The following is a 144179-nucleotide window of genomic DNA, read 5'->3' as shown; positions in this document are numbered from 1 at the left end:
TAAGTACCAAAACGATACCTAAGAAATAATATATCTTAATTTACCACTTTTGTAACGCTTGTAGTAAATTATTATTACTAAATGCTGACTCAAATGTGGATGAATATTTTATAAACACAGGCGGCACAGCTAGTTATCTGGCTATCTACAAACTCATAAATTTATCATGTAATATTGGGAATGGAAAATTAATATTATTAAACTAAATTGATTGCACTTGGTAGTTATTAGCTACCTACTAATTGTAGGTATAGGTACTACAGAGATCTTAAGAACTTTAAGTATGTTTCAAAAATATAAAAAAAATAGAAACATAACCTTAAAAACATACCTACTGAATATTTACAATTTTGAAAATTGATTATATTTAAACGACGTGTTACTATGCGCCAAACAAGCAATGATACAAATTACAGTAGAGGATTTAATCGAAGATTGAAGTATTATTTAGGCATGTCAAGTATAAGATACCTAGAGTTAAAATTAACTTTTGATGGTTGTTAACAATAGCCATTGGTATGTGTTCAATGGCCAATAGCCAATAAAATATGTTGTGTTGAGTTGAGTTGTTGATATTTGAATTTCAAAAGTAATATTAAATGTTGAACGAAAAGAAAGCATGTAACTTAGGGATATTTACAGACCGTGTACTCTTCAATTTCTCACACGAAATGCTAAGTCACAGACATTCCATTAAATGAGGAGATTAAAAGGGGAAAAGTTTACGTATGAATCGTTTGCCGGAAATCCGGCAGAATGACCATTGACCACCACCCGGTAAGTATAGCCATGTAGGCAATTTTATAACCGATCTAAGATGAGCTCACAAAACCGAAGCTTGCTTTTGCTTTAATATGCGCCAAATACGTACCTAACCTCAAAAAATAAAAGAAAACTCAGAACGATAACGTGAAAGGCACGTCAGACCGGCCACCTAGAGTGCACATGCACTGATCACCTTTAACCCACCGAATACCATATGTTCTAGAACATTCTTGGGGACGAAACCAACTTCGTCAAGCATCAAGGCTTCCGCAACACGGTAGCATCACCGGGCCATGTGCACAGAACACGCGTGTTTTACGTGCAAGTCGGGTCCAGAGGCAACGGCAGCAGTAGCAGCCGAATTCACCGACGTCGAGGGGCACCACGTGTTCCTGTTGGACACGCGAACCCCCGGCGTGGGGGGGAAGACGTCCACCAAAGCGATTTACACACAACGTAAAAAAAAAAACAACTGTGCTCAAATGAAGAAAACTTCTATGTACCTGGGTCGCACTATTGTCCATTGTCGTCGCCGCGTTGTTGTTGTTGCCGGCGGTGGCGGAGGCGATGGCGGCGGTAGTCCGTAACAGTGGCGTTCCACACTACCATTCCATGGTATTGTTTTTCACAATCTTTCGGCGGCGGTATCTTCGACAGCAACGGCGACGACGGTCAAATCGGCAAACGGTACGTTACGACGCGAAACGTTAGCGCGCAACACGGGATTAGACATCGCAAAGAATACGAAGAAAATGATTGTGGCGTGTACCGTGTAGTGTGTACGAACGCGAGCAGCCGACGGAGGGACAGAGAGAGAGCCGTGTGCGTGTGACAGAGACCCTGGTGGGAGGGAATGCAGTGGAGAAATAGTAAGGAAAAAAAACTACATAATACATATATAAATCGTATATTTAAAGCCGCATGTGCGTGTGTGTGTGTGTAAACAACAGTAGTTTGTGGCCCGTCGGTGTGAGTGTGTGTATGCCCTTTCGTTCGTTTGTTGTGCACGGCGTAAACAGCGCTGTCTGCCGCTTGTGCTGCTCCCTCCCAGCCAGCCGGTCATTTTATAAACAGTACGCGACACGCGATTGGCTCGTGGATGCCGACCTTGACGGGTGACGACCAATTGGGATCACTATCACGACGGATGCCGCTCAAACATTGTCTTGGAGAAGAAAACAAGAGCGTCCGGCGATCAGAAAAACGCCGGCCGCTCACAAGCCAACCAATTGTGTTTTCTAGTCGCTCATACTCGTTATTCTTGATTCATTTGTCCGTCGTCAACACGTCTCGTCAGCCGGTCGACCAGAAAACGTGTTGTACGTTTTTTGTTCCACGATCTAACAGCTGCAGCTGCTGACGATCTATCCGTTTTTTGAGGTTACGATCTTGTGGCGTTCCGATAGTATGATTTCTGAATGTTCAGCAATCATGCAATCGGCATTTGGCAGCGCTTCCGCGTTCGAACACGCCTGGAATACTGATACTGTCGTCCACTAATTGACTTAATAACAATATGTCCTAAATATATTGTTAATACTTAATAATTTAATATGTAGCTTAATCTTTATTAATATATGATAATTATTATTATATGTAATAAAATATATTATGATGGTCTTATACTCTTATTAATCAACACTCTATATAGTTATAATAGTAAATTCATTAAAATAATATACAGTAAATTGAATACTATTCACGGTTTCCCAGCTTTGATCGAAACGATTAGCGAATCAACACATAAACGATAAAGACTTAACACATTGATATTGATATATTATTTATTATCATTATCGTAATTCGTATAATCGTGTGTCAATTGAAATTACCAATTACTAATTTGCTACTAACAAATCCTTTTATTTAGTAAATAATGTAAATCATTAATCTAGGTAAAAAAGGAACATTAAATAGGTATTTGAAGTTAAACTTCCCCAAAAATTCGTTTTGATATATTTTGCAGTGAAAGATAATAACTCATTTTTCATAAGCAACTAGTGTCATTCATGATGTATTTACTATATTTATGAAATTACTTTACTATAGTAAAAAATATAGGCAAACGGGTTGTGGATACCTCTCTTGCATCAAATTCTTAGTTTTAAAAATTTTGAGTTTTAACTATAATTTTTAACCACAAAATAATTTGAACATTTTCACGATTTTGATGAATTTTGTCAACATTTAAAATTATTGAATTGCATTATATTTTCAAACTTTTTGACTCAGAAAAATATTTTGAAGTTTCACTAAAAACCAAAATGGATTTTATCAAAACTTGGTTTTCAATGTATTTTTTTCCCCAACGTATTTGAAAAATACTGGGAATTTTAAATTTTAACCTCTCAAAAGTACCATTTATGTTAAATATGTCACCAGAAACCAAAAGAAGACCAACGTTTTCAAAATATAACATACTCATTTTTTGCTTATGTAGGTAAATGGTAATTATAATATTGACCACGGTCTGTAAATATACATTGTATTATTGTAAGATTATGTCTGCTTGCTGAGAATTAATAGGAAGATTTTGTTCGTTTCCCTAGTACCTAAGTAGTAAGTATATTTTTGTTTTTGAGAAAAAAGAATAATGGAATACTTATGTATTATACACTAAATACCACTATCAAACTTAATTTACAAAACACACTCATAAATTACTTAAAGAGTTTTACTTGAAAGCCTGCTGTAGGCAGTATACATACTAGGTATCTGGCTAGGTAAATTTGTAAAAAGTATTATGCATAGGCAGATTAAACAGCCTCCCCAGAGCCTCCCATATTTACAACTATGACAGATGACAATGTAAATCAAAAATACCATAATATGCACTATGCAGTACCTACTTTGCATTGAAAAAAACGTATTATGTTAGTTTAATAATTATTATCTTGATGCTATTTCGCCGGCAAATTTTTGTTAAACCAATGTTGGTATAATATGAATTGTTAATTCGATCATTTTAATTAAATTATTATCTTATTTTATTTTGAGAAACGATAATTGGAATAATTAATCAGAAATAAATACTGTTCTTGTAGCAGTGACAATTACCTTGTCAGCTGTCAGCGTAAAAGCTAATATATTTTGTTGTAGATAATTAGAATCTAAAAACGTTGATAATTTATATAAAAGATTTAAAAACTTAGTTGTTATTTTGAAAGTTTGAATTATCGAGTTACTACACTAAATATTCTTGTAGAAATAACAATTATTTTGATGACGTAGATATCTCATTAATCCATTATGATCAGGTATAATATTGCTAATTTATAAAAAAATATTTTTTAAAGTATGGGTTTAATTAACAAAATACAATAGTTATAATTTCTTTGATTTTTTATGAAATACATTTTCGTCTATATTCATTTCACAGTAATTTCTAGCAGCGTAGAACGAAAACTCAAAACTTAATAAACATGGAATTAATTAAAACTAGTTCGAATAAATTAATGAGACAAAGTATTGGTTAATTGAAATAAAAAATATTGTATTCAAAGAATTTTTAATATTATAAAATGGTGGTAATAAAAAACGTCTTTAATATCTTTTATATATTATAAGTTATAATAATATACACATAGGTGTATAAAGTATTGTAATTGTATTTAAAATAATTTTTTCTAGATGTAGCCCGAGCCTTCGATAGAGTTTGGCACGATGGCCTCCTATACAAGTTAAAATTATTCCTCCCAGCTCCCTACTGTCTAATAATCCAATCTTACCTCTATGGTCGTACATTTGCAGTTCGTCAGGGCGACTCAATATCCTCCTACTTTTCAATCTCTGCCGGTGTTTCACAAGGAAGGGATTTATCGCCCGATTTATTTAATAAATATACATAAGATATTCCAAAAACAACAAACACGACCATAGCAACTTATGTAGATGATACAGCTATACTCTCCTCCAATCCAGACCCCCTTCTATCTTCAAACTATCTCCAAAATCATCTCAATTTAATAAACACCTGGACAACCAAGTGAAGAATTTTAATAAATCTTGATAAATCTTTCCATGTGCCATTTTACACTGCGAAAAAATAACCTCCCCTCACTTCAATTTCCAGGAGTTGAGATTCCTACATCGAATCAGGTAAAATATTTGGGAATTTTATTTGACAAAAGATTGAAAGGGGGACCGCATTTAAAGTCCAAACGTAAAATCCTTAACAACCGCCTTCATCTACTTAGGTCGATTCTCAAATCTAAACTATCAATACACACAAAGTCCACATTGTACTAATCCCAACTCAGACCTATTTGGGCGTACGGTATACAAATCTGGGGGTGTGCCAAACCTTCTCAAGTCCGCACTATCCAAGCTCCCCAGTCCACCACTCTCCGGCGAATAGCCTCTGCACCTTGGTACGTAAAAAATGAAACCCTGCACAATGATCTAGGAATGCCAACAGTTGACCAACTAGCTAAATTAAACTATAACAAATTTCACTCTAAACTGCAACACTATCCCAATCCATCAGTCATTCGTACTCTTCCTGATAACCCACCGCGCCGACAAAAGAAACTGGTGTTGTGACTTATTAAATTAATTATAAAAAAAAAAAATTACTAGAGGGTACCATCGCTGGATGATTTCCCTCATCTTGTGCTACATGTTTATTTTATGTTTATAGTGTTATGACAGTCATCTATTTTACCTATTGTGTTGTGTAATACAGATTGTAAATTTTCTAAATAAAAAGAAAAATAATAATTTTAAAATATTGTGGGAGTAAAGAATTTATGAAAAATAAAAAAATAAGTATTATTCGTGTTCTAATGAGACTTGAGCTAACGGCGATTACGAAATTTAACTATGTAAATCGATAAATGCCGTGTACTTACTACCTAAGTACCTACCATATATTATACTTGGGCTAGTGAAACCACAGAACAATATTATAGTTGTGGTGAAACTAGAATTACTACGATACTATTAAAGTTGATAAAGATCAGAGGTAATATCAAAAATCCGTCTGCTAGGTTTACATGTGCATTAATTTTCAAACTGTCTTATAATTATGAATACTTTTCTCATTTATCTTAAATGAAAACTGCAATGAATGATTTATTTACACAATATTACAAATTGCAATTACCAGACGCTTGTCCGCGATTGTGATACGGTCAATAAATTATATCCACAAGCTGTGACTAATTAAATGATTAATCGAACAAGTAGTTAATTAAATTTAGTAAATACCTAAAGGCTAAAGTAGTATTTAAATGTTTAGATATTTTTTAATGTTAAATATTATTATTATTAATGGAAAAAGCATCAGCCCTGTTTTTAAATTTTTACACATAGCGATGTACCTCATTATTATAATCTCCACACCGATTAACTATTCAACTTTTTTCGCTCGAAATAGTACACAGGCAAACAATGGTTTCAGAGTAATTTAAAAAAATTTACAAAATTCTGAAAAAACGTATGATGGTTTAGAAATTTTGAATTTAGAAAACTATTTAAGTGGTCTAGAGTGGACTTTAAACAATCATAATATTGAAACTTAAAAAAGTTAAAAATAAATTAATCAGGGAAAAAAACCATGGCACGCTATTCAATATTATTCCTCTACAAGGAAAATCTATGAATCATAAATATGTGTTGGTTAATAAATAACCATGACAACGAAAACCTAACAAAAAATCAGTCACCGACACTCAGAAACATTTGATCGTGTATCCAGCAATAAGTATAGTTTTATATTTTTATACTCTTTATGTAGAAGACCCTACTATCTACTTTAAAGTCTGTATTCTGTAGAAGTCACAATAGTCACTACTCACCAGAATCGTGATTCAAGCATAGACCTTATACTAGTATAAGGTCTATGGATTCAAGGGTAAAAATTAGAATCTAAAAACGTCTTTGATGAGTTTATTATTATGGTGGTGTCTTCCATGATGTAAATATGTTCTTCCATTGCTGACAGTTATACTTTTGTTATTTAGTAACGGCGATAAGAGATAAAACATTTGGTTGTGTAATTTTGAATAGTGCTAAATAAAATAATTATCAACATTTTACAATAATTTTAGTTCTTCCTTGAACCGATTGAGTTCAAAGTCTGAATTGGGAATAATTGCCCATAATTCTTTATTTTCGACTACTGGACGTATTATTGTTCTAAATCTAGTATATTTTTTGGTGTTAAATCTTTGCGAACTTTTAAAATATAATTTTTAATATCATAAGTCATAATTATTTCATTTTAACTAAATTCTTGTAGTGACGACTTATTAATAGTTTTAGCTTATGATGACTATTATTCACAACTAATTTGGGTAATATTTTATCTTTTATAATATATTATAATATGTATCAAAACTAAGTTTGTTCCAAATTGAAAATTAACCCAGAAGTAATTTTATGTTGCCGTAGTGATTTTTGTTTGTATACAATTCATATATTTTTATATCATTTTTTGAAGCCAGTGTTATGGATTATTTTTGTTTTAGAAAAAATTAAAAAACATGGAATTAGAATCGGTACATGATGCTTATAAAAAAGAATTAGAACGAGTATGTGAAAAGCACCAAATTGAATTAGATGAAAATGAACAACGTCATCGAAATGAGATACAACGTTTGTGTACTGAAAACTCGTCAGAGATATCTAATCTCAAACTGACCCTTAAATCTTTATTTGAAACTGAATTGGAAAAAATTAAGAATAATCATGAAAATGAGATTTGTGAATTAAAAGAACAATTTGAGAGACGTTTGAATGATCTTAAAGATTGTGACTTAGATACATTAACAAAACGCATTGAAGATGATATTACAAAAACCCATGCAAAACATAAAAAGATAGTTTCATATTTAGTAAATGAAATATACAAACTTAAAAAAGTAATATTTATTTTATATACTATTTCATTAAAAATTATTACAATCATTTTTTATTTCAGACAATTATTAGTTCTTCGTTTGAGGATGTTGATCGATTCTCATCTATAGATTCTTTTGATCCAAAGTTGTTTCAAAACAATCTAAATGGGCATGATGCAGATATTGAAACTTCAGACTATGTATGCTTAAAAATAGACAGTTAAATATTAATATTATGTCTGATGATATGTCTATATTTTTAGGTATTATCCCAAGATAGTATTGATATGCAAATCAAAGATCTTGAAGACATTGTGCAAGAGAGGTAAGTTATACATAAATATATATATATATCTATGTATATATTTTTAATTTATTAAACCAAAACAATATATTTTAGAGACGATTTGCGTTCAATAGCAACTACCCTTCGTCAATTATCCAAATACTTATGCTCTTTTCTACTTACTAAACAAGAAGAATTAAACAACTCAATTGTAGAGTGTATGAATGGGATGGAATGTGGTGGAGTTTTAAGAGGCCGTGGTGATGGGTATGGCATTGAATCAACTGATAATTGTGAAAAACCTGTTAATGAAATTAGAAGTCCAAGAAGAGTACATTTCATACCAAACATTGAGGAGATTGTATCATTAATTGATGAAAATTCTGTATTAGCTGATTTTACTACTGAAGGAACTAGTGAAGAACATAATCATTTAGAATTGAATACATGTTTGAAGAAGCTAAACGACGAAGCTGCTGCATTATCTGGTAAGTTTAGTGTATATGCTATGGGCAAGGTGGTCAATCTCACAAAATACTACATTGCCTAGTGTTTTTGTCAACTCATACAATTACTATTTTAGTCAAGAAAAATTAGGATTTTTAATATAAATAATAATTATTGCATACCTATGTACTCTTATAAATGAGTATGTATTATAAAGCCATAATAAGCAATATTATGCTGCTCACTTTTTCTGTTTGTATTTCAAAATTTTATTTAAACAGGGTGATTCACCAAGCATGCTCACTCACTTTTTTTATTTAATAACACAATTGTTCAAAATCTGATTGGAGCTTTAAACTTTTAAGGCCATATTTTCAAATTCTTAAAATTTCTTGTTCCACTGAAGAAAGGTTCTGTGGCAATACAAACTTTTGTTTTTCAAATGAAAACCCCCTTTATATATCAATAGTATGTCTTAAATTATTGTCATATGCCCTTGTCATGATAATTTCATCCACAAAATTAAAATAGTTTTTCAACTTATCATAATAATTTTAATGTCCATAAGTCATACCCAAAGCTCGGAAGTTATAGGAGCTGAAATACTAAAATAGATAAAATATGCGCCAAAAAATTGTGTTTAAAATAAATTAAAAATAAAAATGTTATGTGAGGAGAATTGCTAGTTGGATTCAAAATATTTTTTAAAAATCCATCAGCGTTAGGTGAATTTTTCTATATTATAAAAAAAAAAATATTAAATAAAGCGAACAGTCATTGTAGCTTACATTTTTTGAGCTAGACTTGGCTTATATATATTGTCCAGGCAATGTTCAATTTTACCTACATTGGCACATCGCACATTGAAATTGGTTATGTAAACATTGTTCCAGTATTTGGAACTTTCACTAAAAAAATGGATTCGTTCACGTTCAGTCGTTAAACAATGAATTCTTTCACGTTCTTTTTTTTTCTTCAAATGTTTGCGCCTGTGTTCACGTTTATTGAAAAAATGAATTTGTTCACTATGTCGTTCATTTAATTTTTTTAAATAGGATTTATAATAAGAAAATATAATATAATATAATTAATCAAATAATTTAAATAAATATTTATTAAATTGGAAATAAATGAAGCGTCTTAAAAATAGTTCAATTTCATTAAAATATAAACATTGTTCACATTCACATTCAATTTAAAAAAACCCGTGACGTTTGTGTATCGTTCACTAATTATGAACTACCTACATTTTTCCAAACACGGCATTGTTCAATGATCCACTTTGCCCTTAACACTCAAATATTTTATAAAAATTCAAACTCTCAGGGTATACATAACACATTATATAAATAGTACTTATTTATTTATTTATTTTAATTTTGTTTTCATATTTTATTAGATGTAATAAATAATGAACAAAAATTACTATGTATAAATTCAGATGATATGTGTCATATAAGATTGTTTGATAAAAAAATTGAATATTATAAAAAAGTAAGTATTTTCTCATACCAAATTTCTTTATTAATGATTAATGTAGTAAAATTATATATTCATATTACATAATTTTACTTAGGAGCTTGAAATTCAAAAGTCAAATTATAAAAAATTATTTATGGAAACTTCTGCACTTGAACAAGAAAATGTATTCTTAAAGGAGCAACTTGAGAAAGAAAGTTCCTCTATTGATGATAAAAAACAATACAATGATATTGACAATGAAAATCTAATATTATTGAAAGAAAAAGGTACTTATCAATAATTAATGAACAAAATATTATAATAAAAACATGTTTTAATTAAATCATAAAAATATGTTGTAGCACAAGAAATAATTAAAAATTACGATGAATGGCCTAATTTGCAAGTTTTATTTGACGAGTTTTCTGCCGAATATAACAAAATCATTGAAAACATAAAAAATGATAAAGATGATCTTGCTCAACAAGTTAGTTATTTCAAATTATTAAAACCTATCATAAATGTTAGTATTTTTTTTTATAGTTAGTTGTAGCAGATAGCCGACTAAAGTCATCTCAAAAGTTTATAAAAGATCAAATAGCTGAACGTGAAATTGAAAGAGAAGAATTTGATAATAAATTGGAGACATTAAAATGCCAATTGAAAGAAAGAGAAAGAGAATCGCTGGATACTGAAGATCTTAGATCACATGTAATTTTTATTATAAATATGTTTGTAACTCTTGCTATTAAAATTGTTTTTTTTTTAGACTGAACAAGTGGTGACTGAGGCCGAAGAACGGTACATTAAGTTAGAGAATAGACGTTTAAGGACTGAAGAACTATTAAATACTTCTCAACTTGAGGTATTATCATTAAAGAATATCATTCTTAACCATGAAATCAGAATAGAAAATTTGATAAAAAATGAAATTTCTCAAAAAAATTCAATCAATCAACTTACGAATATGTTGGAAGAGGAACAAAATAATCAACAGGATATGCTTACTGAAGTAATTTGAATATATTTTGTATAAACATCATATTTTAATTCATTAAACAAAAATGAATTTAATTATAGTTGAACCGGTTGAAAAATGTATTAGAAGAACAAATTCAATGTGATTGTCATGAATTTGGTGATATTGAAATTGTTATTAATAAAATTAGATTGCAGGTGAGAAAGTCAATTCATTTAAATATTTTATTTCATTTTATTATCACTACTCTTGCTTTAGTTAAAAGATGTTGAAAAAACCATTTCTAAGCGAATTAAAGATCTTGATACTTTTTGGGTTACTGAAGAATGTGGTTCACCAATGTCTGAAGATATATCTGTTGCGTAAGTCTTAGGTATATTAAGGTTTTTAATTTCTTACGTCAAATAATTTTTTTTTCCATCAGAGAACGGTGTGAACTACCTAATAAAATAAGTATTGAGAAAAATAGTTCCCCTGCTCGTATAGTTGCAACATTAGATGATGTATTCATTAGATTGCAAGAGCGTTTAAACAGACTTTTCAAATCAGAAGATGCTATTTTTAAGCATGAATCAGATCAACAAAACATAGTTGATAAGCTAAATAAACAAATTAAAGTAAAATCAAATTTTCAAGAATACTTAGGTATAACAAAAAATATATTAACCTTTATTTACTTTAGAGCTTAGAGTCTGAAGTAGATATGTTGAGAACAAGATTAGCTGAAAAGAGTGATCAATTAACTACTGCTAAAATGAAAATTGATGAACTTAGAGTATTAAAAAATGACAACGTCCATTTAGCCACCTCACAGTTACAAGAAAAACTTCAAAAAATTACTACAGAAAACAAGCAATGCTCTCAAATTATGGAAGAACAAAATCTTGAGGTGTGTATACTAACCATATTATAGTGTTAATTTTTTGGCTTACTTAGTAAAATATTTAGATAAAGACTTTGAAAGATTCAACAAAATATTTTAAGAACATGTTATCTGCTTATGAAACAAAACTTGCCGAAAAAGCAAATATTGATCCTAACACAATTAATAATCTTGAGTCAAAAGTTGTACATCTTGCTGAAGAAAACATCAGTTTACAAGTATTTATTATTATTGGTTCTTTATAACTTAAAATTAAAGTTAATAACATTTTATTATTTTTTATTCAAGATTGAATTAGCTAGTAAAATATCTCAAATAGAAGCATTATCTACCCAGCTTAATAGTTTACAAAATAAAGAGTTGGTATGTACAGTTTAACAGTATCTTAATAATTGTAATATTTAAATATCTAAAATAGTTATTTGTTATGAGCTACTTAAATTTTTTTTCTCAGAATCAAAATGCCGGGAATAAACAAAATTATAGTGTTTCTAAAATTATTGGGACAGACATGCACATAAGTGAAAATGAACAAATGCGCCGAGCGATTCCTAATGAATCTAATACTTTACCTTCTTTACAAATGTCTTATCATCATCAAGATGTTTCTATTCGTGAGCCATCAATTATAAATTTAAGTCTTCCTTCTCAGACCACTAAGGACAATACAAACATCCACAGTTCCATATCTGTAAGAATAATTTTTTATAATTATTTAAATATTCATTTTATTGACATTACGTGATTTAATTAATTAATTAATTAGGAGGAGTTAAAATCAGCACTTGCCAATACAAAATTGGAGTTGGAAGAAAAAAATGCTTTAATCAAAGTAATGGAAAAAGATTCAGAATGTATGGATCAACAACTTAAAGAATTAAAAGAATCTATAAAAATGTTGAGTGTTGAAAAAATTGCTCTTGAAAATCATAATCGTACTTTAGTAGAAAATGAAACAATATTAACAGACAAGTTAAATGATGCATTAACAAATCTTGATAAAAAGCAAGAAACATTGGCTGAACTTGAAACATTAGGTGTTAAATTGAGAGCTGAAATTCAACCATTAGTTTATATGAAAGATATCCTGGAAAAAAAAATCTCTGCATTTAAAGACTGTAATAAAGTACAATCAGAGAGGATAGAGTGTTTAGAAAACATTAATAGTGAACTTTTAAATGAATGTGATTATTTGAAAAAAAATCAGAAGGATTTAGAAGAAATTAAGTCCTTACAACAGGATAATTGGACATTAAAAAATGAACTATTGAATACTGAAAAGTTCAAAGTAGAAGTTGCTGAAAAATTGGAGGAATTGAAAAATGAGTATGATGTGTTGAAAAGTAAAAATCTAGCTCTAAAAGATGATATTGAAAATTTAAAATTGGATAAACATCGATTGAAAAATGAATTGGAAAAGAATGAGGAGTTGCATGCTGATGAAATAATTGGATATCAAAATTTATTGGCTGAAGAACAGAATAAAAAACATCAAATTAATATGGAATTATTAAAAACCATTGAAGAATTGACTAGTCAAGCTTCAGAACAACAACAATTGATGTCTGGTATACAAGAGAATAAGGAATGTAAGCTAATCATATTTTTGTATTGTCATAACATCCCTAAGTTATGTAAAACACTTAATATTTATTAAAATCTGATTTTAGTGGAAGTGACATGCACATTTTCAGACTTTGGTTCAGAAAACTTTACCTCTAACCTGAGTAACCAAGTAAGATTTATTTGTATATTATGACTGGGTTCTATACTGTTTTCTATCATATAATGCCTTTGTTATTATATTCCTCCACCCACCTCATGACACTATTCAGTATATCTTAAGTAACCCCCTATACTTTTTAAATGTATTCCCTCCTCAATGTCGCAGTTGACATTCCTAATCTTTTCGCATCAATCTCATTTGGTCTTATGACCCATCAAAAACCACAATTTTTTTTTTTATAATCAATCATGCTTGGTATGGTTAATACATGCCATACACAGAATGCTTTGCCAGTTCAATTAAATATTTTAGTTTTTTGCCTCTTGGCTACTTTGTTTAAATAATATTCAATGTATTCTGTTGAATCTGTACTTGTTTACCTTTTATTCTCATATACATTCAATGTTTTCAATTCTATAATTACTATTTGTTGTTACGTGTACATTAACTGCCATAATATAGTGTCAAATTAATAAATATAGTAATAATGTTTATTTTGAATTAAATTTAGCCTAAAGATAACATAAAAGCTCTTGAAATTGATCTTGAAAATGAACGGAAAAAAACTACTGGATACCAAATAAATATTGAAAATAAAGATGCTGAAATTGAGCATTTGAATACTATAAAAAAATGTCAAGAACTAAAAATTACTGATTATATGTAAGACATACATTTAATAATTTACAATATCAATTAGACATTAGTTATCTCATATTTTTTTTTTTGTAGGCATAGAATACAAGTTGAATTGGATACAAATACCAAACTGGAATTAACTGTAGCAAAATTAGAAAATCACATTAAAGAATTAGAGAACAAGATTGAAATCTTCAAAGCGAAAGAACTACATCAAATAAATGATAATTTAGTAGAGGTAATATTATTGATAAGCTGTAAATTGTAATAACATTTTACCTCCTCATAATGTACAATATTATATAAAAACTTCTTTAGAAACTGGAAAATGATTTAGTAAAAGTATTGGATACAAATGAAATGTTAGATAAAGAATTGAATAGAATTTTAGACATAAAAGAAGAAACTGACCAACACTTAATTGAAGCTTATAAACAAATTGCTGAGCTTGAAACTCATAAAAACCAAATTTCACTTTTATTGGTATGTATTTAAATTAACATTTAAAAACTTTTTGTTACTAATAAAGCATATGTTTCATCGATCATTTTTAGGAACAACTAGAAAGTAAAAATCAAATGATTGATACATTTAAACATCAACTGGATAATGCAGCAATTGTAATAAAAGATCAACAAGCAAGAAGTGATAAAGATAAAAGAAAACTAGAGCTAAAAGTAATATAGAATTTACATCATTTGCTTAAATAAATGTGTTTATGAAAATTATTTTAATTTATAGCTTTTAGACTTACAAAAAGAACTTAAGGAGAGTAAACAAAAGTATCAGGAAATAGTAAATGATTTTGAAATTATGAAGAACTATGTAATTAAAAAAGAAAAAAATACTGAAGGTATACAATTGATTTCTGAAAAGAATGTAAGTATTTTTTTTTAATTAACCAAGTGAACTCAAATTGCTCTAATTAATCTTACCATGTCTTGATGTCTTAACTTCATATTAATTTATTACCTTTTTTAATGCAAATTGTTAGTCTAAAATGTAAATCATAATAGTTATATTTTACTCTGTCATATATGTATTATTATCTATATGTATAACAATTAATATCTGTCCTTTATGCACTCCTAAACTGTTCAACTAATTACAATTAAATTTAGTACAGAGAGATTAGACATTTGAGAAGAAGATAGGCTAACTTAAAAAGGGAGAGGTTCAACCCAGGGATTTGCTCAACCAGGGTTTTTGAGATTTACCATGAAAATGTTTGTTTATAAATCGTTGCTATTGGTTTATAACAATAATATTAATATAACTTATAATAATAAGTAGCGCCAAAGAAATTATTATTATTATTTATCATCTCCGAAAGAACAGACATACGTCTTTGATATTTGCTTATTGGTATTTAATTGTTGTTTTTTAAATTACTTGTGTCCATGGCAAATGTGAAAAAACGAATAAAAATATATAATGATCCAAAATAAATTGAATATTTTTGTAACAATATTATTTGGTTTAATTATTATAAAATAAAACATATTATTCATATAGAGTTGGCATTAAAGAGCAAAAAAGTGCACGGGATCAGCAAATATATAAATTGTATACATTAGGCTATTTCTTAGAATATTATATTGATTGTGGTAACAAAATTTGTTGGTTTCTCTGTATGTAATTAATAATATATGACAGATTTTATTATTGTGATATAGTTTGATAATAGTATAATAAAATTATGATTTAGACTGACAACTATAATTATAAAATCTAAATTAAAAAATTATCACTGATTTAAGAACCTACAGCTGTTATAATTTATAGTATTTTTTACTTTACAGAAAAGCTTTTTCTTAAAAGTTTAATATAATCAATTTATGTAACAAACTTATGTATAAATTTAAAATCTAAAAATGAATTATTTTGAATAATATTCAAACATACCGGCTCAAATTAAAGTAACCTCAGACAGGGAATGATTTTCTTCCGGTTTAGTCAGAACCACTCCCCAAATTAAATGTGTTGTTGTTTGCTTTCATATCTAACCCCTTTTTGTGGGGGCACAATACTTGGCGGCTGACATACACATTAGTCACGCACATTCCCGCCGTCGTGCACTGTCTGTCAGCTCGTGGCCTGCGATTAATGTTATTTGAGATAGAGTGAAGGTATGTAAGTTTTAGCAATTAAGTTAAGGTATGAAGTGATGGTTGGTAAATTTTTAGAAAAGTGTACATTGTTGGCAGGCTGGGGTTTCTGAGGGTAATCGCTATGAGCTGTGCTGTATTCATTATAATTTATAAGTTATAACAATATTTTAATAATTTAAGTTAATTACTACAATATTTTGAAGAAAACTTACAATTTTAGGATAACTTGGAACTACAATTGGATGACGCCGAAAAAACTACAACTGAATGGCAGAAAAAATATAATGAGTTGCTAAATGAGAACTGTGAAATTAAACACAAAGTAACATTAACGCATACATTTGATTATATTATTATTTAGTAACACATTTTTATGTTTATTAGTTTGAAAGTCTGGATGCTGAATGCAGACATTTGCAAAACAAAATTACTGAGTTGCAGAACAAGCTTACGTTAAGTGATCACTATAAAAACAGATTAAAAATTGATATTCAGGACATAACTACACCTGCTGACTTGGAGCTGAAACACTCAAAATTGATTGTAATATACTATTTTATCATCTGACCTATTTAATTGTTTATTGACGTACATGATACTTTTAAATAATATAGCTCAATTTGGAAGCTGAAAATGTTTCATTAACTAGAAAACTAACAGAGACCCGAGAAAAGTACAATAAATGTAGAGCACATCTAGAGGATATAAAAACTATGTTAACAAGTCAAAATTTAAAAAATATTGTCCAGGAAAATGTGGAACTTTGCAATACAAGAGTAAGACATTGATAAGTATATATATTGTATCATTTTGATTTATTTTTAATTTTTAGGACAAATTACAAAATGAAGTTATGGAATTAAAATGTTGTGTACAAAATTTAAATAAAAAATTATTGGAAAAAAAGGTAGTACCTGGTATTATATAAAAACATAATGCTATGAACTATATTTATGTACTGTAGGTTGAAAACCATTGGCCTGTAGTTGGTAACCAGCACATTACACGAGTAGAAGCTCTCTACCATTCGTTGGTTTGGCAAAAGATGTACCTGGTAAAGTTGGCCAGAGGCAAAGACAAGTTACTTAGGTTTATCATTCAAGAATGGCCCGACTTAGATAATAGTATTGTCAAAACAATGATGCAAAGAATTTGTGCCAAAAGAAAGATGTCAAAGTTCAAGTGAATACAAAAACTTTTTGTTGTATTTATTGTATTCATCGTTTTGAATTTGAATATTTTTTTTAATATTTGTATTCATTCAATTACTATTTCTAGAATCGTAGCTATTAGTCTAATAGCAATTCATCGTATGAGACTGATGGCTGTGAAACACATACAACCCAAAATTGATCTCACTCAGTCTCAACTCGATCTAACACATTACAATTTACCGAAAAAAATGCCATGGATAAAGTGTTAAGTAATTTAATGTTTCCCATCTAGTGCCATTATAATTAGTAGATTTATATGTATACATATAATTTTATTGTAGTATTTTATGGTACAATTTTTTTTATGCATTGATCATTTTTAAGTATTTAGCATAGGATTTTTTATGTGTAACTAATCATACATAATATATCTTTATTGTGATATTTTTAATAACTAGTTGATAATGTTTTTAAAGAAAAGACTTGAAAAATGTGCCTTCTATTTAATATTTTATATATACTTTTACAATTTTTATTTTTAAATACATATTTTTTTAAAAATTATTATTAAATATGGCGTATTATTCTTGATGTATAGGTTGGACCTTTTGGAATTTTTTTTGATACCTTATCGCCATTCATGCATAAATTGTTCTTTTCAAGATAATCCTAAAAATTTAATTTATATATATATATATATATATTTTAAATGTTTCTTATTGTGGTTCAAATGTCAAATAATACTGACTTTTACTGTTTTAATTAATGGCACAACTGGATTGCCGACTGATATCTTCTTCTCAATCACATTTTTGGTATATGCAATGAATTCTTCATCTTCTTTTTGCCACTCACGTTCAAATGCTGAGTGGCGATCTATATCAGCTTGTCTATTTGCCAACAATGCAATCCTTTTATCGTTCTACTCCAAAACAACAAATTTAACATACAATTTTCATATTAATGAACGTTTTCAAAGAAGAAAAATAACATGCTTGATTTAATTTATACCATTTCTTCCAATGTAGCGCTTGATTGTGTAATTTGCCATTTACCGAAGAAAAAATGAAATAATGTTTCATTAATAAGTATTTAATTTAAGTTATGAAGAAAATTAAGTAGGTTTATTAATATAATGTAGATTAAAAAAAAATTAATGAACATTTAAACAATTAATTGTGATTCAGCAAGGCAACATTTAAGAAAATACCAGTGCAATATTTGTTTCTCATACTCACTTCCAACATAGATAAAACCTATTTATCCTGGGCTTTTGCCTAAAATCGTTTTTTTTATTTGTGAGTAACTTGAGGGTAAAATCACCAATTACATAAACTATAAAGGATAATATTGGAGCGTTTGACATTGGTTTTATATGTATTATTATTTGACTTTCAAAATAAAAAAAACTTTTTGTGAATTTAAATAATCGTTTTGAGATAATATTAAGATAAATCGATACGTCATTCCCTCAAAAATATTATTCTCTATCAATTTTGTTATGTGTGATTTTACTCAAGATTATTGAAGTAGATTAATAGAAAATAATAAAATATACTCAAGTACTTACTTGACAAAGAAATAATAGGAACAATATTTTTAAAGCTTTTGTGGACGATTATAGACGTATAGTAACATACCATATTAATTATTATTATATTATATTTAATATGAAACTGTCTATGACAAAGAAGGATATAGAAACGCAAACTCACAATGGTTAAACCAACATAATTCAATAGTGGACAGGCCAAGTGATGTAACCTCAGAATAAATTAATGATAAAATTGAAGGTTTTATCGAAATTGAGGTTTTAACTGATTAAATACTTTTTTTTTATGTAGAGCACATTTTTTTCCAAGTAACATTTTGGGCTAAATTCAAACTAATTTCACTTAAGAATACTGTAAGCCACAAGCACCGCAGTAACATGGTCAAGTCACAGAATAAATAAAATATAATTATAGGTCTATTAATGTAACCCAATAAATACTATAATCCTTTACTTTTTCACTATGAAGCATAATGACTAATTTGAAAATTATTTCTCAGTTTTAACCATATAATTATTTATTAAAACACGTGTTTCACGATTTACCAATCAAATGTTCATTCCTTGGATAATTTTTAACAAAACTATTAATATTTTTATCTCCTGAAAAATTGCATTTTCGGGGATTACAATATGACTTGACTTTTCCACCAACGATTGTTACCTATACAGGAAACGTTGTAAAGGATAGGAGTCCTTGTGGCTGCTCAGAACTAAGGTCTTACAACTGCTACAAAAACCGTCCAGCCGAAAGGAAAAAAGAAAAATCAAAGACATTTATAAATATACTCACGCACTGTTTTTCGAGCTGCTCCCGGAACCGGTTGGCATTGTCCGTTCGAGTTCGCCGGCGCAAGTCCGCAAACTCTGTCAACAACCGTTTCTCGCGTTCGCGTCTGTGCATCTCCGATCGAAGATTCTGTGCCGATCGCTCTCGTCGCCTGCAGATCTCTTCTTCCCATAGCCTGTTGCCGATCTCCACGTGTTCTATTCTCTTATTGGCAAGCTCTCTTTTTTTGCTCTCCCCTTCTTGATACCTGCAGTCAGTGCGTACCGGAAACAAAAAAACTAATGACATAGGTATAATCGGGAAAAAAAAGTACTGAAAACCATCGTATTTTGCAAAAATATTAATTTTAAACTGTGTTAATACCAGAATAAATGTTTTCTAGTTTTTAAGCACCGTTTTACACACTCGTTAAACTCGTTTTTACACTAGTTTTCATACATAAATAGATTGGTTTTTCGGGGAGTTTCCTACAATTCGTTAAAATATGTATCTACCTAAGGGTAAGAATATTTTCTTATAAATACATTGCAGACATGGTAAATTAAATTTATCATGATTGCAGGTGGTCATTGATGATATACTATGGTTTATGCTGTTTACTGTTTACACTTGCAGCGCATGCTGCTAGGGCATTTTCTGACCGTTTTTCCTGCGCTTCTACGGCGTCCAGCACGTCAGACTCTGCCCACCCGGTTTGCTTCGACGGCCAGGCCGCCGATCTCGCCCGCATCTCCTCCAGTGCCAGTTGCTTGACCTCCACTAGCTGTCCAAACAAAATGAATTCGAACTATATTCATTATTGAATAGTAATTATTGTTCACTTAGCTTGTACACAGCAGTTACTCAGCACAAAGTAAGACATATTATTTGAAGCCTAGACAGTTACGCCATAGCCCTAATATGTCACATTGGAGCTTGTTATTTTGTTTATATAATTAGGGTATAAGAGGATTTAATATGTATATATTATTTAGGACGGCAGAAGCCTAGTATATACTGCATTTTTCCTGAACAGTCTTACATAATATACGCAGATCATTCTGCATTCTTTCATATTTCATTCAAAAAAACGTTTTGTACAAACGAGTTGTAATGTGATCAGTTTTGTTCTTCTGAGTGGTATGGTCTAATCTGATGTAGCCGATTAAAAAAAAAAAACAACCACTCACGAAATGCTAATTGTTATTCACAAATCTATAATGTGAATTTGTGCGTTATTACGCTATTAAAAATCTGATGAAGCCCGAAGGCATTACTTCTATTTCTTTTAGTCTCCGTGCTCTGGCTAATGTCTTCTTCGTCTCCGCCATGATGGTAGTGACCATATCCTCTTCCCATTCCTCTGACTCACGCACGTCGTCTTCGCTGGCTATCATAATGTGGTTGTCTTCTATATCCTTTTGCAGTTTTTCCTTCGCTGACCGAGCCTACATAATATGTTGTCCGCACACCGGAAAAAACATAGTTATAAAAAACTATTCATAGGTATAGGATAGTAAGAATAGTCAAAATATCGCACTATTATATCTCTTACCTCGGCAGCGGCCTTTTTTTGAGCTTCCTCGATTTCTTCGGCTATTTTCCGTAATTCCAACTTACCCGACTCAAGCAACGCATTTTGTTCATCGCTCCTGCTATCTCTACGTTCTTTTAGTCTGTAATTGATTTACATGTATTAATAATTTTATGACGAAACTCTCAGTCAATAGCCCATAAATTTACATAACTCTTTTAACAACATTTCAGCTTTAGATCTTTTTAGCTCGTGATTTTTTTGTTTTTCGTCCTCTCTGTGTTTTTTGTACCGTTCCACTTCCTTGTTTTGTTCTTGAGCCGTCTCGAGGTCCTTTTGCATCTTCTTCTCCCTCTCAGCTTCGTTAAACTTGAGTTGTATTGCCCTCTCTTTGAACACCTGAAAATCGAATTGGTCGCCAGCACACAAGACAATTAAATCTTTGCTAAGTTTGGTTTTAATAATATTATAGCAATCATAATAATAACTTCGGAATGCTGCAGGGCTCTATAAAACGTTTTCGTCGAGTCTCTCTCTTCGAATTTCAGTTTGCACGCTTTCTCGATGATCCTATTCCTGGCCTCTAGTGCCTCGCGCTTCATCTCCTCGTCTCTCTGCTGCCGTTTGGTTTCCAGCTCGGAGAGCGCCTTCCGTTTTTGTTCCAAAAGTTTTTTGGTCTTGTTCTGCGTACACACGCGTTAACGCCCTTTTAGATTCAGACATATACCTTTATTGCAGGTAATGTGTACTCAGCTTAACAGTTAGGTACACGTATTATTTAAATATTAAAACCCAGACTCACTAACCAGTTCTGTGTTGTCCCAACCGTCCACCATCTTTTTGGACGTTTCTCGCCTCATCTCTTTCAGTCGTTTGCTGGCCTCCACCGCTTCCTCTTCGTCCATTTTTTTCGTTAAAATTTTTCCCAGTCTTTTCCATTCTTTGTTTGATATTAAAAGCGCACGATTTCTAGGATGTCGGTGCCCGACGTAAACTATTTCCATATTTAGATTTTTGTGAATAATTAAGTGTTGGCTTGGTAGGATTTGTGTTAAGAAAGTCTGTTGCCAATAGCAGCTAGTATAGCATTGCATGTTTAAAAAGAAACCATTGATTCCTTACACCTTTGGTCGCCATTGACAACATACAAAATATGTTTAAAAAAATCTGTTGTAGTCAAATGAAAACCGAGTTGAACCCTATATATATTCCACACATAGGCGTGCGCAGACCTGCATTTCGGGGGATGCCTACAATATTTTTGGGGCCTCTCTTAATAAGACATGTAGGTGCAAATATTAATCAGAAGTATATAATTATTATTAGTACCAAGTTATATAATATTTCCTTGAATCTAATATATATTATTATCTTATTTGAAGTTTATTATGATGTGGAAATTGTTTTATCATATTTTCTGTTATAATATAATATATAATATATATAGTATAGTATTATAGTGTATTATATTATGCAAATAATTCGTATAACAGTATAATATACGTATAAATAATAGTAAATATTATTATTTTAATAAGTTATAAACGTGTAGTGTAGTAATTTCTAATGAGGAAATTATTAGTACTATCTCAATACTTTAATTGTTTAACACATTAACATCTTAGGTTTGTTCTTAATATAGTTTCTAAGTAGAAAGTATTATGAAATATTAAAATATTAAATTTGTGAGATTTAAAAAAACTTGAAAATTAGAGAATATTTTTATACAAATTTGTCGTATTGTATTTTTTTTTTCGGAAACATGATTTATTTTTGCCACATATTAAAAAAAAATACATTGTATTTTAGTAGGCATCAGGTACATCATTTAAAATATGGCCTATATGCTCTGGAACTTAAAATATAATAAAATATAAAAAAAATAAATATAATAGTTGATACTAAAAGCTTTTAAATAAATAAAAAAAAAATTATAAATATAATTACACGATTTTGAGGGGTGCCCAGGCACACATCTATGAATTTCCACACCAGACTTGAATGCAAAGTTCAAGTTCTTAAATATTTCCAAGATTTTATTTTGGTCGGTTAATAAACTATAGTCCAACAAAACGAGCTCAACATTTTTTACAAAGAAAAATTTTGCTAACTAAAGTGTGCTGTTGGTGTGTATAGTTGGCAACACAATAGTAATAAAATCCAACAATGTTCAACAAATTTGTTTGATAAATTTTTTGTGTGTGTTGCTAACTTTATGAGAGTGATTTATTATGTATCCTAACCAAACTTAAATAATAATATATTAATAAATTGTTTTAAATTAATAGTAGCGCAGTTAATAATTAATATATATTTTCATAATAACACGTTATTAAATAAACACATAAAAATTAGATTATTTTCTAATTTTTATACATCCTTCAATTGTCATTTCTTGACCATTGTAAATATTTGTTTATATATTGTTGTGAAACAATAGAACTCCAAATTATAGCATATACCTTTCATTAAAATTAATTTTTAACAATATTTTAATATTAGTGAATAATGTACGTAAGATAAGAACACCTTTGAAACTATAAAAATAAAATAAAAAAGTAACGAGCAGACAACATACAAACATAATTAATAAAATATAATTTCAAATATTATAAGGAGTATTTATCCTTTTTCAATAAATAGATCACTTACCAATACTTAAGATATCAAGTTACAAAGACTTATTAATCGTAATTCTTGAATATCTAATATTGATTGCCAGGCAATGCATTTTATTAGACTTGGTGGCAGGTTGATTATGACAAACAGTATATGATGTATAACTGAATAGATAAACTTTTAAACGGATTAAATGATAATCATCTATTATAATATGTAATTAACACTCAAAATATAAAATAAAAAATCAATTTTTTTATAATTTCTATGTATTTTGTAATTTTAAATTATTAATACTAACATATGAGAATCAATTAATTGAACAATAAATAGTTTAGATTGATCACATGTGGTTAGGATACAAAATAGAACATGTGATTTAAAAACTAAAAACTACAATTTAATACTATTTGTTGTATAATAAATATTAAATTATTTTAAATAGGTAGTTTAGTTGCAAGCATAACAAATAAGTGGCATTTGACAAAATTAAATCCATAAATGTGGTTATATTGAAAGAATAAAACAACATTAACAATTAATATGTGGAATAATCATGCGAGCAAATCTAGGAATACTAAATGAAGCAGAATGTACATCTGGTGAGTAATGCTTGAGTTTGTGTTCATTCAGTTCTTCTAGTGTGAAACTATATGCTGGTACTTTGAAATTCACTAGCTGAAATAACATGAGAAATAAATAATGATTAAATCAATAAATAATAGTATATCAAATTGTATGGGAAATCTTTTCTAACCTCATTGTCTGTAGCTAAAATGAAGCTGATGTTTCCAGTAGGATAAGATGGGATAGATATAGTGCCTAGAGTAACCTTTTTAAAGTTTGCTGAACAGTCTTTAGATAATCTGATCATTGTGTCCTGATCTTCTTTAATCCAAATTGATCCAACTTGGGAACATATGATACCACCAGGTTTTAAAGATCTTTTCAATGATTCAATATACGTTTTCTGAAATAATGACTCATTTGGACCTTAAAAAATATTAATTTGAATTGCACCATAATATAACTTATAACATTTTTACCCAATAAAAAGTCAAAGTACTTACCAACGGGGTCTGAAGAATCTGTAATGATTACGTCAAATCGTTGGGCATTGTTTTTCATAAACTCAAACCCGTCCTCAATATGTAGTGTAACCTTGTCATGTTTAAATCCACAAGCCATAAATGGTAAATATTGTTCTGAAAGTTTCACTACTCGTTCATCAATTTCAACAACATCAACGCTAAGAACTTTTGGATGTTTAACAGCTTCACGTGCAACACCACCATCACCACCACCCACCACCAAAACTCTTTCTGGGTTAGGATGGCTACAGAGTGGCAAGAAACTTATCATCTCTTGGTATGAAAACTCATCAAATTCTGTACACTGGATTATGTTATCCAAAATTAAAGCTTTTCCAAATGACTTGCTTTTAACAAAATAAAAGGAGCCACAGTGATCAATAGTTTTGTATTGTAATAACCACGTAGATACTTACGTTTGCAATATCATGATATCTTGATAAGGGGATTTTTCTTTGTGAAGCACTTCTTCTACTTGTAATGAAAGACCAGCACCTGGCCATGTATCGGACTCAGTGAACCAACCTTGTTGTAAGTGATCCATTGTACTTAGCTTAAATCTTGATCATAAGTCTAACATAAAATGTTCCATGAAAATTAAATGGATTCTACTATAAGTCCAACAAAAAAGTCCAAGAATAAAGGTCTGGTAAAAATTCAATATTTATACATATATATAATAATATCACAATAGACACACAAGTGTTATTATTTTTTAAATTAACACTTGTACAAATTAACATTTAACTTGTATTTTACATTTTTTTTAAATACCCTTATACATAAACAAGCAAATTTTATCATATAAAAGAATCTTTAAAAAATAATACGAATGTATAATATATGATTACGTATCGTTTATCAACTAAAAACAATTTGGTATCCATAGACCTTTATTCCATTAAACTTCTTTTGTTTGGACTTTTTTACCGGTCTTTTTTTCTCGTTTTATTGATAAGTTATGAACATATTACTTTAGCAAATAGTAAAAAAAATTAAATAGTTAATAAATGATAATTACTCAATTTATCAGTATTGTTTATATTTTTATTCTTTAAACTGTATTCTAAATTTTCAATAAGAGAATTAATTCTAAAATTTCTTCGACCGTGTTTTCTGATCCGTGGTTATGATCGGCAAGTGGATTACGAATTACGATAGCGAATTGATCTCAATGTCAAGAGTCAACAAGTCCGATTATCGTGCAAATACAATATTATACATTTTAAACCGTGAATTTCATGAACACCCATAACTGATGAACCGAACTATTATATTTTAATTTTTAAAACATTCACAATGTTCGATTGTTTAATTAACATGTGTTTTTTTTAAAATTGTTTATCGTACTGATAACGGTTACGCAGCGTTAATCTCGGAGTCGTCATCCGTATTGTATTCATCACGATTCACGGCGCTAAAGAAGGATCGTAGAACCTTAGATAATATATTTTATTATGCAATATTGCAATACCTATTATATTAATATAATAATTAATAAGTAATAACTATTAATAAGATCTATAGATTTATCAAGAATCAGCGTTCGGAACGTTCACTAAAAAAATGAATTCGTTAATCGTTGCACTATCTGGTTTTATGTGATATAACTTTTTTTAATTGAATTGAATTTGTTTTAAACTGACTTTTTGACTGATATATAATATTATAATTGATAGCACTCAGTATTTTTTGTATGATTCTTTTTTAAATTGAAATAAATTTGTTTTAACTATGATTTTTTGACTGGTATTTCGAATGATATGTATGACTATATCGCAGAATGTTTTTTTTATACTTTTTTGTGTAATTTATTTTAAAAATGCCATGCACACAACTCAACTCTGTCACAAAAATGAAAAAAAACCATGCACACAATTCGACCCAAATGGCAAATAGTGAATAATGATTTTTGTACTCGATTTGGAAACACCGAATCTATGGTACTGCGATAAATCTTTTAATTATTATAGAGTATAGAGTTATAGACCAAGAACTAACAATAAATATAATTATATACGTATAAGTGTCTACTTACTGTAAACGTAAAATGAATCAACCTAACTACTAATTATTTACACAATTACACCACGTAACTTTGATTAATGACTGACCAGTGGTGTTTTCATAAAAAAATGTATAGGGTATACGCTGATTGATGAATTTAAGACGAACGATGCAAATATGCAATGAATTTCAAAATTGTATAAGTGCACAACTGCTATTTAAATTCCACCTTCAAAATGCCGCTAGGTTTGATCGTCAACAATTATTTTACGAATCTCTTATTCAATACTTTCATAAATTTGAACATTTTACAAAAACACAATTTTTATTACCCAGTTTTGCCAGTTGTTCACATTTGTATTTATTTACCTAACTATTAACAATTATTTTACAGGTCAGATTTAACATTTTATAACATTTAACTTGTTTAAATAATTTAAAACAAAACACCTCAAAGACCAACCAATAATGAATGACAATCGATGTTGAATAGACGTACTGGTACTTGTAGCACGTGAAATATATATGAATATACGTTCACATACCTTAATTTTTTAACATAAAATAAACTTATCTTTTCGTATATTTTATATGTATCACACAAATATTTACTATATAAGCGTATACAAAAAATGCTCTTGGTACAATTACAAACGTTGATTATACGGACTGTGTTCGCTGCGCGCTGAGTAGTTTGTTGTTTTTCTTATAGTCCTGCAGCGATAACATATATTTTACAAAATTACATGAGTGATGAGTTTATTTATGAATATTTATTTGATTTTATGAAATATATGATTTACCTCAATGGCTTTTATGAGTGGTATGACAGATATCCCAGCTTTTTTATATTTGGCTATCATATTTTTAGTATAGGTCATAAACTCCTCGTCTTGTTGTTGCCATAGTTTTAAGTATGCGTTATATTCATCAAGATCTACCTGTTCGTTGGCTTTAGTAGCCGCCCTATTGTTATCCTATACAAATAAAATAACATTAAATAATTAATTCAAATTTCTGATGTCACGTTTTTACACGCTGTAAGTTTAGATTCTCTCGAAAACTCTTCATTTCTCTGGTCTTTGCCTGTTTACGTAATTCTTCAAGTGAGCGTAACATTTCAGTCTCTCTTAGGCGCCTTTCCAGTTCCCACTGATGACTCAGTGTCAAACGTTCCTTTTCCTTTCTATTTTCTTCATCTAAGATCTTCTTACTGTCCTCGAAATCTTCTTCTCTCTTTTTCATCAAATCCTTTTTTTTAAGTTCTTCTCTTTGATACCTAAACAATAATTTATTTGGCTGGTTGAAAAAAAATAGTTGAACAAATCTTAACGAACATACGAACTTCCTCTCTTTTTCTTCGACTGCGTTCTGGGATGCAACCTCTTCTTTATCCTGATATGTGTTTGAAGTTTCAACCATTTTTTCTAATAATTTTTGTTTTTCTTTTAATATCTACAAACAAACTTTTAATTATAAATAAAACCTGTAATATGTTTGTTGTATGTGATTGTATTTGATGTATACTATACAACCTATTCGCAGGGCCGTATTTATAAATTATATGCCCCGGAGCACTTTTAAAATCCCACCCCTCTTTTTGGTGTCTATGTGTGAAAAATAAAAATTATGAAGCTTTTATAAAAAAAATGCCAACGGCACGTAGTGTTCCCAAGCGGTCACCCATCCAAGTACTAACTACGCCCGACGTTGCTTAACTTCAGTGATCGGACGAGAACTGGTGTATTCATCGTGGTATGGTCGTTGGCGATCTTCAGAGATAAAATGATAATATTTAAACTAAATAATAACTTGTAATTTAAATAAATTAAAAATTCACTTGTTACTTCTCGTTTTCCAGATTTTTATTATTGGAAATATGTTTTTAAATGAATTAAGATCGACGACGGTGCAAAACAAAAAAATCGCATAAATCTTTATTCTGGAAATAGTATTATCCTTTCGAAGTCAGCGATTTTTTGTTTTCGATTGATTATAGGTAAGTACTTACTACTTAGTATTATTTTTAATGAAATAGAACGGACAGAATTATACTGGGCGAGAAATTATTTTGAGTAGAAATGTCTATCAAACTATTTTATATTATAATGAACTTCGAATTTCTTTTGTTTATATTTTTCACGTTATTTCGTGTGCCGCTTCATATAAAGTATATAATATATTAATATCTAGCCAAGTAAATAAATTATTGAAACAAAATATTTGTAGTTTAATTCAATTTGCTTAGCATTTATTTATGACATTGCATCTTTATAGTGCTTATATTAGATTTCGAATTAATTGGACATGATGTGCAAGTTTTATCTCAACAGAAGAATTAAAAAATATTTTTTTTTTGTTTCATTGAATTCTTACAGAGTTAAACAATCGATTTGAAAATATGTTTGAAATATCTGATAATTTTGGATTTTTATGGACTATAAACAAAAATGTGCAGCTGACTAATCTTTTAAAGTTTTAAGTATGAAACCGATCTAAATTCTTTCGATTTTATCTCTGAAATAAATGTTTTTTAAGTCTCAAGCATTTTCTCTTTTGCCTGACTTAAGAGCCACTACACCATTAGCCTTACTCCAATTTTATTAATTACAACATATTCTTAAAGTGCTGAATATCCAAATGTGGGAATGAGTATACGTATATTTTGGACTTTGCCAATAACTGTGGCGATGCGTGAAAGATCATTTAGAAAGCTCATAAAAAACTATTTGAGGTCGACAATGTGACAAGATTGAATATGTGATATAATATTATGATATCTGTTGCATCCCTTGAACATACATTGGTAAGTACATTAAAAATATACGAACTCATTCAAGATTGTTCGGAAAAAAAGATAGAAAAATTGCTATTTAAATGTTACAATAAGTAAACGGTATATGTACTTATTTACTTGTATAACTATAAATATTATTAAGTTATATACTTATAAAATGTACGTTATCATTTTAAATAGTTATTAATTTTGAATTAAATGAACAAACGCTTATATAATGAAAAGGAAAAAATTATGAATTAGCGTATGTGTTATTATATAAATATAGTTATGTATTCTCGTTGTTATCAAGACCAATTTGGCCCTGCATATTATATTTCAGCATTTTCATGTCATATAAGTATATAACCACAAATGTTTGTTTCATACGTATTTAAATTTAAATTTAAAATTGTTTAACACTATTAATTGTTTGCTATTTTGGATAAGCACTGATGTAAATAAATCAATAAATGTAAATTCTATGTTCCATTAAACTTTTTAAATTACTACTGTCTACTATGCTGACATCTAATACTAAACATATAGTAAGTTGGTAGGTAGGTATGAAGTAGTATGATTATCACAAGTAAAGAAACCGATATTTAGTAGGTATGTTGCGTTATAACTTAAAAATACACTTTGATTTACCTAATCAATTTGTACATAACATAACATAATTAAATGATACACGTACAATGTACAACACACAGGTTAGGTTAGTTGGATACGTTTGTCGTTTGTGTTATTATTCATATTAGTAATCCACTTCAACGAAAATACATACTTATACATTTATATTAATTATTTTATAATATAAGGTAGTACTTACTTCTATGTCTTTAAGTTTTCTTGTTCTAGCTATTTTCTTCTTTGCCTCAGCCATTATTGATACTACTACATTTTCCTCTTGATCTTCTAATTTACGAAGCTTAACGTTTTCAGCCACGATTTTTCTATTTTCATTCAAATGATTTATTAAATTTTCTCTTGTTGCTAGAGCCTTAAACACATAATGTAAGTATGTTGGTATAATATTTATGATATAACAAATTAACAGAATCTATGTAACTTTAGCTTTTTTGTTCTCTTTATCTTCCGCAATTTCATTTGCGATTCTTTGTAATTCAGCTTTACCCTCTTCTCTTAATTTAATATCATCTTCCCGCTTTACATCCTCTCGTTCTTTCAATCTTGTAACACCATAATAATTACTTATATAATATAAATGTAAAAAAGATGATAGGTAGTATTATAATTATAAATTATAATAATTAGCAGTTGTGTAAATATTTTATAAGTTTAAAAAAAAATACTGCTTGTCAACTAATTATCATACGATGATTATTATTTTAATATCGGTGGTTATAAATATATAAAGTATTGTTTCAACTAATACAAAGTAAATTATTTTCAAATATTTTATCTCACTCTTTTAGAAAGACAGCAGCATTAGCTTTTTTCGTTTCAGCTTGTTTTAATTTCTGTTCCCATCGATCTGTCTTATATCGTTCAGCATCTAAATTTTGTTCTATCTTTAACAAACGATCTGCTTCGAGTTCCTTTGCTCTCTCCGCCTCATTGAATTTCATTTGTATGGATCTCTCTCTGAGCACCTATAATAATGAGACCCGACCATCATACGTCATAACATATACACATCTGGTGAATAATATCACGTGAATAATCAATACTAGGGTAACGTAAGTTGAAAAACCTGAGACAAAATATAAAACAATACTTTTGATAGTATAGCAATAATAAGTAATCATCATATCTTTAATCGTGGTAATCACCAATAACAAATATGTGGGTACCCATATTATGGACGTATAATGATACCTGTAGCCTATGGCCCTATAGGCTATAATATACGTATACCGTTCCACAAATACTAAGCGTATATAGGATATAGGTAGCTTATATGTGTTATATAAAGATTTATATGTAGTATTAATGACTTATGTATTGTATAGGTATATAGTAAAATATAAATACACCATAGCATAAAATGAATATTGAATAATATGGGTTCATCTATTACAATTATACTCACGCCTATTTATCACTTAATTAGTACCTACACATTATACTATAGTGCAGTTAATACAGCTAATCTACAATAATGTGCTCCATACTTCCATCTTGTGCATTGCTCTGGTCAGCGCTTTTGTTGAATCTCTATCCGACCATTTCTTCAACCGTGCCTTTTCTACAATAGCATTTCTGCGTTCCAAAATCTCGAGTTTCATGATTTCGTCTCTTTTTTGTTGTCTAGCTTCATTACTTGCTAATAATTGTTTTCTGTTTTCTAGTTCTTTCTTTCGCTTGTTCTAAGAATAAAATAAGCTAATAAATTATAGTTTTTTTATCATAATTTACCAAGTTTGTATATTATATATTTATACATATATATGTTTATCTGTTACTTATACAGTTGTACTTTATACGGTAACCACAACCTACAATATACCTACCCATTCAATTTTATGTTAAACTCAATTATGTCATTGTGACTTTATTATTAACTGCAGGCTAACACCTATATAGGTACAATGATATTATTTTATAAATATTTTTTTAAAGAAAAAATGTATGAATAAGTCTGTCCAACAAAATATAAGCAGTGAAGCATGTATACTATATAGTCCATATAGAAGCATATAAATATGGCTGCCAACAAACTTAATTTCTAACAAATAACAATCATATGATTTATTCAATTTAGTTGTACAGAATTTCATAATTTATTCATTATTCATATAGGTAGGTACCAATACAGTGGTGTCCCATGATTCGGATATTGCTTTGGATGTAGCATGCCGTTCGTCTTTTAACCGCTTTATCATTTCAATTGCAGCTCTATCGTCATCCTTTTTTGTCAAAATCTTTTTAAGTCGGGTCCATTCATTTTTTGGGATTAAAAGAGCATGTGTTTTTTGATTATTTTCTACCACATTTATAGCATGCATTTTATTTTCTATCGACCAACAAAAATATATATGATTTTAGCCGATTATTTTAATAGTACCCAATTTATTTTTTATGAACTGTAAAAACAAAGTTTGTTTCCAACGCCAACGGAGAATTACATAGTTTCTTAAGTATAGCAGGCGACCGCCGTGTACGACCACACAAAGCGGATAATAGGATTTTACGTAATAAACGTAAATTAATAATCATAGTTCAATTTTTATTTTTTATTAATTATTAATTACTAGAATAAGGTCTTCTTCGGAGCTTATAAATTATCAAAAATTCATTATATCGTCTACCCTTCAGCGTCCCTTTGTACTGTCGATTGTCCCAACAGTTTATCATTAATTAACCATTATTTACCATTTAATATTTCAACTAAAGATGATGAGGCCCCGGCTCATAATGCAAATAATGTTCGCAACTACATCAATGAACATTTTCCAAATCGATGGATACATGGATCAGTTCGGTTACCGCCAGTCACCTGATTTAACACCATAGGGTTATTTCCTCTAGGCAGGGCCGGATTTAGAACAAGTGCCGCCTTAGGCCCTTTGAAATATTCCACCCCTACCCCAAGAAAAAAAATTTAGAACTTTACTCTCTTTATATTCTTTATCTTTGGCTTGCTTTTTATACTCTGAACCACTAAAACGTTTACGACTGTCATTCATAGAGGTCGTGTGCGATGTGGATACACAATTTATCTCTAGCCAATTTCTATATATATTATATTTTTATCGTAATTACTTTTAGGAACAACTTATATTATTATGTAGGTACCTAGGTATCTTATCTTTATAGCTCACATTATGAGAAAATTGATTTCGTGTTAATGACATTTTCAGTGTCATGCGCCCGTATATTTTACACACAGACATCTAAAAAAAATTCATATAAATTTCATTCATTTATATGATTTTTTTTTTATTTCTTACAAAATTTGCCGCCCCAAAAAAATTGCCACCCTAGGCACGGGGGCCCTGCTTCTAGGTCACTTTAAACAGTGGTAAACGTCGATCCACCTACGTTTCTTCTTGATTTGAAAAATAAAATAGCTGGGTGGGAAATAGACGATTACCAACCGACAGCACAACGTAACGGGTATACATCGTGGGAGCATTTGCCATTTGGGATTTGCCTTTTGGGTAGTTGCTGCGGGGTACGACTCGTTTTGAATTGTGCACAACCACTTTCTCCCGGTGAACGGAGTATACTTGTGATGATTTAAATACTTAAATTTTAATAAGCAAGACCCGCTTCGCCCAAAATCAACATTTCCTGTTAGGTCAGATTCCTGTTTTGACCAAAGCCATTTTAGTCATCTTAAAATTAAGTTTACAAATATAATTTTTACTAAAATATTTGAAGTCGTCGCAAAAGTTTTTTAAAATATTTACATTAAATTATTATTGTCTACTAAAAACTATAAAAAAAATCATTACAATAATGAGGTGCTGGTTCACCCCAACAATATTGTGTACGGACTACGGAGTTTGGTATCCTTATCTCTAATTTTCATGTTTTGGTCCTATATGTCCTTATCATTTTTTAGATAAGTACTTATCACTTCCCGTTACTATCGTCTGTATTTGAATTTTCTAAGTGCTAGTAGATGCATGACTTTTTTACTTTTTTAAGAACTAATTTTTTTTTTAGAAATATATAAGGTATTAAAAGTCACATGAAAATTCCTTACGTTAAATGAAAAAAGCAACAATTTTTAACACTTATTAACGATAAATAATATCATTGACAGTCAAATGTAAGTACCTATATTTATTAGGTATTAGACTATTCCCACATAAGTATACTCAGTATTAAATGTTTGACAAAGTTTCTTTAAGACAATATGATTAATATTTAATCAGATTCAGTACCACAGACAATGGATCAACAAGTACCAATTGTCAGAAAATTAGCAGAGGATGTAGTAAATAGAATTGCCGCTGGTGAAGTGATCCAAAGGCCAGCTAATGCTCTTAAGGAACTTCTAGAAAATAGGTACCTATTATTGTGTACTACATGTTTTGGATAAAATATTTTCTTGAATTAGATTTATTTTAATTACACACATTTATGTTATTGTTGGCAAAAGTATTGTATGAACAATTACTTAGTTTACTATCTTTTATATAAATACATTAATGATGTACACCTGTGGTATAACCATTGTTAACATTAAGATTAATTTTTTTTTTTATACACCAAAGTTTGTATTAGATTATTAGTTCATTATTTATACGTTTGTTTTCAGTCTGGATGCTAAATCTACAAATATTCAAGTTACATTGAAAAATGGAGGTTTAAAATTACTTCAGGTAAAAAATATTAATTATTAATTTTATTTATTCAATAACTTATTTTGTGTTTTTAGATACAAGACAATGGTACTGGTATTCGTACTGAGGATTTGGGTATTGTATGTGAACGGTTCACTACTAGTAAATTACAGCAATTTGAAGATTTGACTAAAATATCTACTTATGGATTTCGAGGTGAAGCGTTGGCTAGCATAAGTCATGTTGCTCATTTGACAATCACTACAAAAACCAATGGAGCTCTTTGTGCTTACAAGTAATTGTTAATAATTATTATTAATGATTCCAAATGTTTTATTTTTAGTGTTAAAACTATATATTATTATTTTTTGATAGAGGATTGTACAAGGATGGTAAATTAAAAGCTCCACCTAAATCTTGTGCTGGTAATGTTGGAACCATAATCACTGTTGAAGATTTGTTCCATAATATTGCTACAAGGAAAAAATCAATGAAAAGTTTTAATGAAGAACATTTAAAAGTTGTCGAAGTTGTAAGTTACAAATCTTATTAGTACAATCATTTTTATTTTGTTTTGTCCAACTAGTATTATTAATTTTTATTTTATCTAAATTTATTTCATAAGTATATTATATTTAAAAAAAAAATATCATTCTTATTGACTATTTTATACATTATTAAATAATAACAATAATAATTAATAACTTTTAAGTGTTAGCATGCATCTATAATTCCTTTATACAAATGTTATGGTTTCTGAAAGTTCAAAATTAATGTTAAAAGGTGAGTCGATATGCTATACACAATCCTTTGGTTGGGTTTACAGTAAAAAAACAAGGTGAATTATTGACCGAAGTAAAAACAAATCAAGGTTCTACTCATATTGATAATATTCAAGCTATTTACGGCTCAGCAATATCTAGGTAATGTATAACTACTTACTTTAGATAATGATTTTCTTTGTAGAGGACTTAATTTTATATTATTTTATTTTCAGAGCTTTATTAGAAGTGAATGATTATTGTAATATTCTTAAAGTTAAAATTAAAGGCTACGTGTCAAATCCAAATTTTTCTGCAAAGAAACAGATTTTTATATTATTTATAAATGATCGTTTAGTTGATTCCCAAGGTAAATCTAAATTATATATTTTATGTTATACACTTTAATTTCTTAAGTCATAAAATCTTTTTGTCATGATTAGGATTGAGAAAAGCTGTGGATCAAGTTTACAGCATTTATTTAGCTAAAGGATCACATCCATTCATATACTTAAGTTTACACCTGGATCCAATGAATGTTGATGTCAATGTGCATCCAACAAAACATGAAGTTCATTTTTTACATGAGGATAAAGTTATTGATAAAGTTGTTGATGCAATTCAAGATAAACTTTCCGGTACTAATACATCAAGAACATTCTATACTCAAGTAAATGCATATTATCTCGTTGTTTGAATTCTCTATAGGTGTAAGCACAAAAATAGAAATTTTAATTTATTTTATAGACAAGGTTGCCAATGTCTAATGATACATTGATAGACAAGTCTAATGAAAAAATAGAAATTAAAGAAAGTCAAAAATTAAAAATAACAAATTCCCCAAATGTTTCACAAAGTAAAATGGTAAGAACAGATTGTGCTGAACAGAAAATTGACAAGTTCTTAAACACAAGTAATAGTAGTAATAGTACATTAATGTTGCCAAAATCAAAGACCAATGATGTTATTACCCGGTGAGTACTAATTATTTCCATTACATATTTTTTTAATATAGTATTAAACATCATTTTGGCGTTTTTAATAAACAATAATTATTAATAAATTAGACGAGAAATAAAGTTGACAAGCGTATTATCTTTACGTAAAGAAATTGAAAACCGCTGTAGTGAAACCTTGCAGACAATTTTCCAGAATCACAAATATGTTGGTGCAGCTTCTCCTACCTGGTCATTATTTCAGCATGATACAAACCTATACATTTGTAATTCTAACAATGTGTTGTAAGTTTAAATGTTAAAATAAGTATATTGATGTAAGTAACTACTATTATTTTGATTTTAGACAAGAAATGTTTTATCAAATTATGATGTACGAATTTGGAAATTTTGGTGTTATACAATTTTCAGTAAGTTGCAATTATGATTTAATATACCTCAGTTTTAACTAAAATAAGCTATTATATGTATTATGTCTTAAATACATAGAATGCATTATCTATTTATGAGTTGATAATGATTGCATTAGAACTCTCAGAATCTGGATACCAGGGAAGTGAGGATAAACCAAAAGAAGAATTGGCTCGTGATGCTACTGAGATATTGACATCTAGAGCTTCAATGTTAAATGACTATTTTTCTATTGAAATTGATACAGATGCAAATATTTTGTCAATACCCTTATTGCTAGGTACTTGTTGTGGTGATATTACTTATGAATCTTTAGTAGTAACATAAATGTTTATATTTCAGAGGGATTTCTTCCAGATTTAGATGGACTACCATTATACTTATTACGTTTAGCTAGCGAAGTTGACTGGTCCAGTGAAAAGCAATGTTTTCTTAGTTTTTGTCGTGAAACAGCTAGATTTTATATATTACATCCATGGAAACAGCAATGCAGTGACAATGATGATATATCAGTAAGAAAGAATAATATTATGAAGAAAGATTATTTTTAAATTTTAAATATTTTATTAGGATGCTGCGCCCGATAGAAATTGGGCTTGGAGTTTAGAACATGTGCTATATCCATCTTTACGAAAATCATTTCAGCCTCCAAGACATTTTTTAGAAGATGGCACACTATTGCAAATAGCTAGTTTACCTGATATGTACAAAGTATTTGAGCGATGTTAATCCAATAATACAGTATATCATTTATAACAGTTTATTTTTTTACTTAAATATACGTTTTAAATGTTTGTTTATCTAAAAATATCATTAATTTATTTTTCAACTAAACTATTTTTGATTCCTATAAACAAAAGAATAGGTATAATATTAAACAAAATTCAAAACACAAAAAAAAAATATCAATAATGATGAAATTAATTTATTTTATTTGTAATAATCAAGTTTAAATACAGTATTAGCAGTAATATCAGTGTTAGTTTTTGGCAATGCAGAATAATGGTTAAGATATTTTGAATATATTGTCAATAGATACATGAAATATTTTTCATATTTATTTATTTATTTTTGGAATAACTAATTTAATATATAATTATACATTTTAATTATTTTAATTTATGCTAATAATATTTCGAGAAAAGGTTTTTTTGGTAAGATAAGTAGAGGTATTAATTTTTTAGCCTCATTAGATTTGCTAGATAGTTGAATAGTATGAAATAATGAAGTGCTCGTTTTTACAAGTATAAGTGAAATGTGCTATGTGTGTACTTTGGAATCGATGAGTGAGAGGAGAGAATGAGAATCAACTTTAGAGATGATAAGGGTTTTAAGAAAGTTTAAGTTAAGAGAGTGGTAACTATCACATAGTGAGGAATAGGTTTAATATATTAAGTACTGGATTATAGTCATGGGGATGACAGGCTATTTTGAATTTATGCATTGAAAAACTTAAGAACTTTCCTTGAGTTGACAGCTGTTGCCTATACCATGTGGGTCCCAAACAACTGAATATTGGTTTATAAGTGTCTAACTAAGGCACAGTAGAGAGACTTGAATGAGTTTGACATTTTGAATTCATTATCTATTTTCTTACAAAAACCAAGAGTTTTGTACGCTCTGCAAGCGATGTGATTATATATTTTTTAAGAACTAGGAGATATGCTTTGAAAAGTACGACGAATTCTACTTTATGTCATGGATTTACACTTTCATTGATATAACATTTAATCTCGAGTAACGTGTTTTATATTATAATTTTGGCTTCATAGATTGCATAATATATAATGTTAATTGGTTATTATAATTCACGGAAACTTAGGAGGCGAGGGAGGCAGAGCTCCCTTCGAGTTTGTAATTACTGGTTAAAATCATACCCCCAAGACAAAAACTTAAATACGTCACTGATCTTCAGTAATCAGTATGATATTATAATATGTAGTCGATGCATAGTCTCCTTTCCAAAATGATGCAAAACAGATGTTCATAATTAAACAACAACATACATAATGCCATGTCATGTGATATCTTGTAAATTACTTTTAATGTTTAAAATAATTTGTAGTAAACAATCGTTAAAATTGCCTACATTGGACTCCTTAAAAAACGTGTGGCCACTGTGACCTTCAGTGTTACAATTTACAACTGTGATAAAAAGTTGTACAATCCAAATAAAACCTTGGTAAAATAGTCGCATAAGTTATCTTTTTTTTTTGTACAATATCCACTTATCACGTAGCAAACGCCAAAATGTTGTCCATGTGACGCCCGCCGACGAGGTCACTCACTGTAGTCTGTAACTACGATATATGCATATGTCCAAATACTTATGTTTAAAAAATACTCACCTTACAAGTTAGGTATTTCATTTAGGTAGTATTTAAACTTTAGATACCATGGTCCATAATCAAATGGTTAACCAAAAGGCCACAGGAGTTAATTGCTGTTGATGGAGGCGGTTATCGTTTTCTCTTCAGCATTGGATGTACGATTTACGAATCATTTTTAATTACTCATTAGTCATTGCATTGAAATTATAGAAATGTCTGAATGATGAGATATCTTAATATGGTGTATTAATTAATGCAATATCAAAACATTTAGACGTTTTCAATATTTTAGTTGACTTATATCAAATTGATAATAAAAGAAAACTTGTATTCAATAATTGTACCAATACAGTGTCACAGTTTTTTTCAATATCAACAGTAGTTGTTGTAGGTAGGTATTGTTTATTTAAATTTCGTTTGTGTTTGTTTCATTTCTCTCTATTAGTAATATTTAAACAAATATTTTATAATAAAGGTTAGTCATTAATTATTATTTTAGTTTGAATAGAAATTAATAACTAACAAACAAAAATGAAATATAACTTACTATTTAGAATAGGAAAGGCAATCACAATAATAATAATAACAATAAAAATAAATATCAATATAAAAATCAGATAAAAAATAACCAGTAAATGCAATTACTCATTATAGTCATTAAATATGAATTATAGTATTATACTAATATACTATTGAACTAAAAAGATATTATGTATGAAACTGATGTAGTGATTTACTGATATAGGAATAATATTTAAAAAAAAAAACATAATTAATCAAGTAATATAATAGTGATTTGTGGTAATTGATAAATAAAAAATTACATTTGGTCGACTATTTAGTACTTATCTATTGATAAATGATAATGTTACACTAGAGTTATCGTAAGACATAACGTACCTACTGTAATGGTTTTAAATGTTAATTTAAGTAAAATGGATATTTAATTTGTCATTGGTACTATCATACAGGTGCGCGTGCCTAAAATAAAGTAATCAAATTATCATTAAATGATTTATTGACGTGACACGTGAATCAAACAGCAAACAAAATTACATGGTGTACCTATACTGTCCTATAGTGATCCTAGTAGATTAGAAATGAGAATCAAATTGGTGGAAATATAAAACAACTGCACAAGGTGAAGCTGCACTAGAATATAGTCAAGTTGTATGACAATTCATTCGTATAATATACGCTCGTTAATATTAAAAGCTCGTAAGAATCAGACCAATATCAACGCAACTAGCATCATGCATTTTTAATTATGATTTTCTCACGTTAGTACTTAGGATATAGGTGAAAGGTACATCTGTTATTCGAAGGAATTATTGATTTTACCACGGGTTAGCGTATATTTTGTCAACAGGAAAACAGACGAGTCTCGTATTTCATTGTGTTTGAATATGGAAGTAGGTATAATGATTGATTAAATATTAGGTATATTAATATATTATGCAGAAGAGGGTTTTGAAAATATTATATAATATCGGGGTGATTATCTGCCGAGTTTGTGTATACATATAAATGTACAATAAAAAGAGTAAACATTTTTTTTTTTTTTTTAATTAAGCTTCGGCAACTGAGGCCATTAGCTGTAGGTTGTGGTACTGTAGGGTTTTTGGGACTGTAGGTTGTGGTACTGTAGGGTTATGGAATACGTGTGTGAGTAAACATTTTATTAGGATTAAATAAAAATTCTTTGACACTCCAATATGCGTGTTCTAATTCCATTTGTTAGTCGATCCGAACTATTAAACTTTTATTATATTTATAAACCCACCTACAAAGGTTTGGTAGATTACCCTAACCTTGGGTACAACTGTACACAAGTCACATTATATTAAAACCGATGTTTACCCATGTATAATGTATCATCATTCTGTTACCTATTTTTTTTTATTATGAATTACCTATATTATATGCATTTAACTAGGGTTAAAATTATGGAGGGGCTACAGCCCACCTAACAAAACTATTAATTTAAAATAACCCATAGGAGACTTATATCTAAATCAATTAGGAATATTTTTATGGGGTTAACTAGCTCCCCCCTAGTTACTGGTTATATGCCTAGGAAGAAAATCGATTGAAATCTACAAAAATAATATATTAAGTTAAAATAATATTATTTGATAATTAATGAAGGAGTAAAAATTACACACACACGGGTCGCATATACCTATACGCGTATAGCCGCGGCTATACCATCAAATCAAATATGTATAGACTATATGTATATTCGCAGCAGAGAATCAGTATCTACAAGCTATACAATATATAATTCCGGTCCCCGACATCACGTGCTGCAGTTTAATGCTTATTCTTTGTATAATATAAGCATAATAGTCTATCGAAAGAAAGGAGACCTTGTATTGTTCCGTGTTCGGGTCTAGTTTCCCAATCTGGCAATAAGACGACATATCCAAGGAGCTACATGCCATTTACATTATTTGGTATTTATTACTGTTATTACTATGTATATTATATTATATATACATTTACATTTTTGTTTAATATATACTGTCATGAGCGTATATAATCAGATTATATTATTATAATATACATATAGGTAGTTAATAGTTATACGTACAGTAGTGTGCATCATGCTCAGCTTTTTGAAAGGGAGCATATGAATTTTTGATTATTCTTTTACATGACAAAAATAAACCAAAGGTGGGGATATGACCCCATGACTCCTTTCCCCGTGATTACGTCCCTGTATATACTATATAATATATAGAATACGTATATTTTATCTCTGTAATATATATATATAGGTACCTCGTACCTACCGGATACGACGGAGTGTGTATATTATAAATAATAATGTTAAATATTCATACATTTTACGCAAAGGACGTTTCGCATAATCGTTTGAACTTTTAAATCCATCAACATTCAACGTTAACAAAATTATACTGTTTTGAATAATTATCTAATTAAGGTTTTGCGCGGGCGTAGAAGCGCTGGCTCTCTGCATACGTATAATAGTGTATTGTAGACACGTATATTGAGAGCCGATGTCGCACATCGAATGTTTTTTGGAAAAAAATATGTTTGTATATTAGATATTTGAAACCAGGTGAGTCTCAATTTTAAACTTGCGTTTTGTAAAGTCGAAAAATCATTTAATTTTAGATTAATGTTTCTTAGGTACCTACAGGATTACATTGAGCTTATAATTAATATTTAATACCTATACGGCTCATGGCGTATATTGTATTATAGCATACCCTACACAAGTTACGTTGTCCAATTCTAATTAAGAAAGAAAAATACCCGTATTGAAACCATCAACTAAAATTTTAGTTTTTTTATATAATGAATAATGATCGAAATCTTTGAGTAAATTTTGGCGATAGAATACAACATGTCAACATCATCATTGTGGATGTGTACAATAGTGACTACTTTTTGAATTGACTTGAACTCTGTATTAATTATTAGATACCACGATCGTCTAACGCGACCACTATTATCCTACAGACTTCGTGTCTGCCACTCGTCGTACCTCCCATTTTAATATTGTCGTTCCCACGCCAATTCCTGTAGTAATTGATCGAATCAATAATGCGCAGTTTGCGTAATATTATATACATTATATATGATTAATATATAACAGAATTACATCCAGCACGTCACAGAGCCGCAGAGGAACGGAGTCATCCTGTGTGTGTAATATGTAATTGCTTTTGTTGTGCTACTGATGATCAGTGACTGGTCATTATTTATTAATTATTCATTAGTCATTACTTGGGTTCGGATGTTGATTACTATTGTAGTTTTGTATTTGTTTTTGGAACATCATAGATGATGCATTCCAAGCTTAAAATGTGTTTCAATGACATACGAATTTATATAGGTAACAAATTTTATTTTTTATTTTTTACTTTGTCAGGCAATTGCTCAAGTGATTTTCAATATTTTTTGCTAATCAAGAGAAAATTCACGGCTACTAATTTTTCTGTGATAATAAGTATTTATATTTTTTCCGTAAATTGAGAAAAAAATTACAACTTTATTAGGTACCTATACTTAATTAGTTAATATCTAAAAATACAATATATATCATATATGTATACAATATACAATACGTATAAACAATACGTCGATAATGAATGCGATAATAACAAAAGAACACACTTCACAGATGGTCAGTAATTATTTCTTTATTCTTTAATCATTATATCTTCAATAATTATCGATATCAATAAAGTATGTATTAAATATATAAGTCATTATGACGTGCAGTTAACTGCATTGCTTAGTTTTGACAGTAACAATTAATTAATTGCGGTTGTGATTTCAGTAGGTATCTAAGTGTTGTAATATATGTAAATTTTTGAATTTTGTTTTGTCTGTGCCCGATAAATTGTGTTTGAATGTTTATAATTTGATACGATAATTATTAATTATTTTAGTAATTTTATAACAGTATTTAGGTTATTAACGAATAATTTTTTTGTGCATCTTTGGTGTTATTTATGTAAAAAATTCATTTTTTAAGGGATTTAATGGTTTCTTTGAGCATCAACATACAGACCCTATGGCCTATAATATGTATACAATATTAAGGGATGAGTTGTTCAAGCTCTAGGAAATCTTATTTTAGATTCTGAGCGGAGCGATGAATGCATTTATTTTACAATGATGTTTGTTTTATATTAATTTATTTACTAATTTTTTTTTTGTGTCTGTCATCGCGGTTTCGAGCAGTAAAAGTGCTTCGATTTTCTTCAACAGCAACTTCTCTGGTAGGATAGTGAATCAAGTTGGTGCATTTGGGCGGTCAAAATTTAAAATTTCAAATAGTTTTCAAAAGCGACAGAAAAAACAAACAAAAAATTAAGGAAAAACAGGGATTTTTACGCAAAACCAGTTTTTGAAAAAATCGATTTTGGTTTTTAGTGTAACTCTAACAAAAATGACCGTAGATACATGAAATTTTCACTTAATATTTGTGTTAGCATTTTCTATACAATATAAAATTTTCAAGTTATTTTGACTTGTGTTGAACTATTTATAAACACATGCAATTTTCGATTATTATTTGTTTTTTTTGAACTAAAGTCGTTAAAAAAATTTTCTCTAGGGTCAAAAAACTTTTAAATGTAATACAAGGTCTCTCGTACATTTGTACCATTTTGTTAATAGAAATTTAAATAAAAATTGAGCATAAATCCATAATAATTTTTTAGGAGCGTTTTAACTTAAAATGTTGACAAAGTTCTTAAAAATCACGGATATTAGAAAATTATATTTAGGTAGAAATTCACTAACAATTTTCTTCTTACACCTAAGATTTAAAATTTTATTGCAAGATTCCTTGTAAGTCTGTCTAAATTTATCAAAAAAAAAAAAAATGTCTACCGGAGAGTCAAATTAAACTTTTATGAGCGTTTGAAATTGAAATTTTTATAATATTGGATATTCACTCGATTTCTCTTGTAGTGATTTTCTTATTTTGTTGTCATTCAAAAACGAATTACTGTAGACATTTGAAATTGACAACATATGTTTATTTCATAAATTCTTATACTTGATAATATTTTCAAAATATTTTGACTCGTTTTAAGTTGTTGGCGGACGTTTTCAATTTTCATTTTTTTCATTTTCTATAAATGTCAATACAATTTTATTGGTCGGATCAAAAAACATGACAATTTAATATTAGACTCTTGATATATCGTTACAATGGCAGTTGAAAAATATTAAAAATACATAGGCACGTTTTTTTACGAGCATTTAAAGTTAAAATGTTGACAATATTTATCAAATTGAAAATTGAGAACTGCATGACAAACACTGAACAACAACCGACACAAAGTTGTAATCCTCTAAGTCTATGCAGTATGCAAGTGATCACTGATCAGAGTAGGTACACTGAAGATTCTGTATGAATTACATTAGGGTTTTTTTTATTAGGGAGACCCCGTGGCAACATAGACCATTGGGTGTGGAGTCAAGTGGTACGGTAGGGGGTCTTTTGTATATTTTCAGTAGTTTTTTTGTGTTGGTTGGGCTGTAACACGTGTTTGTGTATATGTGTAAGGATATGTGACTGAAAATCACGGGTGGTCACTGGTCACCCATCCGGAAGCTAGCAATACCTGCCGGTACGTATACTTAGAGCATTTCCACATATTTAGCGTATGACCACACTTCACCAAGCCACTTACAATATAGGTTTATATTGGACATTGGTTATAGATAAAATATAATATAAATTAAAATTATACCTATATTATCTTTAATAAATTATAAATATAATGGCTGTAAATAAATATATTTGCGGTCTTACAAACACACAGATTCCTATGATACCTATAGATATATAGACATTAGCTATGTAGTATTGTTGTTGTAAAATATTGCTATATTCAGGGCGGTGGAGACAGAAACCATGGCTGGGGGTAATACCTTTGGAGTTGTGTCCCCCCCCCCTATTTTTAATCACCAACCTGAATACCTGATAGGTGTTTATGATAAATCTCTATCATTAACCAGTAGTCCCAAATTTGTGGGCTATCTTAAAAATATAAAACAGAGAGGAATTATGCCTTCCCCTCTTCTGATCAGGCCTGCCAAGTATATTGTAGGCTTAATACCGTGATTACTGTTTTCAGTTCCTAAAATATATTGTATATTATTATTATTATATACCTTATACACCTATACACCTTATATCGGTGATTAAAAGCTTATCAATTTTAGGTCCACGGGGGTGGTCATAGATAATATATACTATGTACTAATATACTGTATTTATTATATTATCTATGGTTTGTAACGGGCCACATGGAAAAATAACATACAAATGATACGCAGTGTGCCCGTTAGAGCTTATCATTTTTGATCTTGAATAGGTAGGATTACGTATCTAATATTATAAATTATTCAGCAAAATCATTTTTGTGTTATAATAAAAATAGTCTTATTTTTATTGTACTTCGCAGTGCTCAGCCAATTCGACATCTACAATTTATCTATATTTGCAGACTGCAGTTAGTGATAAATCCAGCGAAGTTAAAAATCACGCGGAAATGAAATAACAACAAATACCGCAGAACGACGTATATGTACATCGATTGTGCGAACTGGTAAGACGTATAATACAATAATATAATTATATGCTGCAATATAATATAATGATATAAATCCACTTTTTTATACGCTCGATTTCAATCAACTATTTTACTTTTTATGATCATTGCATAACTCACGACATCGGTGCAGTTTAATGATAATTGTGTTTTTTCTACGAAAAGTGTATTACAGTATTCCATAAATGAACAGTAAAACGCATACCTACAGATAGTAAACAATAGTGAATACGTTATCGACAATAATTGACTAAGTTCTTAAGAGGACGTCGTACCCGTTGCTGTCTCTGTCTTACCCACGTATACGAAATAACAAATTTTCGTTCACCAGATTCCATAGTGTACAGTTAGTTTTGATATTAAAGTAAATTGACCTATTACAATTTAAAAGTAAGATTATTATCTAGCCCCTCCTCCCCAAGTAGGCTTTTATTGATATGTATTATTATTTTTAAGTAAATTATGACCTTTTTGGAACTGTATTACATATTTACATTTCCACATGATCGTAACTAATTTAAAAATAACGATATCAATAAAAAGGCCCTAGATAATAATCTTACCTTTAAATTGTATAATATATTAATTTTTTATATTTATAGCACTCAAATATCAAAGCAGCACACTATTGAATTTGGTTAACAAAAATTTGATACATCGTACATGTGTAAGACGGAGATGGCACATCTGGCTACGTCCTCTTGAAACGTTATTATTATATTTTTATATTTTTCCAATAAATATCTGATAATTCCATAATAATTAATCTCTCCGGAGTTAGTCCTATCGGTGTATAGTATATAGTATATATTTTACTGTTCAAGAAAACTCAAGTTTTTAGAAATATATGGTTTGTTGAGCATTATTTTTTTAATATATATTATATAAGTACTTATTTTAAGTTTAAATTTTGATGAAATTAGATATTTAAACAAAGAATAATGATTTTAATAGTTTTATTGTCGTTGTAAAAAATATTATTCGTTTGGTATTGAAATTTTACCATATGGTAATATGATATTTTCAATATTTTTTTCCTGTTTCCCATCCTTTTTATAATATAAAAATGTGTCAAATACTATTTATGAAGCTTACAGAGATAGGGGTTTAAAAGTGAGCTGTGATTTATTTTTTAAAGATGCCAATATTTCTTTTAAACATTTTTGTTTTAATTTACCTAGAATTCGAGAAAGTAATAGTTAGTCGATCACCGTATTTTAATAACAACAACTTTACTAATATACAGGTTACTATAACCACCTTTGCTCCTTGCCCTTAATAGTGTTTAAATATAAACATAATAAATACTAAAAATAGGTTTTAAAATGATTATATTGTACATATTATACTATGTAATAATATAACTATAAATATGTGATATTATTGTAGTATATTAGAACCTAATTTATTGAGACATTTTTAGACTTTTAGTTGTAACCTGAAACATCAAATTGATTAAGGAAAAAATGTATGGGGTATACAAATAAGAATTTATCTATATAAGTATAACTAATCTATACTTATGTAATAATATAATATGTTTATAGTTTTGTGATATTTAAAATTTTGTTCGTTTATTATTTCGTAAGAAAAAAGATATATACAGCAATAGTGAAATCTGATTTATTATAGTCTTATATTTTTTAAGTAAGTGTTCCACTTTGAAGTAAACTGTGGTGTGATATGTAGTGATCTATAATAGGCTAATACATTGTTGTTAAAATTCATGTCACATACATTGTAATTCTGATTGTAATATAAGAAGTTTGTGGAAAAGGTTGAATTTGCACTTTTTTTTTAAACGTAGGCACACAATCTAAGTTTGTTCTATTATTCACACTCTGTTGTTTACTATTAATCATTAGGTATATCAATTGTATTGTATATTTATTTAACATAAACGCCATGTAAATTATAATAGTAAAATATAAAAAAGGACTTTCTCTATCTATTAAAACGGTGTTAATACTATATTATTCACTTAATGTATTTAAAAATTTTAAATCTTAAGTAGGTAACTCAATACTCATTCCTTTACCCTTTCGTCATGTATTATTTAATATTTTGATAGTTAATATGAAATTTCGTGGTTGAAGGGTCTTCAGCATCTAAGTCCCTCTGATTATACTCAGGGAAATATAGAATTATAATTTATAACATACATATTTGCAGCCGTTAGAGTATTTTCAGTTGTGGCAGTTTTGATATACGTCTACACTATATATTTATATCCCATAGACTTGCAAAGAAAATAGTATTTTAATAAGTCTATGATATATCCATTAATTCGAAATTTCAGGGTCTCTCAGCAAAAATTAATCCCATATCAATGCCAAGCCGCTAGCGGATATTCATAAATCATAATACTTATTAAATTCATATGGTGTTTACGCATCCGTAAGAACGCCACTGCGCATGGTACAGCTTCCGGTGCGCACCTAAGCCATGTCCGAGCGATGAGCGTATTGTTACAACTTATACAATATTATTATTATAAGCATATATACGATATACCTATTTATATACAATAGGTTTAATTGTTATGTTGTATTGTTGTACTTTAAAGATTCTGTATATTTTATATATATTTATAATATATATTGGCATATTATTGCAGTGCCCATATGTGCCGTCAGGATTGCGGTGCAATTCGATACTTCAGGCTGCTGTTCAGTGCGCGTATATGAATGTATGATACGTACCTAGGTTAAGGATATGAGCATCGAAATACATAGTAATATATGCATAATATATGCTGCAGTTTTCGTTCTATACTCGAATTTCACTATACTATAGCAGCTCCTAGGTTTAGTAAAAATAAATATACAAATACTTTTATGCATAACATATATACCCAGCTAGTTTTGTAAATTTTAGTACCTAATCTATACAACAATATTATATTAGACTATTCGTTCGAAGAGTGGGTCGTTATTATGTATACATACGTTTTGTTCGATAAAGTGGTCTGATATACCTTAAGGTATAAGTGTACATTTAACAATATAACATTATTATGGATAGACGTATAGAGTACTATAGACGTATAGTATAAATGTAGACCTATATAACATTATAACGTTCATTCGCCGCGCACCGTCGGAATAATGTATATATAGCTCGTGTAGAACTAATAACGATATATGCATGCATATAAGCAGAACCACTCATTACCATCCGTTTTTCTATAATATTCATTAACCTTGTTTCACGTTGTGTTGTATGTATTTAATATATTTATGAATGTATAGGAAGAGGTACCGGTACGACGGACGTCTTAAAGAATTATTATACTACGATTATATATGAACGGGATATTTGGCGCGTAAATTTTTTTAGCACTCAGTGCCCAACTTTTTATTTTTGTTAATAATACAAGAGTTTGTTACTGGATTACTGTAGCTGTGATCCGCGTAGCAGATCGAAATTAAAATTTAAGATTTAATGTAATGAATGAATAATAATACCTATGGTAATGTTTATATTTTCAAAAATTCTAATGCATATATGTATAATTATTTTACAACGTGAATAATACATCCAAAACAGCAACAAAATATAGTGTTCAGCCTAAATATCATATAATAAGTACTTTTATAGGCCTTGCACTTTGTATTACTAAGATAATAACAAGAATATTAGGTTCGTTACGTCCAGTTACCGGGTCTCCTATAAACTAATTCTCGGTATAGGTAACTTAAAGTATATGTGGCGGCTATATTATGTGCGATGGACCGTTTAAATTTGAAACATTATTTCTGGGCACGGTGTATGCATTTTAAAAATTGATAACTGAATACGTATTATAACGCCCTACAGTTTTTTTTTTGGTTCTGGTTTCGTTGACCTACCTTGCTACCTGCGATGTCCATTATTACGGTTTGTTGTGTGTTTATTTTATATATTATGTATAATACCTATAAAGAGCGAATAAAAACCAAAAAAAAAACATGACGTAAAATAATGTGTAAAAATATAAGGAAAATATCTGAAATAAAGTTCTTATATGATGTATTCGATTATTCTAGATATATCCAGGCCACAGAAAGCCATATCAAAAAAAAAAAAAAATAGTAAAAGGATATACACGAACGGACAGCACTGTAAATATTAAGTACCATTATAGTGTAGACTATTAGACTATATAATATATATAGTAAAAAACATTTACGAACTTCGACAAAAGATATTTCTAGATATTAATAATTGTTTATAATACTTTTTTATTAATACGTTTTAGGCACGTAAAGTATTTTTTCTCGTTTTTTTAATTATACGATACAAAATTTGGGTTTCATGGTTGCTAAAAATTTAAATGCATAAATCGATTAAACTTTTTGATTTATTTTCATGACAACGTGTGTACAAAAAATAATATAGGTAGGTAGTCGGCTAAAAAATTAAAACTGCCATAGTTTTTATACACGAACAATAGGTACCTATCTACCTATAGGCTATATAATATACCTCTAAACTATGAGAGTTTCATTATTGAAGTTTCAGTTTTTTTGTGTCCAATCACATGGGATTCTTGTAAGAAATAATAGTTGTATTTTTATTACTATTTAGTATTATCTGCCTTAGAAACCTATATAAGAGGTATATTTTAAGCATCAAATTTTTTTTATTTTTTATATTTTTTAAAAGAAATATACAATCTGTATACCCGGATGGCACAATGAGAATATGTTACAGTGACGTTGAAAAACTTGCTATAGAAGAAGCCCCCGTTATTATATAGAGACTGCACTTCCTGTAAATATCAAATACTATCAAAACATGACATTTGAATATTAACCGTTAGCATTTATCAATTTATTTCAGATTTATTTTAGATTCATTTAACATTTATTTGTTGTTTGTTATAATATTTTACAATTGAATTCTTACTTAATACCGACAACTTGATTATTTATTATTATAATAATAATTTCTTGTTACTTGAAGTTGAAATAAAATACATAATTGTTTTTAAAGGTTTAGGCGTTTAGTCATATTTATAATACGTTATAGTTTGTTCGGATATTATGAAATTATCTCAAATATTTGAGTAGGTATCATAGCAGTTTCTTGTCTAAGGGTAGACTAAAAATTTGTAATGTTGCGCAACTAGTAAAAGAGAAAAAATAAATAGTGCTTTAGCTATACTTAACCACTTAGGTCGCCAATTTAATATTGGTGATTGACTTAAATAATCAAATGCCATGCATGCAGGCGTAATTAATTTATACGGATCAGTGTCCACCCGTCTCTTTAACTACGAGGGTTGTGACATTCGAGTATTTTACCAACCCTAATACCATCAAGAAATGTCAACTTTTAAAAAATAAATATTTATATAGCGTTTCTACGTTTGTGTGTCGTGAGACCACATATTTTTTTCAATACGATGAACAGCGAAGCTTAGGGTGATCCGGAAACTTTTAAATTTATGTTTAACAGCTGCTTAACATATCAATAAATTAAACCTTATCATATAGTTACATGTTTAATTTTAAACTAAACGAGTCCCGGTCGCGGAGAATATTAAATGTTGGTTATGACTTTCTGGATCACCCCGAGTTCACGTAATGCAGCGCCTATGCACTGTGCGTACCCATACGTTTGAAAAACATGTTAATACGCAATTAGTGTTATGTGACGTGTTCGCGAAATTATCAATAAAAAAACCTAGTCATCGGGTCGGCGTGCCTTGCGGGCGGCGATAATCGATACCACCCGCGTTACATAATAATGAATAATATAATATGTATAAAATATAAATATTATGACTAAAATATAGTTAACTGTGCGTACAAACAATATTACTATCATAATATACATTATGTATTATATTGTAAATAATGGTGTGTTATTATTGCAAATCGTTCAAAATTTGGGACTAGGGTATGAACGACGGGGGCGGCAGCAGAGGGCGCACGAGAAAACCGTATTGACTGAGCGCGCGGGACGCCGCTGTCACGATGCGCGCACGCGCACATAAATCGCCGCACAGCAACCGGCGGCGCAAAAGCGACCGCGACGGGGCGAGCGAGAGGCGGACCACTACCACACACACGGCCGGCGACCGGGCCGCCGAATGCCGATAAAATAAAACAATTTACACGGCGCACACTCAGCGCAATACTCCGCGAACGACTGTCGGACGTGCAACACCGCTACACGATACTGGACGCCGCGAAAATCGAAACATATTTCGATCCGTTATTTTGCATCGCTTTTCGTGCGGTCTTCGCCAATATTACACCTATAACGAGCCTATAACACTACGTTACACGCCGTTCCGTTCGTCTTGCAGCAGGGGTTCACGGTTTCACGGGACGACCGACAGACTTTATTCTATATAGCTTTTCGTATCCGTAACTCGTTCTCGTAGGAATCGGCGACCGCGATGGACAACGTTTCGGTTTCGTCGGGGTCCTCGTCCGCTGACGGCGACGAACTGTCGGCCGTGCTCAACCGCCGGCAGAAGATCAACGAGGCGCTGGAGGACGGCAAACCGGTGCCGCCACAGTTCAACAGGCGGCCGTCCACTAAAAATGTGTTCCTCGAGTTTAAAGAGTTCTCGCGCAAGCAGATAAACGAATACGAGGCGACGTTCAAAAAGTGAGTTGTTATTTCGTCGTATATGATTATAGTTTATTGGTGTCCATGGTTGAATACGAGTGTGTACTATGATCATGTCCACTACGAGTGGGTTTATCTAGCCATCTAGGTATAATCCTAGGTAGGTACCTATATCTATATATAGGTGATCGAATGGACCTACACGTATTTATTATTGCACAGCCGTAATATTATAATTATCATTTAATATACATTTGTATATTGTACTGTCTCTGTTTGTGTGAGGGCGTGTTACTCTCCCCGTCCTCTACACCCCTTGTCGGTAAAGGGTTGTGGTGGTTGATACTGCTTGTATGCACTTTTATTATACGCGTAATATACGCTTCGCTTCTGACACCCGCTAATGTTGACGATTGAAAAATCCTGCGATTATTATCTTCACTATACGAATATTTGTTATTATTTAATAACAAATATTCGTCGGTAGTATATACGATTACATTTATCAACTATTCGTATCGGGTACACCCCTTGCACCGAATCGAGATAGGTAGTCATTACCTACGTTATCGCCTTTGCGATTGCGGTGTGCCGTTGGACGTTTGAAAATAACTTTTGAACGGTTTTCCGGAACACTTGTCGAAAGCTGATTACAGCTAGATACTTTTCTAAACTATAAACCAAAATTGTCGTTATAGCATAATGTCTTATATTTTTCTCATAATATTGTTTTAGCATGATTATTGTTATTATTCGTCTGTTCTTTATGCACAGTTCGCTCCGTCACACATGATACAAATTACAAACCAATAGTAATTATTTATATTTGGACAACACGAATGGCGTACGTACAATCATTACAAATTGCAATGTAGTATGTACGTAGGTACTAGGTAGCTACTGCAACAATAATCGCGTATGAGTATGTAGGTACCCATGACTATATTAAATTCAATTTTTTCGTGGTGCGTCCGAAAAGGTCAGTTTTTATATTTCACATTTAATATTTAAGCCCATCGTTATTTGGAAATACGATTGTATTAATAAAGAACCTATATAATATTGTAGGAAATTGTAGGTATATAATAGTAACCAAAACAATAAACTATAACTATTATAGTATATCGGTGTTTGGTATTCATAAGTATATAATTATCTATACAGTTTTGTTTTTTGGCGCGTATTTTTTATGACTCATCCACCGTGTATAATATTATTCTAAATATTTTATTTTCTTACATTTTTATTTCTTCGGAATTTATGAATTCATATAAGGTAATTTAAAATAATTATATACGTTTGTTAATCATCTTTCATGAGCGATTTCTATGTGTGGTGTAAATTAAATTTCCATAACTATTATCTAGTATAGTATAAAAGTGTTAATGAATAATAAATATATAAGATATACTTATAGGTACTTCTCGTTAGGTACGTTTCAAATTTAATTAGTGACGGTTTTAATTAACTTTTTGAAAAATAAGAAAATAAAAAACTTGTAAATAATGTGTTAAGCATGGAACACAATCATCGTTAGTCGTTACATAACTTGAGATAAATTTATAGTAAGTAATCTCAACAGTTTTTTGAAAAAAATTGTAGGTTTAAAATAAAATAATAGTCACAGTGTTAAGAAATACAACCAATTATAATATTCAATTTAACTGTTTGCATGTTACAACATTTTTCTTAATAACTGTTCAATTGCTTTGCATAAAATTAATTGTATACGTGAAAAAAACCCGAGACTTCAGTATTTTATGTAGTAATAGGCTCAATGGTGTTAAAAATTTCCACTGAAGAAATCATTAGAATTATTTATAATTATTTGATGTTTTCCTTATGAAATTGGTCTTATCCATTTATCTCTTTTATTTTAGTCTGTAACCTTTTAAAGTTTGTTCTTTTTCTATTTTACAAACATTTTGTGTTTACATTCTATATTGTACAGTTTTTACCATCCTTATAAAATTATTTTAAAGTGATAACTTTAACACTTAAACTTGATTATAATTTTGTTTATCAAAAACATCAACAACTATTTCGGCTGATGCTGAACATAGACGGATGTTTAAATTAATCATAAAGTGAATGTTTCTGTTTACATCTGAACAAATTATTTTTCTAATAGTTTCACTATGTGTACGAAGTACGTATAATGATAATATATTCACACGTGAAATCTACCGAAGACATTCAAATAATTAATAAATTAAATATTATAAAGAAATTTTCGATAGTAAATAAATCAAAATTGAAAGACATTTTTGATACCAACATAATATTTTAGCCAAATGCAACGTGTTTCTGAGTTTAATTTTTTAAGATGTTTTCGATTATTTTACCAATACAGTTACCCACCTATAATATTATCATTATTTTAAAAAAACATATTTCTCCTACTTATGGCCACTGCGACACGACTATCATGTTTTTTCCTGTCTAGCTTCTCCGTTATAGACACGCGCGCCGAGTATAGTTATCTCTTATAATGTCAATGTCGATCTATATACCTACTCGTTTTTTTCTAACTCAAATTATAGTTTATATAGATAGTTACTGTATACCTATATAATAATGTATATATATCTACATTACGTCCGCCGTGAATGGTTCTCCTCTATAGCTGGTATAATACTGTACAAAAGGCTTTACTCGGTAATTATTTCGATCATTAACCAATGCGTTAACCGACGATATTACCGCTAATTGAACGTTAATATAACCAAAGTCATTGGTCTGTAATAAAAAAGAAAGAAAAAACGGTACAAAACGTAATTTTATTTGTTGTTTATAAATAATACATTAATATATATATCTATCGGCTATCGAGAATAATTATACGTATTTTGGTCGGGGTTATTGGACTCTTAAACGTTCTATATAATATATTATGTCATGTGTTCAGGTATTACCTAACCTTACGACTGTAGTAGTAGCTACCTTTAGGAAATATTTTAAACCTTGCAGGGAAATCGTGCATCGTCTGCAAGTATCGATCCGAAAAATAACAATAATAATAAAAAAAAAAATACTGAAATAACATCATCTCTTGTACCAGGTTTCAGCCATATTATAATCGCACAAGTTCCACTATACTCGTATATCGATACGCCAACGCAATCGTTGTAACCAGCGTCGCACACGTTAAATTGTTATTATAGGTATAACATTAATACGCGTACTGCGTTTTATTTTTGAAACTCGCAAGTATAGTATTATAATACACATTATACACGCGCACACGTGGCGTATACTGCAACAATGCTTGTTATGAGAATTTTTTTTGTTTAACTCCAGCGGAGATAAATATATATATACATAGAGAGAGAGAGAGAGAGAGAGAGAGAGAGAGAGAGAGAGAGAGAGAAAGAGAGGCTTCGTGTGATAACGCCTTGTGTAGATTTGTGTTTCGCTGCGGCTATATATAATGGACCGACCGGACCGTGTATATACGTAGCATATTATACAGCATGAGGGATCGACATCATGTACATTTGTATACATATATATATATATATATATACATACTACATAGACACATAGTACATAATATGTACACAGAGCCGTGCTAGGGGGGCATGCACCGCATGCGTATTATATTTTACATTTATAATACTTATATGATATTGATAAATATTATATTATATTAATACCAGGACATTGTATTCAGCAGGTACCTACAACAAATACGAATATTATGATATGAATATATAAAACACCATGTACTTACACCAAAAAGACCCATCTTTTCAGCCGGTGAAAATTGATTGGATGTTTCTTAATTTATAATCATTATGGCTGGTGGTGGACAATTAGAGGTACTAAGTAAGTAGTGTGTAGATAAGACTACGATATACCTACATGATTAACAGATTATGACTACAGCTATAACGCGCGTACCTGCAGGCACGAGTCGAGTAGATCACACGGCCTACCAATGTCAAATTATTTTATAAAAACAATGTTCTTAAGCTATCCGATGTAACTATTCGAGTGCACCGGTACACGAAGGGTTTATTGGTATAGGCTCTATACTATAGATCCAACTAAAAGCGAATTGAAATTTTAAAAATGCATTCATATTTAATTAAATGTACAATTACCTAACCTATACAAACACAGGCCATTATTATTAAAGATAAATATAATATAATTTACATTGTCCTGTTTTTGTTTGAAAACTATTCAATGATTTCATTGTTGTCAATGTCTAGTATTTTGTTTGTTGACTTTCAATATCTGGTATGGAGAGTGAATTAAAATGGTTTGAAAGCATTGAACTCATTAATCAGTTTTTACATGCCTCATAGGCCATAACTGAAAAGCTTGTCTGATAATGTAATACGTATAACATATTTTGTGAGTTAGATTTCCCAGCCCACCCCGATTTCTACCTATAGTTGGTCCACTACTCCATTTATCTATATTTTAAACACTTACCTATATGTTATGACTAATTATTAATTAGGTAATTGAAATTGAAATTCTCAAAAAAATATTCTGCTTGAAAAGAAATCTTAAGTATTTTGGGAACAGAGCACTTCAAAATAATAATATCCGGTTATAGGAATATCATTTCGAGGTCGAAACGATTATAGAGATTATTAATTCACGTCATTATGATATTATGTGCTATTTACGTAGGTAATATTAATACTAGCTATACAATATATACTAGGTAGGTATATTGGCATTTGGCACGTCAAGTGTTAGTGAAAATCATTGTGTCGAAAATGTCACTATTATTATATTAAAGTATACTCAATACTCGTGTCGGGCAAATCGAATTTTGATTTTCGTTTTAGTGTACTTACGAAACATTTAAACACCGTAAATATTCACTGTGATAGAATAATTATTAACTATAATAATTATATTATAATGCATTTTGTTATACATAAGACATAACACATAAAGTCTATATGCAACTATGTAGGTACCTACCGATAGTTACCAGTTTACCACAATAAATATTTTCAGTTCTCCCACATTACGACTGATTTTGGATTTTACAGTGATAAAAAATATGGTGCAATTTATGTACGTATACCATGTACGGTTTACATTAATTGCCTTTATGCATAAAATGGATTGTTTATCTCCACCCGAATAGCCAGTAGCTAAAAATCTGAGAGGGCTAGAAATATCAATTAATATATGTATCTATTAACATAGTTTATTATACTTAAGAGGTTAAGTTAGGAAATACTTTGCGGGAGGGAGGCTTCAGAAGTTTTTAGACCCTCCATTTTATGTATATGGTGTTTTCGTTAATAAAGTAGGTATGTTTAAAACTAAATTTAAAATATTATGTGTAACCTATTTTCGCGGTCATCAAACGTTTAAAAAAGTCTTAGTCACCTTCCTATAAAATAAAATGCGTAGCTAGACGTCATTGGTTTTTTAAAATTATACGGGTAACGTATAGAGAGCAGGTTTTAATAATTTAATATATTAATCATATAGTGTTAAAATATTATAGAATGCACCTGAGTCGATCGTACAGTTAAGATTAAATCTCTATCGTGCGGAAACATGACGTGTCAGATGTATTTACTGCATTATATTAATATATTATAATAATCGTTGTCCATCGATTTTTGATTCATATCATACATATGGCAATATGGCATATTATAATATTACATTTATGTATTATTCATATAATGACTGTTCTGCAAAACAAACCATGCAACTTCAATTTTCGCGCATGATGTAGGTCGACGTTTTGGCGTAAAAACGAAACCCAATAGTACCACATATATTATATTTATATATATATTAAAAAGTTTCGTTCGATAAGTAACAGTATTATATAATATATATATCATATATGTATGTATAGAGTGCTCTATATGACGCGGGGGCGTGGATATATGAACTAGGTATCTACTATCTATGTATAAATATAATGTATATTATGTGTGTTGGATTTGGTGTGCGTCCAATATTGCGTCATCGGACCATGCGATATCCGATAAACTCGAAAGGGTACTTTTTAACTAACGATACAGTCATTCAGTCATAAGAGCAAATATTGGGGTTTAGTCAACGAAAATTAAAATAGCCCCCCCCCTCCCCCTAAAAATAAATTATTCAATTGTTTCGTAAAATATTAATAAACCTTTTAAAATTCAACTGTAAATCCTATTAATTATTTGGAAAAAATTGAATCACTTAATTTTTATTTAAAGTTTTAAATTATTTTGTATTGCTTATAATAAATATGGTAAATATCATTGTATACCTGTATTGATTTTTAAGGAAACAATTTATGTCGGTACATTGGTACGATGATTATACATCATTTTTGCAGCATATGCACTGAATTATAATATACAGACAGTATATTATTATGAAAAATTAAACTTGAGTAAATAAATATTTGTTGTTTTTGTATAAATTTTTATGCTATAAGTGAATATACTATACTGGTTGTGTAGGGTTACTTTTCATGTGTTATCAGGTGAGGGCTACAGGCCACACCCAACATTAGAGCCCTAGTTGTGTCACTGCATGCAGTTATACTTATTATGGGTAATTATATATTTAATATTTATATATATACGACGGTCGGTTAAAACTTTTGTGGCTCTCGCCAAACATTACACATAATATTATATTATATTTTATTCATTATAATGCGTGCATGGATGTTCGGGTTTACCTTGATCATTAACCACTCAAATACAAAATATGATTAATCGCACACATGACACACACGTTCAACAATATAGATATAGATAATATATAATATTATACACTTAATATGCACGTGTATCCGAACGAAATGACGTCATGTTTGCTATTTAGCTGCCCTTCTTCTCTTGTTAAGATATTTATGTACGAAAACAATGTAACATAAAAAGCAATAATATTATATATTATGTAAACATTATTCATTTGATGTCTTATGTTTAATAGCCAATAGGTAGGTACATATTTATATTATAATTATATTATATTATGTTATTTATGTTATATTATTAGGTAGGTACAGTAAAAGTACGAATACCGGTGAAATCTAGGTTTTACCTACTACTGCCGATAAAAGTCCGAATTCAGGGCTTTTACGATTGATATTAGTATCTTATAAAGTAATACGGTTGAACTTAAAATGATTACTGTATAGTTTGAGATTTTGCAAACAAGAAATGGTACATCTGATAAACTACCTATCTATTATGGCTTAAGTCCAAAATATGTTAAAAACAAATTGTTCAAAATTTCAAATCAAATGTGACGAAAATAAAATTTGTATTTGAAAATTGTTCTAATTTTATTTTATTCTATCAATAATATAAATTCGTCAAATAAAATGGAAATGGCATTGTTTAAATAAATACTATCAATGGTATAAAATTAATAAATTATTATATATTATAATGTATTATACATATTATTGTAGAAAGATACATTTAATTAGGTTTTTTTTTAAAGTATGCTTGTATTTAACAATTCTTATAAGATTTTTTAAGATTATGTGTGATATGTGTAATATGTGTGAATTTAACAATATGGCCCAAAATTTGGACATTTGCCGGTAAATTCTAGGTTTTACTTTTATTCGTATTTTTATACTGTAAACCACAGTAAACATTACATGTACCCATATATATATATATTAATAAGTAGAGTATATTATATATTATAGTATAAGTATATAGTAGTAGTAGTAGTAGTAGTAACTAGTAGTATATTATGTTCTACTCGTGGGGCACAACATCAGTGATAAGGATAGGATTATGAATCGTTTATTAAAATACCATAATGTTATGTGATTGTGTAATGTGTAGGAAACTATGGCATTTATAATTTATATATATGATATACTTTTACCGTATTTAAATTGTTTGGTTTCGCGCTTCCTCGTGAGTACCATCCGCCACCGAGTAAGAGTGAGTGAGTCGGAGCATGTGTGAGTGTGTGTGTGTGTGTAAGTATCGTTTATATTATGTTGCTGTCGAACGTGAGTGTATATATATTATATAATAACACGAAAACATTATACATAATATTTTTGTGTGTAGCGAAAATACCGCTGCCACGAACAATGGGTGAAAGGAAAAACAATGGCTAGGTATTAAAAAAAACTTGATTCCGTAAAATTTACATTCGCGTCTTTGGAAACTGTTTTCCTGGTGTACGTGTGAAATGGTTTGGGACGAAAGCCGTCAATTAACATGTATACTTACCTATATGGATAGGTATATCATTATTGTACGTACCTATACATAAGCGGATTTTGCATTTTCGCGGTCAACGCGTTTACACGTCGAAAATCACGCTGCATACATTACGGGGACTGCGGATCCACCACGATACAATATTAATTATACCGATTTTTTATCTAATCTAAACAACTACACCGACCTTCAATTCCGTTAAAAAAACACTGACCCGACCCATTCGGTCATGGGTTACTCAAGTATCACAGTATTAATTACTGTGTATAATATAATGATACAAATTATTGTGTATATTATTAGGATGAGTATTTTCTCGAGCCCGCGTCATATATTTATTTGTTTTAAAATTTTAAATCGTTTATAGGTATGTTGTGAAATATTTTACTCTTCGCTAATAATCATTCAATTGCTTGTATAAAAGCATCTACGGGATCTACCTAAGTTTGGCTACTTTTATAGTAGCCATAATTACTTATACTTAATAAGATAATAGTATGTGTCTTAATTCTAAACGTGCGTATGCTGCTGCAGCTGATCTCTTGCGTAAACACGTGAGTTTATACAGTAGGTATTTTGCGTACGGCGTATAATATAATATATTATGTTTAATAACCTCCGAGGAATTACGAATTTTCTGTATAATCTCTATACATTGTTATCATGTGAACACTATGCGCACATTTTCGCGTTAAAACGAACAAATGAAGGGAAATTGAAGGTTGACTTGGAAACAAAACGTTATTACTGCAATTAATTTCAACTAATTTCACCGCTGAAAGTGAATTTCCTGTTAATTGTGTTTTCGTTTAAGCATACGAACGCGGAAATTTATGCTAATGTCTGTATTCCTACGTATTATAGTATACTTGTCAGACTACGAAATACACTTATTCTAGAGGACGAACCTTATTTCCAGTTTCACGTGTAGGTTTTACAAAAACATCTCATCGAAACGTATTAGAGCGCCGCGCCACTGCCTATATACGTACATACCTGTTGCATTTCTGTTTCATTATCAATTTAATAACATATAATATACACAATACACATATATGTAATATGAATAGGTGTGCGCACGTCTGTATGTTATGTGTACGAGTTGCTCAATATTTTCTCGTGGCCTCTTATAAATATGCTGTACGAGTGGGATATGCATAATATAGTATAGTACCTACAGTAAAAACTGCATATTTCCAAGAGTCTCATAGATTTTTATCAGAATACGATTTGTATTCACTACGACTACATCTATTGTAAACAATCGTAATGACCGTATGTATATAATACTATAGGGCATGGACCATATACACACCCAAACCCATTTTAAAACCGACATTTTTTACCTACGACATAATTATACAATATAAAAATAAATAATTATTTTACACATTATAACGTTATTACAAATATAATAGAGGCATATAGTATGTACGAATAGGACATCGGAATTATTTTATCCATCGGTTGTACAGTAATGTACACACATTGCACTTATATCATTGTAAGGGATATATTTATATGGAATTTTGTCCACAATTTGTGCCGTGGAATGCAATTTTCTTGCTGAAGAATACTTTATATAGGTAGTTTGTAGTTACGGTTTTAGGGATGAGAATTGGTTGAGTGTTTCTGTATAGTTTATTCATATTCTTTATGTAATAAATTCTATACGGGTTGTATATATTATATTATATACACATCAAACATGCCCATCCCTCATTTTTTCCTTTTAATAATGAATTTACAAATATTCTAACTATTGAAATTTTTTGTACTACTCAAGGAGTGTCCTGTACTCTAGCGGTGATCATTTTTTACTGTGAATTATTTAGTGGATAATTTTGTTGAACATTTTGATGCAGGTACCCAAATCAAAATTCGAACGACTAGTATCTCAAATATTAAAATGTTTGTGCTAAGAATAATAGTCCTTAAAAATGGTTTTACAAAAATATAATTTGTAATAATGGATTTAGTATTTTTATTATACTTAGGCCTTTTTTACAAACTATTAATTTTTATAGAATTAAAAATAATATTTTCAAATCACCATAACTCCAATATCTTACAAATCCATTATCAAAGATCTAGAACTATTATTCTTAGTACTTACTACCTATACAAAGTTATTCAACTCAAAAACTAATCATGCCAGTTTTGATTTTGATACGTCAACATTTTCAGAAAAATGATCTATTAAATAATTTATAGTGCAAAAGGGGGGTTCTCAATTAAAAAACACAAGTTTTTATTTCTACAGGACACTCCTTACTCCTTAGGCAGTACAAAAAATCTCAAGTATTTGAAAATATGGTCTTTATGTATATTTGAAAATTCCAACAATCAGATTTTGAATAACTGCATAATTGAAGAAAAAAGGGAGTGAGTATGCTTGATGAATCATCATGTACATAACAAGTAGGTAAATTAAAATTTAGTACCGTATACAATAATATTATTTAACGATTGCATATAAAAATAGTTGTACGACAACTATAAATATAGTCCGAATAGATAGTAACTTCTAACTAGTGCGTAATCAATTTAGTAATTATTTTATCTACATGTGTGCGTTTTTAAAGTCTAAAAATCGATGTTAGTCATTACCTAATCATTACCTAATTATAATAATGACAATGGCCAGATGATCCCATTATAATATGTAATTTAATTTTATGTGCAAGTGCTAACTATACTATAACTATATAGTAAACTGTTTATTATATTTTGACTTACATCAAAATTGAGATATCATTTAAATAAAATATCATATGATTTGATTCTAAGGTTAGGTTAGCTTAGAATACTTTTTACGCACTGTTTGGCTAACGCTTAACATAGACAAAACGCATTCACTCAAAATCATTTTTTTTTTTATGTTTTTGAGCATTCTTAAAGTAAAATCACACATTACAAAATTATAGTAGTTAATATTTTTGACGGTACGACTGATCGATTTGCCCAAAGCTTGTTTAAAAACAATTTGATATTCATTATTTAAATTTACAAATTTTTACTTCCCATTTTTGAAGTCTAAAATAAAGTGAAATCATAATAAAATACGAAACCAACATTATGTTATACCTTTAAAAAAAAAAATTCTTTATAATATTTGTAACCGTTGATTTTACTCTTAAGATTACTCAAAAACCATAAAAAACGATTTTACGTGAATGTATTTTATCTATTTTGTGTGTGGATCTGAGAAATAAAACAAACAGTGCGCTGCATTATCTTAATGCAAGACTAGTCTATACTCAACGTATAAAATAAATTACCATACTTGATTCATCTAATAAAACAAATAGTTTCTATTATATAATAATAATAAAAACAACATCCAACAAGGTGATCAGATTTTGTTTGTCACCTAATGATTACGCTTTAATATTTATAAATTATAATACTTAGTCGATTTATGTTATTATTACACAATATTTCTCATACACACACTGAACTGTGTATATATTTATGTATTTAAAAAAAATATATTAATTTATCTAAAAGTTGACGCATACTGGACACTTTGATGCTGTATCATATTTTCTTAAAGGTATTTAAAACTACAATATCGAACAAAAATATGCAATAAATAATTCATTATAAGCTCGGTAAACCTATACGCCTTGTAGCCTTCCATTTAATGTTCATATATATTTTATCTTAAATTCATGTTTTTACATTAGCAAAGTTATAAGTTGTATGTATGCAAACATATACGAATGCCAAATATTATTGGTTATGCATACCCACTGACTTCACAGATAAAAAGAAACTGATATACAATTATTATTTATGTATAATATCAAAGAAAAACTATAATAATGAAATGAGTATGTACATGTCTTACTTAGAAATCAAATTAATAAACGTATAAAAATATGATTTAGTTTAACATTGAAAATTTTTTTGCGTGTATAAACAACAGAATATTGTTGAACATTTGAAAATAACATATGAAATTCATTTAAATTCCAAATATTTGGCTCCATATGAATATTATGTATGCAATCGGGTAATCGTTAATTAATCAATGTTTTTGCAAAACAAAATGAATTATGTAGTTGATTTGTTTGGCATTGACATTGCATTTAAACTGCAAAAATTCATAACCAGTTATAAATTATCTTTTATTTTACTGATCTTGAAATTGGGTTACAATATTTTGCACTTTAGACGAGTGGTAGTCGTTTGAGTTAAAATTGTATGATATGATATATTGTCTATTATAAGTTGTATTTTTGGTTTATCTCTCATAAAAAATGTATTGGTACTATTATAGATTTATGGGCAATAGGTTACGTACTATATAAATTATAATTATTTATATTATATATGATTAATAAGTATACTAACCTAATAGTTTACATATTTTTAATTCTCCTAAGCATTTGATGTAATTTTTATTTTTTAGTTTGAAATCATAGTGATCAAATAGTGTATAGTGTACTGTGTACATGTGACGTGTTTATCAATCTTTTTTTTATCATTTGGTTGTGATTAAAAACAAGTGACAATGATGTATTAGGGCATTTAAAATCTTTAATGCATATATTTTTCAACATGTGCATATACAGCAATGTCCTACATTTATCTTAAAATTATCAATTTTCTTTTCTTATATTAAATTATGTTATCCATCAACCATGTTATTCGTTTTTTTTCATAGTCAGCGGTGGCGGTGTGTTTCGTGACTGAACAAAATTGAATTCTGATAAAAATATTAAATAATATAATACAAAATGTATGATATACGTATGTTACATTTAATTAAAACATACATTATTATCATTAAATACTTATATCATATTGGGTCTGAAATTGGATGACGTATACCGAGAAAATGTTTTTTTTTAACGGTAAAACTACAAATAATCTTTTAAAAGAAAAACAATTTAACCATAACAATAATTGATATCTCAAACCCCAAGGTAAACATATAAGAAAAAATCACTGTTGTGGCAATATACAAGATGTACTTATACTGTATAGTTTTGATTATTTTCTTCAATTTATTTTTATTTTATAGTTTTATAAGAAAACAATGTGTTGCGAAAAAATTCCGTCGATATTGAATTAAGCTTGATTATTGAGTACCATCACGGTCCTTATAAAATGAATAATAATTAGTTGGGTGAATCTGTTTTTTTTTAAACTTATACTGAACCACTCGATTCCCTAGCTCGCAATTTGAGCGCGTTTATACCAACACTCGTGTATAACATGTATACAAGGTATATCCGTATTTATTATGTTTATAGTTTCCTGGTGTCTTCCGTGTGTGGTCATGGATGCCTATAGGTTTCTATTTATTTATATTTTTTAACCACCGGTGGATGTGCTCTTGAAAGCCGAGATGGCGAGACGTATATCCTATATAGTACACGGACACATAGTACGTTATACTATATAACATATTATGTTATGCACTTTAATCGTACCTGTGATCATAACAACATAATATCATACACGCACATTTCAGTTTTCGGTGTCGGAATACGTACACACTACACATACGCACCAAAAATTACTATTTGTTCGTGCGCATGTCATCATAATATATGCGTGAACGTATTCTGTAGGGGGACATGTTTTATTTTTTGGTTTTTCAAAGCTTGAATTTGTGTTTAGATCTCAAAGGACGCAGTGTTTTTTTCTTCTATTACAGCTATATTGTAAAATGCAATACAGGCACACCTATATATAATAGTATAACATTTTAATTGCAATGAAACACTGCGATATAAATAATAGTGCAATGCATAATATTATTATGACCTATATTTAAGTAGAATAATGCTAATATAATAATTCGAGTAATGATTTGATATGGTAATGGCTTATATTACTTTATTAGTGAAATTATTAATGTAGTTGCTAATTCACTATATATATTATAATAAACAATCATCTCGTTAGCACTTTTTTATGAGATCAAATGTATTTAAGTTATAAAGATTGGTAGACGTAGCTATATTTACTAATAACTAGTATTTATTTGTGATTATACAGTTATTGAAGTACATACATAATATTGTAATAATAGTAGTAGGTATCTACTGATAATAATATGCTAAATTGCAATAAATGCAGTGTAATGGTGTATAATAAATAATAATAAATAGGGTATAGTTAAACCGTACACTTATTTAGTATTTCAAAACGTTTATGTACAAATTACACTTTAATTACACATAGAAATTAAAAAACGTTATATACTTATATATAAGTACATTTGCCGGATTTTCTATTATAATATGAAATATACGAGGGATTTACAATTACTGTAGCTAGATCCCTACCAAAAGATGAAGGCCGTATGCAGTACAAACTCATTCAGATAGGGGGGACTTGAATCCTAGAGTTCTCTAAAAGTCTAGTAGTCTATATAAAACAGGCACTTAACTAAACAATACAACTGTGCAACATATAGTTTGATGACAAGTATATTGGCACCTATATATAATATATAAATATATTTATATATGTATTGATCAATCTGTAATAATGGCGTAGTACACTATTCTTAATAAACTTATTTTAAAATTGATTTCAAAAACAATTTAAACGATGTGCTTAATTAGGCTGTTTGTTGTGTATTACGTGTACATACGATAAGTCAATACTCAATATAAACCATTTATCGAGAACCTAGGCTGAGAAACCTACATCATGGAACTAAGGATATAGGTACCCGATTATATATAACAATAACCATAATTAATATAAATTAATTATAATCTACCAAACCACCGGGTATACCTAATAAATAATAATATATGCTTCAATTTTTTTAACTTATTTTTTTTTAAATCTGTTTCGGCCACCCGACGTCGTGTGTAGCGGAGAGATTGTTTTTGGTGCAACGACCGGAGCGGATGAGATTGTATTATTATTGTTGTTATTATTACTATATTTTTATTAATCTTGTAAAAATGGATAACGATGTACTATAATATACTGTAGAAATAATCAGTTTAGCGACTGCACTGAGGTTTTAGACACTGAAAAAACGTCTAAATTATGTGCATATAGTCCCGAAAATAAACTGTCCCATTGTTTAACATTTTGATTTTATTGCACAGTTATTATAAGTTAAATGTTATTGCGATATGTGTTTACGAAACAGATTTCACGACGATATTATTATCAAATAATTGAGGTCCGGCAGTTTTCATTGTCTTGTAATCGCGTTGTGTCAAGAATCAAGATAGAATAATAGTTGTATACAATACAACATTTAAATAAAAATGCATTTTCAAGGCAATATTATTTGATAACGATATCAGAACGAGAATTAATAGCATTCAAATTTGCGTTTCAGAAATAAATATGATTAATTAATTTTTAAATAAGTATCCTAACCTACTTACCTACCTGTAATAATAACTAGGTGCATACTATATTATGTGCAATAGTATAAATAAATTGTTTACTTGGTGTTTAGGAGGTATACATTTAAACTATTGTTGTCAATATTTATATTATTTCAGTAATATTTATTGATCAACAATAGTCGTACATGAGTGTATACATTTCATTTGCTATTTATTTTTGTTACGCGACCTACACCTGGTACCAGTTATGATGATGGATTTTTCCGGTTCATTGCAAAAAGTCTTTATAACCGATTTCTATATAATGTTGTGTACACAATATGTAACTATAGACTAGCTAGACTGTATGACGGGCGCGGTGACTGATTGATACTACTTATATAAGTTATAGACACGATATTAGTTACGTGCCTATAGCCTTATATACTACTATACCAGCCATTAGTTGGGTATACCTACTGTTTTGTTGTATAAAAAAAAAGTAAATGAAAGTTTGGAAATCTTCCTTCATGCGAGTGTTTATAGTTACCTATTAATTATTATATTATATCGAGTCAAAAAATGAAAAATATTGCATTTTCGGTTTTGACATCGGATCTCACAACGCAATTAGTTTTGTTAACGATTGATTAGACGAACACGTTTTACGTTTAAAGTTTGAAGACCTTTCCGACTTAACGAATAAATACGTTAATTCTAAGTTTAAAAAATCGGACCGATTATCTGTAACTAATTTTGTAGTTGTTTTTTTCTCATTCGGTAACATTGTAACAATAATACTATTGTTTTCAGAAAATGAAGTCTAATTGTCGGTTTTTTTGGTCACGACAACAATCGATTACAATATAATTATAAAATCAATCGAAGGAATTAGGAGACAAAGGTTTCTAAATAAATAAAATTGTCCGGATCTCCACTATAACGAAAAACCACGGAAAGACGTATATTAATTTTGTAATTTTACCAGGTCTGTAGAATAATCACTGGCGTAACTAGACCGCATTAATTGACGGGCGAAGGCCGAAGGGGTTCTTGGAAAATTTGAAACAACAACAATGATAACAAAAAAAAAATTAATAATTGTATTTAATTCTAGGAATAGATGAAAATATCCTAAACATATTTAGGTACTAATTAATTAACGTAAACGTCCACGATTATATAAATTTATTTTGCCCGTCTTGACGTATTGTAATATTATACATTACCTTTATATTTATTTATACGTTGTTAAAATATGTTTCTTGAATTTTGTTCAGATTCGATACCGGTAAAGATGGATACTTAGACTTGGGAGAGTTGAAACGGATGATGGAAAAGTTGGGTGTTCCGCAAACTCACTTGGCTCTCAAAGCCATGATCAAAGAAGTCGACGAAGACTGTGACGACAAGATAAGTTTTCGAGAAGTAGGTATCCATAAATAATTTATATATATTTATACATTTATCTATTATTAACTTATAAGTTACGACTTATTAATTCATATTTTTCATAACAAAAAAAAAACATAGGCGTGTCTCGGTAGTTCGTATCTTTAGGTATCGTTAAGTCGTGTGTTACATTATTGTAGAGGCTAGTCAGACGTTTTTTGAGTGGGTACTACCTACCACCCATGTCTATGTTTGGAGTATTTCAAAAATATAGAGCTATAACTAGCTATAGCTACATGTACAAATATAATAGGATACAGTATAAGAATATTGATTTATTAAGAATTATAATATATTATGATATATATTATTTATTACCTATTGTATACATCGTCTCAAATAAAATAACGACGATTGCATAATATAGTATTATGTACTTTTATTATTTATATTATTGAGTATAATTTAATGTACCTATCTGTAAAATATGTTAAGGTTTTAAACGATTCCATAAATTGAAATATTTAGGAAATGTCATAATTATTTGTTAAAAGTTACAATGATATTATATGAGTGGATAAGGAACCTTAGCTGATCCGCACGGGCACTATAGCTCATGCACAAAATACGTTACCTGCCGTGCCGCCGTGGGCACGTCTATACGTCTGCAGAGAAGTGCGGTGTATCATATATCCCACAAAATAATAATAATTTAATACTGCCGAACTCTCGACACGTTTTTGTAGTAACTATATTATATAAAGACTGCGTTTGAAAAATATACACAAAGAATCGGATAAGACTATATATAGCTACTCGAGAACGTTAATTTCTCTATTCTATGCTCACAATATATTATTATTTTCTATGATCTTTATTATTTTGACGTTTTTGTCTGTATAAGCTTTCCCATATTGTTTTATACATATATATATTTGCTTTAAAATTATGAAATAAGTAGTGTTTTATTTGAAAGTAATAATAAAAAAAAATCCACATAAAACATACATAAACATTACCGATTGCATAATACTTTTATTCGAATAATTCGTATCTATATAAATGTCTAGGTATGCGTCTGTTATTTTTTTGTATACCATGTTTTATATACATGTTGTACTTCTCTTCCCTGTGACGCAACAGCAATAATGATCTATCGTAACAATCGTATAATGCATAGTATCTACCTACCTAGTTCTTACAACCTATACCTGTCTAATAGATGCGGTGTATATTTTATAAGATTTGAGAGTTTATGACATTTCCACGTTTTTAAGACTTTCTCTGTGGTTGCAGCTTGTTCGATTTTTTTTTTTTTTTTGATACAATTTATGTATTATATGATGTATTCCGGAGAACTTAAGATAGTATTATCTGATGAGGGTTGCAAACATTGAAAATATTGAATATGTTGAACAAAATTGAAAATGTTATACATTTGTACAGTTGTACCTAATTCCTTTCACATACCAACCTATGTGGCATGTAACACTAAATGTCTATAAGTGTATACAGCCTATTGAACCGGAATTACATCAATACGTAAACTTAAAATTGAAATTATAATGAGAATCGATAATAGTTCTGTTTACAAAACACACTGTAAAAGCACCAGCAGCCCATAACAATGATTTGATAACTATTACTTATTAGCACCTAATTACTAATTACCATTAAAAATACTCAAAGCTCTACAGGCTACAATAATTCATCGATACTGCACGGTCCCTGCAAGTTTATGTTAGAGGATTTATGTAAATTACAATTTTAGTATTTATTAATTCATACATGTTCAGAGTTACAACCCGTGTAGTAAGCACCACAATCGTGTGGCTAAATATATTAGAAAAAAAACGTTGTACCTTATTCGTATATTATATTTTATACATGTATCTGCGATCCGATCTTGTTGAGACGATTCCATAACGTTGCCATTGTATTGTGAGATTGTTTAGGGTTTTGCGTATTTACGGTATTATAAACAGAGATGAATAATTAAAACGATATAATAATAATTATAGATTGTATAGGTACAATGTAAATGAAAGGTAACATACGAAACCTTTTCTTTTTCCACTAAAGTTTTGTATTAGACGATCGACGCCGACGGTTGTATCATACACAGCTTAACCTACTTTTTTCGCATGATGTTGCACATAACATAATTATGTATATCGATCAATATGTCATAATTTTGTCGTGTTTGTTTGTGTACAGTTTTTGCTGATCTACCGCAAAGCGTACGACGGTTCGTTGCCCCTGGACTGCGGCCTCAACGAGCTGGCCCGACTGACGGAAATCAACGTTGACGAAGTCGGCGTGATCGGCGCCAAAGAGTTTTTCGAGGCCAAGGTATTAAACGATCAATTTTGCGTTTACATTAAATGCGTTTGGTTATAAATTATTTATAATTGCAATTCGTTGTCGTTGTGCTAAAACGCGTTCCGGTCGTGTTCGCAGATCGAGTATCAAGGAATAGCGAACCGGTTCGAGTACGAACTACGACAGGAGATCGAAGAGAAGAAACGGTCAGAGGACGAGATGTCCAAACGGAAAATTGCGTTCAAGGAGAAGACTGCTATTTTTCAATAACTCCTTCGGGAAAACCACTCCTCCCCCACCCATTCAATTTCCTATTTAACTACCCTCACGGCGACGATTGTGTATGATACCTAACCTATAATATTATTATTATTATGTATAATATATTTTTGATGTGAAGGTTTTACCCTAAAAATTAATTTTTATAAACATCATTATTTATTATTTAAAAACTCACATTACCTACCTACCTATATTATAATTTAAACATTAAGAACATCGATTATTCTCCGTAATCGTTTAGGAAAATTGTTAATTTTTTTTATTATTATATTTCTGTCGTAATATTATTGTATAATTTTGTTTTGTAAATGTTTCTTTATACGATTTACGCCTATAACTGAATTTTAATAAAAATGTAAAATATGTAAGTATAACCTGCAATAATCGCCTTGTTTTTAAAGCCCTAACAATTTGCATATATACAGTAATTAGTAATATAAGAATAACTTATAATAGGTATATGTTTTAACAGCATTCCTAGGTTTTCCGTGCGATTAAAATGTATACATTTAACTATTTAAGTAGGTACACAAACAATAAACAGTAACCGCACCGCTAACTTACAAGTAACGTATATGCTGTATGCATAACTATAAAGTCGATATAAGCTATGTGTTTATATGCTCAGTAATAAAATTCTGTGTTATAGTGGTTATCGGCCAATTTAATAATAGAAATATATAGAAATATACAATAATTTGTTAAATTAATACATGTTATGTACCTTCATAATTTGGGGATGAAGGGGGGGGGGGGTTATGTGATTTTGTGGATAGACAATGTTAACATTATGAACATGACAATTTGTAATTTGGAGGGGGATCACGTCAACAATTTTTTGACCATATTTCAGGTAGATATTGCAGAATGGAGTGATTTTCCAACGACTCCATGGTGTTGTATTTATAGCTTATTTATTTATTCATTTTTTATTCATTTATTATTAATTATTTATATTTATTTTAGTATGTGTATAATAGTAGGAACCGACGTTTCGATCCACTTTGGGAGTGAGTACTTTCTGGCAGCAAATTGAATCTAGTGACTACTGACTAGTTGGTACTGTTGGGAGGTATAATTTCTCAGTTCCTTTTCAAAAATAATCTGGAAAAAAAATTAGGGCAAAACGGGAATGTTTATTTTTTGATATTTAGTTATAATCTACAGCATTGATCGTAGGGACTTGTGATGTTCCACTACTATTTAAATTACGATTTTCTATACTCAGTCAAATTTTCAAACATTTTAAGTTATGATAAAATAATAGACAGTTTTTATATTTTTTTTGTTATGCATAAACCAGTTTCATAAAGCTTACAAATATCGTACATAAGTTGTTCTTATAGCAATGCAAAATTATTTAAAATAAATATACACAATTTTATGTTATAATTTAAAGTTTAAATCTTGACAAAATTCGTCGATATCACGAAAAATTGCAAATTATTTTGCATGTAGTTAAATATCTACAAAATGTTCAATTTTATAATCCAAGGCTTGAAGATTTAATACAAGTTTTTTTTATAATAAGTAGTTATTTCTAGAACTTAAAAATCTTAAAAATATGTGAGATAATTTTTTTTTATTGATATTTAAAGTTAAAGTTTTGACAAAACATTATTCGTAGGTAGGTACTTGAAACTTTTTCGTATATTGCTGTATTTTATAATATTTAAGCACGTTGACATTTTCAATAAATTAAGATTAATTCAAAGCTATTGACTATACCAGTAGGCTGTATAGGTATACCACGTACCTTTTGTTTTCATACCGGTTCTATATACGGTTAATCGTCAATCGGTACATATCGATTTAAAAATTAATATGAATAATATATATAGATATTATATTTATGTCATGATGTAATTTTATGTTATTATTAATTAAATAATAAATAAATAAATAAATAATAATATTTACGATATAATTAATGCTACTTGTTGGCAAAAATTAGTTCAACCAGCGAGCTTACAGTGAAATAAAATACTATAATATTGCTATATATAAATGCATAATAAAATATATTTATTAATTTAAGCTGAAAGACCAGAATCAGCTCAGAATCGCTTTTCGAACGCAATGATTTATCGTTGAACTCAAATTTAACACATCCATCACAGTGACTGTACAATCGACACCTATAATGTACAACAGAGCGGTTACCTACTTTCCTACTTTTTTATACGTTTTTCCAATTATTCTCTGGTTCTTTTGAGATCTAATTTAGGTAGGCGTTTCTTTATATCGTAATCGTTATCGTATACGGTTATTCTGAATAATATCCAGTATCGACAAAAATGATCGTAAATTATTACTGTCGATATTAACTGAAAAGCAGTTAAATTGTTTTTTATCTTTATTTTTATATCTGATTGTGATGGTTATTGGTTTGGCAGCGAATTTGCGAATTCTCCTGATGTGTTGTTCATAAATAAAATCTTATCGTAAACGAAATATTTTAGTCGAAAATTATTTAAGTATATGTTTGACGGTCTTCTGAGATTATGACGTTATCGCTATAAAGCTGAATGCAAAGTTCGTGTGTAACTTCTAATAACGATTTTAAAACTAATAATTTAACGCATACACGTGATGCTGAAGCCACTTAAATTGAGGCAAGTGACTGAGTTTGTCGTATAAAAAAACGATTAGCGGAAAAGATGAAACCTTTTTCAATCGTAATTTATAAATGTGTGATAGAAATGATAGAATTATCTTTAACAGCCATAATACCCACATGCATAAAATTTATTGCAGCTATTGCAAATAAACATGTACTTTTTAAAAATAAAATGTTTAGTAGTTAATTGAAACATAAGATATGTTCTAACAATTTAAAAAAATAGTAAGTACCACAGTTTTCATTTTCAATGTATATTACCCACAGTTGGTATGCTTTATAGATTAATGGGAATTTTCCTAATACTAATATTTCATCATAACCATAATCGCATGGTATGACAATATTATAATATGTACCTACTAGAAATATAAAATATTATTTGTTCAGAATGCAAGTTGATAAATAAAATTCTTCAAATTTCTGTATAATAAATAAAAATAAGAACGAACTTTGTTTCAAAATATGTTATTGCTTAGATTACGCAAACTGTTTAAGCACACGAAAGGTACTTGATACTTACATAATGAATTGATTGTTTCACGTGCACAATACGTTTTATTTTGGTATAGGTACGAACATTGAATAATATCTATGTTTATAAAAATGTCCGTCTCTCTGTCCTTTATGCCTGCCTAAACAGCTGAACCGATTTTGATGATATTTTTGGTGTGTGTTTGAGTTCCCTGGATGATATAGATTCACAATTGGACCAGGTATAGGAGCAACCCAGTGAGGAGTTTAAACTGTGATTTTGATATTTACGAAGGAAATATTCGTTTATAAATGGTAACTATTGGTTATAGGAGAACTATGAACATATTAATAAGTGTATAGTTGAAATGTTTAACGGACAACAAATTGCATGGGATCAGCTTGAATAAATAATGTTATGGAGCAGATTTTAAAGAAATTATCACTTTATATTCAAATATCCAATCTAGAAGAAAGTATTATAAATGTATCTAGATTATTATTACTATTTTAAGGTGTTGCAACCATAATTTATTTATGCATTAAGTATGTGTATGTATTAGCGTTTTTATTAAACATTAATAAACGATGGCAGCAGAGGAGTAGTAGTGTTCAAAACTTCAAGCAGATCTTCCTCTGCTGTCGGTTTAAACGAAAAAAAAAAGATTATTATTACTAGTAAAATTAAGATTAAAAAATGCAATAATAAATATTCTAAAAAGTTCATTATTTTTTCATAATGTAGTATAACATAATACAATATTTATAGCTGATCTCGTACACTTCATTGGCCGTTAAAAATGCCAACTCTATAATATGAGACTTGCTTGTCGTTCATAAAAGTAAATTTTCAATACATTTTTTGAATATTGATGTTTATTGTAGATAACCTAGGTGTAATTAGTATTAGTAACTAGTAATTACAGAAACCGTTAACCTCAAGCCTTGCACGGTTTATCAACTTTCGAAGCAACATTAAGAATTCGTAGGGTATAAAAAAGTAATTATCTTCTATAAATTACAATAACCAATAATATATTCGTTATACCTTATACTATTATGGTATCAAACAAAGTTTCAACCTTTTTCTTTAAATACCATACTTTAAATATTATAATTACCATAAATTATACATTTATACGCACGTGTTCCGAACCCTACAGTAACCCATCAGTCCCAAAAACCCCTGGCTAATAACCTCGTAGTTGATGCCATAAACAATTAATAAAAAAAAAAAAAATTATACATTTAATCATAAGAATATGGTGATGTTAAAAACTCCACACCCCTCCTCTGATGAAAAAATTATTTTACCGCCGTTGGGTGAAAACGAACAACAATATTCCCATGTGAAATAATTGATTTAATGTAATATTGATGAAAATTGTCTTATGACTTATGTTGGCCTCACGATTGTCCCCTACAAGAGTACAACCACTCACTTCGAAACGGATCTGTAAGTCGTCCAGTCAATCGCGTTTTTAATACTTCGGTGTAAGGTGTAACAAGATATCTGCAAGTCGATATCCATACACCGTTGCCCTGTCTTTTACACCATTTAATTTAAAAAACGATTTTACATACGCTCGTGGATGTTTGGTTGCTTCCGTTGTAATACCGCGCCTTTTTTATATTATGAGTCCGTTCGTGAAGGATTAATATTGTATTTTTGTTTTTACGGCTTTAATTTATATTGCAGCAAGCTTTAAATTACAGCTTTCCAGCGATTTGCATTTTTGAGTACAAAATAATTTATTTGTATAGTGTTGAAAACAATTATATTATACAAATAAACTGACAAGACTGGTGGTTTTTTCATGTCATCTGCCTGGGAAAGGCCTCATTTAAAAGTTTTAAGGTCAACTATAATCGTGTTATATGACGGCCAAATTTGAGTGGATACGGTCACAAATATTGTCGAAATAACTAAAATATTAACATCCAACACTAATAATTGTGTTAAAATATTGCTTTTTTTCCATTTTAAATTTGTTACTCGTTGTATGTATAGAATTATTAATTTTGTTGGTTCACGAATTCTAAAGGTACCTACTAGGTAATATAAATTTTTTTTTAATCGTTTATTCGAATATTTAAGAGTACACATCACTCAACAATACAGGTGGTCCAATACACGCGTATTATTAGTGTGGATTTCTGCAGAATCGTCGAGGTGGAAAAATTGCGTAAGGGAAACATACGAAGTGACAAACACTAGTGGAATTACGTAAAATCAAGTTCAAAAAACCCGGCAGATGTTTGATCACGGGGTTGCACCCCAAGTGAGCTTAAAAATAATTATCTGTGGTAGAATGGGCAAGCATGGCTAAGAAATTCTAGTATCAATTGGAGTGAATTGAGCAACAATAGTAGGTACACAAAATATATCAACGGAAGTGTACGCGGAGGAAAAGGTTTAACGAGTGACAACAACGATAGCACGAATAATGTTTATTATTTAATCGATACTCGTCATGGAAAAAACTCGTGGCTCTTGGCATACATACTACGTTTTTTCGACAACGCATTAATGCATTATGTAAGATGCAAAATGTTTTGCAGGCCGGCGGACGACTGCTAAATGCGTCCGATATCTAGGTCTAATTCCGTAGCCCCCCTTAATTTAAATTTTGAATTTTTGTTAAAGATATTTTGTATTTACCCTACTCTACTATTGTTATTATATTATATATGTCTTTTTATTTTTATAATGAACCTAGTTATAAAAATAATATATTTATAACCTTTTTAATAAATATATACAATATATTTGTTAAGAAAACTTACCCTGTTAGGCCTGCCGATCACTAAGTTCTACAAACAAACTTACAAACCTAACGGCTAACATACTTTATCTTGAACAAGTTTAACTAAATTAGGAATCACATTTTGAACATAGAATTTAATGACATTATCTCAATATCACCATCCAGTTATACAAAAAAAGATTAAATAAATAATATTGAAGTGTAAAACTCAGTTGTATGGAATATATTATACGAAAATTAGAAATAAAAAAATGAAGGGCATTTTCCCAGCTTTCAATCGGTTTTTCTTATTTATTTTGTGGCTAAACGAATTCTTTACAAACTAATTACAAACGTATGGAATAAACAAAAATTTAAAATTTCCATTTAAGGAGGCAGAGGAATAACCTAACCTAAGCTGATGCATGGGGGCCACATTCCTCAGACGATTATGTTGACTATCTTCCAACTACAATATTGGCCAACTAAAGGTAGCAAAAAAATTAGTAGGTACATAACTGTGTTAAATGTTTTAAATTGATACTGGAAATTTTAAAACCAATTATGGGTTGTCTGCGAATCTGTCCAAACATAGATTCGGTGTTCGAGACATGTGGTGTAGATTATGCTGGCACGGTATGAAAGTATATAAAAATAAATGCGGATTAATTTTTTTATATGTATTTTTATTTTTTTAGTACAAAGGCTACACATTTATTTATAAATTATATAGAGTTCGCCTACAATTTGACGATGGATGGTTTAATTTCAGCATTAAAACAATTAATTTTAAGCCATGAAATATGTCAGCACATTTATACAGAAAATGATAGGAACAAAGTTCGTAGGTACCAAGGAACAGCTTACAGAGTTGAAAAATGCGTGGGGCTCCCAATGTGCACACGGAAAAAGTTGAATCATTTCGTAATGGAAACTCCATAACATGGCATTTTATTCCGCCATGAGCACCCCATTTCGGGGGTTTATGGGAGGCCGCAGTGAAGTCATTAAAACAGCATTTAATAGGGCAGTCTTAACTACTAATTTAACATATTATGCTAAAATGTATAATTTACTTGTACAAATTGAGGCACGTATAAAATCAAGTTCCCTCGTACCCTTATTCAGATGATCCTGTTATAACCCCTTTGCACTTCTTAATAGGTAGTTCACTTCTATCTTTACCATAACTCGTCCATATTCAAGTACTATCACCGTCAATGCAAAATTGATAATAATACCTATTGTAATATGTTAGAAGAGAAATTGTATTTCTAAAATACATTAACAAACTAAAATATTTTAACAAAATTATTTTTATTCACTAGGTAAGTACATGTACATTCATTTTGTACATAAATAATCAACATTTAATGATATCATTTTTTTATTTACTTGGATTGAAAAATTAATATAAAAATCATTTTTTGTACTAAAAATAATTTAACGTTTGCGTGGACGTTTGCATTGTGACTCTTCAACTTCATCCAACATTTTCAAATCATTCTCATCTAGTTCATCATTATCGGCATTTAAGAAATCGAGAATGTTCATTTGGTTGGATTTAGTAGAACAATTCTAATTAAAACAACAACAAATTATACATAAATAATTTTACATAATACAATGTACAACATGTTTAAATACTCACAACAACTGTAGTGCTGTCATCTTTAAAGTTGTCCTTACTAAGACCGGCTTTGTTTAAAACATTTAATTTGGTCTGGATCAATGGCCAAATATGATCATCGGCTGTACCTTTTGCCAAAAGATATTGTATGGTTACCGTTTCTGCTTGACCAATACGATGAGCTCGGTCTTCAGCTTGCGTTAATATCTGAAAATTAAATTTTTTTTTCAAATTATTTTTACATTTCAATCTTGTGATCAGTTTCTCTTACACCAGGATTCCAGTAAAGTTCAGCAAATACAACAAGATTTGCAGCAGTTAGAGTAATACCAGAATTTGCTGCACAAATTGAAAGAACGGCTACCCTATACATATCTTCACTTTGGAATTGGTCACACACACATTTTCTTTCTTCTGATGACGTTTTACCATCAATTCGAATGTAACTAATCACACAATTCATGGAAAACAATAAAAATAAATAGCTCAAACATGGAGAATTAATACGCATCATATGTGGTTTACTCACTAAGTTTCATTGTTCTCTAATGCATCACATATACCATTAATAACCTTTTGATGATGAGCAAATACTAAAAATTTCTTTCCTTCTTTAAGCAAATTTAGAATATAATCACTAAAAATCAAAATAATTTTTACATTATAATATTATGTTTTTCTTTAAAACTTATGAAAATAACAAAGAAATTATTATAATCATCTATCTATAATATTTGAAGTTTAAAGTTTTAAATAGCTAAATAATTAATTAAATAAAAATCAAACAATAAAAATAAACTCATATTCTATAAGGCAAAGGTTGTGACCTTTGATACCACAGATCATAAATTATGTTCATAATATTACTTTATAGTATTGTCAGTCACTTTGAAATTGAGTATTATAATATACTCTTTGTACAAATCTATGTTTGAAGTAAATTCATTTTTATAAACAAACCATTAAAAAACTTCCAAAAAGTATAATATTTTGGTATATAGATTGATATAGATCAAAATTCTTAACAATTATAATATTAGCAAATATTATACTAAATTCAGAATAAGAATTTATCGAGAATTTATCTTCACTATGGTTGACTCTACTCAATGCACAACATGTTCTCGCCTTACCTGTGACAACCATCAGTATTGGTAATGGCACATGATGGTAAACAATGATTCCCAACTATTACCAAATCGGCAGGTAATGATATAGATTTTTGTCATTATGTCCAAAGCAGTTTATTCTTATTCTGAATAGAGTATAGTTATCAAAATATTACTACTTGACTTACAAAACCATTAAAAATAAATAAAAAATAAATATTACAACATTCAGAATAAATGTACCTAGCAATGAATTTTAATGCTGATTAATAAATTTCAATCATTGAAAAAACACTAAAAACTAGTCAACAGAACAAAATTGATAATTGATTGAAACATTTCTATTTACATTAGTAATACTCACCAAATAGCACTCAATTTGACTTCTCCTGTATGATTAAAATATTTTAATAAAGCACCACGAACTTCCATTTTATTGAGGGATTTATTGTTCATCATGGTTTCCAAATCATCCATGCTTTGATTCCGAGCTTTGATAGTTTCTGGTTTTAAAATGACTACATTCCTGTAATTCAAATTTTTAAAACTTGTTAAAAAAAGTTTACTTATACTTGATAACATAAATATGAGGTAATAAATACCTAATTTTTTGGGGTAACTGCTTTAATACTTCACTTTTTAAACGACGGATCATGAATTGAGTTTCTAGAATTGTTTTTAACTCTTTCATATTAGTAGCACCTGTAAAGTCCCAGCCATAATTTGTTTCTCGTCCGTTGCAGTAACGAATACCAAATTCTATCCTAAAATCATGTTTATTTTGATCAAACATTTACAGAAGAAAAAATTTTAATGCTAAAATAATAATAAGACTTTGAAATTTTTTGTTCACTAGTTACATAATATGAATCTAATAAAATTAAAAATTGTATTAATATTTTTAAATTCATACCTAATGCATTTAATTGTTGTAAATTACGGTATTGTAATAAGTTCATCTGATTAATAAACTGAAAACATTATGAATTAACTAGATCTCATGGGAGGACACAAAGTGTTGAACCATGAAATAGTGTAAAAATCAAATAAAAAATTATTAAATAAACCTATACCTGTCTACATATTTTATAAGAAGTAAGCCATTCTACAATATTGCACAACAAACAAGTTATTCAAATCTTATAAATTATTTTTAATAAAAACCTTAGTCTTAATTAATTGTTACTCAATAGAAGTACTTATACAACTCTCACAGAAGAGATGAATGGAAAAATTGCATAAAAAATCATCATATTGCCACAAAAATAATTATACATTATTTAATTATTAAAGGACTTATGTAGAATTAAATAACGTTTGTATGCACACCCAAAATTTTTTTTTCAATTATTTTTACAGTAGATTTATTTAACAAGGTACTTAATATTTTTATTCTATTCTTATGAATATAATAATTCAAAAGTTACAAAATTATAAAATAAAATAATATTTTAATTCCATAGTAATGATACATAATAATAATGTAGTATTATATATTCTGTCCCGAGAGAGAACGTGCCGGTCCTATGCATGCAGACTAATGACCGTGCAATTTCCGAGATCCTGTTTCCTCTAATTGAGTGTGCAAAGTCGTAGAAAAGTGTGGCCGGTTGTCAAAGTGCGCCGTCAGTCATTGGACAGTCTAGGTGGGAACACTAGGCTGGGTGAGAGGATGCTCAAATTCCGAATGATTTTGATCATTGCCAGACAGAGTATAGTAATATGTACAATGGTAGCAATAAATAATAATAATTATTCACCTAATATAAATGCTAAAATAATATATGGATAAACACTCTTTTACTTACGGAGTCATGAAATTATTTTGTGTTATTGCTTTAATCTGACTATAGAGTTCAATCGGTCTTGATAAAGCAGGCGTACCACTTAACAATATACACTGCTTACTTTGCATTGCAAAAGAAAGTGCAGCTTTTGTCCGGGCCGATTTTTCACTTTTTAAACTGTGGCTTTCATCCTAAATAAATAACGCCAGTTGAATTTTTTACATATATTTGGTTTAATTACAATGAAATTTAAGTATTTTAAAACTGTTAAATAAAATATCTTACAAATACAACAATCCCAAATTTAAATTTTAAAAGCATATCTTTTCTTCTGGTCATTAAATCATATGAAGTTATAACAACAGCTGGATCAATAAATTGTTCATTTGTTTTAGATAATACATAAATCCCAGTTACAGGAACATTTGACATCCTTAAACGAATTTCTTCTTCCCATGTGTACCTAATACAGCAAGAAAAATAGTATTTATTGAGCCAAAATTAATAAATAACCAATAAAACAGTAATAATACCTGAATGCAATAACAATATAAATTATTAACATTCCTTTTACTTACCTCATGCTTGAAGGACAAACAATGAGTAAAGGAAAATTATCTGAGTAATATTTTACAATTCCAATAGCTTGTATGGTCTTTCCTAAGCCCATATCATCTGCAATAATACAGCGACCTTTTTTAGATACTCCAAACCTAAATTAAAAATATTTAACATTTACTCATTTATAATTTATTTGTTTTAAATAGGAAACTAACTGAACTCCAAGTTTTTGAAATGGATAAAGATTATCTACCATGTCATCACCAATACTACTTATGTCAATTTTTGACCAATGTGTTTCAATATTTTTAGTCTTAAACAGCTGAAATAAATAACAATGGATATTAATTGCATTGATACAAATAACATTTCATAGAAAAATTCAGTACTTTTAAAACAAAATATGGTAACTTTTCTATTTTGACATTAGGCTCAAGAGGTTTGATACTTATCATAAGCTGATCATGGTCTTTTATTAGGAATGACCATTCTGATGTTTTTGGATCTAAAAATATCAACTTCTTAGTATTTAAAATTTAATATCCATGTAAAATTGTGTTATAGAAGATAACCTTACCATAACTTTTACTTGAAATTGTTTTAAAAGTATCAATTAATTGTTGATGATAGGTAACATGTACAGTAAACCGTTCTTTTGATGTAATTTCACAAGAACCACGGACAGGTTTAGACTTAGAATTCTGCAGACTATGATTATAATTCATACGGACAGATTTTCCATTAGGTGATGGCGATACAACCGATACAGTTTTTGATAATGTACATTGATTATTATTACTCATAGCTTGCTGAGGTGTATTTTTAAGCGCCAATTTAGCTGCTAATTTGGCCTGTGCAGCTTTTCTATTCGCTTCAATCATTTTACGCTGTTCATCAGTTAAACTTGACATGTTATATCTTTTAACTTTGAACTACTTTAAATTGAATTTCAAATATCTGTTAAACAAATTTTCATGTACATTTATATTAGATAGGTATAATTAAGTTAAAGCGTTACAAAATTACTTTTTTTAAAGGAGGGGGGAGGGGTTGGAAAAATGGTTAGACAATTTAATGTCCAAATTAGATAAATATTTATTTATTTATTTGAACACATATATTATATTTAATATACATGTGCATTAAATCACCCGCTACTCGTGTCGTATACAGGTGAAAAAGTACACTTCTGATCTTACCAAACTATATACTATTGAACAAGTTTTAAAATGTTATCAATTTTTTTAACTTAGTTAATCTAAAAAATAAAAAATATTGAATTGGATATCTAAGGAAAAATCAGGAGATGTTAAAACAATAACCTGTACAGGATAAAAAGCACATAGACACTATAATTTAAAGAGGTATCACTTATTTTGTAATCTCATCTACTAGAAAATAAAAGTGTTATTTAATCGTGAAAAATTAAAAAAAACTTAAATTAACAATCGAGAATATTCAGTATACCTACCTAGTGTTTACTTAATATTCTGACAATACATTTAGTTGAATTGTACTTCTAAAGGCGTTTCAATGTGTCAAAAAGAATCGTCCAGCAAATGTTCCATGAGAAAAAACTGACAGTATAAAATTAAATAATAATAGAACGTTGGTGTAATATCATTCAACGATTAAAAACTTGGATCCTGTATTGAAAACTTATTAGGATTGTTTGAATATAATATTTTAAACAACTGCATCATTGAATAAACTGTAATCGTTAGGTAGTTAGGTACCGCAAGGATAATACCTTTTAAACCACAAATATTAAATTATTTAACACACCACAAAAATGTCATATACCTAACCACTAAGCCACTGAATGCATAAAATTTAAAAAAAATTTAATTTTAATAATCAACTATTGTAATCTAGATTATTTTATCTCAACTATCCAAACATTCTAAACTTTTCAAAAATCTAAGAATTTACATTATTTATTATTAAATTAGTATTTTCCCTCCATTCGAAGAATAGATAACATGATTGATAAGCGGATTATCACTCACTATGAAGGCTAGAGATAAGGAGGCCAAACCTACTGGTCGCCTGTATAAAAATTGGTTCAATAAAAAATCGCACACTAATTTCTCCATCAGACTGCGTGGCGGTCAAATTCAAGGCTGTCTCGGAGTATAATAAAATTAACCAGCATTAGACAGGGACATACTCGACTTTATTTACTTAAAAAAATTATAATTAAAAAACTAAAAATCGTATTTAAACTATAACTTTACCGTTGCATTCAGCGGACATTTATCTTTAAAAATAAATTACTAAAATAATATTAGTGTTCAATATTTTCGTTAAACATTTTCTTTTTAAATTAAATATTTAAATTTTATACTTGTTAATTTCTAGTGGTAGATTCATATTTACGATACCTATTGATTACACCAAATTGAGGACATTTTATTTAATAAAAAGTTGTTCTTAAAGTTTTCGATATTTTAATATGTTCTTCTCTTCAGTTTTTGAAATTATATTAAATTACATTTCACATAAAAATAGTTAAAAATGGGTCGAAATTGTTATGCCCTCCGGTGAATAACTAGCAATTCTAAAGAAAAAAATTTTATATGTTAAATAATATTCGAAATAAAAGTATATTTAAAGCGCCAAAGGCAAGTAATTTCATTTTTAATACAAAGACCCAATTCTATTATACTTAAAAGTTTAAATGCAATTTACTTATACATTTTATTGTGCAATTTATTTTGTGTTTTTAGAGATTCTTTGGTACCTATGATGAGAAGTGCTCGTGGTTCAAATGATCATCTGGATTCTGTTTTGTTTATTCAAATGTTTCGTCTCCTCATATACTCACTAATTAAACCACCAAAAAATTGTAATGTAATTGGAAGAGAAATTATTGAAACATTAATAAACATCCAAGATTTATCAAATGCGAATGTAACAAAAGATAGACTAGAAGGAAAGTTAGATTCAATTATAAACAAGGGCCAGTTTGAAGAACTTCCTGATGTTATAGCATTAATGCATGACCATGATTATAGGTCAACCAGCACTTCCAGTGAAGTATTATCTTAGCTGGTTATATGGCTAGAAAGGCAAACTGATTCACTAAATGTGAAAAATGTCTTTCTAGCTTAAGAAACGATTGTTGCTCTTTATTTAGAGATAAACTTATAGGTATGCGATCAAATGGCCACTAATATGTCCGTCTAATAATCTATTTAGTTTAATTTCTTCTTTAGAAAAATCGGCATTAGAGACATTGAAAAATGAAGAACTTAATATGGATACCTTATTAACTATTACATCAATTATTGAACAAGGTGAATCAATCCAATTGCCTGCTATAGGTACCTATGTGTAACATATTATATGTGTGAAACACGTACTCGGTTGTGGCTAGATCGTAGTATAATAATCATTGACAGTACAGACACAATACAAAAAATTGGATGAGTGCCTAATGTTTGTTTTTTTTAATTGATCTCCGCCATGCGCCGATATGATGTCAAAGTAAGAGTTTAAAACTATTTACAGTCAAGATTTTGAATCATAGCCTACCATATATAGGTACTAACGTACTTTATATATTATGTATAGTAAAAAATTATACATAAACATTAAACACGCATGAAGTCTAACAGCTGAGAAAATAAAAACATATTATTCCATAACAAATATTTATTTATTTGTATAATGGACTAAAATATACCTATATATTTGATTTAATTGTTTTAAGTGCCCATATGCAGGTATATTTGGCACATCATAATATTATGCAAGTTAATACACGCAGATACACGAATATCGATGTTTTGAGAGTGTATTTATTTTTCACACAAGCGAGATGTCGAGGCGAAATTATTTAAAACATTTTACAACGACTCAAATAAGAAAATCTATAAACAGTTAGTGAACTTGGGTGGCGACATTCACGTGATGACTACGAAGACGAGGGATCTAAATGATCACCACACTGCTTCGAGACATATCTAATTACCTATAGGCTACAGATCACGCCCATTAGATTTGAGCGAACGTTTTAATACAACGGATTTAAAAGAACAATATATTGTTCGTAGACTCCTCACTATAATAATATGATGTTGTGTTTTATATTTTTTTCATTTCCGGTAGATAACTAGTTACTAAAACGTTTTAAATACATTCATATCGCAAGTTTAATATTATATGGAAAATCCTAACGTTAGGTTTGTTTTTGAACAGAATCCATGGGTCCTCAGTCCTCACGTATATGGTATATCGATAAATATTCACCTAAAATGTTAAATTACAATTTATAATAATACTGCTATATTTGGGCACTATACACTTCCAACGCAATGTTGCAATATAAAAGTACTAAACTTTAAGCGATCAATGATGTAGAGTTTTCTTCAGTACTTTTTCATATTTCCATTATTGCCGAACAATGAAATTAATCAAAATTAAAATGACCATGTCTTACCTTTCGACGCCTGGGCGAAACACAGTGCTGCAATTCAAATGGCGTTGTTGTATACTATTATACAAGGAGTTACCCAACGCAACAAGTATTAGTATTGGATTTCTAGAGTTTTCAAGTAGTTATATTAACACAGTATTCTAGCTTAGAATCTAAAATTATTCTTAATAATATAATTAAATGCAAAGTTCAAATTCAATATTATAATTTGGTAATTACGAACTAGAAATTATTAATCTGAAATTTCAAATATTCAATATTAATAAATATATAATTATTTTTATTGCATATAAATCCTAGCTCTAATAAACCATTACTATCTACCAATGTAACTAAATTTTGTTTTTTTCAATATTTTTCAATTTGTTTTCGAATAAAATAGTTAATGATTATACATACTATGCGAAAACAAGAATATTTTGAAAAATATTCTTAAGCTCTGTATAGCATAACTAGCTGATTCATTAAAATATGTTTAGTGTATATTCATGCAACCCGACATGGCGACATTGACACAATGTGGTCGTTTTGAAAAACAAAAATTGTTAGTATTTGACCCAAAAAAATGGCCTTTTCAAATTTATTTAGAAAAAAAAAAAAAAAATTATAATCTATAACTGTAAAAAATGCCAAATGCCTAAAGTCGGCAGGTAATAAGGTTAACAGAAGCTACAAAAACCACGCAAGACACCTAAATCTCTATATAGGGGATTGACAAGGGATGGTGAGGTGGGTTTGTACTCAATGGCTATTTGGTCGCCTCCATACGTCACCACGACCGGTCCCGAGGACGGACGAGCGCAATCTCAGGCGCTTTTGTTCGCAGAGACGTTCATCTAGACCAGCGGTGCGCAACCTTTTTTGATCCACGACCCCCCAAAATAATTTATTTTTTAATACGACCCCCCTTCCTACCAACATTATGTAAGTGTGTAATTTAAATTTACTTAATAGTCTTAATGTATACACACATTTTATTCATATACATTAAATGGTTAATTTTAAAGCAGTTTTAATATTTCTTAATTTAATTAATCAAAAACATGAAAAAAAAATACAAAATTAGAGTTTTATAAAATCTAAAATTAAAAAATGTATCATTATAATGATAATCAAAAATTTTAATATTTTTAAAATTATAAAATTACTTTTTAATTATTTTAATGAGAGACCTGAGCTTGCATTGTAGACATGATTGATTCTATGTTTGGTTTGATATTTGACACTGCTACTCTTAAATCAGCTTCAACATTTAATCTGGAGCGATATTTGTTTTTAATTATCGTTAGTGTTGAAAATGCTGTTTCGCATAAATAAGTTGATGCAAAAGGAAGTAAAATTGATATAGCTTGTTTTGATAATTCTGGATATTCAGATTTGATGGAAATCCAAAATGTATCACATGCATTTTGTTGAAATCTGATACGTATATTTTCATCTGATGACAAGTCAATAAGTTCTTCGCTTATTTTTAAATTTCCTAATTTTATTTCATTGATATTAAAATGAAATGGATTTCTTATCCAACCTAGACTTTCTTCTGGGAAATCTTCAAACCGTGCATTAAAGTTTGTATACAAAATTATAAGCATTAATACGATTAACTCAACGGCTCGTACATGACTATCGGACTATTTCATAATAACCGTAAGATTAAATAAAATTACTGATTAAATTCAATTTAAAAATAACCCATATACTGCGTGGTTCAATAAAACTTGTTATCGCAACATTAAGATATGACATAATGTCATAATATTGACACACCTATCAACGGTACAAAATAATTTTACTTTGTATAAAACTATAAAATAATATACAATATACATAGTATAGTATAAAACTTTTTCATTTGGTGATTACTGGCGACCCCCTAATAAAATTTCGCGACCCCCTTAGGGGTCGCGACCCCCAGGTTGGGCACCACTGATCTAGACGACTGGTTTGGGCTCGACCACAACGGCCGCTCAAGAGACTGGACGATTGGCGCGGCCACGCGGCTAGTGGCGCGATGTTATGCGCTCTACGATTGGCAGGTGCTGAGGACGACTGTCGCGGCGTCGACGGCGGAGATAAAAGCACAGGGCGAGCGAATACAGCTGTGATTGCTGTGCGGAATCGATGGCCACCGGAGGCCTTTCGGAAGTCTCGCACCGCCATACGCTGAAACTCATAATCGAATTCCCGCAGGTCCGGCGATGCTGCGACTTCCAATTCCTAGCTTAGCTTTACCACTCACCCATCGTGCTTTAAAGTCACCACCGCCACCACCACAACTCGCTTTCGTGCACGCTCCATCATCGTCGAAGTACTGTCAGGGCGGAATCGGTGCCCGCGCCGGTACACAACTAGCCGCCGCGCCGTGTCGTCGTTCGTCACTACGAGGACAGCCGGAGAAGCTGGGCCCGCGCCGAGCCGCCAGATAGTCTCGCCAACAAGCGACGCCAACAACCGCTTACTCGTCGCGCCGCGAATGGCCGGGGGACGTATTCGTATTCGGCCTCTCACCACGTGCTCTTTCCCGTGTCAATCCCCTACGTGTGCCACCGTCTTGCGTGTTGCTCCTCCAGGCGGAGGGAGCCGTGAACTCCGGGTTACTCTCCTCGGACGCAACCGCACATCAGAAGACGAGTTACCCGTCTCACGACCCTTCAGTCGGTGGCTACGATCCTCGGTGATCGCCGGCCGGGATGTTTGCAGCACTTCTTGTCTGATGGCGGACGCTCCGGTTCACACGGCTCCTCCAATTTTGCTTCGGCCTCCGTCGGCACGTCTTCCACGAATACTATTAAATCGTCTACTGGCTCATCTGCAGCCTGCTCCTTCGGTCCGATGACCAACATCGCATCTTGCCCGGGCGACCCGAGCGCTTAAGGACTAGTTGTATACTTGTAGTTGTAGGTAAAGTATTTTAGAAGCTGGGCGGAACGGTATGGATATATTTATTTAACAAGGACGTGAGTTTTTTTCGTTTTTGTGTACATGTTTTATAGTAGAAAAAATACTTCAATGTTCAATTTTATTGGTGATTTCTGACAGCATTTGTAGTTTTATTTTTTTTTTTGAGCTGTGAATATATTCTCCTGTTTTTTCGAACCAATTGGCTATCTATTATCTGCAGTCAGAACTTGGAAAAGGTCAATAATTTATAGTGTAGTATTAATGTTATTTCGCATACCTATTTAAATATCATATTTTATAACTCTAAGAAATGGATTCTAGGTTTCTCTATAATTTTCTAATTTCATTTCATATTAATTTCCTTTTTTTAGCAAACAACAATATAATATTGCTACGAATACCCAAGGCTAATCAAAACAATACACCAATAGGCAATAATACCATAATAATTACTATGCATATTATAATAAAAACTATAAAAATATTATTTAGCATAACTAAAATAAAAAATTAAGTAGATACAATGATATAGGCATATAATAAAATATATTTTTTATAGTAATAACATGTTTGTGACTCCCCTTTAAGCAATTACCTTTTTATCATTAGCTTGTGTTTGATGGTATATATTAGTTTGAATTAAGTGCAATACGAAGTAGGTACAATTCATAGGTTTTATACTAAGCGTTATTTAAAAAAACAAAAATGTTTAGCAAACGAAAATGTGAACAAGACTATGTATGATAAATTCTATCTTTCATATTTTTATTTTTACATCAAGTAGGTACCTACGTATATTTTTAAAAAATCTATTTTTTTGAAGAAATTATCATTCAAATAAATACATATTATTGTTAAAATAATTAAACTGAATCAGTGAACCAATCATTTTATGTTTGTACAGAATAATAGGTTTTAGAATCTAGTCACATTTTGCCTCCTCCCCTTCAAAATTACCTTATGGTTGCCCATTCACCTAAGTAATAAGTAGATACAGCCACACAGAGTACAAGTTTGCAACATAATAATGACATCAATATGACGGCATTTAACTATTAAGTTTATTAAGTATAAATTTATAATAATTCTGTTAGTACAAATATATTTGATACGACGCTTTTAGATATAAATTTAAAGATATAGAAATTATGCTATTTGTGAAGTATTTTCTGCATAAATATGAGATTAATATGCAAAATATTTGTAACAGTGGCATCATCAATGGAAGAAATAAATAATAACCGTAGGCTCGTAGCGGATCCTATAGAGAGGTCATGAGAGGAGGTGAATTGTTGGTCGGTTTTTAAAATTGTATGGGGCTTAGTTTAAAGTAGGGGTAAGTATCGGATTTTCGGATTGAAATTTGAAACAAGAGTAGATATCATAAGATATGTGTCATTTGATAAATGTCAGTAGGCAGGAAAATAATTTTAAAACGCCGATCATAAATAAATACTGTCTTAGGTACTCAAATTTAGATTTATTTTTTTAATATACATATAATATAAAAATAATTATTACATTATAATTAAAGTAAAAAAAAAATATGTAGGTACAATTTATGATAATAATATGATAAATAAATAATAAAAATATAGGATAATATGGAGGTTATAATTTATCGTGGACGTGAAAATACGATTTGTTGAAACATAATTATCGCATCAATTGTAAACAACAAGCCATTAAATCCGAATGCTGAAGAACATAGGACTAGTTCAAACTTGCCCATATCTTTATGAAATTGCAGTAGAAAATATGAGGATGCAATACATAAAAGTACTTGTACGACTGAGCCAATGAGGACCTGCAGAGTATCATAATATATATAATATATTATAATATATCCAATAAAAGCATAGCACATATAATCATTAATTAATTATATAATTCTCAAGATAGAATGTATTTTTCATAAATAATCATAACAGTTAACATCAATCATTTTTTATATTTTGGAAAAAATATTGTTTTTATGTATAACTTTGAAATAATTATAAAACTTTAAAGTTCTTGTTAACTGTATCATATTGATTATTCTGGTAATTAAATATCCACCTACTTTTTGTATCATAAACTATAGCGAAATACATTTCAGAAAATATGTATTTTTAATTCTTTAAGCAATGTATTATAGATTTTATAAAATATAATAATATTGATACAGGTATATTGCAAAATAATAAGAACTTATGTTCATCAAATATACTATTTGCCTATTTACATTGTATCCTGATTTCATACTTACTAAAGCTAAAATGTAAACACATACAATTATAATATAATTTTTTTACTCACCAATTTCTTAGGAATTTGTTCTTTTATCAATAGTCCACATATGACAAGCATGGTAAAAAACAAACTTACATAAATGGCAATTTGAGTAAAAACAATTTTGAAAAACCAGTGTGATTCATGGCTTTGTAGTTGAAGCATCTTGACATAATCAGTAACATTTTTATTTTTGAATCCCATCATACAAATTGATATCATAATTGGGATTATCTGAAAATTAATAACTACATAATATAATCTTGCTATTATAAAAAAAAAATTGTATTCTGTAAATAATATCTTACACATATTTTATTTTAAATATTTCAAATTATTGACGGTAAATTTCAAGAGAGCAAAGAGGTTTAAACTTGGCTTGTGTGGGTGAAATTCCCTTGGGGAGAGCTTTACTATAAAATATTAAAAGTAAAAGAGCAAACACAAACGTGCAAATGAAAATGAGCGAATATAAATATATTAGCCAAAACATATAGAGTCAAAAGATAAATAAAAAATGATTAAAATTGAATATTGAATTGATTTTAATTATACCATTTGTAAGTTATAGCAGAATGGCTCTCAAAAGATCTACAGCAAAAGTAGAGTTACAGATTAATGTGGAAAACCCCAAAATAATGAGCTTCTTATTCAATGGATAACCAGACCATGAAGACCTAAAGGCAATAACTTTTGAAAAAATTGAAGAATTCCAATATTATTTATCATTTATTAATTAATAATTGCTATAATTTATATATTATGTGAATATTTTTCTTAACGATTTTGAGGTGCAATGCCATATTTTCAGGTAGTATACGTATAGAATTGGTACAATGTCACTTAAAAATGTAAAACTTATACATGGCAATCGTTGTTTGTAGATATGTGATAATATGTACGCCGTCGTATGATGAATATGTATAAGTATTAATTCATAATTTTAGTGTACCATTGGTCAGGATAGCTACGTGTTATGTTTGTAGCGTGTGAGGGGTATATATTATAAAATATTTATTATTCAAATGAACACGCATTGTTGTGACTTGTGAGTTGTGGCTGTACAAGTTAATACAACGGAACAATAAGACAATTATTAAACATTTAGAAATTTATGACATAACTATTTTAGATTTAATGTCTTAAGTGTATGTGGTATGTCTTTAGTCTTCATACTATAAAAGCATTTACTGATAAATTACTATATGCATAAATTAATCAAATAAATAATTGATATAAATTGTTTTTAATATTTATTATTATTATTATTATTTTTGTAGATTGATATAGAAAATAATTATATAAATATAAATTGAGGTCTTACTCTTACGTCTAAAATATAAACTCTCAAAATATTTACAATTATAACAGAGTCATACTTAAAATACGAATATATATTAATTCCATTAAAATAAGAAATAAGTATTTTGTATGCAGGATAGTATTATCTATTCTTAACTGATTTTAATAAGTTAAAGGTCATTTTGAAGGATTCATCATGCAGTTTTGATCCAACATTTGCTCATTAATATATTAATATTCCTACAACGAAAAAATATAAACATACTATAAAGACGAAAATGCAAGGTGGCGGTGAAAAAACGAATAAAGCAGCTATCAAAACCAATAGACTACCTGCGCCAATAGCCTATTGGTATATAATACTGAACAATTTAAGACAACGTGCAACCACATATTATCTTTTTTACTTCTATTTTAATGGAGAATCAATCAATTCATTCCAATTAAATCTACCAACACAACTACACAAATTGGTTCTGCTGAACGCATATTTGCTATGTTGCACATTGACCAGAAAGAGAAACCAACTGGTTCGCTGACATCCTCATAACTGTCATAAGTATAGAAGTTCCATCCTAGTATCCTACTATTCCATCTTAATTTGTATTGTTCACTAAATATTAAAGCTGTAGTATGATTTGGAAATTACACATTTGAGTCAGCTAAATTAATTAATCATCCAATATTATTGAGTCATTATTTATTAAAAAATCAATATATAGGTACCCATTACAGTATGATGAAACAACTAATAAAAAGTTACAGTAATGATAATTGTGTCATTTTAAGAATATAATTTATTTTGGATAATGTTAGGTATCTACACTGTACACTAAACAGTTTAATAAGTTTGAAAAAGTATTTTACTTTTGGTTTTTTTTAAATTATCGTCTTCGTGTTATATATATACAATATACACAGAGTAATAATTTTAACTTTTATACTTTTACTTACAACTCATTTACAAAAAATGTATTAAAGTTTTTGAAATACATATTTTCTATATATTTAACTATAAATTATAAACGATAGTTAGAATTTAAAGTTGTTCAAAAATGTTATTTTTAAAATTACCTATTTAAAAATGTAATTCCAAAAGCCAAATTTTTTCCAATTAAATGACAAGTGATAGCGTTAAATAAAAATTGCTCAGTTTAATTTCTGTATAAAATCCTGGATGGGCGATAATAAGCCTTTCACTAAAAAATTACTTTTCTCTTTCACCTGACAACAATTGAATTATTTTTGTCCACGATTTCACTTTAACATTTTTGGAAGCCCTGCTTCAAAATTATTTATGTTTGATATTATATTATAAACATTAAAGCATATTTAACTGATAACGATATACTAATACAGTTTTACGAGTAATAGCGTGTATCGGATGTACGACAATTTTATGTTACTTTAAAAAAAATAGAGCTAGGTAAATACATTACTAAATAAGTAGCTACAGTACTAAAAGGCACCTAACAAGATTAATTTTTAGTTACAAAAAATCAAAAGTGGTTGCGTTAAATTACTTTTTTTAACTCTAATGTAATTAGTTACAACGCCGTTACTTTCAACATTTTTAAATATATAAAACTAAAAATAACATCAAGTAAAATAGACAGTGGTGAGATACAGCATGCAGTATATAGTACCTATCTTCTAAGTCATTATTTCAATGCAATAGTTTTGATCAAAATTTGACAATATCAAAGTATTTAAGGTTTCTAAATATTTAGAGACATAATGATAGATGTGTTAGAGCTTCACAGAAATACAGAATATATTTGAGTATCGCGTACACGTTTTCTGGTCACAACGTAATAATAAAACCTACTGTAACTTAACAACGATTCGTTTTATTTGAAAATAATCGTATCTTCAACAATGACTCAAACATAATAATTAAGTGTGTGTACATTATATTATTTAGATAACATTGAATCAAAAAGTGACTAAGTTTACGATAACACCAACTCTTTAAGTGGAGTAGGAGTGTAAGACATAGCAAAATATATTATGATATTAAATTTATGAATAAATCGAAAACAATATTGAGGATAAAGAAAGGTATGTTTATGATATATGTAGTATTAATTTGTTTAAGTTAATATTAATTTATTTTTATTTAATTATGTTAATATCGTTGAGCAGCAGGAATGCGCAATACATAGTAGTATAGAATATTAGAAAACAATTTACAATTTTAGACAGAAATCACAAAGTTAAAATTCATCAAAATAGTGTTTAAAGGCATAAAATAATAAATTGTAATATAATATGTGCGATGGCGTCAATGAAAATCGAATAAACAGCGTAGTTTTTTTATTTAAATCTGTATTTTTTTTTTGTTTAAAGTAATAAGTAACAACACATTTATACGTACGTGTACAAAGCCACGTGCTGATGTTGCAGCAGTGAATGACCACAATATTTATTATAATGATATCATAAGTAAAACATTATAAATTATAATCATATATTCATATAATACATTATAATATATATCATAAATATTATGTATATTATAATATATTGTGTATTTGTGTCACACTGTCACCAATATATTATTATATTTTGAAGTCACCGCATTTGCACGTCCGTGATTAGGATTTGTGGTTTAACTCGAACGTTTGGAAATATCAATATTATACGAAATATATACCAATATTATATTAAAGATTAAAGTCTATTAAAATTTGGCTCCAACACTATTCCGAACATTTTTTAAGAATTGAGCAGATTTTAATAAACATTTATACTCATAATTTCGCACACCTACATTAAAATTTGTAATGCAACGTTGAGCTATAGCATGTTATAACATTCGCTTTCTCTCGTTATTATAAAATGTTCAATGTATAAATGTATTAAATATTTATATTATCATTTAAAATTAAAAATAACTTCAGAAAACGTTTGGTTATTGATGCTTACAGCTTAGCGATAATATTTCGATAGAACAGGATATATGGATCATTTATTAAATCAAAATAATTTTTTGAAAATGTATAAATTGTAAGTTATATATTGTGTATTAAAAATATCAGCTATCCAATTATATTTAAATAAGCGCAGTACATTTTCATTGCCTATAGCTGCACACCTATATATACACTTCAAAATAACGTCTTTTTTAGATTTTACCTATATTATTTTTAAAAATAGGAACTATGAACTTTTGATTCCTTCTCCAGTATACCAACAAGATTCAATTTCTACTATTGAAACCACCCTCACAGTTGCAATTTTTCCAGAAAGAACTATCCTCATACAAGAAAAAACACATTATTGTCAAATTAAATTGTTCATTGCTCCATATATTATTATATGATTTTTTGTGTTGAGCTTATGGAAAGTACCTACCTATAATTTGTATAGGTATATCAGAATCGGGATATCTTTTACCAACTAATCAAAGTTCCTATACATCGTTATATCCGATATACGTGATTGAATTACCTATTTATTATTAATTACTACGTTATAACGGTGTTCAGACGATTTTCCACACGTTTATAAAAGATATTCAAATTTGAGCGGTCTTTTACACGATAATTTCTATGAGCAGTGAGTACGTAGGTTGGTATTATGATGATTAATTTCAAATTTAGAATTATAATACTTTATGATTTCAAACGAATCTTGATGTTACACGTCTTATATAATATTATTATAGAATTGAACGATCCAGAGCAGTGGGTGTTCTTACCAATTCGGCGATCCTTAAGAGCATCAACATGTTGACGGAAGACGTTGGACGGTGGCGATGGGTAAGTATGTATTATATGTGTAAAATAATATGAATATCAATCGAATACGACGCTTGCGCTGCAGTGATAATAAACTGATGGGACTCCGCTATAGGTGTACGTTTACCGAGAAAGTGTTCCCGGGCCGTCGAACCACGCTGGTCTGTAAAAAGCGCGAAAACATCAAAAACGCGACGACGACAATATCGATAGTTATAATGCGAACATCTACATCGATCGTCACACGGTGCCCACAATAATAATAATAATTTATGTGTAATTCTGAGCAGATATCCACCCACCTTATCGACCTTGAGCCTGCAGTCGTATATTTATCGCAATGTAAATAACACTCGAAACATCGTCATCTCGCGGGCCGCAGCAGTAAACTAGGTACTCTACAATCGATTTCTGCGAAGTGCGCGCGCGTTCGTATCGCCGAATCGGCGAGCCATATAATGTGTACATCACGTCAATATAATAACATGACACTCGACGACGAATTAACGATATCGCGACTTAAACATCGATGTGCGCTCCAACAAGGCTCTTTGTTTTTATGTATGCTTTTTTTTTTTTTTGAGGTCAACCGATATAATATTACATTTTAGTGTAATAATGCGGTACCACACGAGTAATATTATAATAGTCCGGGCGGCGGGCACCGCAGTCTCCACTCGGCGTGTCGACCTTGTGGTCGAAATGGTTTTGAGAGGGAGGGGGGGGGGATCAGCGACTGTGTGATGTGATTGTACGTTATTATAGGACTAGATGGCGTAAGTGTAATACTATTAATTTTGGTCATTTTCTGACAAATATAAATTGCGCCAAACGTAGGGAGGAAATTATGAATCGCGTCCAATATACATTACAGGTATAAATATTAAATGTATATGAAATAAATTGAGCCCAATAAATTTTATTTATACGTATCATGACTATGAAGACATAATATATACTATGTGGTACTCGAAAATCGCACCCTGCAGAGCCTATTTTTACGTAATATTATTTTTATATTTAGCATTACCCAGAGGACACCACGACTCACGAGGAGGCGGCTTTCAGTATCCTCCAAAAGGTGTAAAAATTGTCGTTTTAATTAAATAACATGGTTCGATAATACATTAAGCTTTACATTTATAATTTTAATGTTTTTTTTTATTAGGTCAATTATACATGGAGTAAATAATGATAATAATAAATTATTTTCTTATATCACCATAGTCTAAATAGTAATACGACATCATTTTCCCATATAAAACCTGCTAGTATTATTATTTTTTATTGCTCAAAATTATTTTCACCTGTCGAGATTTTTTTAAATTTTCAATCGAAAAATGTTCACAATACCTACTTATTGTTCTTATATTTTATTCTTGTTTTTTACCACCTGTCCACTTTGGATGCAATTAACAATCACCCTAATAGTCTAGTGTTTATGCGGTATAAAAGATGCTTTATGATTTTCGTTCATCTAAATAAATAACTTTAATATTAATTTATGATCTTATACATCTATCAGGACAATAGTTCACCACTCCTTTGTAACATGGAAAGTATTTGTAAATGTATGTATTTAAAAACATTCAAAACTACCAACACATTTTAAAGAATTTTTATGACAACTCTCCCCTATTTTAAATTCCTATTTTTTTTGACACTTTCACATTATATAGGATCTTTCTGGATAGAAAAGCTCAAAAAATTGAAAATTATGATAAATTATAATATTTAATATAGTCCCATAGCCAAATTCGTTTTAATATTATACGTATTTTCGGGTGGACTTCCCCGGTGGAAGATCACTGATCAGCCTAACAGCAATTAAAAATTTTAAACACCTTTTATAAGCAATTTTTGACACTCACCCGCTGTGAAACGAAAATACAAACTATTTATAATTTATATTTATATCGATTTTATTATAAATATATATAAACAAATTATTTTTGAGCAGTTGCCCACCGGTAAAGTTTCTGGTATCCAGCCGGTCCAGTCCACCCCTGTTCAGGTCCCTGAAATATTAAAATTTTTGATTATGTTTTCAACAAAATATTTATTGCAGGAATCTAAAATATTTTAAGATTGCATAAAACCATCATATTTTAGAATTGTACTAAAAAAATAAAAATAAATCTTAAAAGCATTTTAACTTCTCTTAAATGCGTGATCGTATCGCTTTTATCGGGTACAAATGGACAATGATTTGGTTTTGCAGAACCATTAATTAGAGTCTGTGCAATATTATAGGTAATTTTCTTATAATATGATTGTTCTTCTTTAATAAAAAATCAATTATTATTATTATTATTAAAAACACTGACACACTAACATATAATGATACCTAAAAAATATTTTCCTGTAATTTAGTTATAAAGCTGTTTTGTTATCCAAGTTAATATGCAGTGTTTCAAACACTCTACGTCAAATATTAATCATATAGGTACCTAATTTATCTTTAACAATGTTTTGAGCATAGCCGAATAATTATTTATTTTATAAAAAACTGTTAAGTGGTTATGCATTGTTTGTTGAAAACATTTTGGTGCCGTTAAATTTTACTTCATAGAGTACCTACATATTTAATTTGACACTGTACAACGTACCTATAATCTGAAGTTTCTACTGAGAGCCGGAGAGGAGTGTAAAAAAATATACTTCACGCACTACGCAGATTTGTTTGAAATCGTGAGAAATTCAAAAACTGCAATAAATTCTGAAACTATGTTGAAGCAAATAGGTAACGCTTTATAAATAATAATATATATCATATAATTTAAACATAAGTGAACGATGATTCAGACGTGTTCTTTTATTTCTTTCTATGGCATTTATTTTAGCACATCAACTCTAAAAATGCGTTAGACCGACACGACTACATTTACTGTACACGATTGCCTTTGCTATAAGTATTTCATTATTTGATTCAATAAAACGTACAATTTAACTTTTCTAATTATATTTAAAATTGTTAAGTAGGTATAGGTATGGATATATATACATTAAATTTAATACTTTAATACCTAATTGACTAATTTTTGTCTAGTGTGTAATTCAAGATAAATTTAATCGCATGAATCATATGAATATAAAACTATAATAATATTATGTATATATATAATATATATTGTCAATTGAAATAAAACTATTTGCTTTCGGCAAAGTATGAAGTGTTTTGAAAGGTAAACGCGGGTACGACATATACCAACTTGCTATTTTACTAACTTAGCGTGTACGTAGACCTTGTAAAAATGTACGGGGCTGGTGGGTATATGTATCTACTATTAAAATTAATTAAAAACTATTGAATTGAAGTGAAAAAAATTGGTCATATCCATACAAAATAATAATTAGCAGAAACCTATTTTATAATTTTGACGATAACAGGCTTATTTCGGTTATTTTACTGTTCAATTAGTTGATCATTTAAACTCTTGTTAAATTTGTAATTTGCATTGTTATGTAGTTATGAAAAAATATAAAGAAAAAAATACCAACGTTTATTGTGCTGTAATTTGATACAATATTGAAAACGTGGTATAAAAATTCACAGGAATCGATAGAATTTGTGTTTGTTCTTTTAGTGTTTAATCATATTGAGTTTGTAAATATAATGGAGTATGCTGAGTATGCACTTTTGCGATGCATATACGATGTACCTTGTAAAAAACTGAGAAAAATCACTTTCACACAACTGCACACTTGGCCAAAAATCATCATAATTAAATGTACGTATAATATATATAATAATATTGCAATGAACTAACGCTAAAAAAATTATAATGCGTACACTGTAATAAACTGTGCGCAGCATGTTCTAATAAATATGATTTCTGAGCGAAACTATGCACAGGCGTAGGTATTGGTTGTTATTAAGTTAAATTTAAAATGTATAACCAATAATTTATTCATCGGTTTCAAAATATGGTTCTGAGAGTGATTACATGAATATATAATACATGCATTTGTTTAACATTTATAAACCAGTCTATGACTACAGGAATACAGGATTTGTATACAATTTTGAGATTTTGCTTATTACTTTTACCCGAATTGTACGTATATACACAGAGAGTCGCAGTAAAGTGCGATTACCTGGTCACGTCATATGATTAGGGTTTTTCTGAACTTGTAAAAGGACAAAAAAACATAATTATGTAGCTAACAATTTTAGAACCAACACACCTTTATCAATAACTCAATGCATTTTTAAGCCGACAAAGTTCAATGAACTTAGTTGAACTTCAATGTCATTATACAGTTTTATTTTATTATTCATTTTTAAATATATATTTTAATATGTATCCGTTGAAACTACTTTGTATAGTATAAAGGGTTACACTAACTGCGCAATTAAAATGTTATATTTATAAAATGACAACCCGGTTATTGGGAAACTATATTTAATGATTTTTTATTATTGAATCCAGTAATTGGGCATTTGGGCCACTGATAAATATCAATAATAATTGATTCGGTGATATCTCAATTAATCAACTGTACATTCTATTGTTCCAACAAATAATTATTTATTATAGATGGCCTGCGACATGCGTCTTAAGTAATTAACATCCATACTTATACAAAATATACGGCGGTAAGTATAGGCAATTTAGCTACACCACTGTGGGTCGTCAATTTTATTGAGTTAAATTTGAGCTGTGTCACCATCGATGTCATAGGTGCGCCAGATAAAACTATATTTTGCCCAAAACATGAAACATGTTTTATCATTAATATTGTATTATTCTAACATAGGTATATTATGGTTATTTATCAATATTGCACGAAACCATACTTTTTTATCAATACCAATATACCGTAGAAATCCGGTGTTAATACGTTAACATAAAATACGAGTATCTATAAAAATTGACCCTAATATGTATTTTTGATATTTTTCTATAAGAACAACTTACGAGGAATTATATGTAATTTTCAAACTTTTTGACTTAACAAAAAATGCTATCAACATAATTAAATAAAATATTTTAAATTTTAAATTCTAAATAAAAATAACTAAAAAAATTTTAAATGTCAATATAAGGTAACAATAGCTCAAAAAAATATTATATGATACAAGTTAGAAAACGGTTTGCTGCAATAAATGCAAGCATTGAGGGTGACAGCACCCCAGAAAAATTTAACTTTCATAATAATAGGGAGAAACTAAAAAAAAAACACAGAAAAATTAGAATATTTACGCAACATTTTTATTTTTTGTAATCGAACAATTTATAACTTTAAGTATTAAAGATCCAAAACATTTCGAAAACTATATTATAGTGTAAATTATAATTAATACTTAAATTTATAAATTTTTCAATTACAAAAAAATAAAAATGTTGCGTAAATATTCTAATTTTTCCGTGTTTTTTTTTAGTTTCTGCCTATTATTATGAAAGTTAAATTTTTCTAGGATGCTGTCACCCTCAATGCGTGTATTTATTGCAGCAAACAGTTTTCTAACTTGTATCATATAATATTAAACCAGAAATTGTACCTACCATTTTGTAGCGACTTACGACTTTATTTATTCATTTGAAAGTTCAAAGAGATTACTATTAGGGTAAAAGTATAGTTCACAAGGTAACACATATAAATATATATATTATATATTATAAGTTATAACTATAAGAAATGTACTGCATATTACTCTCGAATATTTCACAACTTGCGAGAAGTTTGCAATAAAAAGTTGAAAAGGCCAAGCCATCTGCAAGGGTTAGAATAAAAATTTTAAGAAAGCATATCGTGTATGCGGGAATAACTAGATACATATATATTGTATATGTGTATAGTGTAGTATACGTCTATATGTGTATTGTATGGTGTCGTGTGAACGTGAACTCGAAAAATGTGTAACAACTTTCACCAGAAAGTTTTTTTCTTAAAAACAGATATAAACCATCGGTGTGCATAAAATATAAATAATATATAACTCTATTTGACATTTGGGTAAAAACTAAAATTATTGTTTAATATTATAACTATGACATTTTATAATAAATTATGGCAACAATTGAAATCTGTGACCGCAGGTATAGTCATTACTATTATTCACTGCATCGGAAGCATGGTTTTTTGCCCATTTTATTACAATTTAATAATTTACTGACGTTTAATATGCATTTCGTATGGTATACTGTTATATTTCAAATATATAATAAATGAATATTATTATTGCAATGTCGTGTCTTAATATTTTACCATTGAAAGGCACACTGAAGGTCATTGCTCCATTAACTTTTCTGGACAATGGAAAATAACAATGGATAATGTTATGTTCATGACATTTAAAAATTTTCGCGTGATATGCAGTGGAGGGTTGGATTATTTTAGTTTTCTTGAAACAACATTAATTTAATTATTACAATGAAAGTAACCATGACACAAACTGTAATATTATTTTTAATTTAATATTTTATATAAATTTAATTAAAATTGTTTTATTCGTTCAAATATTTAGTCTACACTGTACAGTAAAGGTACACTAAAGGTTAATCAGAACTTGGGAAATATAGTGAGTTCAAAAAGGGACACCATGTGTTTTTTATTAGGATTATGATGATATGGATGATTATTTTTTTCAGCACTTGGGAAGAGATTTATAATTTGGACATCCCTTGAAATTGGTGGTGTGAGCACCCCACACATAAAATGCATTTGGCTTGAATGTTTTTTTCTAAAATTAAATTTCAAATGTTTTTAACTTTAAGAATTTCTATAATATATATACTTTGAGACTAGCATAACGAAAATGTAATGTATGCATAATTTACCACGGTAAAAAATACAAATAAACTATATTAATGTACGGTTTTTAATAAAACTGGAGATTTAAAAACTATTAGTGTATTATAATTATTCATAAACCATATTATTTAATATATACGTTAAGAACAGAATCAATGTTTTCATACAAGTTTTAACTGTTTTTAACCCACAGAGTATTTTGTAAATGTTATTATTTTTTAATGAAATAACCCTAGATTGATAAGCGTAAATACTAAAAAGACTAATTGAATTTTTAAAAAAAACTGTAAGATAAATAAATCATGTTAATATAGGTCGTTGTAGGAAGAACAATATTGTTTTTACAACAATTTGACCAATATATTTTCTTTTCAAACGAATATTTGTCCTTTATACTTAAAATTTAAACTAAATATCCCTAAATGTTAAATTCTCATGCAGCGTGTCCTAGATATCATCTTAAAGTCGAGTTTTTATTGCTTTGATTTTATTTTTATTTTTTAAATAATTCAAAAATATTTTATATAATATAATATAATATTATCGTAGGCATATAACTAATGGAATTAATAATATTATAGTGATCTAAGCCCATGGTTATGCCGGTTAATCCATATATATAGTATATACATATATGGACACTTTGCAGTTCTGCGTCACTATCGACAAACCGACAAAGGGTCTTAAAAGCTCTGGGTACCCTCGCAAAAGCAAAGCTGACTCATCCGATTCGTTACGCTCGCTCGGGTCTTCTTGGCGCCACATTTATCATCGACTCGACTTGTTATATACTGTACAGCGACAATATAGCTGAGTGTTAAAGGCTAGGCTATAATGTTATTTTTGTTCTCTGTGGTTTTATAAAAAAATGTAAACTGTAAACATCGAGTCAACGAAATTCCCGAATAACCTATATATACTTAATAGTGCAATACTATATATTAGAATCTTGTTTTAATTTATCGCGTTGACGGTAGTTTGTATACAATTCGCGATGTCCATAAAACAAATGGTGTTTAATACATGACATATTATTTAGTAGTAATGAATAACAAAGATCACTATTGTATTTTATGGATATTTCTATTCGACGCTAAAAATTGTTAATGGTGTTATAGGTGTGCATTTAATATATTGATATAGGCATATTACAGCTATCATAGCTAATACATTATACTATATCATACATAAGAACTACGGAGCCAAAGTTGAGACTGTTCCATTGACAGTTTGTAATAATATTACATAAAGCTTACGTGCATTTCTCAATTTCTTTCGACGGCACGCGACTACCGAGTACACAGCTAACCTTCCAACGTACATGAATGAGTCCAAAAAGTTAATTAATAAGTTCCATGTTATACGTTTTTAGTGGGACTTTGAACCACATCGAACTTGCATCAAACTTTAGATGTATACTTTATTATTTGGTAAAACGCATCGATATTCGATACAAGCTTTATCGTGATAATACCGATTATTTACCGACTGTACATAAATGTCGTCAATTGCAATGTCAAAAATTCCAAATAGATGCTTTTAAGTTTTAACCAAACGTTTTTTACAAAAAAATAATATTAATAACAGTACTTTGTGTAGCAATGATTTATGATTATTATATATTAATAATATAAATACATAATTATACTTATACCTGTTGTACAAACATAAAGGATGTATATAATAAAATATATCAATTAATAACACATAATGTTATGTTTGTCGCGGCTGATGACTCAAGGCTGAAACACGATCGATACCAACAAAATTAGCATATTTACACAGCTCTATTCTATACTTGAAAACACAAAAATACGTACCTATAACAGTCCTGAAAAGTTCATGATCTACGCCTGTCTTATACATATTATTATGAACGTGGATACAGGGTGATTCATCAACCATGACCACACATTCACACCGCTTTTATAATACATTTTATTCAAAATCTGATTTTTGGAACTTTAAAGACCATTATATTTGTAGATTGGGGGGGGGGACTTATACTGTTGTCTGTTATACCATTTGAGAAGTGATATGTGGTGATACACACTTTATTTTCAAATCACCAATTATTAATCATAATTATTTCCCCCATATTTTTAAACCACTATTATATCATGACTCGGCGCATGTGAGTATGCGACTGTAATTATCCTTATGCAATACGTAAGTTTGAACTTGTACCTATAAAATATAAATTATAAGCTAATTACAATATTGTCTAAAAATCATCTGATTAATGATTTACATTAAAAGCAGAAGTTTTCATTTGAAAAAAAGAAGTTTATCGCTCATCTAATGACATGAAAAATTAGTATTCTAAAATGTGGTATTCAGGTTCCTATGGAAATTAAAAACTAAAAATCAGAATTTGGATTTATGTATAAATAAAAGAAAAATAAAGGTTTGTAGGGTTAGGGTGGTTCATAAAGCGACTCTACATTATATGTTATATTACCATAGTGGTATTCAAGTGCCCGAAACCTGTAACGGATCACAGCACACTCGTTATTTTTTCAATTTAATGAATTATGAATTATTACACTGCAAGTTGAACAAAAATAAATAAAGGTTACTATTCAACTATACCTTTTAATGTTTATTATTTAATTAAATTAGATATATTTAAATGTATCTGTTTACAACATATAGTTATTAAAATATTTTTAACGATTATATTACCTACAATTGAACTATCTAGGTATATACAATATACATATTTCGACCACGGCTATAGTATAGTGATTCAAACTATTGTTTATTTATTTTATTTATTCATCAATCATTAGTCATTCATTACATGATTCATAGTATGTTTATTATTGATTATGCCTGTATACGTACTATGAGGAGGATCGTATATAGTTGTAATTTGAAATATTGATTTTAAACGCTTAGTTTTTTTTTACATCGAACACATTTCCTTAGCATTTTTTTGTAATTATTGGATGAAATTGGTAGACCAACCTTGGAGGCCATAGCCTCTAAAAACAAATGAAAAAATAATTAATTATAATATTTTCTTTATTAAATATAAAGTCTTAAATATCCATGGAAAAAGTGTTATACGCAGAATATTTTCTTTGTAAAACTGGTAAATATTTTAATAAAAAAATTCCTCATTTATTTCCATGAATTACTTAGTAAACGAAAATAATAATTATTTCAAAAACAAATTATCAAAATAACCTGGTTGAGAGTTGGGTGGAGTCAGGCAATATAGAGATAATCATTACAGGTATGTGTATATGAGCGTTCCAAGCGAAGGAGGCTGACAATCAGAAGTTTAAACTTCAAACACTTATCAAACGAAACTGAGCTAATGTCTTTTCGATATTTTTAAAATTACTGTTAGTATACTCCAAATCATTCTAAATCTAAATAAAACAAATCTAAATAAAAATCGAATTGTGCATGATTTTAATGGTTATATAGTATTATTATTTATTAGTATAATAGTAGAAAGGTTGAAATCTATAGTAAATATTTTTTTGGATTAAAACAATATAACATATTATTATTTTTCGTTTCAATATAAAATTTTGGCAAAATTCAATTTTCAAACTTCAAAAAAAAATTTTAAATATAATCTGCTTCATTTATGCTTAACTTTTATTAATTTAAATAAAAACTATTTATGAGGTTTCTTGTATTAAATATTATCAGACATTAGGGATTTAAAATATTGAAACATAATATGTTTTTAATACTTTTTATACATTTTAACTAAAAAAAACGGGCTATAGATGCTTGTTATCTTTATACCTAAACCTACTTAATTACTAAACTAAACGAACAAATTAAAAAATGTTGTAGTATTATTTTTTTACATGTGTTTTTGAGTAATCTGAGAACGGTTATTTTATTGTGTTAAGGTAGTTAAAGTTAAAGTAGTTAATTTATGACTTAAGTTTAAGTAGTTGCAGGTTGTTAGCTCCACTCTCTCCTCCACACACCCACATAATTGTACCCTATTTAGTATTTATACTTATAATCGTTATGTTATATGTCTACATTACAGTGTCAGATGAAAATGTTTGGTATTTTTCCGGGATTAGCCCACACGTTGAAAATTTAAACCTCGTGGAGTTATTTACCCTAAGCCATCCGGAAATGCTGGGATCGAACCACGATTATATTGTATGCTGCGAAATCTCCGGAAATTGGTAAAACGTATATGATCCATATATTATGTCCATCATAATATGACCATATACATGATATAATATATTTAATGCATATTATGCATTTAATTAATGTGATAAGTTATGGATTAATCGATATTTAAATAATAAATAGTATTCAAACCAGTACCAAGGTAAAATATATAATACAGTGATACTATATTCAGTGGATGGTGCATGATCGGTGATGACTGGGAGATAATCTTCAGTGCAAATAAATAACATTATTCGTATACGCGCATTTCAATGCGTGGGTTCTTCTGACAGAAGATTGCACTATTTTGGAGGTTACATAATATATATTCAATATGCAGGGCTCCAGTAACAGCAGGATAGGTAAATATTACTCGTACTTCAAATCATATATCTAAATACAAGACTTAAAATACAACTGTTACTGCGATTGCTTTGGGACAACGTATCGAAACAAATACAAGATACAATAAAGTTAAAAAATATACCTACATATACCTTATTATAATATATATATGTATATATAACTTAAACGTATATATACATAGGTTATAGGTACTATCAGCAACAGCAGCACCATTGTCCACGATATTCGTCGATATTATATCATTTTCTCAGCGGTACGTTATTCATAACAACTCCTATATATATAGTATAATCTATGTATATGTATTAGTATTGTATATGCGGCAGTGGCAGAATTCATCAATATCGCGTTAGCGATATAAGAGCAATTTCATGCCCGAAGGGATTTCGACCAAGTATGATGGGTACACCTTCACGGTACTTATATATAATATATATTAAAACGACGACATTACGCCAGTAATATTTCAAAGATATATATTCCACCAGTGTCTGTGTACCCATATAATATATACGGTTTAATAAACGGTGTACGTATATTAATAATCTTCCCTTTTTATTTTTACAGCATTTTCGGCATTTCTTCAAAACCGTGCAGCATTCGCGACCTGAGACCGCGGGAGGTTAAATTGATTTTCAATCGTGCCGGAAATATGCATTCCTCCCTCGCCCCACCACTCACACCTAAACTGTACACACACACACACACACACACACACACACACACACACATAATATAATATATATTTACTCCATCCGGCAAGTGCTTCATTCAGTCCTGCAGCAGGCATCCCTCCGGCAAATCTTATTATATTTTCATCTCATCTCGCTGCGGTGGTGTCGGCAGCGGTTGAGCAGAGGTGTGCGCGCCGTATAACAGCAGCGGCCACCACCGCACCCGTTGGACGGGGATGAGGGTAAGAAATAAAAAGTAATGCGATCTAGGTTATGGTCCCCCTTACGACCCCTCACTACTACCCACTACCCCCCGCTAGGAGCGTGCGCCGCTTGTCGATCGGCGGGAGCGACGTACAGGCGCCACAGATGCCTAGCGGTGGCGTCGCGTTGACCGTTGTTGGGTAGGCGTGGCCAGCGACTTCGGCGCGTCGGCGGCGGCTTATCGAACGCGCACGCGGCGCAACTGGTCGGGAGCCCTCACTGACGCCGCCGCCACTGACGCCGCGAAGTACGTCGTCTCGATGTCCCGGCACCACCGCGTAGTCGCACCACTGTAGTCATATGGCTACACGACGACCACCACGGTGGCCACCGGCTGCCGCGATAATCATCGCCGCCGTTGTCATCACGGCCGTACCCCATCTGGCCGCCGCCCAAAACGCCGTCAAAGACAAATCGGGTAAGGTCGATGGTATTAATGACATATTAATAAATAATCATGTAAATCATTATAAGATAATTTATTAGAAATAGTATATATATTACATATATATTGGTATACCTGTACAAATACAATAGCGATGCATATATTCTCTCTTACATACACATATGCAATGTATGGCGACAGAGAATTAAATAATTTAGTATAGGAGAGGGCAAAAAAAGATACCTAGGTATTGTAAGTATATTCATTTTTCGACCGATCGTCGTTTCTTCAACGGCATAATGCCGTCATCGCATCAGTGATGTATAAATTTCGTCGAGAACAACACTTCCCATCCGTAGGCCACGGTATTCGCTCCAGTGCACAGTCCGCTGATGGCCCGCAATACCCATAGCTCATTGTAGCCAAACACGTCTTTCAAGATGAAAAACGTCGATATCAGGTGCAGGACCACGGCCAGGCCCGATGAGTATAGAGCCTGGAAACGACAACGTCCGATGTAGCAACAACAATAAGTACATTATAAAATAATATTAAAAAAAATTGGGACGAAGTCCGAGCACGTGCGCACAGGGACCGTGAAAATTAAATTAAAAACATAATCTGGGCAGTTGGATTTTTTGTGCGTCTCGGATTATTTAATTTGGGACAGGGGAGGGATTAGACAGTTTTCCGAAAGCAAGGGCCCCAAACACTCCCTGATTTAATATTAAAAAATCGCTTATGGTCATATAACATTGCATAGAATTATTTGTGTATAAATACCACAAACACATGTTTTTTAAATATTTAAATTATATAAAACTATAAATTTTATAATTTTCATAACATCTAAGTATTTTTCTATTCTGACGTGTTGTTAACAATATATATAACGTACAATACGTATATTATACATAATATCAAACTCGATGTCTCCCAACAAATACGTCACCGGGTCAGCCGATTGGTATAGGCACGATGGGTTATACAAACACGTCCCGAGGCACAGGTCTTAATGATTCTGACTCGTTCAAGTGCACACTAACTGTATAGGCAGTGTACTCTACGTATAGTATTGTATACCCACATAATTTTATTAAATGTCGAACATACCGGCGCTGAGGCCTGCAGTGTGTTTTGCGAAACGTACAACAATCAGCCGGGTGATATTGATCGTCGGGCTAGCTGTAGTCAGTGTGTGTGTTTGGGTCGCGCGCGTGTTGTTATTATATTTCGCATCCAATTTTCTGTCGCGCCGGCGGGATATAATAATAATAATAATAATAATAATAATAACATACGAAATTATAACGGACCTGCTTCCTCTACACCGGTTGTTCGACACGCGAGTTTTTCCCTCGGCGGCGTGTGACAATGAATTTTTTACACCCAATATAGCTCAGCTCATTAATTTCCCATGCACACAGACTCGTATAATGTACGTGTGTGTGTGTGTGTATGTGTGTGTGTGTGTGTGTGTGCGTGTTTATAATAGAATATATATATACATATAGGGTCACATTAACCCTTCGTTATGTGTTCGACAGCCCCGTTTCCTGTGTGTGCGTGTGCGTCGGTGACGGCGGCAGGTATAACGTCGTCGAATTAGCCGGATTATTATATTATTATTATTATATTATAGCGGGTATACCTTCGGGCAATTTCGCGTTTGAAATTTTTATGACGTGTACGGTGTGCTAGTCTCGATTTTATATTTATAGAATTTCGACATGTAGAAAACTTGTACAGAAGTACATACAAACCTATAGTTTGAAAAACGCGTGCCGCATAAAATAAAATCCACTTTAATATTGTATTATTATTTCGTCGGAAAAGTTTATGTTATTATAATAATATAATATGAAATCGTCATCAGCAATCGACAATCGGTAAAGGAAATAAAACATTGCACTGCAATGTACATGTACAAATAATAACTGTATATTTGAAGAAATTAATCTTTACACCAACGACTCACAATGCAATTACTTAATATGAATAATATTATGTAAGTCGTGAGTGGTTGGTCGTAGGTACATATTAATTTAAAAGGAGCAATGAACTCGAGGGTTATTTATTCATTTTTATTCGAAAAATGATAACATAGATTTTTTTGTCAGAGGGGACAAAATTACGAAACAAATAATTATAATCTGATAAGATTTAACATTGAAAATAAATCGTAAGGTTAAAAATGGTCGTTTAATCGTATTAAATAATTACAGAATCGTGTATTTTTTATATAAAACATAAATAATAACACAATCTTACCATAAATTATTTTTAACGTTTAATAAAATAAAATTGTTTGCCCTCTGAGTTGTTGAAATTAACAAATAACAATGCTGGAATTTCAATTATTTCAAAAGCGGAAACGGAAATTTAATTATTAGCAAACTAGAAAACTATTTTGGACAATAGTTATTTATATTTTAGTTCAAGACGTAAAACAAAAAAATGTTAATCACTAAAGTATTAAATAATATTTAGTCGTATGTTTTTGACTATTATGACCCATAAATTATAATACGTCATGTCTTATCGTATTCTATGTATGGGGTGTGGTAGATGAACTTGTGTGACTTTACACATGTGCAGCTTTTAATCGTTTATGTGTCATATAAAATATTATAGCGGCCAGTCAACAATTTCCTCCAAAATTTTTAAACACCTACAATCGTCTAATATACAGGTACTAAACAAATATACTTTGTGATTGAAAAAAATTAAAATAAGTATTTGTTTCAAGGTTATTGTTAAATTATGTATAACCTACCCAACATAATTGAATCATCAATAAATACAATCGTTACTTATTTTTTTTGCTGTACTTATATTTTATGTTAAATGCATGATATTATTTACATTTGTTTCATTTCATTTTCATGAACTTTTCTTTTCTGCAAGTGTCACAATGTTAACTCGAGAAACTTTGAGATTAAGTAATGCCGATATATTACATTTCTCATCAATCAAATACATTTTTTTATGCAAGTAGAGAACTTTTATTGAAACAAAATATTAAATTAAATTTTAAAATGTTAAGCTATATTTTTCTCATATTATATAGTAATACTTCGTACCTGCTACCTATTATTTAGGCAACGACCCATCAATAAAAATATTTAGGTTACAACTTATTAGCTATGTATATGTACTTTGTACACGTATTATTTTTACAAGTTTAAACTTTAAGCTCCGTAGACGATGATAATCGTTTACGGTAAATGTAGTTTTAAAATATACCTAATTTATTATTGAAGGTCTACCTCAAAACGTAGCTGGTGTAATACCTATATATGTGAAAAAAATCGTTGAATTTTTTGACCCCGAGTTCATTAATAATTCCTAACACATGAGGTATACAGTTTAAATTTATGGCAAAAACCTTCGAGCTATTTGCTTACAGAGCATATACTTTATATAAACTTTATATATACTTTATATGAACCACGCACATCATAGGAAGCTTAAGAGAGGAAATACGGAATGGGGGGAGGTTAACGAGAGTTAAAGATTTCAACAGAGTTTCTCTAGGGGACCGTTTAAACTTTAAACCTGTAACGATAGGCATTTACCATGCGTGTGTATTATGTTAAAGGTTAAGTCTTCGAGGGCGATTTATATAAATATAAGCTTTGGCCTTTTAGATTATTCGAGTAATGTGTACACTTAATGTATATATGTTTACCAATTTGTCGGAGACTGGTTCTGCTATACATAAGCTCACCAGAGTGATTATACCAATTCCCAGGTAACTGTATAGCGTTAGGTACGCGAAATCTGAAGTGAACTGGTTATATGTAACATTTGTTTCAGCGAACACTGGTATAATACTTCCAAAAGAAAAAATCTAAAAAATAAAAATAAAAATGATATTATTATACATATTTTAGATATTTGGATACGGAAACATTTTTAAATTTTTTAGTAACTCTTTACTAGACTCTTCGATTAAAGATAATAATTATAAATGTGAATAATAATAGGAAACTGTGTAACTATTGCTGACGTATACAATTTGCCAGGGCCGTCTTGAATTACTAAAATTCATTTTAAAATACCTCGATTAATTGTATAATATAATATATCTATTATATAGGTTCATAATTCTAATTTATACTCATTGTCCCTCGCTCAAACACATAACGTCTATCTGACGATAAATCTATTAAGAAAGAGTTATATTGACTCTTTTCAAAATATTTCTTTTTCAGACATAAGACGTGAACAATTTCACACGTTATAGTAGGTAATTCATAAATTATTGATCATTCATATAATTTTAATAATTTTTTTCATGCGTCTAACTGGTATCAATATTTTTTTTTTGAGGTCTTTATGTTACGCCCTATCTACATTATGCAAGATCGGATTAAGATCTGAAAAGTCCCAAGGACCAGATGTATGGTTATTATATCCCCCCTCATAATAAATGTAAGCAAAAATACATTTATAGCGAGATGGTAAATGGTTTATGGTACTGATAATGGTATACATGTCTGCCACTTCAAATTTTGGTACTACTTTTTACCCGGTCCCTATACTCTATATTTCGAAATATCATGCTATATGTAATTGAATAAAACTTAACTGTGCAATAATATACAACTTTAAATGTGCATTATATAAATATTTACTATTAGTAATTACTAATTAGAGTAATAAATTACAACACTATAATTAAACACTATTTATTATTTTTAAATTTATCTTGATTTTTTTTTGACTTGGGAGCTTCCATTTAGTGTTTTATGTTTTTTTAAATAAGTTTTCCTATTTTGATCGATATTACAGATTCTGTGAATCTTGGTGTTGCTTGCATTTTTAACACGGACATAATATCGTAATGTATACATATTTTTCTTAGTCTGTCATGAAAGTTAAATTGTATGTTTTTGCAATATAATAAGTAAAAAAAGACCGATTTATACATCAGCGATAATATTTTAAACTAAAAAGACTATATGGGTGGCCTTTACATACGTAGTTCCCGCGGACATACCACCTTCTCCTCGGCTAACCTACGTACAGTGTTCAAGATATACATGTTAAAAAATAAAAATGATACATGTATACCCACACAACGGCACACACACACGCGCGTGCGCGCACACAATACGATAATATTGCCGTATTTTTGAATTAGATAAGCTAGACAATACTATCATCGACAATTAATACATTTTAAATGCCAAGGTATTATTTGATTTTAGATATTGAATGGAACTACATTATTTGAGTTATTCGCAAGAAACTTTTTACTTATATAGAGTCTATTCAATTATGGAACCAATTTATGTGTGTACAACAAAAACAGATTAAATAAATTATAATAGTATTGTACTATTGTATTAGTCTTATTGATAACTAGATTAATGAAGACAAGATTCAAATGACATTAGAAAAATATTTTTTCAATATAGAATCACAATATTACTCTTACAACGATGATAAGACAATAACTATGAACAGAATTGCTATAAACAGAGACCATAAATTCAGTCATGTTGTCTTATCTAAGTGTGTAAACTGTATGGTATCTATTTCATTACTTAGGTGTGGATAATCATCAATAAAATATTTAAATATCCCATGAATGTTTAACTGATAGTTGGAATTATTTAATTCTTGAATTCTAAATTATGAATTTATTCAATATTGTCTATTTATCACCTACACGTATATGTATGCGGGTAATACAATATTACGCTGTACAAATTATGAAATAAACTGTCGCGGGAATTAAACCGAATATTATATGAATATTACAAGATAATTTTAAAATCTTCATATTCCCATGTACTAAAATAGTGGGTATGCCTACTGAAATACTGAATATCTTTTTGTATTAATTTATATGCTCGTTAATGTGTATAGTATTATAGACTATAGTTGATACCTAGTATTTCAGTATTTGGTATATTACCTATAATATGTTGATAACCATTTATTAATAATTACGTACTTATACTTGTGTTTATTTAAATTTGTAAATATAAATCATAAAAACAAATTACTAATTATTTTTACCTATACGTGGAAATGACGAAACGTAACACACTAGTATAGAGTAGCCGCGCCAAAACTTTTGCATCAGGTGGGCCAAGCTGAGGTCAACATTTTTAGGGAGGAAACCCATTTTTACTTGACATTTATCACAACTCCCAAAATACACCTAACATTAAGCACTTAGCACACCATTAATTGCGATATAAATATAATAAAATATAACGAACATATTTTAAATTAACAATAAATATTATGTTTTGTACACTAATTCAAATATAGAGCAAACTCACCCAGGGAGCATTCCTTTTGTAATTAGTAAAATAACATAAATTTTATAGGTACAACGTTAACATATTTATCATCTTTATCATTAAGAATAGTTACAAAAACAACTTAAAATTACATATTTTTAAAATAATATCCACGGATAATTTATTTTAACAATATATTCTTCTATTTTTATAATATTCATTAAAATTATTTATAATATCGTCAGAATTTAACGATTTTCTTCGGACAATATAGCAATGTATAGCAAAGCAATTATGTTTAAGGCGGATGGATTATTGTAGAGCACAGAATTATATTTATTATTTATTTATTTCTCAAGTATGTTTTTATCCTCTTCATGCACGAAGCAGAAGAAACAACCAACAGGTATAGAAATTGCAATAATACTGGCATAACTTTATTTTCTGGTAAAAACGTTTCCACCGCTTGAATCCCGACACTTTTCAACCCGATTAAAACGATGTTTACATACATATACATTACAATATACACATTGTCTTATAATATTTTGATATTCGTCATGAGACAATTTTCAACGACCAATCATTATGATTTATTTTACAACTATAAAAATTGAATGAATCCAAACTTATTTAAACTATAGGGTTGGCCCGGGAAATTGGAGTAGTATGATATTAAGAATCAAATATTATCATACAATATTTAAAAATTGAAAAACTAAAGAAATCAAAGAAAATTATGTATTATTCATAATAGTATTAGTACAATGGTCGTACAAAAAAATCTGGTTGAAATATTATTTTAATCAAATCATATATTTATACATTTTTTTGAATGCAATACTCACTACTTGTGCCAGTTTAAGACGAAATATTATAGATTGAAGTAACGAAGTCATGATTTAATTTAAATTGTTTTAATATAAATGTACTAACAATTGATATTACAATTTAAAGTCTACAATATTATTCTTCACTATAATAGCAGTATAGTTAACGACTAATGAGTGGTATAAGACTAGCACTCTGCCGATGCTCACACATTACTTATCTGTCATTTATGGGCGAGGTTGGAAACTATATAGTTATTAGTTAGGTTACCACAATGGCATAATGTATTATAACGGTTATAATAAACATGATAAATTTAAATGTATATCACCGCTCAAATTATAAAAAATGAATGACTCATACCAAATCACTCAAATTATTTATAATTTTGAGAAAACGATAGTAATACATGTTTATTATCAACTTCAAACTTATAGTTATCGTTCGAATTATCAGAGTTTTTATCATCAATCAACTGTACAATTAAATCAAATCACGCACGCGCGCTGTAAAATGTATACAGCTCCTAAATTGTTTTAATCAATAAATTAATTAAAGTAAATCGTGTAGGTAGTCATATGCCGGGATATACATTGAGTTGACAGAGTTGAACAAGACTAGGTATGATATCACAATTGTAATCCATCACATAAATCACCAGATATTAGACACGGTGAGTGACAGGAGTGATTTATGTATGAATTGATTTAGGTAAATGCAGATGGTGATGGTGGGTGCGGTAAACATGACAACTAATGCTAAATAATTTCGCATCTGCAATGTTGGCGTTTGATATTATATATTACATTATACCTTTACATCCAATATACATTTTCGTTGATTCGGAGGTAACGTTACCTACACATAAGTGGGTAATATTATCATTGTTACGTAATACAAACTACACGGACGTTGATAAACTAAGTAAATATCACATATATCTATCTACTGAATGATTCGTACGCCTGCAGGTATTTCTATGAGTCGATTTTAAGCTTCGCGTTTAGCTGATGAATTAATTCAATACATACCGTTTATTGTTTTTAATTCATTATTGAAAACAAGTTATGATTATTGAAATATTTTAATAACATTTCTAATTATTTACATACACACTTATTTACATTTTACGCACACATTTCAAAAAAAAAATCACAACACAGCAGTAAATTAGAGGTGCGTCCTTTAAGACTGGCACATGTATTTCTAATAGGTTCGTGTATTCTACATTTCTACCATAGTATGTATTATGTATACACTAAGTTAGGTATATGTAACAAAATATGATGTACATAATAATATGATTTTAATAAATGTTACAAATATAATAGGTACTATAAATCCTTAAATGCAAACATTTGACAATTAATTTTAATGGTTCGCCGATATTCAATTGGTTATTTATTAGTTATTCCATTGTGATTTTATCTCAATAGTTTATTGTTTTTTGTTAAATAATATTAAATAAATTATACACCAACTATAATAGAAAACATTTTGTATAGAAATAAATGTTACAATATAATATTATTTATCGTCTCATAAATGTATTGTTTTACCATAAAATACAAAATGAAACAATTGGGCTTTAACCAGTTGTACGAATTTTATTTACTTATTCAATCCTTCATTATACTTTAACAAAAACCAATTAGTACATAATAGTTTATAATTCATTTTCACAATCAGTGCATTGAGAAAATGTTTTGGTTTGGAAAATGAAAAAAGACAATACCCGGTAAACAAAGCTACTATCAAATAATACACTGGTCGACGTGTTCATCGACACTTTGTGCAGTAATTTGTTGTACCCTCGGCGTTAATCGTATCCGCCTATGGATTTTTCACTAAAACCACGTTTGTTCGAACGGAAATTAATGTATTTCATCGTTTTACAGAATTACAGCGAGCTATTGACTGGCTTACTTTACAGAGGGGCAAAGACTGGGGATGGGGAACCGGGACGGACACCGCTCAGGCCATCGTGGCTATGGAGATGACGAAGACTGGAGGACGTCTGGAACGAGAGCTGAGCGCCAAACAACTCGAAATAGAGCTTTTGGCCAGGCTATGGCAACACCACGACCCAGATTCCGTTACCCTCCAACAACAAGACGACGAAGACGAAGCGTTAACTGTAGCCAACATAGCGACGTACTCAATGGCCTTGGCTAGTGCTTGTCATGATCCAAGACAATTCCACGGACACGATTTGATTGGTAAAAGCTATAAAAAAAAAATGTCAATATTTAAACAAAAATTGTAATCGATTCCAATAATGGTATCGTCGAATTCAAATGTCGTGTTAATTCAACGGTTTAATTTACAGGTTCGTTGCTACAACACGAAACTATATCCGATTTGGATTTCTCGTACAGCTCCCTGGTGGCGTGTGAATCGGGTACGCACGTCAGAAAAAGACACATTAGAAGGCTAATGGAGATAGCCAACACTAAGCACACAGTGGGTCAGTTACAATACAATAGATTAGAAAAACAATAACTATAATGCCTTTTGTTCAAAGGTCTAATTATCGTATACTATAAGTCCATAGAATAATAATAGAAGTGTGCATTTAACAATATTTAGCAAAAACAATACAACATATAGGTACATAGAATTTGGTATTTAATCAATAATTGTTACACCTAAATGAATCACCTTTAGGTTATAGTAATTAGTGTAACACAATCATAGACGATTAGTAAGAATAAACAAGTACAAGTATAATAATAGTACAACACAAGTCACAACCAACAAGCATACATAAATTAATTAATTTTTACAAAAATAAGGTATAAATCAAAATACAAAAAGATTAAAAATGACGATTGTTTAAAATAAATGTTTCAATCCCAATGCAGTAATGTCTAATAGGTTATTATTCATATCATAAGAATTTTATATTTATGTTAGTTCTTATTTAATAATTATACTTCACACTGTAGGTATATTAATTTCATCACTGTAAAATGTAAATTAATTACCGTTATTGTAACTCAATCCGGTATAGTAATAAACTAATATCTATCTATAACATGCGTTTTTGCTAAACATTTTGTGAAATGAACACTTCATAATTGATATTATATTAATATTATTATTATGAATTTTAATAGACCGGCTATAATATGTTTACTAAACAAACGAATAAAGTATTTTATCTTTATTTTCAGATTCGTTGAGTGTGGCCATATTAGCGCTCCAGTGCGTGGAACACGATCATCGCAACCGGAACGTAAAACCTTTACTTAAGAAACCATTAGCGACATTGATAGCGCTTCAACAGCCGGACGGAGGATTTGGTAGTCTTCACACGACTGCCCTTGCAATCCGAGTGGGTACCATAAATCATAATTCATAATCCATACATTTCACCATTCTAGAGGTAGATACTCCATTGTGTGTGTGTGTGTGTGGAGGAGAGTGCTAAAATGAATAAATAAAAAATGTATCTTTCACAAAATATGTTCCTAGGAGTTGATATCTGGAGAACTGCACATTTATTATATTAGTCACCATCGAGTTGCCTAACCTTTGGGTATCATCATATTATTATGCATATGTAAATAAAAATAATACATATTGGTTTAAAGCTTAGGAATTGGTTATATGGGTAAAGTAATTAACACACATAAAATAAAAGATATAGGTAAAATGTTTATTGGCCATAATTCAACACCACCTATGTTTCAATCGTAAGATACGACGGTTATCCATTATTATAAGTAAAACCTAAATTGTTTGATTTAAATCCCAAAAGCATCACGTGTTATCAATATAGTAAATTATTTTTCCTAAAGTATTATGATAGGTGTTTAATAAAATCTTTTTTCTTTTAAAATATTACTTGAATAACAAATTATAAATTACCAAAATAATTGTGTGAATTTTTAACCCAGGTTTTTTTCAATAATGTAAATTTACCAAATCAATGCAATAAAATAAAATAAGTGGTCATATCCACCCTTTGCACTCTTTATAATTTTTTACACCTCTTCCCAGCTGGATCCTTCATCCACCTGCATCGCAGAGTTCTGGCACTGTTCGGCTGAATCGACTTGTTTATACCATTCATATAATATTACGTTTCTTCTTCAATTATTACGATTCGTTATCCGTTCTGCGTCTGTTATACAGGCGTTACAAGAAGGCAAAGCCACGTGGAACCGGACAAACGCTGTCGACTGGCTGTTAAACCATCAAGGACCCGATGGAGCTTTTTTCGACATCGCAACGACGGCCGAAGTGATAATCGCTTTGGCGCGTGTGTCCGGAGTCGCCGAGGGAATAGCCGACCACTGCGAAGTCCGCCCCGGAGCTGGTGAGTGTTCGGGAAGAAACATGCGTGTGCTAGTTGGTTGTAGGGCTGTTACGAGCTGACATCGCAATTCGTGATGATGCCACTCTGTTGGGGTACGAATACGCCAAATTTATAATAAAATACGGATGTAGATAAGGACAACGTGGGTACTGCGGTGATCATACCACACCCGTCGGCCGTCGACACCAAACGTCCGGTGTCCGTCAACGTGAGCGAACCCGTTGCCACCGACGAATACCGTCTGCCACAGGTGTCGGAAAGCGGCACCAATGTGACAGTCAGCTATTCACTGTGGATCGGCAGCAACATCACGGAAAAACGATCTATCAACATCACGGCCGACCATAACGTCACGTTTTACGAGATCATGCAAAGAGCGTCTGATTTAGATAGCGCTTTCACGTACGTTATGTCGTTATGCACAATATTAATTATCGATATGTATGCGATGTCAAATATCTATGTTGTACACAGATATTGTACTGAATAAGCAAGAAAAAAAAGAAACACCTAAATGTAAAGTTCTAATTCAAAATCACGCATCTGAGTTTATTAAATTTATATTTTAGTTAAATAATTATTGACTTTTTATCGATCAAATTACTAAAATCGAAAGACTTATTAAATATGAAACAGTAGATAACGATCACTATATTTGCCTTACTTTATATAGATCCCAAAAAATGTTTTCTTCGTATTAGGTAGGTACTCATGTATTGAAAGATAGTTAAGCTACATTGTATTGTTCATATATAGCTTCAAAACTTTGTAAGGGTTTGTGTGTACACAATCTCATTACCTATCTAACAATTAAGCCACCACCGTTAACCGACCTTCTTCTTAAATTAAAAACCCACTGATTATTATTTCTTATGGTAAATTGTATTAACTTTTAAGAAATAATTGGTTTTTATATAGGTTTTCAGCTACGGAATGGCCAAATGGTCATTATGTGCACACCCTATCGGGGCTTAAAGAAGAGCCTATGAGCTATCATTTTTGGCTATTGTACAAACTGAGATCGTGTCCCGACCCGCAAAATCCTCCAAGCAATCAACTAGTAGCTCCAACCGGTGTTGACGATCTAATCGTACAAAATGGTGAACACTACTTATTTTGGTACAAGAAGCTCTAAATTGTAAAGGTTTGTTTGATCTTTAAATATTTATACAGACTGTGGTTTTTGATCAAATAATTAATTATAAATTAATCATTTTTTTTTCAGGATTACAAATGGGATTTTGGATGTTTATATACAACGTTTAAAATATTATGGTCGACAATAATTAACAGAAATAATAATTTTTAAAAAAAATATATCTTTTTTTCTAGGGATTAAGTGATATTCATTTTAGACTTGTTGAAAACTATGTGTCAAAAGTTATTTTTCTCTGTACCTACGCTTATAAAAACAAAAATTAACAAAAAATTACTTTTTTTGCAAAACTTCTTTTAATATTGTAATTGTTTACCTACTCACCATGTTTATACGCTTCTATATACGATTTTTAGATTGATAATTAATTGCATTTCGCCAAATGTGGCTTACGTACATTACCTATATTATACCTATACATAATATACACTGTACTTACCATATACAATATATTGCCTTAGTCACTTAAAATTCATGCAAACATATTGTACAAGCATATTATAATGCATAATTTATTGTGTTAATAACCAAAAACTTTGAAAGGCTGTGGAAAACATTATCTTTCAAGATCCTCTCATACTTATTATAAATAATTTTTCAATATATAAGATACAAATAATATTTATAGTTATACTCAATACACAATCAATTGCTTTTATTTATTTTTAATGAAAATATTTCATCCGTCTTCCTATATAATGGTTCAATTTTCTTTATTAGAATTATGTTTATAGCCATATAGGTTGCCCATCACTGGACCACACAACATGAGTACATGACTTCCCTGCAAGACAATACCAAGACTTGAACGTCGTTCGTCAACTATGTTTTTTGGGTTTAGTTTTTATCAAGCGAAAAGTATATGGGTAACCAATACATGTTAAAAGGTGCACCAATTGGATTTTTTTTAAAGTGTAAATTTTTACAAAAAGAATCTTTTTTCTCACTAGTAAATATGAAACTGCGCCACAAAAAAATATCATGCATTACCTTTGTACAAACTGCAGTAAGATATTTATATTAGAATCGATATCGTTGCATAAGTTGCATTTATTAATTATATTTTAAGAGGGCTGAGCCCTTTTATATATGTACAGAAATATCCACTTTGCATTTAAATTTAGGTATAACATATCCGTGAAAAATGACAACAATAATTCAGAGCTATGTATCAGAGATATGAAGTTATTCTTACATAAATAGTTATAGGCTATAGCAATATCATTTACATGGCGCTGCAAAATTATTAAATCTTTCGAGGCACAGCATTCTTTTTTAGACACTTTCCTCATAAGCAGGCGCGGATACAAGGGGGGCGGGGCGAGGGGCTATGTCCCCCCGTAGACTCCGGTGAAATTTCTATTATATCTATTTTCGGCAGCCGATAAAATGTATTGTTTCGCCGATAGCCGTCAAAAAGCTAATCTAAAGTAAACTGGGATTAAAATAATAATATTTACCTATTAGCTTACATAGTATGTACAATGTTTTTATCAAACTTAGGCTGAAATTGTATTTAAGATCCCCCCCCCCCGTAAATATATATTCTGTTAATATATATCCTGCACATAAGTGAAGTCACCACTGGGCACTGACCAGACTAAACAAAAAGTAAAATATAAATATGTACAGTGTACACATATAATAGTAATAGTATTAATAGTAGACATTTTACCCAATCACCTTACATTTGCAACCAGCGACTCAAAAATTACCTTTACACCACCAATACGATATCACGATTTCAAATAATAAACGATATCGTAATATAAAATACCAACCAAATTGAACCAATATCGTAATAATTTACACATAGTTAATAAGTGCATATTTGTACTTTTTTAAGCACATAAGTGCATACATATTTAGTGTTTATTAAGTTCATTATAAGTTCAGAGCCCTACAGTAATGTCTCAAAAATATACTTAATAATATATGCTGATAGTCTTCACTTAGAACAATATGTCTTATAGGTACCTATACAACGGTCTTATATGATTGAATTCAAGTTAAACACATTCATTACAGTGGCCCCTCTGCAAGACATCTACTCTACAGCAGAGCGGTATATCCACTTACCTACCCTTTTTTACCAACACTCGTAGTTCAATGTATTCGATTGGTTCAGCCCAAGACCTACACTCCATAGATAGGTACTTTGAATGGTTTGCAGGGGAGGGTGAGCTGAAAACTTTCGGTTGGAATAAAATTTATCTAAGTAAAATAATAATGATTGTTGAAGTTCACTGTACTTAAGGGTATCAGCGTGAGTATATACTGTATAGCAAGGATGGGCAACTCAAACTTACTAGAGGGCCACTTTTTTAGAAAATTAAAATCTAGCGGGCCAGCGCATAGAAAGCAAAAAAAGGGGTCATTTAAAATATACATTTTAATCGGTGTTAAATAAATTATAGAGTATAGACTATAAACTTTGAAATTGTATGATGAAATTTTAAAATGGAGCTCGGGCCAGATAAAAAAGGCTAGCGGGCCGCCAGCTGCCCACCCCTGCTGTATAACGCTATTTATAATAATTGTTATTATAACCTATTCTTTGTACTTTGTGAGAAGAGTGGTGAATCAGTTAAAAGGATCGCGTCCTTTAAGTATTGAGCACGATCGACAATAAAACATGTGTCTACGTCACTTTTCCTTGGCAAAATTAAATATTTTAAATCATCCACCACATAACTTAGTATAATATATCCGGTGAAAATTGTGACGTAAAATATAACGCGGTGACTGGTGAACGGAGTCTCCGTCGTGGGAACGTCACAGCGCACGGTCGGCGGTCGCTCTGAACTGGAAGTATGAATTGGTAAACGAAATTAACCCAAACGGAACGAAATATACGAGTGTGGAGTGCACCTGATACTATTTTAATACCCTTTTAACTATTTGAGTATGGTTTCAAGACTTCATGTTAAAATTATTGAAACCGTAAATCATCTACGAATTTACGATGATTGCATTTGCCATATTATATTACATTAGATTTTATCATGTGATAAATCATAAGTTGTTATAGACAATCATAAATCACACTAGGTATATGAAATGTTATCAATTTTACGTTTTAAAGTCAAATTTAATAAGACAGTGAGAGTCAACATTTAAAAAAGTTGGATGATTGATCACAAGCAATCTTTGTTAAGACTTTAAATATGATTTAAGATTTTATCTCTAGTTTCATTGGTACGATGAACAAAATATAGGTTGTATAAAGAGATTGGTATCGTCCTCCTAACAATTACCAGTTATTAATATAAGATCTACACTATACTATAGACGGTACACAAAGGCGTAGAATGTGGGGGGGGCTAAGGAAGCTATAGCCTCCTCCGAATTCGAAAGAAGTTCTGGCAACGTCGTTGATACTACAAGGAAAAAAGGCTATAGTCCCGCTACGGCCGCCAAGAAATTTTCTAATTATGGCCCTAGGTAAAAAAAGGTTGGTCAGCACTGCTGTAGACAATTAGGAATAAAAACGGCATTTGTTAATTACAAACCTCACAAATATTAATCGTACTTAAGTCATTAATTATAATACTATAGGGATCAAATAATATCAATTCATATAAAAAAAATAATGGAAATAACAATTATCTTAGTCTAATAAATATATTAAAAATGCATTTTGGAATTTTGGATAAAATTACCTCAATTAAAATTTTATATTTTACAGGAACAAAATTTGTATAGCTAATTACTTTAGTATTTCAGATTATTTGTCGGTACATAGAAATATAAAATCCTTAAAAACTAAAAAAAAAATATGGATTAGCAAATACCCAATACACACTAGAGATTATTATAATTTTCACTAATCAGTCATCATATTATTATGTGGAATATTATACTAATAATTTCACAAAGTGTCATATTATTTTGAAAAGGATTAAATAAATATTCAAGTATTTACGAACAGTTAAATAATACTATATTGATAATAATAATACATACTGTTATATTTAAAATAATCATATATGTTATATATATTTATATATAACTATGTATTCGTTTTTCTTAATATACTTTACACAACGACAACGATAATAATATACACCTAATCCTAAATTTAATTTTGGTTTAAAAAAATAAGGAGATTAGAAATAAAACACAATTTACATTAAGAATCAAAAAGGTGAGATTATACATTTATATACGTACTATATTACACAATTACATTATCTAAAAAAATTGTATAATAACGAAAAAATCACAGAAGAGTAGAAGCAAAAAAAAAAATCATAATTATATATTTTGAGTTTCTTGATAATAGTGTATATTATGCTATAATATTTATATAAACATTATGATTTAAGACAACCAATATAATTAATATCCATACAACAATAAGATCAAGTTTATATTTCATATAGTTTAAGAATAATGAGCACAAACCAAAACACGACTCTGAGATTTTGTAGGTTGATTTCTTTTATCCCAAAAATATAATTCAAAACATAATTTAAATGTACGAATGAATATTACTATTTACACAAAACATACATCATAAAGACAAATGGAGAACAGTAATCATATACCGTGCAATAACATTTTTTTTTTAAATGTATACATATATATTTTTATAAAAATATTTTTATTTTTTATTAACTCTTTTTTTTGTTATTAAAGGAAGACCGAACAAATCTAAATAACCTATAATAGTAAAGATTACAAATTTTCATCATGAATTGCAACAATACAAAATAAAGGATAGTTCGGTTATCCATTATCATGGTAGAGTAAATTGGTTGCGTTAATTTTTATAAATTGAACACAGTTTATTAAAATACCAACAAATGAAGCAGGTTCATACTCGCGTCATATCTGTGATATATTAATAAACCTAATATAAAGTATAATTACTTTTTTTGTCTTTAGACCTATGTATGATATAGTTAATAAGAAACAAAAATAATTATAATTAAAAAAAATTTGGAGGGGATATCTGAAAATATACAAGTCAAAAAAAAATCTATAGAACATTAACCCACCAATGGTCACAATTCATCATTGGGTAAATGGTGAGACCACTCACTACACATTTGTTTTGAAAGTTGCATTTTAAGCATACTTATTTATTTTACTAAATAGTAAATACACAATATTTGCATTGTTGTAGAACACATTCATAATATAGTACAGGCAGCTGAACAGCAACTACTGCTTGCACCTTTACTTTTTTGTCTTTGATCTAGAAAAAATAATAACATTAAATTATAAGGAATATTTAGTTTAACTTTATTAGTATATAAATTAATTAAATCTATAGAATTAAATTGAGCATTTATGGAATTATGAAAGGAAAAGAGAATTCGATTTTTTTAACCAAAACTAGTTCAAAAATAGGACCATTGCATCCTTTTAAAAATATTTAAATTTAATACCGCAACAATTAAGTTTTACTAATAATATTGAAGATAGTTCTAATTTTAGAAACTAAATATTTAATTTCTAAAAACTAAGCATGAACTAGTTATTATTAATATACTATACTGATTATTATGGAAATTATAAGTGTGCACATGAGGTAGTCATGGTATAGGCACTTGACTACTCTGCAAACTCTCCTCCCCTTCAATATTCAAAACTTTCATAATAATTTTTTTATTCATAAAATACTCTTTCACTATGGTAAATGCAGGGCCGGATTAAGGTTTTTTCCGCCCATAGGCTGAAATAAATTTACCGCCTAATTTACATAGGTATTGATATTTTACTAATATCTCAACGTAGTTTTTGGGTCACACCAAAAAAAAATTTTGCCGCCCTGGGCTTTAGCCTACACAGCCTAAGCGGTAATACGGCCCTGGGTAAATGTCCTTATGGTTACCCTATCCAAATTAGTCTCTATAACTTAGATGTGAATAAGAATATATATACATACGTATTATGTATGACATTTTGACACATTGTGTGTAATAACTAATAAGTTAAACATGATAACCCTCCAAAAATGTCTGAGCATGCTTATGGAAACTTTTTATAAGTAACTAATAATAATATCAATACTATTGAAAAACAATGGAACCAAGTTAAACGATTTTATGACTACATAGGTGGTAAATATTTTTATACTATTTAATAAATATTTTAACGTCGTGGATGTAGAAAACATATTTTTCTGATGTTAAGTTATAAATAACATTATTAGGGGACCTAAGTTAACATTTAATTAAGTATACATTTTTTAAAGAAAAAGAAAAAGATTGAATTAGAATGTTAATTTTAAAAAAAAAATGTGCATAAACGTGCAAAATTTAACAATTGTCGATTATTTATTATGTGTGTAAACAAAATACACAAATATTAGGTATACTTTTTTTCAGTAGATTGTAAATTATTGATTTAATTTTAAACAAAACATAAAATAAGAAATTAAAAAGTCAAGAAAATTAATTAGTTTTTAAACTTTTACCAATGACGGTCAAAACAAGGACAATTAAATATCAATCACAGGGATAATCAAGGATCTAAAGGATTTTGAAGTTGCCCACTAGTTTTCTCAAATTTAGACTGTGTATTAGAAGAGTAGGTCGGTTTCATCGGGAGACCACAAAAAGTGACCAGAAATCGTTTGTTCATCATGCCTCACCTTGTGAATTAGGTTCGGGTAGTGTTTCCCTTGGTACAAGATGCATAACAGTGGTACGGGCTGGCACAAGTCCTAGAGCACCCAATGTGACGTTGCTGTGTAAAAAACGACCCTGATATATCAGTCTGAGGATCTCGGCTTTTTCGACTGCTTCGTCCGCCCAATCTGTAATCATTACAAAACATAATGAAATATTTAAATACTTTGACATAATATTATAATAGAGTAATAGACAATATAATTTAGTATGATATTTCTAATCAAAGGTAGAATGAATTCCGTCGACTAATATATGAGTAATAGACATGGCAATGCCACACTAATTTAATATTTTTTTAGATAACTAAATAATTAAGGGTAGTAAATACATACTGACTAAGTTGAGCAACAATAATTAAACACAATAAATACAATGAAATAATATATAAGTAGAAGTATTTGTGCTTTCATAAAAACAATATTAATCTTCGCCACGATTTGACTTTCTTCTTCCACAAAAAATCTCAAAATTCATGAAAGTAAGAATAATAATTCCAACAAATAGATGTTTTACTTTTTCATTGCTAAATAACTACGGTACAACCGCAGTACATCAGCGAGCCATAATCCCACATTCCTGGACAGTGGACAGACATTATTTATGTCCGTCAATCGCTGAATTCAGTGCCGAAACAATGAGATATTAGGATCTCAAATGTGGCTATTACGAGAGTTATACTATCACTTATTAATTTTCAATGTACAACATACCAGAATCCACTAATTAAAAACTAACGAAAATAGTCACAATTTTTTTTAAAAAAGCTTAAATTTTGAACTTTGACAAAAATTAGAAAAATCCCGAAAATATACAAATCATTATGAAGTTAAAATTTCATAAAATTATTAATATTCACATGTAAGATTTGAAAATTTAAAACAGATTCCTCGTAACTCGTAAGTTGTTATAACCGGAAAACAAAATAATGTGGTCAAAATCGGGTGTTTAAAGGTAAATAACAGTTTTCTTCTAATTTAAGAACGAATAATCTGAAATTTGCATAATATTTTGACTCTCTTTGAGCTATAAACACAGGGATTTGAAATTTTGAAATTTTTTCCTATTAGTGTTTACAAAAAACTATTGTTCGGTCCAGTGGTGCCGAAGTCCATGCTAACGTCGGGCCAGACGACCACATTTTATTTACATCATAACTTTATTATGAGCATGAGTATATTAAATCCATGTCACTGTAATTACGAGTAAATATATATATTAGGGCAGGTACTTCTATATTAAATAATTAATATATTGAGGCCACGAAGTTTCGAAATTGCCCCACCACATTTTCAAAACTTCGGCGCCACTGGTTCGGTCTGTCGAAAACCTTCAAAATGTAATTCATACCGGGACAAAAAAATCTTAACAATACACAAACGACATTTTTTTATAGAAACTTGAAGTTACGATTTTGACAAAATTAAATGTTTAAACGACGAATATTTTAGTTATTTTGTTGTATTTCAAAAATATAATTTGGGAGAATTTGAAACATTTACGTATTAATACGTGAGCTATGTCGTTTTCATTATCGATAGCAGGTACGACGATTAAATTGAATATTGTATTATTGTATTTTTAATAATAAATTTGTCAAAATTGATTTAACAATAAATAATAATAATAATAATAATAATAAAACAATATACACACAGCCAGAATGTCAGATAGTATTTTAACACTTGTAGATACGCATCGATAAATATAGGTATAACGTCTATCTTTTGCCTCTATTCGGGTCCACAATATCTTTATACTTTATTACGACTCTAGTTTTACATAATACGTACCACGTTTTATTTACATTATTTAAAAAATAAAAATAAAAATTGTCAAGGTTTATGAATGTACGTGTACCATTAAATTTACCGCGGAACCGATGTATTTGTGTGCAATTCAAAACGTCACCAACGTCAGTCTTATGATGATTAATAGTATGTAATCCATGTTCCAATTATAGCAGTCAATTAATAAATTAACTTAATTGTTAAGACATCGTAAATTAATTTTATTACATAGAAATTGTTTTGGTCATTAGCATTGAGTGAATATAATATAATATAATAATTAATATTATATAATATTTTACAATGATGTGTTATTTTATTTGTATGTATCTGAAGAAACTTTTAATAGTGAAAAAAATACATAGATTTTCAACTTAGAGGGTGGTTTTTGGCAAAAATGACAAGTCTGTACAGGGGGTCGAAGGTAAAAAATTCCCAGAGATTTTTAAAATAATCGGAAATTAAAAAAAAAAATGTATAGTATATTTAATGTTATATTGTTTTATTTAAATTTAATATTATTATTAAAATAATTGTTTGATTACCAAAAGGTTAAATTCGATCACTCGAACTCATTTATTATCGAGTACAATATTTTAACATTGAATTCGAATGTAATACATTCATATAGTGACCTACTCAATGGTATATAGTACTATATACTCTAGGTACCTACTGTACGGCAGAGTGGTTACCTACTTGACGGCTTTTTTAATATCAAAATTGTATACGTAGGTACACTGTACCAAACTAATTCTCAATCGGGGATTGTATGAAATAACTAGTTATTCAGTACAAATTCTAGATAAAGTATTAATTTAATTTTAGTGTAAATAGTTAAACTAAAGCAGTATTCGATAAATTATAAAATAACGGATTTCATACTTTAACGGTAATTATATTATGTATGTAACGACTAACGGTAGCATACTATATGGTAGGTACTAGGTAGGTACCACTAATGATTGGGCACTTGGTTGTCCCCAATCAAATATTTATGTTAAAATAGTCATAATAAACGAAAACCAATATCATATTATACCTATCCTAATTTTTCTTCGGCTAGATTTTAGTTTTTAGGTTTCCTAGTATCTTAAATTTAAAAATAAAATAAATATTTGAGGGGAGTGACTGCTGGAAAAGTCGTACTTACATTTAAATTCTGAGCGGAGAATGTATTTTACAATAATGTATTTTTTTGTGTGACATCATCACCTTTTGGGACAGTAATATTGATTACATTTTTTACTTCAGCATCTTTAAGTGAATCTAGTTTGTACTTCAAGGGATTAAAAGTAAAAATTCTCAATAGTTTTCAAAAGTGTAAAGAAAAAATATTTTCAATTTTTAAGTTTTCAAAAATCCAAATTCAGTGCTTCAAAAAACGTTTTGAAAAATTTTTAAAAAAATTAGAGTGGACCAAACTAAATTTATACATACATTTAGTATGTATAGATACTAGGTAGTTCTTTAATTTAATGATATGTTTTGGATTGTAACACTATTTTTTATATACACAATCACGTTGTAAATGCAAAACAAAGTGAGAGAAAGTCTTAAAAAACTCAGTCGCCAGTCGACCGGCCCATTTACATGGTCTATAATACGGCAATCAGGAAGATAAATTTGAAAGAGGAAGCTTTCACTTCAATGCTAAATGACAAGATATACCTAATTTCACAAAAATTGAATTATTTAAATTATTTTACTAAGAATGTATCAGTATAATGTTTAACTAAAGATAGGCATTAATACATTTTCTATTAAAAATTATAATTTATAATATAAATATGTGTTAAGTCTGGTAAGTTAATAACGAATAAAGGATACTATGATTTTACGATGAAACCTTGTCTGATAAAACTAAAGAGAAACATGAACAGGACAGAATATTTTATAATGGAAGACATAATAATCAGGCAAAAAAATCGCACTTTTCAGTGCGAAATGAAAATGAAATTCGATTTGAATCCATATTATGTTAATTTCGGTGTAAATGAAAACGATACATATTGTTTTTATATAGGTACTATTAAAATATCAACTAGTTAAAATACAATACAATAATTACATAAAAATAATTGTATGTATAATAAAATACAAAAAATGTATTAAAATAATAACCGAAAACATAATACTTTTTTTGATTTCAATAATACAAGAAAACAGTGATAATAGTTAAAATATTATTTTATGAGTTTATTAAACCCGTCATTCTAATATGATTCTACTTTATAAGACATACATTTTTTTCACTTGAATAATGTTTAATTGAATGAATTTTAAACTGAACAAAACTTTTTCATCCTCGGGATTGTAATGTCTTCAGATCAAACGATAAGCTTCAGTCTTAATAATTCTACACTAATGAAAACTTCATCGTACACCACATTATAGTATTAAGTATTAAATATCCTACAAGTGTTTACAATAGCATTATCTGTTTTTACATATTGACTAGGTACTGACTTGTTTATAATAAAATCCCATCTTACTGCCCCACCCAGTTACACATTACACTTGTGATTTTGTACTGAAACAAATATACGATTCAGACTAATATAATACTGTTCGACTTTACACAAGAACGAACAACGTCAAACAAAAATTATAATTTATAACTCATAATATGTAAAATTTGGGAAATAAAAAAGTAATAGACATTAAATTCAAATATACCTAAAAAATATAATTGGCTCCTAATTATCATTTATTATTATGTAAATATAGAACATTTATTGGTTGATATTTGTAATAATAATGAAAATGTATTTTTATGACGTAAATACGGCGTGTTGTTTTTAGTAAATAATCGTTTACTCTTACGTCATTAACTCACAAGCAATAACAATGTGTTCTTTTTATTTGTTTCCAATAGGTAGCTACACACACCATTATTACTATAAATTAAAATATTACTCAAAACTTTAATAAGTTATAACCTTGTAGGCTGTAGACACGTTTGTTATTAATTTTGTTTCAATGATTAATAGCTTATTTCTTATTATTATTAACTAACTTATAGTTTTATTTCTCGTTAATCTAAGTCCCCCACACGTTTAGTTAAGTAAGCTGTATTCTAATTTGTAAATTGTAGTTTCCTAAATTTTAATTAAAAGAATAATTAGTACAAGCTTTTTGAGTTATACTTTATTTTTAAATAATCTGCAGTAATAGAATTAACTCGTCATTTTTGCATTAAACAAGAATTTATGCTAAATTATCATTTGGGCAAAACAATTTTTTTAAGTAAATGAAGAAAAATAAATGGAAACATTTGATTTGTTACACATGCACATGCTGTTGATAATTTGTAAGCTAAAAGGAAAGGTTTAAAAAGTCTTCAACTTTGCTTTGGATTGAAATATAATTAGTAACTTAAGTGCCCTAATGATTGGTTTAAAATATCTTCATGAAAATCTTACTAAATTTATTGATGTGATGCAATGTTGTAGGTAGTTAATTTTTAAAATTAATAATTTTGCTTATGAACTTTTACGGTAAATACTAAATATAATACTACTAATTTATAAAAAAATCTTACCTTCTGGCCAATTATCAAAAATTGCTTGAGCTATATCACCCGCCGAGTCGTTAGGGCTAAATATGAATTCTTTAGTTTTACCGCTGACAAGAATCAATCTGAGGTTTATCTGTAACATAAATATAAATTTTAAAAATATCTGCATGTTTCTTTTACCAACAATTTTCTTAATAAATTTAGTGTATTTATTTTAAATATAAAAAAAACCTTAGTCTTTAACAAATCTTCAGGGTTTAGACCATTTACTACTGACACTAGAACAACTAAATCATGATCTGCAGACAATTTATCGCTCTTTGGCGTATAACTGAAAACCATTTTTAATTTAAAAATGTCAACCTCAATGTTAACAGAGTCAATATAGGTAAGACACAAAATCAGAAATAAAGATTGTAGTAGACTGTCAGAAAAAAATAAAATAAACAATTGAAGACTGGGAAGTAAAATTCACATCCTACTCCTATTCAATTTATGCCTTTGTTTATAAACAAGGACGATAATATGTACGGACATCACACAACTATTGATATATGTACGTGCGTTGGGTTAAGAATACCATTTTTAATAGTATCATCATATTATTATACAACGAAATAAATAAAAAAGATAACTATATTTTTAGACGAAAATATATCATACAGCACGAAGGCACCTAAAACTAAATTTAATTGACGATGCAAGACCTAATTTTTAAGGGAATAACGAAATATTATTATATATTATTTTCATTGATTACTGAAACTATACTCTAAAAAGTATAAACTAGAATAAAAATTATCTAATAGTAAATACGCACCTATAATACATACTTATACTCTAAACCATTTACTATTTAATCATTGGTATTTATTACAATTATCATTTTGTGTTAAGCACAATTTATTTTGTAGATAGACTATAATTCATAATAATACCCGATAGTATTATATTATTACGAAATGCAATTAACTATGGTGGTTTAAAAATTGAATAAAATAGATAGGATATACATATTTGTCTATTCATTTAATTTAAGAAAATATTTTAACTGTTAGAGTCATTCCTATATTTTTTTTTTTTTACGTAAGACTTCATGTTTTCAAATCTTTATCTCACCGTGCTTTCGGCCTTTACGACCATCCCGCCCGTCCGTTATACATTTGTCTCCACCTTGACAAATATCAAAACATAATTTAGACTACATATAGTAATTATTATTTATACCTTTACTCTAAGATAAAATACACTGTCTTCCAAACTAGGAGTAGTAATTTCTCAAAAATAACCTTGGAAGTAAGTACATATTATTTAAAATATTCAGTTGAATTTTCATAAAATAAATACATGTTATAAATTATTTTTGATAGTATTGAAACATTCGTTTGTAGTTTATTCACAGAAATAGGACGCGGCTGTTGCAAAAAGGGTGGTCCTGCTAGTCGGAAATGGGTCACCGGGGCTCAGTTCCAAGGCGAAACGAAGGGAGAAAGAGAACGAAACCCACCGGGTGAAGGGCGCAATCGATATTCTGACGGTTTTGTGGTAGACTAAAAGACGAGAGGGAGGGAAAAACTGCTGATATCAAACAGTCGACTAAACACCTTGCAGACAACAAAAGGTTTTTTTCAATTATTCTTAAAATAGGAAAGAAAATACCTAACACATTTTAAAAATAAGCCTCCGTGACTGAGTATTCCTGTTACTATTAAATATCATTACAATTATACTTAAAATTAATATAAACGTTTTGTAGATAATTTATAAAAATATTATAGGATTTTGTAGATCAATATCAAGTAGAATAGATACCTATAAATCACCTATGGAAAGATGTATGAGAAAAATATTGTACTCAATTGAAATAAAATGAACCATTCATTTAACTTTGAATTTACATATATATGAAAAGAAAAATTAAATTAAATTAAATTAATACAATTACAAATGTACCTAACTAATCAATTTTTTTTTTATACCAGATATTTAAAATTATTATCTAATCATTTTTTATATTATTACATTTTTACGTTCTATTATATTAGAATGATTGACTTCTTGTAAGAGAGATATAAACGTTATTATCAAGAAAACATTTCAGTAAAAATAATATACGTATTTTTAATATCTTCGAATAAAAAATTGATTGGTATTACATTGATCTGTTGGACATTGATCTATCGTTTAAGTGTGACAAAGTAGGCCACAGTAAAATTGTTAAGAAAAATAATACATATTGAAGAGTCTATAATACCAATGCTACGGATACAAAAACACAAAGACAAGTATTAAGTAAAATCTAATACAAACGGTTAACCAAAGAATAAATAAAATATTTTTTATCTATAAATATAAAATAAATTAACTGACATAACCTCGTTCAAAACAATTTTCATAAATATCGTAGACATTGAATAGGCTTCTTAAAAAATTAAATCACTCTAGGTACTACTTACACCTAATAGATAGCCTTGTAAAATTTGTACCTATTCCATTTATCTTTTTTTGCAAAACGGCATAGAAAGGTAGTCTAAAATACGTATTTATCGTAGAGAATATCGTATAAAGAAAACAAAATTACTATAAATTACCTATAATATTTAAAACGAATTTATTCATTTTAAATTAGATTTTTCTATATTCTCTGCTCTTTATGTATAAAAATATTAAGTATTAGGTATTATTTACAAAAAAATATATATACACATAAGTACTGGCTTAATCATTTTTTTCGTTTTTCAAGTATTAAAATCAAGAATTTATTGTTGGCGAATATCTAAGTAATATTTGTTTTAACTAACATTTTGGATGAAAATGAATATGGTACTTCATAATGATCCAAAATGATCTAATTATTTCTAACATGAATTTCTTATCATTTAATATATTATATTAAAGAGGTGTTCGCGTTCTATAAAAAATCGTCAATATATATTAAAAATATTATCCACAACCTGCTATACAATAAACATTGTTAATAGGTACTACGTTTTTTATTTATATTTGTTTATTTTTAAGTATATTACATATATACAATTAAACTTACGGACTGTTAAAATAAACTAAAACATAACAAGTATTTTACATAACAATAATACATTTCAATGGCATCTGGGTCATTAAATAAATATTAATAGATACAATTGTTAAGACATCCTGGAGAACAGTATGGTACAATACATTTTAGAATAATTATAGTTATGAATACATCATTGCTTAGAAAATTCATGAACCGAATGTATCAGAATTCAGGAGATATTAAATTTATAAATGAAACATTCAAATATTGATATTAAGTTGTGAATCATCAATACCGAGGTCACGTAAAAGAAAACTTTATAAATTAATAAGGACTTTTAAAAATCATTATTTAGAAAACCAAATTTAAAATGAAATATTTTCCGTGGAAATACTTAAGATGTTATAAAACATAATTATTTACAATTTTACTACATGTTTAAGCTTTCTTCAATACAAATAACTTTTTTTGTCATAATTTTAACTCCATTTACCTATATTTTTTTTTATTTTTTTTTTATTTGGGTAACATATTATATAATATTATGCTACGGCATCATCAATGTACACGGTTGTCATGTCGACATTTTTTAATTTTTCTTTGGAAAACCTTGCTCTCAGTGTCGGTCAGACGATTTTGCCATAAGGGGTCAGAGGGCTGACTTTAAACATTTTAGACACGTAAATTAATCCGCAGGAAATAGTGCAATGTACAATTATCAAATAAGTTAGGTTTTTACTTCGAATAGCAATCAAAAACAAAAACAAATTGTTAAAAATGGGAAAATTTCAATAAAATATAACAATAATTTGTAATATAACTGCGCTAATTTTCAATACGATTGTTCAGTAGGTTGTTTGATCGCGTCGCTAGTGCCTATCAGTATTATTTGTTTAACCAATGAACGAAGGACGTATTTATATGTCATATACTTAAACAACGAAATTTATTCTACTATAGAAGATCGATCAAATGTTTCATTCAGACTTTGTAGGTAGAGATATTTAAATTAAAGAACTTTGTTTTATTTGATAACAGTTTAAGTTTTAGCACTAAAAAATAATCCATCGACCACTAAAATGCAAATTAAATTAATAAGATATTTTTTTAAAGTTAAAATCATAGTTTTAAAAGCCCTACATTTTTTTACAGCTTATACCCCGAATATAAATATCTCGATAAATATATTATGGCAATACACAAAAAAAACTATCAAGTGATCTATTTATTTGATAGTATAATCATTATGATATAATGGGTTGATAATATTATTAACTTATTTAATAAATTACAAATATGTATGAACTTAAAACATCAATATAGTTCCAAGAAATAATATTTTGAACAAGGTAAATGTTGTACTTATAAATTTAATATCATAAAATACTCATGAGGCTAAACAAAACAGAAGCCTATGTTTTTCTATTTCCATATTGATAAACGTTACTAAATATGATACAATTAGTTGGGTTCCTTAAAGTAAGCTACCCCTTGTAATTATTCAAATAATTATAGTAACTTAGTTATACTTGTAAATTATTTTCCAAAAAATCAACGTTTTGCAACATGTACATTTTGTCAAATTAAAATCTAAACAATCACATAGTTTTGTAAGTAATTACTAACTTACATTATCTCCAATTTAAATGTAAATAAAAAATATTGACAAATGAGTAGGTACACCAAGTACAATAACTATACTGAAAAAGTTTAAGTTTAAAAATATATTTATTGTTTATACCAAAAAGTAATATGTGTTGTAACTATGTACCAGTTATTACAGTTATCAATATATTTATAAATGTAATTATGACGACTCCATCTTTAAGTATCAACTTACCCAATTAGTAATTACATTTTTAGATAACACTAACAGATAATAATTTTTCACACCCAACAATAAATATATATATTATATTATACACATATTAGTAGGTATATTATGCAAACATACATACATAATATTATTGTGTTTTTTTTTTAAACAAAAACATTTAAAAAAAACATCAATAAGTAATTATAATATTTGTGTATTTTGAAAATCCAATACAACAATATACAACTAACCTGCTGGTATCAAATATAAAATAATAGCCGTTGTCTCATACCCAAAATATATTTATATGTTCCACTCATAATGACATACTACAAGTAATATACTGAAAACTTATAAGTAAGACAGGTTATAGAGGTAACAATTTATGAGTAAAGAAATTTAAATTCTTAAGAATTGGGATTAACTTATAAGAATTTAAAATAAAATTATTTTAACACTTATCATTATTTACATTGTAAATTGTGTAAGTCATGGCCATAACCGATTTTAAACCAATTTTTTACAGCAATTAATTACGTTTACAAGTACTTTAGAGAATAAAGGTAAGTACCTACTAGTATAGAACTTTAGTAGTAGATTAGAATTATTACAATCTACAAAATTGTCATTATTTTTAATTATTTTATTAAATGTTCAAATTTTAACTGCGAAATATTAGTTTCACAGTGATTTATTAGTGTTAATTTTTAGACTTAATTTATTCCCAACAGCTGGTACCCAATATTAACGATTTTGGTTGACATTATAACACAATGTAAGATCAAATAGGTACCTAAGTAATTATCTAATAAACAACATAATATACCTTTGTTTAATAATATACTAGGATACTAACAAAAATGTTAAACTATTAAAATAATTTCAAAAATTTTTTAATTAGAAAAATAATTAACATTTTTGAACATAGATCCCAGTTAAGAAATAAATAAATTGAACATTGATCATAAATTCATAACTCATAAATCATAAAATCTTTCAGGAAGAAAAATAACTGGTCTGTATAGCCTATCCAGATTTTCTCTGAGATTTTCCACGATAAATTGAATTAAGTACCTAACTATTTTATTGTTTCATAAGTCAATAAAACAAAACAAAATCCAACCAAAACCATTATGCGAGACAATTTTCATAAGAACATATACTAAACGATACATATAGAATTTTTAAAATTATTTATCAGTTAGCTAGGTATACTTTAACCTCGACTTTAACAGTTTAATTTACATCAAGTAGCAAAAATACAATTTTTATACAAGATACTCTAAAGTTCATAATATATTACAAAAATACTTTATTGTCATTGTAGTAAAATAGGAATTATTATAAAATGTTACAAAATCAAAAAAAAATGTTTTAAAACAAAAATATCACAATTTAAGACACTATGTACCTAACTATGGAAATAATTTTTAAAATACACCTACTTAAGTAAAATCTTAGATTTATTATAGTCCATCCCGAGGTCTTAACTAACATGTCTACATAGACAACAATTAGGGACCTACATAATAATTATATTACATACAATTAAAGCCAAAATTAATTAGATACCTAATAAATAATTTAATGATAAATTGACAGACAGTATCGAGGACAGTAAGACACCTCATTAAACAACACAACTGTTATAACTGTAAAGTGTCATCATCTATCAATGAAAAATATTACATGTGGCAGCTTTATGATGCTATATACATTGATGTGTCTTTACCGTTGACACAATCAAAATAAGTAATTATTAAGTACATTAAAACATGACCTAAAATAATAATAATAAAACAATGTCTACTTATAATTGGGTATTTCAAACGATTGAATATAATTACTGAGACTCATAAAATAGGCAATTTATGAGTGTTTTCTTTATATTATCTATATGTTTACTGATATATTATATTAAGAAACTCCAAAAAAAGTTAGGTATAAGTCTTGAATTACATCTTTTGTTTTAATGAACTTGGAAAGAGCTTCGTTCAATATTTATAATCATTTTTAAACATATATTATTCATTGGGCATCTATTATACTGTTTAACACAAAATTACTTAGAACATTGGTAATGCACCAATTTAATGTACTTTTTTTCATCTTTAAAGTTACCAAAAATGAATTACCATACCTATTTAATTTAAAATTTGAATAGGTAGTTACATAGAATATTAGTTATTTTCAATTTGTTTAAATAACTGTAAATGTAGGAAAATTAATTGATATAGATGAGTAATTAACTTATATAGGTAGTTTTAATTTACTTTTGATACTAAAAAATAATTTCTACACCTACATAACAAAAAAGAAAAAACTGGTAGACTTTCTCTTTAAATTAGTTTACGCAATCCACTAACAATTTAATATCCTAGATTTATTCTAATTAATAAAACTACTTTAATATTATACTAAGCAAACAACGTTGTTACACAGTAAATTACAACATTTAAAGGGTAGATACCTAACTCTATGACATATACAAATGAATAAAAGCAATTTCATACGTGTATATTATTATATGTTCTGTGACACATACTTTCTAATAGACAGACAATGTTTTTAACCTATTTATGATGTTAAAAACGATTAGAAAATAAATAAATAGACAAACCAACTTAAAATCTTAATTTTTACAGAAATGTATCAAAATTAAACTTGGTACATACCTTGTCAGACGGAATGGACCTGATGGATGTAGTCATGTTTGTTTTGACGAGCGACGTTAGTGCGCTACAAGGTAACTACGGGTGATGTCCGCTGTCGGATCGTTGCTAAATAATCCGTCGAAGTCATGGAACAGGGACAATTCTTTGTCACGGTCACGCCAACGACAGCACCACCGACAAACGTTACGTCTTATCTACTTGGTAGCAGCAGCACTCGAGGCTTTCGAAATCGGAAAAGCACTATAGAATAACGAAGGCTGAACCCCGTTAGCACTGTTTATTTTTTGCGGGTAGGTAAAATACAACAACCTTATGATGTATCGTAATTATTATTAGCTTCGTTAATACATCGCACTGACACTGCACGGTGGCGGCGACGGTTACCTACCTACCGAACTACCTACGACGATACCGTTAACGGCGGAGGTTTGACGACGACAGCGGCGGCGACAAAGACGAAATCGGACGGCCGCACTACGCCATATTGACGCGATTGCGATGAAAGAGTCACAAATAATTGTTATACGTACGGAACAACGTCGGCGGTGGACCGAATGTCTCACAAAATACAAATCTCAGAGGATATTACAATAAATTAACAACAATAATAATAATATGATATTACGTTACTATTGCTATTATTATTATTATTATTATTATTTATTATTGTTTGACGAGAATCCGCTTTCGGGACGACACCACCACCAGCCAGCCGAACGCGAGGAGCCAGCGCAGCGCTAATAAGTTATTCACATCAGTCAGTGGCGTACAAAAGAGAAAATAAAATAAAATTTAAAAAAAAAACAATAATAATAATAGTAATAATAATAAAATGTATCTGTAACTATAATAATATATTGTGTGTGTATTACGTGCGTCTTGCGCGCGCGTGTGTGTGCGCACTAATGCGTAATGCGTATGTGGTGTGTGTGTGTGTGTGTGTGTGCGGGCGTGTGTGTGTGTGTGTGCGTATGCGTGTGTACGTGACGTGCGCGCGCGCTTGATTAGAAGATGCAGCTATAGAGAGTGGCGGATCCTTTGTGATGACTGGGAAAACGGTGGGGGCGTGTCAGGTGGTTTCCTATATTGTAACCTCACCGCCGGCCCGGCCCTAGGTAGTGCCGTTGCTGTGGTGCTCGGTGCGCTGCAATGCTGGTGCCGGCCGCCCCGTGTGCTGCCGCTGTGCACGTCGTACAACTCGCTCTCTTGAACGGTATTACAGTCGTGGTTCAGTACTCACAGTCTCGAGACCACCGTCGATCGGCCGCGGGCCGTTCGCAAGGTGCAACGTGCACGCCGCGCCGCCGTCGGACTAGGGGAATCTTGGCAACACTGTGAAGCGCGCGCGCCCGTCACTGGCAGGTCGGCAACGGGACCACCGACTTGCCTCCGCGGTGATCGTGCACTCGCGC

At 29.5% G+C, this 144179-nt stretch overlaps 13 protein-coding genes and 1 long non-coding RNA gene across 23 annotated transcripts in view; 5 read left to right on the top strand and 9 right to left on the bottom strand.

Annotated features, from left to right (window-relative positions):
- The window catches only part of LOC111032493 (ubiquitin carboxyl-terminal hydrolase 10-like), a 10804-nt gene extending 9104 nt beyond the window's left edge, over window positions 1-1700 (bottom strand). For 2 of the 3 annotated variants that reach the window (XM_022312860.1, XM_022312861.1), the window contains exon 1: window positions 1269-1700. In XM_022312860.1, coding sequence (XP_022168552.1) covers window positions 1269-1289 — 21 coding nt within the window. In that variant the 5' untranslated portion in view covers window positions 1290-1700. The remainder of the gene's footprint in view (window positions 1-1268) is intronic. The other variant, XM_022312863.1, reaches the window with a different exon arrangement.
- A 5050-nt stretch (window positions 1701-6750) lies between these two features.
- Window positions 6751-17695, top strand: LOC111032498 (golgin subfamily A member 4-like). 2 transcript variants are annotated; one of them, XM_022312869.1, is made up of 30 exons: window positions 6751-7061; window positions 7236-7628; window positions 7688-7807; window positions 7871-7932; window positions 8008-8381; window positions 9740-9834; window positions 9917-10088; window positions 10164-10288; window positions 10345-10512; window positions 10571-10813; window positions 10882-10977; window positions 11039-11142; window positions 11205-11397; window positions 11463-11669; window positions 11729-11881; window positions 11952-12026; window positions 12118-12354; window positions 12430-13252; window positions 13334-13398; window positions 13901-14052; window positions 14122-14266; window positions 14347-14511; window positions 14583-14705; window positions 14770-14907; window positions 16360-16461; window positions 16524-16682; window positions 16754-16915; window positions 16972-17046; window positions 17104-17321; window positions 17418-17694. In XM_022312869.1, exons 2-30 carry the CDS (start codon window positions 7251-7253, stop codon window positions 17560-17562), a joined length of 5274 nt encoding a protein of 1757 aa, XP_022168561.1. In that variant the 5' UTR covers window positions 6751-7061; window positions 7236-7250; the 3' UTR covers window positions 17563-17694. The 2 variants fall into 2 exon arrangements, with proteins under 2 accessions (XP_022168561.1, XP_022168562.1); XM_022312870.1 differs by lacking the exon at window positions 6751-7061 and adding an exon at window positions 7144-7166 and having other exon boundaries at window positions 17418-17695.
- A 132-nt stretch (window positions 17696-17827) lies between these two features.
- LOC111032500 (trichohyalin-like) lies at window positions 17828-22232 on the bottom strand. 2 transcript variants are annotated; one of them, XM_022312871.1, is made up of 9 exons: window positions 21955-22232; window positions 21637-21831; window positions 21363-21547; window positions 21170-21290; window positions 20892-21062; window positions 20277-20398; window positions 19639-19882; window positions 18042-18215; window positions 17828-17962 (listed from the first exon to the last, which is right to left on the bottom strand). In XM_022312871.1, exons 1-9 carry the CDS (start codon window positions 22150-22152, stop codon window positions 17861-17863), a joined length of 1512 nt encoding a protein of 503 aa, XP_022168563.1. In that variant the 5' UTR covers window positions 22153-22232; the 3' UTR covers window positions 17828-17860. The 2 variants fall into 2 exon arrangements, with proteins under 2 accessions (XP_022168563.1, XP_022168564.1); XM_022312872.1 differs by having other exon boundaries at window positions 21637-21854; window positions 21955-22040.
- A 1770-nt stretch (window positions 22233-24002) lies between these two features.
- On the bottom strand, window positions 24003-26211 carry LOC111032515 (spermidine synthase-like). Its single transcript, XM_022312888.1, has 5 exons — window positions 25880-26211; window positions 25275-25431; window positions 24838-25205; window positions 24525-24760; window positions 24003-24445 (listed from the first exon to the last, which is right to left on the bottom strand). Exons 2-5 carry the CDS (start codon window positions 25400-25402, stop codon window positions 24299-24301), a joined length of 879 nt encoding a protein of 292 aa, XP_022168580.1. The 5' UTR covers window positions 25403-25431; window positions 25880-26211; the 3' UTR covers window positions 24003-24298.
- A 1229-nt stretch (window positions 26212-27440) lies between these two features.
- On the bottom strand, window positions 27441-32613 carry LOC111032514 (trichohyalin). The gene is made up of 9 exons (XM_022312887.1): window positions 32416-32613; window positions 31780-31974; window positions 31073-31257; window positions 30714-30834; window positions 30474-30644; window positions 28211-28320; window positions 27901-28144; window positions 27669-27842; window positions 27441-27579 (listed from the first exon to the last, which is right to left on the bottom strand). Exons 1-9 carry the CDS (start codon window positions 32611-32613, stop codon window positions 27526-27528), a joined length of 1452 nt encoding a protein of 483 aa, XP_022168579.1. The 3' UTR covers window positions 27441-27525.
- Window positions 32614-34202: 1589 nt separating this feature from the next.
- On the top strand, window positions 34203-37838 carry LOC111032516 (DNA mismatch repair protein Mlh1). 4 transcript variants are annotated; one of them, XM_022312889.1, is made up of 14 exons: window positions 34203-34385; window positions 34492-34624; window positions 34878-34941; window positions 34998-35197; window positions 35278-35434; window positions 35686-35825; window positions 35900-36033; window positions 36107-36333; window positions 36411-36637; window positions 36731-36904; window positions 36966-37029; window positions 37109-37310; window positions 37373-37542; window positions 37601-37759. In XM_022312889.1, exons 2-14 carry the CDS (start codon window positions 34509-34511, stop codon window positions 37757-37759), a joined length of 2034 nt encoding a protein of 677 aa, XP_022168581.1. In that variant the 5' UTR covers window positions 34203-34385; window positions 34492-34508. The 4 variants fall into 4 exon arrangements, with proteins under 4 accessions (XP_022168581.1, XP_022168583.1, XP_022168582.1 ...); XM_022312891.1 differs by having other exon boundaries at window positions 34468-34624; XM_022312890.1 differs by having other exon boundaries at window positions 34458-34624.
- Window positions 37839-52857: 15019 nt separating this feature from the next.
- LOC111032506 (EF-hand domain-containing protein D2 homolog) lies at window positions 52858-72918 on the top strand. The gene is made up of 4 exons (XM_022312880.1): window positions 52858-53072; window positions 69822-69969; window positions 72151-72285; window positions 72394-72918. Exons 1-4 carry the CDS (start codon window positions 52858-52860, stop codon window positions 72523-72525), a joined length of 630 nt encoding a protein of 209 aa, XP_022168572.1. The 3' UTR covers window positions 72526-72918.
- Window positions 72919-79675: 6757 nt separating this feature from the next.
- LOC111032510 (SWI/SNF-related matrix-associated actin-dependent regulator of chromatin subfamily A-like protein 1) lies at window positions 79676-85725 on the bottom strand. The gene is made up of 13 exons (XM_022312883.1): window positions 84937-85725; window positions 84043-84422; window positions 83855-83970; window positions 83681-83787; window positions 83483-83617; window positions 83190-83367; window positions 82926-83095; window positions 81720-81881; window positions 81482-81643; window positions 80538-80645; window positions 80280-80454; window positions 80030-80215; window positions 79676-79956 (listed from the first exon to the last, which is right to left on the bottom strand). Exons 2-13 carry the CDS (start codon window positions 84374-84376, stop codon window positions 79822-79824), a joined length of 1968 nt encoding a protein of 655 aa, XP_022168575.1. The 5' UTR covers window positions 84377-84422; window positions 84937-85725; the 3' UTR covers window positions 79676-79821.
- A 3341-nt stretch (window positions 85726-89066) lies between these two features.
- LOC111032509 (zinc finger BED domain-containing protein 5-like) lies at window positions 89067-90149 on the bottom strand. Its single transcript, XM_022312882.1, has 2 exons — window positions 90146-90149; window positions 89067-89386 (listed from the first exon to the last, which is right to left on the bottom strand). The coding sequence occupies exons 1-2, from the start codon at window positions 90147-90149 to the stop codon at window positions 89067-89069; spliced, it is 324 nt and encodes a 107-aa protein (XP_022168574.1).
- Window positions 90150-92411: 2262 nt separating this feature from the next.
- LOC111032512 lies at window positions 92412-98388 on the bottom strand. Its single transcript, XM_022312886.1, has 3 exons — window positions 98084-98388; window positions 93106-93312; window positions 92412-92614 (listed from the first exon to the last, which is right to left on the bottom strand). The coding sequence occupies exons 1-3, from the start codon at window positions 98111-98113 to the stop codon at window positions 92426-92428; spliced, it is 426 nt and encodes a 141-aa protein (XP_022168578.1). The 5' UTR covers window positions 98114-98388; the 3' UTR covers window positions 92412-92425.
- Window positions 95463-98181, top strand: LOC111032513. Its single transcript, XR_002604313.1, has 2 exons — window positions 95463-96441; window positions 98051-98181. It is a non-coding gene; the product is annotated as an uncharacterized LOC111032513 (long non-coding RNA).
- Window positions 98389-110551: 12163 nt separating the features above from the next.
- On the top strand, window positions 110552-123955 carry LOC111032496 (uncharacterized protein CG3556-like). Of its 2 annotated transcripts, none has more exons than XM_022312867.1 (8): window positions 110552-110765; window positions 119725-120045; window positions 120156-120293; window positions 121003-121163; window positions 121967-122150; window positions 122282-122552; window positions 123069-123294; window positions 123376-123955. In XM_022312867.1, exons 1-7 carry the CDS (start codon window positions 110648-110650, stop codon window positions 123283-123285), a joined length of 1410 nt encoding a protein of 469 aa, XP_022168559.1. In that variant the 5' UTR covers window positions 110552-110647; the 3' UTR covers window positions 123286-123294; window positions 123376-123955. The 2 variants fall into 2 exon arrangements, with proteins under 2 accessions (XP_022168559.1, XP_022168558.1); XM_022312866.1 differs by lacking the exon at window positions 110552-110765 and adding an exon at window positions 118591-118750.
- Window positions 110811-118046, bottom strand: LOC111032497. Its single transcript, XM_022312868.1, has 3 exons — window positions 117844-118046; window positions 114424-114585; window positions 110811-111228 (listed from the first exon to the last, which is right to left on the bottom strand). Exons 1-3 carry the CDS (start codon window positions 117892-117894, stop codon window positions 111046-111048), a joined length of 396 nt encoding a protein of 131 aa, XP_022168560.1. The 5' UTR covers window positions 117895-118046; the 3' UTR covers window positions 110811-111045.
- Window positions 123956-127743: 3788 nt separating the features above from the next.
- Window positions 127744-143621, bottom strand: LOC111032501 (ubiquitin-like protein 3). Of its 2 annotated transcripts, none has more exons than XM_022312875.1 (4): window positions 142768-143621; window positions 135282-135390; window positions 129911-130075; window positions 127744-128509 (listed from the first exon to the last, which is right to left on the bottom strand). In XM_022312875.1, exons 1-4 carry the CDS (start codon window positions 142801-142803, stop codon window positions 128445-128447), a joined length of 375 nt encoding a protein of 124 aa, XP_022168567.1. In that variant the 5' UTR covers window positions 142804-143621; the 3' UTR covers window positions 127744-128444. The 2 variants fall into 2 exon arrangements, with proteins under 2 accessions (XP_022168567.1, XP_022168565.1); XM_022312873.1 differs by lacking the exon at window positions 142768-143621 and adding an exon at window positions 135489-135696.
- Between the last annotated feature and the right edge of the window lie 558 nt (window positions 143622-144179).

The sequence above is a fragment of the Myzus persicae genome, unplaced genomic scaffold, assembly GCF_001856785.1.
Source record: "Myzus persicae strain clone G006 unplaced genomic scaffold, MPER_G0061.0, whole genome shotgun sequence".
Lineage (NCBI taxonomy): Eukaryota > Metazoa > Arthropoda > Insecta > Hemiptera > Aphididae > Myzus > Myzus persicae.
The sequence above is the reverse complement of the archived record's forward strand: the minus strand, read 5'-3'. Positions and strand labels throughout refer to the sequence as shown.

What these genes read in the sequence shown, in the direction of transcription:
- LOC111032498 (XM_022312870.1), top strand. Translation starts at nt 7,251, where the DNA reads ATGGAATTAGAATCGGTACATGATGCTTATAAAAAAGAATTAGAACGA. An exon ending in CTGAAGATCTTAGATCACAT is followed by an intron (nt 10,513 to 10,570) that starts GTAATTTTTATT and finishes TTTTTTTTTTAG; the next exon opens with ACTGAACAAGTGGTGACTGA. An exon ending in CCTCTAACCTGAGTAACCAA is followed by an intron (nt 13,399 to 13,900) that starts GTAAGATTTATT and finishes AATTAAATTTAG; the next exon opens with CCTAAAGATAACATAAAAGC.
- LOC111032500 (XM_022312871.1), bottom strand. Translation starts at nt 22,152, where the DNA reads ATGGAAATAGTTTACGTCGGGCACCGACATCCTAGAAATCGTGCGCTT. An exon ending in GAGCCCTGCAGCATTCCGAA is followed by an intron (nt 21,548 to 21,636) that starts GTTATTATTATG and finishes TTCGATTTTCAG; the next exon opens with GTGTTCAAAGAGAGGGCAAT. An exon ending in GGAGACTAAAAGAAATAGAA is followed by an intron (nt 20,399 to 20,891) that starts GTAATGCCTTCG and finishes TTGTTTGGACAG; the next exon opens with CTAGTGGAGGTCAAGCAACT.
- LOC111032515 (XM_022312888.1), bottom strand. Translation starts at nt 25,402, where the DNA reads ATGGATCACTTACAACAAGGTTGGTTCACTGAGTCCGATACATGGCCA. An exon ending in GATATCATGATATTGCAAAC is followed by an intron (nt 25,206 to 25,274) that starts GTAAGTATCTAC and finishes TTTTGTTAAAAG; the next exon opens with CAAGTCATTTGGAAAAGCTT. An exon ending in AGATTCTTCAGACCCCGTTG is followed by an intron (nt 24,761 to 24,837) that starts GTAAGTACTTTG and finishes ATATTTTTTAAG; the next exon opens with GTCCAAATGAGTCATTATTT.
- LOC111032514 (XM_022312887.1), bottom strand. Translation starts at nt 32,613, where the DNA reads ATGCATGCTATAAATGTGGTAGAAAATAATCAAAAAACACATGCTCTT. An exon ending in AAGAGAACAAAAAAGCTAAA is followed by an intron (nt 30,645 to 30,713) that starts GTTACATAGATT and finishes TATGTGTTTAAG; the next exon opens with GCTCTAGCAACAAGAGAAAA. An exon ending in CACTCATAAAAGCCATTGAG is followed by an intron (nt 27,580 to 27,668) that starts GTAAATCATATA and finishes TTATCGCTGCAG; the next exon opens with GACTATAAGAAAAACAACAA.
- LOC111032516 (XM_022312892.1), top strand. Translation starts at nt 34,509, where the DNA reads ATGGATCAACAAGTACCAATTGTCAGAAAATTAGCAGAGGATGTAGTA. An exon ending in AAGGAACTTCTAGAAAATAG is followed by an intron (nt 34,625 to 34,877) that starts GTACCTATTATT and finishes GTTTGTTTTCAG; the next exon opens with TCTGGATGCTAAATCTACAA. An exon ending in GGAGCTCTTTGTGCTTACAA is followed by an intron (nt 35,198 to 35,277) that starts GTAATTGTTAAT and finishes ATTTTTTGATAG; the next exon opens with AGGATTGTACAAGGATGGTA.
- LOC111032506 (XM_022312880.1), top strand. Translation starts at nt 52,858, where the DNA reads ATGGACAACGTTTCGGTTTCGTCGGGGTCCTCGTCCGCTGACGGCGAC. An exon ending in TACGAGGCGACGTTCAAAAA is followed by an intron (nt 53,073 to 69,821) that starts GTGAGTTGTTAT and finishes AATTTTGTTCAG; the next exon opens with ATTCGATACCGGTAAAGATG. An exon ending in ACAAGATAAGTTTTCGAGAA is followed by an intron (nt 69,970 to 72,150) that starts GTAGGTATCCAT and finishes GTTTGTGTACAG; the next exon opens with TTTTTGCTGATCTACCGCAA.
- LOC111032510 (XM_022312883.1), bottom strand. Translation starts at nt 84,376, where the DNA reads ATGTCAAGTTTAACTGATGAACAGCGTAAAATGATTGAAGCGAATAGA. An exon ending in TACCATATTTTGTTTTAAAA is followed by an intron (nt 83,788 to 83,854) that starts GTACTGAATTTT and finishes TATTTATTTCAG; the next exon opens with CTGTTTAAGACTAAAAATAT. An exon ending in AACTTTACTGGAATCCTGGT is followed by an intron (nt 80,216 to 80,279) that starts GTAAGAGAAACT and finishes TTTAATTTTCAG; the next exon opens with ATATTAACGCAAGCTGAAGA.
- LOC111032512 (XM_022312886.1), bottom strand. Translation starts at nt 98,113, where the DNA reads ATGTTGATGCTCTTAAGGATCGCCGAATTG. An exon ending in TCTTAAGGATCGCCGAATTG is followed by an intron (nt 93,313 to 98,083) that starts GTAAGAACACCC and finishes ATTAATTTTCAG; the next exon opens with ATAATCCCAATTATGATATC. An exon ending in AACAAATTCCTAAGAAATTG is followed by an intron (nt 92,615 to 93,105) that starts GTGAGTAAAAAA and finishes GATACTCTGCAG; the next exon opens with GTCCTCATTGGCTCAGTCGT.
- LOC111032497 (XM_022312868.1), bottom strand. Translation starts at nt 117,894, where the DNA reads ATGACTTCGTTACTTCAATCTATAATATTTCGTCTTAAACTGGCACAA. An exon ending in GTCTTAAACTGGCACAAGTA is followed by an intron (nt 114,586 to 117,843) that starts GTGAGTATTGCA and finishes TTTATTTTTTAG; the next exon opens with ATTTTTTCTTTTGGAAGTAT. An exon ending in AACCAGTCTCCGACAAATTG is followed by an intron (nt 111,229 to 114,423) that starts GTAAACATATAT and finishes TGTCGTTTCCAG; the next exon opens with GCTCTATACTCATCGGGCCT.
- LOC111032496 (XM_022312866.1), top strand. Translation starts at nt 118,606, where the DNA reads ATGTTGGCGTTTGATATTATATATTACATTATACCTTTACATCCAATA. An exon ending in CCACGGACACGATTTGATTG is followed by an intron (nt 120,046 to 120,155) that starts GTAAAAGCTATA and finishes TTTAATTTACAG; the next exon opens with GTTCGTTGCTACAACACGAA. An exon ending in CGAAGTCCGCCCCGGAGCTG is followed by an intron (nt 122,151 to 122,281) that starts GTGAGTGTTCGG and finishes ATACGGATGTAG; the next exon opens with ATAAGGACAACGTGGGTACT.
- LOC111032501 (XM_022312873.1), bottom strand. Translation starts at nt 135,599, where the DNA reads ATGGTTTTCAGTTATACGCCAAAGAGCGATAAATTGTCTGCAGATCAT. An exon ending in TTTTGATAATTGGCCAGAAG is followed by an intron (nt 130,076 to 135,281) that starts GTAAGATTTTTT and finishes TAATGATTACAG; the next exon opens with ATTGGGCGGACGAAGCAGTC. An exon ending in ACCCGAACCTAATTCACAAG is followed by an intron (nt 128,510 to 129,910) that starts GTGAGGCATGAT and finishes TATTTTTTCTAG; the next exon opens with ATCAAAGACAAAAAAGTAAA.